General features: G+C 47.3%; 2 protein-coding genes across 2 annotated transcripts; one reads left to right on the plus strand and one right to left on the minus strand.

Annotated features, from left to right (window-relative positions):
- Nucleotides 1-12,554: 12,554 nt before the first annotated feature.
- On the minus strand, nucleotides 12,555-34,947 carry LOC309568409 (uncharacterized protein; the record flags this gene model as incomplete). The annotated part of the gene is made up of 3 exons (XM_082274069.1): nucleotides 34,917-34,947; nucleotides 33,116-34,197; nucleotides 12,555-12,647 (listed from the first exon to the last, which is right to left on the minus strand). The coding sequence occupies exons 2-3, from the start codon at nucleotides 34,103-34,105 to the stop codon at nucleotides 12,555-12,557; spliced, it is 1,083 nt and encodes a 360-aa protein (XP_082130195.1). The 5' UTR covers nucleotides 34,106-34,197; nucleotides 34,917-34,947.
- Nucleotides 34,948-50,556: 15,609 nt separating this feature from the next.
- On the plus strand, nucleotides 50,557-95,903 carry DCAF12 (DDB1 and CUL4 associated factor 12). The gene is made up of 9 exons (XM_082243323.1): nucleotides 50,557-50,753; nucleotides 58,835-59,089; nucleotides 69,384-69,590; nucleotides 71,897-71,957; nucleotides 73,119-73,312; nucleotides 76,251-76,316; nucleotides 79,108-79,270; nucleotides 83,689-83,861; nucleotides 94,841-95,903. The coding sequence occupies exons 1-9, from the start codon at nucleotides 50,697-50,699 to the stop codon at nucleotides 94,997-94,999; spliced, it is 1,335 nt and encodes a 444-aa protein (XP_082099449.1). The 5' UTR covers nucleotides 50,557-50,696; the 3' UTR covers nucleotides 95,000-95,903.
- The last annotated feature ends 48,276 nt before the right edge of the window (nucleotides 95,904-144,179 follow it).

Raw genomic sequence — 144,179 nt, forward strand, 5'->3', positions numbered from 1 at the left:
ATTGGGGGCATTGCTGTCTCACTCTGCAATAATCATTGGGGGCATTTCTGTGGCACTCTGCAATAATCATTGGGGGCATTTCTGTGGCACTCTGCAATAATCATTGGGGGCATTGCTGTCTCACTCTGCAATAATCATTGGGGGCAAGGCTGTCTCACTGCAATAATCATTGGGGGCATTGCTGTCTCACTGCAATAATCATTGGGGGCAAGGCTGTCTCACTCTGCAATAATCATTGGGGGCAAGGCTGTCTCACTGCAATAATCATTGGGGGCAAGGTTGTCTCACTCTGCAATAATCATTGGGGGCAAGGCTGTCTCACTCTGCAATAATCATTGGGGGCATTGCTGTCTCACTCTGCAATAATCATTGGGGGCATTGCTGTCTCACTCTGCAATAATCATTGGGGGCATTTCTGTGGCACTCTGCAATAATCATTGGGGGCATTGCTGTCTCACTCTGCAATAATCATTGGGGGCAAGGCTGTCTCACTGCAATAATCATTGGGGGCATTTCTGTGGCACTCTGCAATAATCATTGGGGGCATTGCTGTCTCACTGCAATAATCATTGGGGGCAAGGCTGTCTCACTGCAATAATCATTGGGGGCATTTCTGTGGCACTCTGCAATAATCATTGGGGGCATTGCTTTGGCACTCTGCAATAATCATTGGGGGCATTGCTGTCTCACTGCAATAATCATTGGGGGCATTTCTGTGGCACTCTGCAATAATCATTGGGGGCATTGCTGTCTCACTCTGCAATAATCATTGGGGGCATTTCTGTGGCACTCTGCAATAATCATTGGGGGCATTTCTGTGGCACTCTGCAATAATCATTGGGGGCATTGCTGTCTCACTCTGCAATAATCATTGGGGGCAAGGCTGTCTCACTGCAATAATCATTGGGGGCATTGCTGTCTCACTGCAATAATCATTGGGGGCAAGGCTGTCTCACTCTGCAATAATCATTGGGGGCAAGGCTGTCTCACTGCAATAATCATTGGGGGCAAGGCTGTCTCACTCTGCAATAATCATTGGGGGCAAGGCTGTCTCACTCTGCAATAATCATTGGGGGCATTGCTGTCTCACTCTGCAATAATCATTGGGGGCATTGCTGTCTCACTCTGCAATAATCATTGGGGGCATTTCTGTGGCACTCTGCAATAATCATTGGGGGCATTGCTGTCTCACTCTGCAATAATCATTGGGGGCAAGGCTGTCTCACTGCAATAATCATTGGGGGCATTTCTGTGGCACTCTGCAATAATCATTGGGGGCATTGCTGTCTCACTGCAATAATCATTGAGGGCAAGGCTGTCTCACTGCAATAATCATTGGGGGCATTTCTGTGGCACTCTGCAATAATCATTGGGGGCATTGCTGTGGCACTCTGCAATAATCATTGGGGGCATTGCTGTCTCACTGCAATAATCATTGGGGGCATTTCTGTGGCACTCTGCAATAATCATTGGGGGCATTGCTGTGGCACTCTGCAATAATCATTGGGGGCAAGGCTGTCTCACTGCAATAATCATTGGGGGCATTGCTTTCTCACTGCAATAATCATTGGGGGCATTTCTGTGGCACTCTGCAATAATCATTGGGGGCATTGCTGTCTCACTCTGCAATAATCATTGGGGGCAAGGCTGTCTCACTGCAATAATCATTGGGGGCATTGCTGTCTCACTGCAATAATCATTGGGGGCATTGCTGTCTCACTGCAATAATCATTGGGGGCATTGCTGTCTCACTCTGCAATAATCATTGGGGGCAAGGCTGTCTCACTCTGCAATAATCATTGGGGGCATTGCTGTCTCACTCTGCAATAATCATTGGGGGCATTGCTGTCTCACTCTGCAATAATCATTGGGGGCATTTCTGTGGCACTCTGCAATAATCATTGGGGGCATTGCTGTGGCACTCTGCAATAATCATTGGGGGCAAGGCTGTCTCACTGCAATAATCATTGGGGGCATTGCTGTCTCACTGCAATAATCATTGGGGGCATTTCTGTGGCACTCTGCAATAATCATTGGGGGCATTGCTTTCTCACTGCAATAATCATTGGGGGCAAGGCTGTCTCACTGCAATAATCATTGGGGGCATTTCTGTGGCACTCTGCAATAATCATTGGGGGCATTGCTGTGGCACTCTGCAATAATCATTGGGGGCATTGCTGTCTCACTGCAATAATCATTGGGGGCATTTCTGTGGCACTCTGCAATAATCATTGGGGGCATTGCTGTGGCACTCTGCAATAATCATTGGGGGCAAGACTGTCTCACTGCAATAATCATTGGGGGCATTGCTGTCTCACTGCAATAATCATTGGGGGCATTTCTGTGGCACTCTGCAATAATCATTGGGGGCATTGCTGTCTCACACTGCAATAATCATTGGGGGCAAGGCTGTCTCACTGCAATAATCATTGGGGGCATTGCTGTCTCACTGCAATAATCATTGGGGGCATTGCTGTCTCACTGCAATAATCATTGGGGGCATTTCTGTGGCACTCTGCAATAATCATTGGGGGCATTGCTGTGGCACTCTGCAATAATCATTGGGGGCAAGGCTGTCTCACTGCAATAATCATTGGGGGCATTGCTGTCTCACTGCAATAATCATTGGGGGCAAGGCTGTCTCACTGCAATAATCATTGGGGGCAAGGCTGTCTCACTCTGCAATAATCATTGGGGGCAAGGCTGTCTCACTCTGCAATAATCATTGGGGGCATTGCTGTCTCACTCTGCAATAATCATTGGGGGCAAGGCTGTCTCACTCTGCAATAATCATTGGGGGCATTGCTGTCTCACTCTGCAATAATCATTGGGGGCAAGGCTGTCTTACTCTGCAATAATCATTGGGGGCAAGGCTGTCTCACTCTGCAATAATCATTGGGGGCATTGCTGTCTCACTCTGCAATAATCATTGGGGGCATTGCTGTCTCATATAGCAAAAAAAGGAGATGACCGCACTCCGATGTAAATCAAAAATTGGAGTAAAATTTATTCCACATCAAACAAATAGGCAAACTGGAACAACACACTGTGGATGCAGGACACAAAGGCAGACGCGTTTCACGACTTAGGGATGTCGCTTACTCATTGCCAGCACTCTGCAATAATCATTAGGGGCATTGCTGTGGCACTCTGCAATAATCATTGGGGGCATTGCTGTGGCACTCTGCAATAATCATTGGGGGCATTGCTGTGGCACTCTGCAATAATCATTGGGGGCATTGCTGTCTCACTCTGCAATAATCATTGGGGGCAAGGCTGTGGCACTCTGCAATAATCATTGGGGGCATTGCTGTGGCACTCTGCAATAATCATTGGGGGCAAGGCTGTCTCACTGCAATAATCATTGGGGGCAAGGCTGTCTCACTCTGCAATAATCATTGGGGGCATTGCTGTCTCACTCTGCAATAATCATTGGGGGCATTGCTGTCTCACTCTGCAATAATCATTGGGGGCATTTCTGTGGCACTCTGCAATAATCATTGGGGGCATTGCTGTGGCACTCTGCAATAATCATTGGGGGCAAGGCTGTCTCACTGCAATAATCATTGGGGGCATTGCTGTCTCACTGCAATAATCATTGGGGGCATTTCTGTGGCACTCTGCAATAATCATTGGGGGCAAGGCTGTCTCACTGCAATAATCATTGGGGGCATTTCTTTGGCACTCTGCAATAATCATTGGGGGCATTGCTTTCTCACTGCAATAATCATTGGGGGCAAGGCTGTCTCACTGCAATAATCATTGGGGGCATTTCTGTGGCACTCTGCAATAATCATTGGGGGCATTGCTGTGGCACTCTGCAATAATCATTGGGGGCATTGCTGTCTCACTGCAATAATCATTGGGGGCATTTCTGTGGCACTCTGCAATAATCATTGGGGGCATTGCTGTGGCACTCTGCAATAATCATTGGGGGCAAGACTGTCTCACTGCAATAATCATTGGGGGCATTGCTGTCTCACTGCAATAATCATTGGGGGCATTTCTGTGGCATTCTGCAATAATCATTGGGGGCATTGCTGTCTCACTCTGCAATAATCATTGGGGGCAAGGCTGTCTCACTGCAATAATCATTGGGGGCAAGGCTGTCTCACTCTGCAATAATCATTGGGGGCATTGCTGTCTCACTCTGCAATAATCATTGGGGGCAAGGCTGTCTCACTCTGCAATAATCATTGGGGGCATTGCTGTGGCACTCTGCAATAATCATTGGGGGCATTGCTGTGGCACTCTGCAATAATCATTGGGGGCATTGCTGTCTCACTCTGCAATAATCATTGGGGGCAAGGCTGTGGCACTCTGCAATAATCATTGGGGGCATTGCTGTGGCACTCTGCAATAATCATTGGGGGCAAGGCTGTCTCACTGCAATAATCATTGGGGGCATTGCTGTCTCACTGCAATAATCATTGGGGGCAAGGCTGTCTCACTGCAATAATCATTGGGGGCAAGGCTGTCTCACTCTGCAATAATCATTGGGGGCAAGGCTGTCTCACTGCAATAATCATTGGGGGCAAGGCTGTCTCACTCTGCAATAATCATTGGGGGCATTGCTGTCTCACTCTGCAATAATCATTGGGGGCATTGCTGTCTCACTCTGCAATAATCATTGGGGGCATTTCTGTGGCACTCTGCAATAATCATTGGGGGCATTGCTGTGGCACTCTGCAATAATCATTGGGGGCAAGGCTGTCTCACTGCAATAATCATTGGGGGCATTGCTGTCTCACTGCAATAATCATTGGGGGCATTTCTGTGGCACTCTGCAATAATCATTGGGGGCAAGGCTGTCTCACTGCAATAATCATTGGGGGCATTTCTTTGGCACTCTGCAATAATCATTGGGGGCATTGCTTTCTCACTGCAATAATCATTGGGGGCAAGGCTGTCTCACTGCAATAATCATTGGGGGCATTTCTGTGGCACTCTGCAATAATCATTGGGGGCATTGCTGTGGCACTCTGCAATAATCATTGGGGGCAAGGCTGTCTCACTGCAATAATCATTGGGGGCATTGCTGTCTCACTGCAATAATCATTGGGGGCATTTCTGTGGCACTCTGCAATAATCATTGGGGGCAAGGCTGTCTCACTGCAATAATCATTGGGGGCATTTCTTTGGCACTCTGCAATAATCATTGGGGGCATTGCTTTCTCACTGCAATAATCATTGGGGGCAAGGCTGTCTCACTGCAATAATCATTGGGGGCATTTCTGTGGCACTCTGCAATAATCATTGGGGGCATTGCTGTCTCACTGCAATAATCATTGGGGGCATTTCTGTGGCACTCTGCAATAATCATTGGGGGCATTGCTGTGGCACTCTGCAATAATCATTGGGGGCAAGACTGTCTCACTGCAATAATCATTGGGGGCATTGCTGTCTCACTGCAATAATCATTGGGGGCATTTCTGTGGCATTCTGCAATAATCATTGGGGGCATTGCTGTCTCACTCTGCAATAATCATTGGGGGCAAGGCTGTCTCACTGCAATAATCATTGGGGGCAAGGCTGTCTCACTCTGCAATAATCATTGGTGGCATTGCTGTCTCACTCTGCAATAATCATTGGGGGCAAGGCTGTCTCACTCTGCAATAATCATTGGGGGCATTGCTGTCTCACTCTGCAATAATCATTGGGGGCAAGGCTGTGGCACTCTGCAATAATCATTGGGGGCATTTCTGTGGCACTCTGCAATAATCATTGGGGGCATTGCTGTGGCACTCTGCAATAATCATTGGGGGCATTGCTGTGGCACTCTGCAATAATCATTGGGGGCATTGCTGTGGCACTCTGCAATAATCATTGGGGGCATTGCTGTCTCACTCTGCAATAATCATTGGGGGCAAGGCTGTGGCACTCTGCAATAATCATTGGGGGCAAGGCTGTGGCACTCTGCAATAATCATTGGGGGCATTGCTGTGGCACTCTGCAATAATCATTGGGGGCATTGCTGTGGCACTCTGCAATAATCATTGGGGGCAAACCTGTATCCTGTCTGTATCCTCTGATCGCCACCTGTATCCTGTCTGTATCCTCTGATCACCACCACCTGTATCCTGTCTTTACTAGTAATGGCAGCGATCATTAGAGGGACTGCGACATTGCGGTGGACGAATCTGACACTAAATTACACTTTGTATATTGACCCCCCAAAATAATACCTAGCCACCCCTTTGCCACCCCTGTTTTAAAAGTCTAGCTCCGCCACTGACTTACAGTAGCCAGCCATGAGACAATTCCAAGCTTGAGGACATCACATCTGTAGCACTTCCACATTCTTCGAGAGAACTACATCTTCTGCTTTGAAGGATCAAGCTTGCCAATGTTGATGGGATCGCTTCTTGGCCTTTTGGCTGCGACCAAGTGTAGCAGTCGAAGGGTTTCTGAGAGTACCAGTCCTACTCGGCCTGGGGGTTTTTCCTTAGGGTGCACCCCCTGCTGCTATTGGGTAGGACGCTACTTGAAGTCAGCGAGAGGGCGGAGGGCCGGAACTTTGGAGTGCGTTCGGGGGCACCCCCCTGTGGGGTAGCCCTCGGTTTTCTCTTGAGAAGGCGGTTGGTACATATCGGTACAAGAGATGGCGTCTCGTGGAATGCGGGATTCCCTACGGTTCTGTGTGAAGCCAGAATATAAGGAGGAAGTCGTGTTGCGGACTGTCGTGGTGGACTTGCTGATGGACGCCCTGGACCTAAGGGTAAGAGATGTATTATGTCTTCAGGACTTCCCTAATCAGGGAATTTACGACATTACTTTTGTTTCGGTCGAGGTATGCTGGAATATCTACGAAAAAGTAAGGAATGGTGGGGATATCGAGTTGATGCAGAAGTTTGAAGTGACTCCGTTGTTCATGCAAGAGGAGAAAGCGATCGTTGTCCATATGTATAACCCCTTCTCCGATGTTAATTTTTTAAGAGCCTTTTTGAACAACTATTGTGAGGAACTGAGAGGTGGGGACAAGGTGCTAAATAAATTTGGTATATGGACTGGGAAGTATCGGTTCTTTGGACGCTTTCGAGTAGATCCAATGTGTGTTGGGGGAGTGAGGAGACCTCCCGCGGTGTTCAATATTGGAGGGGAAAGAGGCTTCCTGTTCTACCCCGGGCAACCAAGCTATTGCAGGAAATGCTTCGTTTATGGCCATACAAGCGCAGAATGTGAGCAGAGGCCTAAATGTAGATTCTGTAACAGAGATGGGCACCCGTCTAAAGAGTGCAGAGACAGAAAAATCTGTGACATCTGTAAGAAGGTCGGGCACTTGGCAAAACAGTGCGAAGAATATTTTTCAGCAAAGAGTGCGGCAAATGTGGAGGCCAGAGTGAAAAAAAACCTGGAGAAGGAACGGGCGGGAGGAGAACAGCTGAGGCGAACGAAGGTGGTACGAGGGGAGAGCAGTGCGGGACCCGCGATGGCGGACTTGCCTGTCACTCCTCAAGTCCACCAAGCCAGTGAGGTTGTGCCCGCAGTGGGCCTTGAGGCAGGGATCAGGGCCGAAGGCACAGACGCTGCCACTAGGTGTGATGCGGTGGAGAGCGGTAGTGCCAGCCCTGGGAGCCACGGGGTCACTGCAGGGGTGAAGTGCCATGCAGAGGTTGGTGTGGATCCCAGTCGCCTGGAGATGGAGGAGTCGCAAGAATCCTCGACGGGTCAAGAGATCGGGAAGATAGAGGCGGAGTCCTTTGGTTCTGCAGTGATCCGCCCTGCTGGATTGGCGGACTTGATGAGTGGGCTGTCTTCTAGTGAGGAAGAGGAGGAGAAGGAGGGAGAAGTAGAGATGGACAGTGATGTCAGCTTTGAATGTGGACAACAGTTGATAATTGCTTTGGATGAGCCTGGGCTTCCCTCTGTGTCATCCAGTAAGAGGGCACGGATGGAGGGTGCTGGTGGGGGAGGTGGGGGTGAGGTACCCACACATGTTGATGGGGGCTCGGATGCCGAGTCCGCCAGTTCGCCTTTCTCAAGAAGGAGGCAGCAGAGCTATGCAAGAGTGATGAGTGAAGGAAAGGAGGTACCTATGCAATAATCTTAAGATGGCTGTGATGGCTTGTATGGCATTCAAAATCCTTTTTTTGATGGCTTTGATAGTAAGTTCGATTAATGTTAGAAGCATATGTTCTGGGTGGAGGAGGGCTGCTGTGTTTGATGCTCTAAGTAGTGTGAAATTGGATGTGATTTGTGTGCAGGAGTGCGGGGTGGAAAGGGCTCTGTGTGAAGAATGGAAACATGGGGACTCCTTGTGGGCACCTTTGTGCAATACAAAAAGTGAAGGTGTGGGGATTTTAATAAAGAGTCCAAATATCACTTGTGTACAACATGAGGTAGTGGTGCCGGGAAGAATGCAAGTGGCAACTTTGGAGGTGGCTGGATCAAGATTTAGGTTGATAAACTGCTATGCACCGGCAGAAAAAAAGGAACGGGTGGTATTTCTAAATACTTTGAGGCTATGGCTGCCTGGAAGGGTTCCAACAGTGCTTGTTGGAGATTTTAACTGTGTGCGAAAAAATGAGGAAAGGCAGGGTACCAGTGCAGAAAGTGGTACTGATGTGACATCTAAAATGTTAAATGAGCTAGTATGTGACTTTCACCTGCAGGATGTGGCAGTTGAGGTGGAGAAGAGAGATCTGCCCTTCACCTTTCATTCAGATAAAGGGTCCGTGAGGTCGAGGATCGACTTTATTTTCGCATCACAGTTTATTAAAGTAGTAGGATATCAGGTGGAGTCAATGGCCTTTTCAGATCATCTGATGGTGTCTGGCTCTGTTGTTTTGGAGGAGGGGGTGGCTTTCGGTAAAGGAGTATGGAAGCTAAACACTGCCTGTTTGGAGGAGGAGGGGCTGTATGTGAGGTTTGAATCCTTCTTTGAGGGGCTCACCTTTAAGAAATGGGACTTTGAGGATGTCTTGGTAAGGTGGGATTGGGTTAAGGAGAGAATCGGAGATTTCTTCAGGAGGTGGGGGATAGAGAAAGCCCGTAAGAAAAGGGAGGAGGAAAGGAGGTTGATGGAACGCCTACACTTTTTGTTTCGGTGTAAAAGGATGGGTTTGGAGGTGGAGGAGGAAATAAAAGAAGTACGAGAAGCCAGAGACGCCTTTCTGAAAGAACGTGGAAAGGGAATTGTCTATAGGGCTAGAGTGGAACAGATGGAGGAGGACAAACAGTGTTCCAGATTCTTCTTTAAAAAGTCTTTTGGCCCAAAAAAGGCCTTACAGTCTGTTCTAGAAGGAGAGGAGGAGGTGTTTGGTGAGAGGATGGAAGAGTCTATAAGATCCTTCTACGAGAAATTATATGATGGTGGAGGAGGGGCAACAGAAGGGGAAATGAGTGACTACTGTGAGGTGGTGAAGGGGAATTTAAGTGAAGATGCAGAGTCGCTACTAGACCCTGTGACGGAAATGGAGGTGGAGGCAGTCATAAGGAGGATGAAGAAAAACAAAACACCAGGGGGAGATGGCTTACCTGTGGAGTTCTATGTTCATTTCTGGCCGGTGGTGAAGGAACATCTGTGTGAGATAATGAAGACCTGTGTGGAAAGAAAAGAGATAACAACATCAATGAGGAAAGGGATTATTACTTTGTTATACAAGAAAAAAGGGGATCATCGTGATATCAAGAACTGGAGACCGATAACTTTATTAAATTGTGATTATAAGATCCTGGCAAAACTCTTGGCTGACAGAATGCAGGGCATAATTGGTAAAGTTGTCGGGGAGTGGCAAGCCTGCGCTGTCCCTGGGCGAAGGATTTTTGATAATCTGATTCTTCTGAGAGACACTGTGTACTATGCGCAAAGTAATAACACACCCATGGCGGTTGCCAGCATTGACCTAGAGAAGGCCTATGATCGAGTGGTGCATAGGTACTTGTTCATCGTGTTGCGGCAGATGGGGATGCCGGAAGATTTCGTCCAATTGGTGGAGTGCCTGTACCGGAATATTAACAGCCAAGTGTTGATTAACGGAAAATTGTCTGGAGTTGTGGAGGTGAAATCAGGGGTGAGGCAGGGATGCCCGTTGTACCCGGTGGCCTTCATATGCGTGATGGAGCCTTTGTTAAGACACGTGATTAAGGATAAAGGCTTCAAGGGGATTTTCCTGCCGGGCGGTGGGAATGAATGCTTGAAGGGATTATGCTACATGGATGACGTTGTTCTTTCATGTGGCTCCCCGAGAGATCTAGCGAGAGCAGAGCTACAATTGAACATCTTTGGAGCAATATCCAGATTAAGAGTCAATTGGGACAAAAGCAGCGTTTGTGTTTTGAGTGGCTCATGTGATGTGTCCAAAAGTCAGCTTAAGAATGTGCAGGAGGTGGAGGTGCTCGGTGTGCACTTTGAACATAGCCTGGCGAATCAAGTTAACACAGTGAAGGGGATTGGAAAAATAGAAAAAAAGCTTGAGCTGTGGAAAACCAGGAGGCTGTCCTTTGCGGGGAAAACGCTTGTTGTTAAAGCAGTCATTCTTCCGTTGTTATTGTTCTTTTCTGTCATTTTTCCGCCAAACAAACGGTGGACCAACAAGATTACAAGAATGTTGTTCATTTTCTTTTGGGGATCGAAGATGGAGAAGGTGGCAAGGGAGGTGGTGATGAAGTCGGTGCAGCTGGGCAGTTACGATTTCCAAAATATTGAGCGATTTCTTGAAGTTCAGTGGTGGCTGGTACATTTCAAAACATTCTCGGCTGGTGGAAAGGCTGCGGCCTTAATGCGGTATCTTATTGGTTGGCCGTTAATAACATGGGGCTGGTGCACAAGAGATCTCAGGAAGCCGATGTCCTTGGTTTCGCCAGTTTATTATTGGAGGATGAGGAAATTTTTTGATGTGAACTTGTTGGGGGAGGTGGGGGAAGAAGCTGTTAAGAAGGAGACCTTATGGAAGTGGTTGAGGAGGAAAGAAGTGGTGACCAACATTTCTGGCCTAGGGTCAAAGGAGACGGAGGTGTGTTGGAAGAAATTGACAATGAAAGGCCCGACCAATAGGCAGAAGGAGGTGATTTGGCTGTCTTTGCATGGCTGTCTACCAACACTTTCGTTCCTGAAGTCAAGGGATCTAGTGAGGAAGGAAGAATGCCCTAGAACTAGGTGCGGAGGGATTGAAAATGTAAGGCATGTCTTCTGGGAGTGCGCCTTCGTAAAAAATGTTACATAGTTACATAGTTACATAGTAGGTGAGGTTGAATAAAGACAATAGTCCATCCAGTTCAACCTGTGTAGGTGTGTGTGGCTGTAATCATCTCACATACCCCTGAATGTTCTGATCCTTGAGATGTAAGTCTAAGAGTCTTTTGAAAGCCACCATACTACCCGCAGAAACCACCTCTTGTGGTAGAGAATTCCACAATCTTGTAGCCCTAACAGTAAAGAACCCCCCACGTTGCCTGAGGTTAAAACGCTTCTCCTCTGATCGCATTGTATGCCCTCGAGTCCTCATGCAATCCCTTCGAATGAACAGCTTTTTTTCTAAGCTGGGATCCCCATTAAGATATTTATAAATTGCTATCATGTCCCCCCTCAGACGTCTCTTCTCCAGGGAGAATAAATCGAGCGATTGTAGACGCTCTTCATAGTCAAGGTCCTCCAATCCCCTAATTAGTTTAGTTGCCCTTCTCTGGACTCTCTCCAGCTCCAACACATCCCTCCTGAGGACTGGCGACCAGAACTGGACAGAATACTCCAGATGCGGTCGGACCAGAGTTTTATAAAGTGGAAGGATTATAGTCTTATCTCTGGAATACATCCCTTTCTTTATGCATGCCAATATTCTGCTGGCTTTGGCAGCTGCCGCTTGACATTGCATGCTGTTGCCTAAACTATCATCAACCAAGACTCCCAGATCCTTCTCCATTTTTGATTCCCCCAAGGGTTCCCCTCCTAACGTGTATTGTGCTTTTATGTTTTTAGTCCCCAAGTGCAAAACCTTACACTTCTCCACGTTAAACCTCATTTGCCATGTCGTTGCCCACTCTGTAATTTTGTCCAGGTCATTCTGTAGGATATCTGCTTCATGCTGTGCAGTTATTGCTCTGGCCAATTTTGTGTCATCTGCAAAAACTGATATCGAACTACTGATCCCGACCTCAATGTTGTTTATGAATAAATTGAACAAGGTTGGTCCCAGGACTGAGCCCTGGGGCACCCCGCTTACTACCTCAGACCAGTCTGAGTATGCGCTGTTTATTACCACTCTTTGGACACGCCCTTTAAGCCAATTCCGTATCCAAGAGCAAACCCTGCTGTCGATACCTGCAGATCTTATTTTATAAATTAAGCGCTTGTGGGGAACTGTATCAAACGCCTTAGCGAAATCCAAGTACACCACATCCACTGGTCTCCCCCTATCTAGCTCTCAGACAGCACCATCTTTCTTTTATATAACGCACATCTTGTTTCCCACAGTACTTCTCTGAAAACTGCCGAGAAGATAAACATTTTCCGTTGCGTCACCTTGTCTCCTCCCGCCAATCCAAGGACCCCGGACTTGGAAAATGTGTGGAAACTGTTAAGCAGTTTTGTGGAGAAGGTGGTAGGGGTTAAGGATCTAACCTTTAAGTCCGGGGTCCTTGGATTGGCGGGAGGAGACAAAGTGACGCAATGGAAAATGTTTATCTTCTCGGCAGTTTTCAGAGAAGTACTGTGGGAAACAAGATGTGCGTTATATAAAAGAAAGATGGTGCTGTCTGAGAAAGATTGTGCGGACTGGGTGAGGGCGAAACTGTTTTATGTGGTGTTGTGTGAAAGAAAGAGAGTGGGGGTGGAGGAGGCAAATGAAGTGTGGAGATTTGGGAGGTGGTGGGAGAAGGGTGAAAAATGTAATGTTATGTGTTAATAAATGTTATGTTTTAACTTTTGATACGTATTTGCCATAGTGATGTAAGGAACACGGCTCAGTTTGTCTGAGAGTTAAGTTAGACTGAGTATTGTGATTCAATCTGAGTGGCAAAAAAAAAAAAATCTGTTCTTATCAGTTGGTATGGAACCTGATGGTTAGTATCGGTGGGGGCCGAAATGAACCAGGGCGCTCCGGAACTACCTGGGGACTGGGAAGTAAGCCACATCAGAGAAAGCCGGATGGGTCCATTGCCTCTGATTTGAATGGGTCCGCCCCTACCAGTTTGGAGGGAGCGAGAAAACTGGATCTGTGGCCAGTTAGTACTGCTCCTGGATGTGATTGGTAAGGAACGGCGGTGGCGGGGGGGGGAGCCTTTCCTCCTGGGTTGAATCTGGCCTTCTTGCAAAAGGCTTGTCTCCAGTTGAAGGTAGGTTCTCCCTAAGCTGTCCAAAGTTCTGATGCCTCCTGGTAGGATAGGGCTACACTCGGTCAGGCCTTTGGGCCGGGGTAGAAAAAGCCCGTAGTGTATGTGCCCCTGGGGTGGCAGCCCAGGGGTGCCTTAATTCTCACTGGTGAGGGGGCAGCTCGCCTTGAGTTTTACGGCACCTACACACTTTTTTAAGCACCTGCCTCTTGGGCAAGGCCTTTTGGCTTCGACCAGAGGAATTTTTATTCCGGCCGGAAGGCCTGCCTTTGTTTTTCCACTTAGGCACTAATTCACCTCTCCACTTCCCCTTCATCTCCTTTTTGTTTGTGTGTGCTTTTTCTTTGTTGTGTTTTGTCACTTCACTATCACCTTTTTCTTCCTCTGCACGACGAGTACGGTGTGGGTCTTTGGGCCTACCTTGAAAGTCTTGGGAGGGGATGGACATGGACTTTTGGCTTAGTTCGCCATCTCTCATGGGGTCTCCCTTCGGGGGAGCCCCACCCAGTACTTGGGGTGGGCTGTTTCGGCAGTCCCCCTGGAGAACGGGGTTTGCCAGGTCTCGGTCAGGCAAACCATAGGAAGTCCCTGTCAGGAGTCTTGCGCCCCAGGCGATCAAGGTATAGGTCCAACCTCTTCGGAGGCCAGACCATTTTGCACACCCTGTGCAGTTTTTGTGTGTTCACGTTTGCGTGTGTGCACTTTTTTATGCACCGGGTGCTAAGTCTTTTTTGAGTGTGATTCACACGCTTCGGGCAATAAAAAAAAAAAATGTTGATGGGAACCCACTTGCTTGGTTCAAACAATGCTTTGCGAAAGCAGTAATTGGCTTTAATCTCAGACCTTCCCCAAGGCGCATTGTGAAGAGTGACCCAAGCACTCAGCCAGTAGCCTTAGCACTGAACTTCTCGCCACAACTGAAAAACAGCTTTCTGCAGTTCTTTTAAACCCTGTCCTGGGATGGAAAAGTCAACATAAGGAGACTCTTACAACAGCATGTATAGCAGGAAAATTAATTTATGTTGATCGTAGACTGGTATCCCGACTGATCTTGCTATTTAGTTTTTACCATTGACATTAAAAAAGTATGCAAAACATTTTCAGAAGGAGGTCACCAATGTTGATGGGATCGCTTCTCGGCCTTTTGGCTAAGATCAAGTGTAGTATCTGTTCTTATCAGTTGGTATGGAATCTGATGGTTAGTATCGGTGGGGGCCGAAATGAACCAGGGCGCTCCGGAACAACCGGGGGACTGGGAAGTAAGCCACATCAGAGAAAGCCGGACGGTTCCATTGCCTTTTGATTTGAATGGGTCCGCCCCTGCCAGTTTGAAGGGAGCGAGAAAACTGGGTTGTACCGTGACCAGTTAGTACTGCTCCTGGATGTGATTGGTAAGGAACGGCGGCGGCGGTGGGGGAGCCTTTCCTCCTGGGTTGAATCTGGCCTTGCAAAAGGCTTGTCCCCAGTTGAAGGTAGGTTCTCCCTAAGCTGTCCAAAGTTCTGATGCCTCCTGGTAGGATAGGGCTACACTCGGTCTGGCCTTTGGGCCGGGGTAGAGAAAGCCCGTAGTGTATGTGCCCCTGGGGTGGCAGCCCAGGGGTGCCTTAATTCTCACTGGTGAGGGGCAGCTTGCCTTGAGTTTTTCGGCACCATGGTCACTGCACTTATGCACACTTTTTTAAGCACCTGCCTCTTGGGCAAGGCCTTTTGGCTTCGACCAGAGGAATTTTTATTCCGGCCGGAAGGCCTGCCCTTGTATTTTCACAAGGGCACTAATTCACCTCTCCACTTCCCCTTCCCCACTTTTTTGTTTGTGTGTGCTTTTTCTTTGTAGTTTGTCACTTTCTGTAACCTTTTTTTCACTTGCACGACTTGTAGGGTGTGGGTCCTCGGGCCCTGCCTTGAGTCTTGGGAGGGGGTGGATATGGCCTTTTGGCTTGGTCTGCCCTCTCTCATGGGGTCTCCCTTCGGGGGAGCCCCACTTAGTACTCGGTGGGGGCTGTTTCGGCCACACAGACCATGAGTACCTTAAATGCCTGTCAGGAGTCTTGCGCCCCGGGGGATCGAGGTTCGGGTCCTACCTCTTCGGAGGGAAGACCATTTGTTCGCACACCCTGTGCACTTTTTGTGTTCCTCACGTTTGTGTGTGTGCACTTTTTTATGCACCGGGTGAAGTCTTTTAAGTGTGTTTCACACGCTACGGGCTTTAAAAAAAAAATGTTGATGGGAACCCACTTGCTTGGTTCAAACAATGCTTTGCGAAAGCAGTAATTGGCTTTAATCTCAGACCTTCCCCAAGGCGCATTGTGAAGAGTGACCCAAGCACTCAGCCAGTAGCCTTAGCACTGAACTTCTCGCCACAACTGAAAAACAGCTTTCTGCAGTTCTTTTAAACCCTGTCCTGGGATGGAAAAGTCAACATAAGGAGACTCTTACAACAGCATGTATAGCAGGAAAATTAATTTATGTTGATCGTAGACTGGTATCCCGACTGATCTTGCTATTTAGTTTTTACCATTGACATTAAAAAAGTATGCAAAACATTTTCAGAAGGAGGTCACCAATGTTGATGGGATCGCTTCTCGGCCTTTTGGCTAAGATCAAGTGTAGTATCTGTTCTTATCAGTTGGTATGGAATCTGATGGTTAGTATCGGTGGGGGCCGAAATGAACCAGGGCGCTCCGGAACAACCGGGGGACTGGGAAGTAAGCCACATCAGAGAAAGCCGGACGGTTCCATTGCCTTTTGATTTGAATGGGTCCGCCCCTGCCAGTTTGAAGGGAGCGAGAAAACTGGGTTGTACCGTGACCAGTTAGTACTGCTCCTGGATGTGATTGGTAAGGAACGGCGGCGGCGGTGGGGGAGCCTTTCCTCCTGGGTTGAATCTGGCCTTGCAAAAGGCTTGTCCCCAGTTGAAGGTAGGTTCTCCCTAAGCTGTCCAAAGTTCTGATGCCTCCTGGTAGGATAGGGCTACACTCGGTCTGGCCTTTGGGCCGGGGTAGAGAAAGCCCGTAGTGTATGTGCCCCTGGGGTGGCAGCCCAGGGGTGCCTTAATTCTCACTGGTGAGGGGCAGCTTGCCTTGAGTTTTTCGGCACCATGGTCACTGCACTTATGCACACTTTTTTAAGCACCTGCCTCTTGGGCAAGGCCTTTTGGCTTCGACCAGAGGAATTTTTATTCCGGCCGGAAGGCCTGCCCTTGTATTTTCACAAGGGCACTAATTCACCTCTCCACTTCCCCTTCCCCACTTTTTTGTTTGTGTGTGCTTTTTCTTTGTAGTTTGTCACTTTCTGTAACCTTTTTTTCACTTGCACGACTTGTAGGGTGTGGGTCCTCGGGCCCTGCCTTGAGTCTTGGGAGGGGGTGGATATGGCCTTTTGGCTTGGTCTGCCCTCTCTCATGGGGTCTCCCTTCGGGGGAGCCCCACTTAGTACTCGGTGGGGGCTGTTTCGGCCACACAGACCATGAGTACCTTAAATGCCTGTCAGGAGTCTTGCGCCCCGGGGGATCGAGGTTCGGGTCCTACCTCTTCGGAGGGAAGACCATTTGTTCGCACACCCTGTGCACTTTTTGTGTTCCTCACGTTTGTGTGTGTGCACTTTTTTATGCACCGGGTGAAGTCTTTTAAGTGTGTTTCACACGCTACGGGCTTTAAAAAAAAAATGTTGATGGGAACCCACTTACTTGGTTCAAACAATGCTTTGCGAAAGCAGTAATTGGCTTTAATCTCAGACCTTCCCCAAGGCGCATTGTGAAGAGTGACCCAAGCACTCAGCCAGTAGCCTTAGCACTGAACTTCTCGCCACAACTGAAAAACAGCTTTCTGCAGTTCTTTTAAACCCTGTCCTGGGATGGAAAAGTCAACATAAGGAGACTCTTACAACAGCATGTAAAGCGGGAAAATTAATTTATGTTGATCGTAGACTGGTATGCCGACTGATCTTGCTTTTTAGTTTTTACCATTGACATTAAAAAAGTATGCAAAACATTTTCAGAAGGAGGTCACCAATGGCATTTTCCATGTCTTAGTCTTCATAGGTTTCTTTTGGGTCTAATTAGAATGTTGAAACCTAGAAAAATTGAGTGTGAAAACTCAATAAAAAAATATTTCTACCTGATGTTCCATTTTTCTTTGAAAAATAGTAAGAACACTTTTTTGACATATCAGTAAACTGAAAAAATGCTAGCCAAAGAACAATTACCAATCTAGGCTACGAAATCTGGTGGCCTTCCACACCATCTTACAACATGTTACTGATGTCTGCTACCCTTTTGTGTTCTCATTTGAAAGTCAATCCACCAAAAGGGGATTCAACTTGATAAGTGTTCGGCCGCAGGCCGATATTTGTGGGAGGAGCTAGCGGGCTTTATAGCGCCGCCCCTCCGCTATACCGGCCTGCTGCTGCTCGGATCGTCACTCGGCTGGTCAGGTGTTCTTGTTGGTCACCTGACGTCGGCCGGATACCGCTGTATCGTGGACCGGACTTCCGGTCGGGACCTGAGACTGGAGACACCGCTGCTGGCGCCGAGCTCCTCTATTCCTGCGGCGCATCCCAGCACTTCCTCCGCCTGTACTGTGCTCGTCCTTCACGGCCATCCGCCCCATCTCCTCTGCCTCCGGCCGCCGTCTGCACGTCCAGCTGCCAGCTCTACTCTGCTGCTTCTCCCCGCTGTTCAGCAGGGGGTCAGGTACCTGCAGGGTATGGGGGGGAGGGAGGGGGGGGGAAGACTTTCCTGCACACACTGCCTGCCTCCCTGTAAGGCCACGGCTAAATCACACAGGCTCTCTTGCACACACTGCCTGCCTCCCTGTAGGCCACGGCTTAATCACACAGGCTCTCTTGCACACACTGCCTGCCTCCCTGTAAGGCCACGGCTACTCCATTACACTGGCTCTTGCACACACTGCCTGCCTCTCTGATAGGCCACGGCTACCTTTTAATTATTCATGTTCCCCTGCACTCACTGCCTGCCTGCTAGCCTCGGTTACCTCATCTCACGTCCTCCTGCATTACTGCGCCCGGTTCTGTTACACGGGTACCCGGTATTGGGGGGGGGGTCGCTCTGCTGTACGGTGTGGGGGGGGGGGGTTGGTGCTCGGGGGTTGGGGGGGTCTCATTAGCATTGCAGGGTTGTGTTGTTCCTGGTTCCATGTTATGTTTTTCTAGTGGGGGGTTATGGGTGACCCCCCTTGACCGTTTGCCTTTTTCCTTCAGGTTCTCTTCATGTCCTTCAACGCCGGCATCAGGTACTACTTCAGGTTCAGGTTCCTTGTGTACCACACGGCTCCGCTTATCTAGTCTTCACAGACGCCACTGGCGTCACCCATAGACACTGCTAGGCCAGTTCTTCTCTTTGGCCTCCACACACTTAGTCACTTGTCTGGCTTGCGCCCGGTGGTTAGGCCCCTTCCGGTTACACTTCAGGCTCGTTCCACACTTTCTGTGATTCACCTGCGGACGCCATTTGGTTCCTGTGCATCGTCACGGCTTCATCACCTCTGTGCACATACCACACTTCATGTCGTTTGTCCTCTTCATAGGCACTGTTTTGCTGTTGCACTCCAACTGTGTTGTTCTTGTCATGTTTGTTCTCCCCCTCCCCCGTAGGGCGAGTTTAAACTGGCTGTTAGGGTTCAGGTGCTGGCCCTATAGCCCCCCCCTTCATAGCCGGTCCCGCGAGGCCAACCTCCCAATCACGTCGGAGATTTTCCCGCCCCTCGGGCCATACCAAAGCTAGCGCCTCGCTCCACCCTTCTCATGGGTTTATAGTTAGGGCCTCACCTGTCACGGCCACTCGTTTTGATTCTGTACTGTCACCGAGAGGCCAACTTTCCCGCCACCACGTCAGTGGCTCACGCCCCTCAGCCAAAATCATAGGTAGAGCGTCTCACCAGCCGCTTGGCATCTAGCAGGGCCTCACCTATCACGGGGTAGTTAAGTTTTTCGCCTTTGGGCACTAGCTAGCCAGCCAGTGATTCTCCTAACACGTTACGGTCGTTAATCGGACTTGGGCGTTTTATTTGTTGTTTCCTTCAACAGCGGGCCTCAAGGAGCCATCCTGGAAGAAGGATCTTCATCCCCCTCCACGCCAGCCAGGCCCAGCACCACAGTCAGATCTGGTACCCCCAGGGGTCGTCGGGTTCCATCTCCGCTGGGTTCATATGGGTCTTGGACCATTCCGAAAATCTCGGCGGTGCTACGCCAAAAGGGTATCCCGTTCCCAGCCACGGCAAGGAAAGCGGAACTTTTCAGGTTGATGACGGAACATCCAGAAGATCCTGGACTGGGCACCAGCTCTCAGGGCTGTACGTCAGCTATGCAAGGGACCCTGGACTCTATCCTGTCTTCCCTGCAGTCCATCGGAGATAGGCTGACTAAGCTGGAGGACGCCAGTCCAGCTCAAGGGGGTCCTCCCCCTTCCTTGCCGGTGCTGACCCCAGTTCCCGCTAGTGATCAGGGTAGGCCCCCAGTTCCCCTCTTGCCCTCTTCTACAGTTTCTCCTATAATCACCCCGGCCCACATGGTCTCCCCAGCTCTCCGCAAGGATATCTTGGAAGGGAAGGATGTAAACTTGGTGGCTCTCCTCATCGCCTCTCAGGACATGGTCGAGAATAAAATCTACAATTACGGGGATTTGTCCATAGGTTATGAAGGCCAGGGACCCTAGGCTCAATAAGAAACTCACTATCCCAGAGTTTGTCCTGGCCTTCGGTATCTACAGGGACGTATTGTGTTCTGTATACCCGCATCGTCGGGAGGAGTTAGATCTTTACCTGCATAAGGTCGTGGATCTAGGGCACAAATACGGGGTTTCACCTTCTTTGACTTTCACAAGTCAGTCTCGGCCGAGGCGGCGGCGGCCTTGGCTCAATTCAACGTACGGGTTGATTGGAGTCTGTTCTGCAGGCACTTTGCAGGCTTGGCACCTCCCTCCTGTGCCACATGCTCCTCCACTTCACACTCTGCCAGCCTTTGTCCCGTGGAGGCGGAATCCTCCCCGGCCGGGGTCCTGGGGGGGGGAGCTGGCAGGTCAGAGCAGCGTGGCCTTAGGGATAAGCTGGGTCGTCCCATCGTTTTCTTAGGTAAGGCCCAGGTTTGCAACAATTTTAACGGGGGGGCATGCAGCTTCAGTGCCTGCAGGCTGCTCCATATTTGTTTCATCTGTTTCAGGGCCCATACTAAATCCATGTGTCCGTCCAGGATCAACCCTAAACAATGACTAACCGGGGTCAAGGTTGAGGTGTTGGAATTTTACCTGCAGGCTCTTCCGTCTCCTCACCTGGTGGAGTATCTGGTTCAGGGGTTCTCGGGAGGGTTCCACACGGGGCTGGTGTCTCTTCCTTCTGGGACATTGGAGTGTCCCAACTTGCTGTCAGCCAGAGAGGACCCACAGTCGGTGGACCTACTGCTCGAGAAGGAAGTGTAGGAGGGGTTCATGTTAGGTCCCTTCCCGGCCCCCCCCCCCTTCTCCTCCTGGCGTACCAACCCCATCGGTATCTCTACGAGTAAATACACCAATAAAAAACGTTTGATAATCGATATGTCGGCTCCTCATTCTTCCACCAACCCTAGCCTTAATTCCCTTATTCCTTCAGCCGAGTTCTCTCTCCACTATACCACCGTGGACAATGCCATCCAGGCCATCTTAGGGGCTGGTAGGGCTGCTTGGCTTAGCAAGATGGATATCGCCAACGCCTTCAAGCTTCTGCCCATTCACCCCTCCTTATGGCACGTCCACGGTGTTAAGTGGAGGGAGAAATATTATTTTGCTATCAGCCTGACATTTGGGTCCAAAAGCAGCCCAAGGATATTCGATACCTTTGCAGAGGCGCTCTGCTGGCTCCTTCTGAATATATCCAGGTGCCCCACGGTTTTGCATTACTTAGACGATTTCCTGTTGGTCGAGCGAAGCAACTGAACGCCGGTCAGTTTGAGGAGTACCATGGCCTTATTTTCCACCTTGGGGGTCCCTCTGTCGCCAGGTAAGACGGTCAGTCCTGTCACCAGGTTGGATTTCTTGGGGATTACCCTGGATTCCGTCGCCATGCAGTCCAGCCTCCCTGAGGACAAACTTTGACGCTTACGTGAGGTGGTTGGCAGGTTTTTGGAACTAGGGTCTTTTTCGAGAAAAGAGTTGCAGTCCTTGATCGGGTCATTGAACTTTGCCATGCGCATCATCCCCCAGGGCAGGTCCTTCATCTCCCTGTTGCTGCGGTTGTTGCCAGGTCTTCCGGAGGGCGTCATCTCCCACTTGGATCCCCCTGCCAGGGCGGACCTGGGTATGTGGGTTGAGTTTCTGGAAAGCTGGAACGGCATCTCCATGTTCATCCCGCCCATCTCTTCCCAGTCCCCCGTGTTTTGGACGGATGCGGCCGCCAATACCGGGTTCGCGGCCATCTTTGGGGACTCATGGTTCAGGGATAGTTGGCCGGCTGAGTCACTTGCCTTACCGGCTTTCCAGGAGACCTCAGCTTTGTTTGAGTTATATCCTATTGTGGCGGCAGCTGTCACCTGGGGTAGGTGCTGGTCAGGGATGGCAGTCAAATGTTTTAGTGACAACATGGCTGCCTCTGACATTATCAACAAGGGCCGGTCATCATCCCTGACTATCATGAGGCTGGTTCGCAGGCTGACCTTGGTAGCTGCCACTTACCAGTTTTTTCTGTACTGTGAGCATATTCCGGGTCACTCCAACTCAGACGCTGACGCTCCTTCCCGGTCCAAATTGCAGGTATTCTTCGCCCTCCACCCGACGGCCGACAGATGCCCCACGCGGACCCCGGAGTTCGAGGAACTGGTCCTGGACTAGCCCGGATTGTGGCGCATGGACGGGAGTTGGCCCGTATGGCTCTGTCATCCAACACCAGGAAGGCCTATGACCGAGCCATGTCCATCTTCCAAAGGTTTTTAGTGGAATTCGGGTTGGACGACCACTCGGTGCAGACTATGGTCGCCTTTGCTGCCATTTGCCACCTCCAGCTTAAATTATCCATCAGTACTATCAAACTGTATCTGGCGGGTGTCCAACACCATGTCCTGACGCACCAGCCAAACTCCTTGGCTTTCCTCAGGGCATATCCTCTAAAGAACCTCCTGAAGGGTATTGGCAAGGTGGATCACCATACCTCGGTCAGGCGGTTGCCAATTGATGGGGAGAAATTCCGGGCTCTCTCCAACTTGCTGGACACGGCACCTTTTGAGCCATTTATTAATACAGTTGTGAAAGCCGCCATGTATCTGGCCTTCTACGGCTTTCTCAGGCCCGGGGAGTTTACGGTAGCTTCCACAGCGGAGGGGCGCTTATGTCTCCTCAAACGAGATCTGGTCAAGTGGGGGGATCATTACGTTTTGACACTCCAGTGCACCAAGACCAGGCAGGTGGGCCGCCCCGTTACCATCCCGTTTTACCCATCAGGGAATCATTGGTGTCCAGTCAAAGTGTTGGATGAATTTGTGGCTCAGACCCGGAGCTCTCCCAGCCATGCTCCGCTTTTTATGCTGCTGGACGTTCCCCTCACCACGTCTAAGTTTATATTCTACATCCGAACTCTTTGCATCAGACTGGGTTGGGACCCTGCAGCGCACTCTGGTCACTCCTTCCGGATAGGTGCGGCTTCGGCTGCCTCCGGGAATAACACGCCAGGCCATATCATTAAAAGGCTTGGTCGGTGGGAGTCTGACGCCTTCCAGGTTGATATTTCTCACCCAGAGAAGGAGTTGAGACTAGCGTTTCGTAGGCTTGTGACTTGAAGTTGTATTGAATAAAGTGTGTTGTTTGCTTCCTCTTTTGCCCTCTTTATTTACAGGCTACCCCCCTTACGTCGGTTCAGGCACACCACACCGACTTTCCATACCAGGGTTATGACATTAAGTATTGACCACAAGTGTTCGGCCGCAGGCCGGTATTTGTGGGAGGAGCTAGCGGGCTTTATAGCGCCGCCCCTCCGCTATACCGGCCTGCTGCTGCTCGGATCGTCACCCCACCCACCTTCACCCTTTTTTCTCAACCTCTTACCTTTGGGGTGCCCTCTTTATTTACAGGCTACCCCCCTTACATCGGTTCAGGCACACCACACCGACTTTCCATACCAGGGTTATGACATTAAGTATTGACCACAAGTGTTCGGCCGCAGGCCGGTATTTGTGGGAGGAGCTAGCGGGCTTTATAGCGCCGCCCCTCCGCTATACCGGCCTGCTGCTGCTCGGATCGTCACCCCACCCACCTTCACCCTTTTTTCTCAACCTCTTACCTTTGGGGTGCCCTCTTTATTTACAGGCTACCCCCCTTACGTCGGTTCAGGCACACCACACCGACTTTCCATACCAGGGTTATGACATTAAGTATTGACCACAAGTGTTCGGCCGCAGGCCGGTATTTGTGGGAGGAGCTAGCGGGCTTTATAGCGCCGCCCCTCCGCTATACCGGCCTGCTGCTGCTCGGATCGTCACCCCACCCACCTTCACCCTTTTTTCTCAACCTCTTACCTTTGGGGTGCCCTCTTTATATACAGGCTACCCCCCTTACGTCGGTTCAGGCACACCACACCGACTTTCCATACCAGGGTTATGACATTAAGAATTGACCACAAATATATTATAATAAAGAGAATAGTGATTGTTTTGGGAACACTTTTTGCTTATTAGTTTCTTTGCCTCTTCAATCTTCACACAACAAGTTTCGGCAGTGGTTTTGTGATTTTTCCTTTTGAAAAATCAAGAGATTTTTTTTACCATGCAAATGCTGTAGACAGATGGTTGTGCAAAAGTGGAGAGAGAGTAGTCTGAATTGAGTTAGGAAACACCTGGGAGCTTCCTCTCAGTTATTGGACTTACAGGAGCCAGCCATGTGTCAATTCCAAGCTTGAGGACATCACATCTGTAGCACTTCCACATTCTGAGAGAGAACTACATCTTTTGCTTTGAAGGATCAAGCTTGCCAATGTTGATGGGAACCCACTTGCTTGATTCAAACAATGCTTTGTGAAAGCAGTAATTGGCTTTAATCTCAGACCTTCCCCAAGGTGCATTGTGAAGAGTGACCCAAGCACTCAGCCAGTAGCCTTAGCACTGAACTTCTCACCACAGCTAAAGAACAGCTTTCTGCAGTTCTTTTAAACCCTGTCCTGAGATGGGAAAGTCAACATAAGGAGACTCTTACAACAACATGTATAGCGGGAAAATTAATTTATGTTGATCGTAGACTGGTATCCCGACTGATCTTGCTATTTTGTTTTTACCATTGACATTAAAAAAGTATGTAAAACATTTTCAGAAGGAGGTCACCAATAGCATTTTACATGTCTTAGTCTTCATAGGTTTCTTTTGGGTCTAATTAGAATGTTGAAACCTAGAAAAATTGAGTGTGAAAACTCAATAAAAAAATATTTCTACCAGATGTTCCATTTTTCTTTGAAAAATAGAAAGAACACTTTTTTGACATATCAGTACACTGAAAAACTGCTAGCCAAAGAACAAGTACCAATCTAGGCTACAAAATCTGGTGGCCTTCCACACCATCTTACAACATGTTACTGATGTCTGCTACCCTTTCTTGTTCTCATTTGAAAGTCAAAATCCACCAAAAGGGGATACAACTTGATAAATATATTATAATAATTTTTGTTTAGTTTGTTTGCCTCTTCAACCTTCACACAACAAGTTTCGGCAGTGGTTTTGTGATTTTTCAAACAAACTAAGCAAAAAGTGTTCCCAAAACAATCACTATTCTCTTTATTATCATATATTTATCAAGTTGAATCCCCTTTTGGTGGATTGACTTTCAAATGAGAACAAGAAAGGGTAGCAGACATCAGTAACGTGTTGTAAGATGGTGTGGAAGGCCACCAGATTTCCTAGCCTAGATTGGTACTTGTTCTTTGGCTAGCATTTTTTCAGTGTACTGATATGTCAAAAAAAGTGTTCTTACTATTTTTCAAAGAAAAATGGAACATCGGGTAGAAAACGGAAAATTTATATCAATACTTACCGTAATTTTCCTTTCCTGATGGACTCCATGGCAGCACACGTATGGGTAGGCTCCGCCTCCTCTCCTACCCTATAGGACCCCACTCCCATAAATCTTTGCTCCATACCAGGAGCCGTGTTCTATAACTAGAACTACTCCAGCAGATGGGAGGGGACTCCTGCTGCCATGGAGTCCATCAGGAAAGGAAAATTACGGTAAGTATTGATATAAATTTTCCGTTTTCCTGACAGACTCCATGGCAGCACACGTATGGGAAATAACTAGCCATACACACCCGGGCGGGTAACTGCTGGTTTAACAGAAAATGGTTTAATTTGCACCGTCAACAGACAAGACTTTTAAACCAAAGTTGACCGAAGATAAAGAAGCCGGTTCAACACAGTAATGCGACATAAAGGTATGAATTGATGACCAAGAAGCCGCTCTGCAAATCACGTCAGGAGCTACATGAAGAGAAGCTGCCCACGACGTAGAGATCCCTCTAGTGGAATGAGCTGTCACCACCTCTGGAGGAGCCAGTCCCTTGGCTTTATATGCCCACTGGATGGTCTGAACTATCCAACTTGCTATAGATCTTGAGGAAGCTTGTTTGCCCTTGTTTTTTCCACAGATGAGGACAAAAAGATGGTCTGACTGGCGGAAAGGAGCTGTAGTCTCCAGATATAGCCGAAGAGTTTCCCCCACGTCCAAAGGATGGACAGAATTTTCATCTTGAGATTTGAACGTGGGTAGGACAATTTCCTGGTTGACATGGAATACCGACATTACTTTCGGATTGGAGCCAAGCATCGGAACCAATACTACCCGATCAGGGAAAAACGTAAGGAATGGTTCCTTGTAACCCAAGGCACCGAGTTCAGAAACCCGTTTGGCCGAAGTAATAGCCACCAGAAAGGCTGTTTTCATGGAGATGTTTTTAAGGAAGAATGGATCCTTCTGATTCAAGGTGAGTGAGGAAAGAAACTCCAAGACCGTAGGAAGATCCCACTTAGGGAACCTGGGCTTTCTAGGAGGTCTTAACCTAGTAGCGCCTCTGAAGAACTGGCGAACCAGGGAGTGTTTCGCCCATGCAGTCCCAGTGCAGGCCGAAATGGCTGAAATTTGGACCCGAAGGGAGCTTACTGCCAATGACAGGTCCAGACCGGACTGGAGGAAGCCCAAAATATCCTGGATTCCTGGGTCAGATACAGAGCTAGATCTGCTATCCACATAATCCTTAAACTTGGACCAGATTTTTTCATAGACCTTGTTCGTGCCGGGTCTTCTGGCACTCATCATTGTAGCGATTGCCTCGTTTGGACAACCGAGCGCTTTCAATCTTTCCCTCTCAACAGCCATGCCATGAGATGAAGCTGTGCTGGGCAGGGGTGAAGAATAGGCCCTTGGGACAGAAGGTCCGGCCTGACTGGCAGAGGTATCGGGTCCCGACAGCTCAGCTGGAGCAACAGAGGAAACCACAGTCTCTTTGGCCAGAAGGGAAGAATCGCTATGATCTGCACTCTCTCTGTCCTGAGTCTGTGAAGAAACTTGAAGATGACTGGCACTGGAGGAAACGCATAGGCCATTTGAAAATTCCAATGATCCGTCAGGGCGTCTACCCCGTAGGCCTGGGGATAACGCCACCTCGTGTAGAATCTCTCCAGTTTGGCATTGCTTGGAGATGCGAACAGATCTACCTCTGGATGGTAACCTAGAGACATGACCCATATGAAGGTCTCTGGATGGAGTGACCACTCGTTGTTGTCCAGAGCAGACCTTGAGAGGAAGTCTGCCTGGACGTTCTGGGCACCCGGAAGATAGGCGGCTGACAAGTTGGACAGATGTCTTTGAGCCCAATCCATAATAGGTTTCACTTCTTTCAGAAGAGAAGGACTGCGGGTGCCCCCTTGTCTCTTGATGTAGGCGACGGCTGTCGTATTGTCCAGTCTTAGGAGGACCGAGGCATCGGTCGCCAGATGCTGAAAGGCCTGGAGAGCACAGAACTCTGCCCGAAGCTCCAGCACATTCGAGACCACCCCGTATGTAGGGAAGTCCCATCTGCCCTGGGCCACCTCCGACAGGCAATGCGCTCCCCATCCCGTCCTGCTGGCGTCCGAGGTCATGACCAACCAGGACGCTGGAACGATTGAATGGCAGTTTAAAAGATTCTTTCGCTGAAGCCACCAGGTTAAGCTGTCCTTCATGGACGTAGTTATCCGAATGAGGACTTCTGGATTCTCGAAATTCCATTGTTGGAGGAATCCCATCTGAAAGGGCCTCATCTTCCACTGTGCCCACTTCACCATGGGAGCCGTGGAAACCATGGTCCCAATTATCTTCATGCACTGGGATGCCCGGAGATGAGAGGCTGATAATGCCGGACGAATCCTATTGCGAATTGTCGGAATCTTCTCTTAATGGAAGGGAGATAGTGCCTCTGGAAGTGTTGAAGAGGGCCCCTAGGAAGACCAACGACTTCCTGGGTTCCAGATGACGTTTTTCCAAATTCAGGAGCCACCCGAACTCTTGAAGGGTGGAAATTACTTGAGATCTGTGAAGCAGAATTTGATCCTGATGTTCTGACAGAAGGAGCAAGTCGTCCAAGTAATGGTAAAGACGAATCCCTTTTGCTCTGATCAGGGCTACTACAGCCAGTAAGATTTTGGAAAAGATTCGAGGTGATGTGGTAAGCCCGAAAGGGAGACAGGTAAATTGAAGATGCACCTGACCCACTGCGAATCGGAGAAATTTTTGCATTTCTGCTGCGACTGGGACGTGAAAGTAGGCATCTTTCAAGTCTATGGATATCATCCAATCCTCTGGCTGTACCACTTGCCGAATTGTAAAAAGTGTTTCCATCCTGAACCTCGCTTTCTTGATGAAGGTGTTTAGGTGTGTTAGGTCTATAACCGGCCTCCAAGAGCCGCTTTTCTTCAAGACCATGAAGAGCGGAGAGTAGATGCCTTGGAACCGTTCCTCGGTTGGGACAGGCACTGCCGCACCCTGGGCAACCAGGGATTCTACATATGTAAGAAGAGTTGACTTCTTCTCTTCTGAACGGGGTAAGGCCGTAGGAATGAAGCGAAGAATGGGGCTTCTGTCGAAAATCCACACATGTCCGTGTGATACGGTTCTGACGGCCCATTGATCTTCGATCGAGGCTGCCCAGACGTGCGCAAACTGAAGCAAGCGTGCGCCTACCCGCACCGTCTGGACAGGTTCGATGTCAAAAAGACTTCGTCGCCTCTCGGCTTGCTGAAGATTTTCCTTTGGAGAACTTCTGCCCTGTAGACTGAGGGCGCTTCCAGTTCTTCCTGAACTCACGACCGGGCCTGTAAAAACGGGCCTCTCTGGCACGATCAGGATTTTGTCTGTTTTGAGGTCTTCTCTGATCTATCAACCGGCGATCCTGGGGAAGGAAACCAGATTTACCACCAGTGGCACGGGTAATAGCACTGTCCAGTTTATTACCAAAGAGGGAGGAACCCTCAAAGGGAATTTTGCACCAGGCCTGCTTAGAGGCAGGGTCGGCCAACCAGGGGCGCAACCACAAGGCGCGTTTGGCCGTGACAGAGGACAGCATGACCCGCGCCGCCAAGCGGATTATATCAATGGATGCCTCACCCAAGAAAGCCGTTGCCAGTCTCAACTCCTGAATGGCTGAACTCCTGGCCACCTCTTCGGAGACACTCTGAAGTGTAGCCTCCACGCTGTCTACCCAGGCTTCCATTGCCTTGGATGTGGCTGCCAAAGCCAGAGCCGGCTTACACGCCATACCTGCGGAGAGATAAATCTTCTTAAGATCTGTGTCAATCCGCCTGTCAAGAGCGTCTTTGAATGAGACTGAGTCTTCCAATGGTAAGGTTACGTGTTTCACCAACCTCATCAAGGCCGCATCCACCGTGGGAGCGGAGTCTAGATGTTTCACCTTATCATCCTTAAAGGGATACATTCTGGAGACCTTAGATGACAAAGAGTTTCTCTTTTCAACTCCCTGCCACTCGTCTGTAATAATTTCTCCCAATTCCCCTAGGAGGGGAAAATGGGAACGCTCTTTTTTGAGATGTTTGAAGTATTTCTTCTGTTTAGCTGGGGATCTTCTCATTTTAATGCCTCCTTAACCGCCTTAACTAGCGGTGGGACCATAGCAAGTTCAAAACCTACATTCTGGTCTGCCAAATCATCTTCACTGTCTGTAGAATCTTCTGACAGACGACTTGGTTGTGAGGTACCTGGCTCCACTTCATCCCTTGGGAGGAAACCAGGAGCCTCTGAAGAGTGACCCGAAAGCCTGCTCGAATCCCAATCTCTAAGGGATTCTTTTACAATCCGCCTGACCATAGCCTCCACTGGTTGTGCAGTGTCTTGCTTTTCCCTCAAAACCCTGGAATAACAGGTATCACATAGGGATCTATCCTCAGGGATATGGGCTCGACAGCCCCAGCATGATTTCCCTGAACTGCGGTCAGAATGGCGGGATTGCCGCGGAGCGACTGAACTGGAAGTGTGCTCATGTCGTTTAGACCTGGAGCTAGACCTATGACCAGACTTTGATGAAGAATGCCGATGGGCTGAAGGAGAACGATCCTTTGATCCAGAAATAGGGCGTTGGTCAGACCTAAAAGGGCTAAATAGGGAAAGAAAAACACACTTAGGCTCCATTCCACCAGCCAACGCAAGCAGGTAAGGGTTAAGAAAAACTAGCTCACCTGTTGCGCAGGGACTGGCCACCGGGGGGTGGTGAAGCATCCATTTGCAGATAGAAGCAAAAGCCTGCACAGGAAGAAAGTAAGCATACATGTACTGACTTTAGTCTCCACACCAACCCTTTTACCCCAAATGGCACCTGGATCAAAGCATGACTCACCGCTGAAGAGCAGAGAAACAGCACGGGGAAGCCACCGCAACGCCCGCAGACATCCCATTGTAAACAGGAATGACAGCTGCTTAAATCTCCCGGGCGCCGCAAAGCCACGCCCCAAACAACGCAATATCGTCATAGGAGATCGGGAGCGATGCGCGCGCATGCGCAGACGATACCAGGGCCAAGCCTCATCCTGGACAACCAATTGAAGGTCCAGCGAGGCAGGGGGAGGAGCCTAAGCGACGATCTGGAACGCAGGAGCGCTCCACCGCACAAACAGGAAATGCAATGAAACCAAAAGAAAGTTTTATACTTTACCACCATGACGATAACCGAACAGTCTCAGGCCTGGATGAATTCATGCGTGTGTGACAGGGCACCAGGGCCTATCCGCTCAATAGCAAGGACGTATTGGCCATCAATGCAGCCCACCTCTCATTCAGGATTTACGGCATCTTCAGCATTTTAAAATAATATTGCCCGGGTCCACCCGATAAATATCGAGATTGCTGGACATAAAACAGGAGGCATCCGACATCAACAAGGTCCACACGCCACCAGCTCGCCTGAAACCGATAGACGTCCTATAAGGTAAGACTTCCTTCTCGCAGGAGGAGGACGAAAAAGGAACACGGCTCCTGGTATGGAGCAAAGATTTATGGGAGTGGGGTCCTATAGGGTAGGAGAGGAGGCGGAGCCTACCCATACGTGTGCTGCCATGGAGTCTGTCAGGAAATATATTTTTATTGAGTTTTCACACTCAATTTTTCTAGGTTTTAACATTCTAATTAGACCCAAAAGAAACCTATGAAGACTAAGACATGTAAAATGCCATTGGTGACCTCCTTCTGAAAATGTTTTGCATACTTTTAATGTCAATGGTAAAAACAAAATAGCAAGATCAGTCGGGATAACAGTCTACGATCAACATAAATTAATTTTCCCGCCATATATGTTGTTGTAAGAGTCTCCTTATGTTGACTTTCCCATCTCAGGACAGGGTTTAAAAGAACTGCAGAAAGCTGTCCTTTAGCTGTGGAGAGAAGTTCAGTGCTAAGGCTACTGGCTGAGTGCTTGGGTCACTCTTCACAATGCACCCTGGGGAAGGTCTGAGATTAAAGCCAATTACTGCTTTTGCAAAGCATTGTTTGAACTAAGCAAGTGGGTTCCCATCAACATTGGCAAGTTTGATCCTTCAAAGCAGAAGATGTAGTTTTCTCTCAGAATGTGGAAGTGCTACAGATGTGATGTCCTCAAGCTTAGAATTGACACATGGCTGGCTCCTGTAAGTCCAATAACTGAGAGGAAGCTCCCAGGTGTTTCCTAACTCAATTCAGACTACTCTCTCTCCACTTTTGCACAACCATCTGTCTACAGCTCCCTTTTGATAGGAAAATGCAATGTTGGCATTTCAAAATCTTTAAATTTATTTACATTAAAAGCATTTGCATGGTAAAAAAAAATCTCTTGATTTTTCAAAAGGAAAAATCACAAAACCACTGCCGAAACTTGTTGTGTGAAGGTTGAAGAGGCAAACAAACTAAGCAAAAAGTGTTCCCAAAACAATCACTATTCTCTTTATTATAATATATTTATCAAGTTGAATCCCCTTTTGGTGGATTGACTTTCAAATGAGAACAAGAAAGGGTAGCAGACATCAGTAACATGTTGTAAGATGGTGTGGAAGGCCACCAGATTTCATAGCCTAGATTGGTACTTGTTCTTTGGCTAGCATTTTTACAGTTTACTGATATGTCAAAAAAGTGTTCTTACTATTTTTCAAAGAAAAATGGAACAACTGGTAGAAATATTTTTTTATTGAGTTTTCACACTCAATTTTTCTAGGTTTCAACATTCTAATTAGACCCAAAAGAAACCTATGAAGACTAAGACATGTAAAATGCTATTGGTGACCTCCTTCTGAAAATGTTTTGAATACTTTTTAATGTCAATGGTAAAAACAAAATAGCAAGATCAGTCGGGATACCAGTCTACGATACCAGTCTACGATCAACATAAATTAATTTTCCCGCTATACATGTTGTTGTAAGAGTCTCCTTATGTTGACTTTTCCATCTCAGGACAGGGTTTAAAAGAACTGCAGAAAGCTGTCCTTTAGCTGTGGAGAGAAGTTCAGTGCTAAGGCTACTGGCTGAGTGCTTGGGTCACTCTTCACAATGCACCTTGGGGAAGGTTTGAGATTAAAGCCAATTAAGGCTTTCGCAAAGCATTGTTTGAACCAAGCAAGTGGGTTCCCATCAACATTTTTTTTGGTTGAAAATGTAATCTTTATTTGCATAAAAGATATACAAAAAACAATACTTTTGTCGGGGTACATTCTCCCCTGTACTGCGACGCAGCGCATAAATACACTACATTACAATACATTTCCGGTCATACTAATAAATACATTCAATCACTTACATTCATTCTGCGGTATGATGCCTGATGTGTTGTGCGGAGTAAGGATACCCCGTGCCCTCACATCATGCATGACGCCGCAATACCCCTAAAGCATGAAACTAAAAACATTGTCTATACGTGCATTTACTCAAACTGTATCAATATAATATAGCATTTCAAAAAAGCATCAGGTGTGATGGGGGGTGGGAGAGTGGGGTAGGGGGAGGGGAATGAAATCACAGGCCCGAAGCTTTATTGACTTGACAAAGACACACAAGGGAGAGTGGGGGAAGGGGAAATCTTCAGACCTCCTCTTCCTCCATGAGATCCATCAGGTTATAGTCTCTGAGCAGACTGTGAACCAGTCTGCGACAGTCCTCAATGGACATCCTCTCCCGCTGGTGGATAAGGCGCTTTCTGGCGCACCATAAAGCGTCCTTAAGGCAACACAACATCTGCCAGGCGTTGTCAATGTCCTCTTGGGAAAAAGTACCATGAAAAAGTCCATTCAGCACAGCAAAATGTGTGATGGCAGTCTGTGGAACAAAGTCTCTAAGTTCAGGTTCCAAGGCCCTCAACAGGCTCTGTGCAAATGAGCACTCCCAGAAAACGTGGAAAGACGTTTCCTCATGGATGATACAAAAGGGGCAGTGCCTGTATCTGCACAAGTTTCTGGCATGCATAAATGTCCTGAGTGGCAATCCCCCCTGGACAGCCATCCACGCCAGATCTTTATGCCTGTTGGTGAGTCCCTTTGAAGAAACATTCCTCCAGACCACTTTGCATGTGGCTGAAGGGAGGCCTGGAACAGTCTCAGCAATGTCTGATGCTCTGATCAACTTGTAGATAGTTTTTGGCTTCCACAAGTCGGGCTTAACTCCATGCAGCCCCAGCTCCTTGATGAACTTGAAAGTGTCCAAGTAGTACCAAGGAGTGTCCCAGTTGTAGGGGATGGAGCTGTCCCATTTGTCCCATCCAAGGGACCTCCAGAGAGGCAGGAGGAAAAAACGGGACATGGAGTTGCCTCCAGAGTCCGAAGTTCTGTCAACCAAAGTTCTGCGGATGCAGTTGCAGGCAAAGAACACCCCCAGTAGCGTTGCGATGTCGGGCACTCCCTTACCGCCCTTGAGGGGTTCCTTGAACATGACTGCTCGCTTCACTCTGTCCATCTTGGAGCCCCAGATGAAGTGGAACACCGCTCTGGTGATGGCCTTACAGGTGTTGACCCGCGGGGGCCAGGCCTGGGCGAGGTGCTGCAACACAGGGAGAATCTCGCTGCGGAGTACCAGTGTTTTCCCTTCGATGGTGAGTTCTCTGAGGCTCCATAGTCCAAACTTTTGTCTCATCTTGGACAGTCTCTCCTCCCAAGACTTCAGGGCTGCGCCCTCCGCTCCAAACCAAACTCCAAGAATTTTGATGAAGTCCGCCTTGATGCTGAAAGGGATAGATGCAGAAGAAGGCAGGAACCACTTTCCGAAGAGCATGATCTCTGACTTCCCGCAGTTGACTTTTGCCCCTGAAGCTTTGCCGAAGTCCTCACAGGTCTGGACGAGCGAGTCGATGGAGCGCTGGTCAGCACAGAACACCGTTACGTCGTCCATGTAGAGTGAGCACTTGACAACCCTTCTGTCCGGTCCCGGTGCGGTGATCCCTCTGATCTCTGGGTTCTGTCGGATGCATTCGGCAAAGAGCTCTATACAGCAAACAAAAAGTTAAGAGAGGGCAGCCTTGTGAGAGGTGAGAGAGCACAGGGAAAGGGTAATTTTTCCAGCCATTCACCAACACCGTTCTACAAATAGCATTGTACATTACATTGACATACGAACAAAACATTTCTCCAAGACCAAATCTGCACAGAGCTCTGCACATAAACTCATGGGAGACACGGTCAAGGGCCTTTTCATGGTCAAGACTGACCAGGGCCGCATGCGCACGACGGCCTTGAATGTACTGGACCGTGTCCCAGACAAGCATAAGGCTGTCCGCAATCCTGCGACCAGGAATGCCACAAGTCTGATCCGGGTGGATGATCTGTCCAATGACAGATTTCAGCTTGTTGGCTAGGACCTTGCCTAGGATATTGTAGTCCACGTTCAAGAGAGAGATGGGACGCCAATTTTTCAAATCCCATCTCTCTCCCTTCCACTTATACAAAATTGTGATCATACAAAATTGTGATCATCTCCTCCCTCAGCGAAGGAGGCATTGTGCCCTCCACCACCATCTCCTTGTACAGCTTGAGCAGGTCCGGGCCCACAAGATCACACAGTGCTACATAGAGCTCTGCTGGGAGACCATCACAGCCCGGGGTCCTGCCTTGAATAAAAGATCTGATGGCAGAGTGCAGCTCCTCCAACGCCAAGGGGGCGTTGATGACCAACGAACCTGCAGGACCAATTTGGTTAATGATACCTGACAAGAACCTGTCGGCCGCAGCCGTGTCCATATCTTTAGGGGAGTAGAGTTTTTTTTTTATCTGCAGTGGTGCAAAACTACAACGAAAAAACCCGATAAGTGAACCAAAAAAGTGCATGTGAAACACACACAAAAAAGTGCACTTAGGGGTGTGCTGTTGTCCACCCCCCAAAGGGGTAGGACCTCTACCCTGATCCCCGGGAGCAAGGCTCCTGACAGGGACAAAGGGTTCCAATGGCCTGCCTAGCCAGAAGGCCTGGCAGACCCCGTTCTTCTAGGCAGCCGAAGCCACCCCAAATACTAGGTCGAGAGGCTCTCCCAAAGAGAGACCCCCCAGGGACAGGGGAGGAAGGAACCAGAATGCCACACATCCTCCCCCTAGACTTCAGGGCAAGCCCAAGGACTCACACCCTCCATCCATGAGAAAAAAACACACACATAAGCGAAAGTGACAAACATGGGAGATAAATAAATAAATAAATGTGGCCGTGCATGGTGCACTGGCCGGGCCCTGAGGCCTGGTAACAAAAATTGCCCTGGACTATAGCCAAAAGGCCCAGCCCTAAAAAGCACAGTGCAGAAAAAGTGTTTGGAGCTGTGTCCATGTGCTGGTTCACACATTGGGTCCCACACCCAAGTGTTACTAAGAGCACCTCTGGGGCAACCACTCCCAGAGGGCACAGACACGGCAGACTGTCTGCCTTCCCAGCATGCTCAAAACAGGAGGTAATGGACCCTTCCAGCTTTCTCTGACAGGACTTACTCCCGACGCCCAGGTTTCAGTCCCTGCCGATACTAACCTTCTAGGTCCCCATCACTCCAGCAGGTTTGTATAGCCACCACCCAACCATCATCAGGTCAGATGACAGCACTGCGCCCCCCTGGATCACTGATAAGAACAGATTTTTTTTTTTTTTTTTAAGCCTGTGGTATGTGAAACACACTCGAACTAACACCCGATGCATAAAAAAGTGCACACACGCAAACGTGAGACACACAAAAAGTGCACTAGGCGTAGACATGGCGCTCCTCCGAGAAGGAAGGGCCCTGACCCCCGGGTGCAAGACTCCTGACAGGGATTGAGGTACTCACTATGGCCTGCCCAGCCAAGACCAGGCAGACCCCGTTCTCCAGGAGGACTGCCAAAATAGCCCACCCCAAGTACTAGGTGGGGCTCCCCCCGAAGGGAGACCCCCAAGAGAGAGGGCAAACTAAGCCAGAAGACCATATCCACCCCCTCCCAAGACTTTCAGGGCAGGCCCGAGGACCTACACCGTACTTGTCATGCAGTGACAACCAAAAACAGACAAACGTGAACACACAACAAATAAAAAGAGTGGGGAAAGGGAAGTGCTGGTAGTGTCAAGGTGCAATACCATGACAGGCCCCTTGGCCAGGAATAAAATAATTCCTCTGGTCCTGGCCAAAAGGCCCGTCCCAAGAGACAGGTGCAGAAAAAGTGCATATGGTGCAGTGACCAAGGTGCCAAAAACTCAAGGTGAGCTGCCCCTCACCAGTGAGAATTATAGCACCCCTGGGCTACCACCCCAGGGGCACATACACCACAAGCTTTTTTCAGTCCCGGCCTTCAGCCAGATCAGCGTAGCCCATCCCTACCAGGAGGCTTGGGATGTAGACAGCTTAGGGAGAGCCTGCCTTCAACTGGGGACAAGCCTTTTGCAAGGCCAGATTCAACCCAGGAGGAAAAGCCCTCCCACCGCCATCCCAATTCCTTACCAATTACATCCAGGAGCAATAGTAACCGGTGTGTAACTGGAACAGGCTTTCTCGCAACCTTCAAACTGATAGGGGCGGATCCTATTCAAATCAGGAGGCAGTGGACCCATCCGGCTTTCTCTGACAGTGCCTACTTCCCAATCCCCTAGATTCTCCTGGAGCGCCCTGATAAGAACAGATACTACACTTGATCTTAGCCAAAAGACAGAGAAGCAGCCAATCTCTAGAAGAGTAGCAATTTTTTTTTTTTTAAGCCTGTGGTGTGTGATACACACTCAAAAGCTACACCGGGTGCATAAAAAAGTGCACACACGCAAACGTGGGAAACACAAAAAGTGCACAAGGCGTACACATAGCCCTCCTCCGAAGGGGGAAGGCCCTAACCCTGATCCCCGGGGCGCAAGGCTCCTGACAGGGACTGAGGTACTCACTTGGTCCTGCCTGGCCGAAACTAGGCAGACACCGTTCTCTGGGAGGACTGCCGAAACAGCCCACCCCAAATACTAGGTGGGGCTCCCCCGAAGAGAGACCCCATGCGAGAGAGCGAACTAAGCCAGAAGGCCATATCCGCCACCTCCCAAGACTTTCAGGGCAGGCCCGAGGACCTACGCCATACTCATCGTGCTGTCAAAATAATCAACCGCCACATAAAAAAGGACAAACTGTGAACACACAACACAAAAGAAAAGAGTGGGGAAGGGGAAGTGCAGGTAGTGTCAAAGTGCAAGACCTTGACAGGCCCCCCAGCCAGGAATAAAATATTCCTTTAGTGCCAGCCAAAAGGCCCATCCCAAAAGGTAGGTGCAAAAAAAAGTGTGTATGTGGTGCAGTGACCAAGGTACCAAAAAACTCAAAAGTGAACTGCGCCTCACCAATGAAAATTACGGCACCCCTGGGCTGCCACCCCAGGGTCACGTACACCACAGGCGTGTGTTGTGTTTTTTTTTTTTTTTGTTTTTGTTTTTTTTTCTCGTTCCCGGCCTTCAGCACCGACCAGTGCAGCCTATCCCTACCAGCAGACATCGGAACATGAACAGCTTAGGGAGAGCCTACCTTCAAGTGGGGACAAGCCTTTTGCAAGGCCAGAATCAACCCAGGAGGAAAAGCCCTCCCATCGCCATCCCATTCCTCAGCCAATTACATCCAGGAGCAATACTAACCGGCCTTTAGGACAGACTGGCTTTTTTTGCCCCCTTCAAACTGGTAAGAACAGCTTAACCCAGGGCTCGCAAAAAACCCCGGGCGCCAGGTTGCATTGGCGACTAGAATTAGCGACCTGGCGCCTGGGGTGCACTGCAAGAGGTGTCCTGTACCTTTTGCGCCCCCCAACCACTCACCGAGTGCACGGACTACCGCGCCGTCCGAAAATTGAGGCCGCAGCTTTTCGGCCTTCTTCAGGGGGAGAACGGGGAACTGGCGCCCTCTTGTGGTGGCCGGGAGTTTGACAAGCAGTAACTAATGGCTGTTTCCCCTGCCTGTCCTCAATGCCTGTCCATCTCCTTCCCCAAGAGGAGATGAGAGGGAAGTTTTTGCAGGCTTTATCTCCCTATCCACTTACATTTGCTTAAAGGGTAAGTGGACAGGGAGTGTGGTTATTAATTATTATTAATTTATTTTTTTAAATTATTAAAAAAAATAATTATTATTTTTCTTTTTTTTTTAATTATTATTAAAAAAATTTTTCTTTTTTTAATTATAAAAAAATAAAAAATAATTTATTTTTCTATTTTTTTTCACTTATTATAAAAAAATTATATATTATATAAATAATATATATATATTTTTTTCTTTCCTCATCGCTATGCCACAGCCGAAGGCCCCTTTCACACGGGCTGTCTGATCAGGTCCACCTGTCAGCTTTTCAGGCAGACCTGATCGGACCCTTCAGTCTCCTCTATGGAGCAGTAATCTGCCGCCATCTGATCCTGTCCGCCAAAAACAGACGGATGGTGGTTCTATTTTCTATCCATCCCGTGGATCGGATCAGATGGCATCGGATGGAAACAGACAGACAGTCTGTTTCCATCCGATTGCGCTATAGAGGAGAGTGGGGTTCTAGTCCTCTTTATGTGTAAATTTAGTATGTTATTTTTTTGGAAATAAAGCTTGGTTGTTTGTTTAAAAAAAAAATGGCTCCTAACTTTTTTAGCTGGCTCCTAGATTTCAGGAAAATTTGTCAAGCCCTGGCTTAACCCATTCAAATCAGAAGGCGGCGGACCTACATGCTTTCCTGGATGACCTACTCCCCATACCCCGGTACCTCCAGGCGCTCCAGGTTTTGGTCATACTGGTACTAGCTAAGAAGGTCCATACCAACTGATAAGAACAGATACTACACTTGGTCTTAGCCGAAAGGCCGAGAGGCGGCCCGCCCCCACTAGGCAGCAGGGATGCCGATCCACGGGCTGGTGGCCGCGATTACTGCTGGGCACCCGCGATCGTTCCCCGCTGAGAGAACGATGGTCTGCTGTTGTAAACACAGCAGACCGTTGTTCTCTCTAAAATGATCACAGAGCGCCTGTATAGGATCACAGGTCTCTGTGGTCATTTCACAAGTCCCTTCACCATACAGTTAGAAGACACCCCCCCTCACACTTAACCCTTTTATCACCCCTGGGTTAACCCCTTCCCTGCCAGTGTCATTATTACAGTGACAGTGCATATTTATAGCACTGATTACTGTAGTAATGTCACTGGTCCTCCCAAAAGTGTCAAGATGTCAGTTAGGGGTCCGATCTGTCTGCCGCAATGTCGCAGTCCCGCTAAAAATCGCAGATCGCCGTCATTACTAGTAAAAAAAATGACATAAATCTTTCCCCTAGTTTGTAGACATGATAACTTTTGCGCAAACCAATCAAAATACGCTTATTGGGATTTTTTTTTACCAAAAATATGTAGCAAAATACAAATTGGTCTATAAGGATGAAAACAAATAGATTTTTTAATTATTTTTTTTGGGAATGTTATATAGCAGAAAGTGAAAAATATTGTTTTTTTTTTTTTTTTTTGAATGGTCGCTCTTTTTTTGTTTGTAGCGCAAACAATAAAAATCGCAGAGGTGATCAAATACCACCAAATGAAAGCTCTATTTGTGGGGGAAAAAAAGGACATCAATTTTATTTGGGTACAGCGTCAAACAATCGCGCAATTGTCCGTTAAAATAACGCAGTGCCGAATCACAAAAAATGGCCTGGTCATTAAGGGGGGCAAACTTCTGGTCCAGAAGTGGTTAAAGGAAAATTGTACAAAAAAAAAAATGATTGGTTAAACCCACAAGTACTTTTTTCTACCACTACTATTCCTTTATATTCGCTTTTGGAATTTACAGATTCAGCAATTTAGAAATGGGATGAAAGGTTTAGCATTGTAAAACACTTTTTGATAGATAAGTAGTGCATTTTATTTACAACTATATAGATCAGACCAAAATGAGGGACAAATGAGGAAAGAAGGAAAGAGGGACTTTGTTCCGAATGAGGGACAGTCCCTTAAAAAAAAAAAAAAAGGGACAGTTGGGAACTATGCTATAAGCAGAGAAGTATTCAACTCACCACTTGATGCTTGATGGCTCCTTATCCATGTTTTTTTGGTAATTACGTATCAAACATAAAATAATTTTCACTCACAGGGTACCAGCATCACATACAAAACAAGTGTTTAACTCAGTGTCACTATAAAGATTTTAAAAAAGTCCTTAACTACTTGCCGCCCGCCCACCGTCAAATGACGTTCTCGTTCTGGAAGGGCGTCATATGACGGCGCCCCCGAAAGGCCGCTCTCATGCACCCGCGGGGGCAAGCAGCGCGGCGATTGCGGCCGCGCCATGTTCCTAGGACAATGGCGTGACCCCGATCTTGGTAAAGAGCCAATGACGTGGCTCTTTACCCATGTGATCGGCTGTGTCCAATCACAGCCAGTCACTTGTAAATGCGGAATTGCCGTTTATTGGCGATCCTCGCCTCACACTGTCAGAGTGTGTGACGAGGAGAGCCGATCAGCGGCTCCTCCTCAAAGGGGAGTCCAGGACAAATAATCATGGCACTAATTATCAGTGCCCTGATTACATTAAAGGAAAACCAGTGCACACCAATCAATGCCCATCAGTGACACCAATCAATGCCCATCAGTGACAGCAATCAGTGCCCATCAGTGACCCCAATGAGTGCCCACCAGTGACCTCAATCAGTGCCCATTAGTGTTACAAGTCAGTGTCCTTCAGTGCCTGCTCATCTGTGCTGCCCATCAGTGCTGCTCATCATTGCCCATCATTGTCACCCCTCAGTGCCCATCAGTGCTGTCCCTCACTGCTCATCAGTGTCGCCCACCAGTGCTGTCTATCAGTGCCCATCAGTGCCACCTATCAGTGCCCATCAGTGCCGCATATAAGTGCCACCTATCAGTGCCCATCAGTGCAGCATATTAGTGCCTCCTCATCAATGCCACCTAATCAGTGCCCTTCAGTGCCACCTCATTGATGCCAATAAGTGCCACCTCATCAGTGCCAATCAGTGCAGCCTTTCAGTGTCCATCAGTGCCGCCTAATCAGCGCATATCAGTGAAGGAGAAAAATTACTTATTTACAAAATTTACTGGCAGAAACTAAGAAAAACTTTTCAAAATTTTCCGTCTTTTTTCTTTTGTTTTTTTTAAAAAATAAAAAACACAGCGATGATTAAATACCACCGAAAGAAATCTCTATTTGTGTGAAGAAAAAAAATGGTATACATTTCATTTGAGTACAGCATTGCATGACTGCGCAATTGTCATTCAAAGTGTGACAGCGCTGAAAGCTGAAAATTGGCCTGGGCAGGAAGGGGGCGAAAGTGCCCGGTATTGAAGAAGTTAAAATGTATGTACACCCTAAATCTATTTTTCTGTCATTATGTCTATGTATACAGTTTTCTGTTTGTGTTACATCAGTTGCCCATAGGCTATAGGGTCTATCAGATAGGCCCCATACTGTTCAAAGAAGCAGGGACAACATAGCAGGTTACAAGGCAGTGGTTTAGCATTGTCAGTCTGCAACAGGCAGTGCTGTTAGTGGCAGGATCTACAGGTAAGAACTTTGTAACAGATTCTCCATCAATTATTTGCAAGGCATCCTAAAAAAAAAAAAGGATTTTCGGTTTACATTTTTCTAAGCTATGCTTTGCTTCTCTCCAGTGAGCCAACATCTTATAACTGACATGATCTGACATTGGGCTTCTGGTAGGTGGGTACAGGAAACACTCCCGTACCAGGCCTGGTACCGGTACTATGGGGTCAGCAGCGAGGCCAGATAATTTCTTTGTGCTAAAATGCATGCGGCTCCATGGGAAGCAGTGGTAAGGCAGCATTTAAAAGGGGGCATTCTATTCCCTAAATTTTTAATGGTTAGTTCACCTTTATTTACTTTTATTTGTAAAGAAATGTTTACTTTTGCAGATGCTCATATAATTGTTCTCCACTCTCTGTTCTGCAGATAGCAGGGCATACCCAATGTTGGATGCATAGCCCCAGAAACTCACAAATGAGCACTTGCTGCTTTGTTCCCAACTCTTTCACTCTTGCAGAATGCTGAGCTGCCAGAGAGAATGGACTGCACATGTGTGGGTATGGAATGAAACTGGGTGCTCCCATAGTTGCCAACATTTAAAAAAAATTTCCAGGGACACTTTGCAGCACAGCTATCAATTACCTGAAGCCCCGCCCACTCTGCATAATTAATTTCGTCTACTTATCAGATTATAGAGTCTACTCAATATAGAGAGAATTACAGGAAATTAAAAAGGGAATTTCAAACTTAAGGCCACAGTAGCAGAGTTGGAATAAGTCTCCCATTCAGCTGCACTACTTCTGCGTAACATTTATGGGCAGCCTAATTTACAGGCTCTTCCAGGGACAATATAAATTACCTGGGACAGGCTCCTATTTGCAGGGACTGTCCCAGGAAAAAAGGGACAGTTGGCAAGTATGGTGCTCCTTCATGATTTTCAGGACTGCACACACAACGCTTGGTATGTCCTGACATCTGCAGGATGGAGAACAATTATATGAGCAAATGAAAAAGTAAGCATTTACTTACAAAATGCATTTTAATGTATTAAGGACATAGCATAGGGAGGTTTTTGGAAAAAGTAAGTAAAGGTGAACTAACCCTAAACTTCCCTCCATCCTTGCTGGTGTTCTTTCACTGGGCATGCACCAGCACCATCTAGTGTTGTTATTGCAGTAAATGCATATAGCATGTCACCTCTTAAGGTTAGCTCTAGGTATGATTTTTTTGTTGCATACCTATGCAATAATAAAATCATACCGAAATGTTCCCTTTTCCCCCACTGAGAACCAATGCCCCCCTTTTCCCTCTACTGAGTATCAATGTCTCCTCTCTCCCCCACTGAGCACCATTTTACCCTCTTTCCCCCTACTGAGCACTAATTCCCCCCTTCTACGCCCAGTGAGGACCAATACCCTCCTCTCCCCGCACTGAACACCAATGTCATGCTTCTCCCCCCACTGCCCCCCTTCTGTCACCACTGAGAATCAATGCATCCCTTCTCCCACTACTAAGCAACAATGTCCCTCCCCTTTCCCGTAACTGAGCACCATCAACCTCTTTTTTTCCCCCACTGAACACCAATTCCCCTATCTCCTCTCATGAAGCATAAATTTCCCCTCTACACCCAACCCCCCCCCCCACCCCCCCAGCGCTATTGTCCCCACTATCGCCTCCACTGAGCACCAATGTCCCCTCTTTCCCACCAGTGAGCATCAATACTCCCTCCCACTGAGCACCAATGCCCACCTTCTCTCCCTTTGAGCACCATTGTCACTTCTTTCCCCAGCTAAGAACCAATGCCCCCCTTCTACCTCTACTAAGCACCATAGCCCCCTTTTGCCCCCCCCGCTGAGAACCAATGCCCCCCTTCTCCCCCTAATGAGCAACAATGGCCCCCTCTATCCCCCCCACTGATTATCCTTGTTCCCTCTTTCCCCCCACTGAGCACGAATTCCCCCCTTCTTTCCCCACTGAGGACCAATGCCCTCCTCTTCACACACTGAACACCAATGTCCCCTCTTTCCGCCCACTAAGCACCAATGTCCCCCTTACCCTGAACTAAGCACCATTGTCCCCCCCCCCCCCCACACTGAACACCAATGCCCCCCTTCTGCCATCACTGAAACTCAATGCCCCTCTTCTCCCACTACTAAGCAACAACGTCCCCCTTTTCTCCACCTCTGAGCACCATTGTCCCCTTTTTCCCCTACTGAAAACCAATGACCTTATCTCCCCTCATGGAGCACCAGTGTCCCCTTTTTCCCCCCACTAAACACCAATGCCCCTATCTCCCCCTCATGGAGCACCAATGTCCCCTTTTTCCCCCCACTGAACACCGATGCCCCTATCTCCCCTCATGGAGCACCAATGTCCCCTTTTTCCCCCACTGAACACCAATGCCCCTATCTCCCCTCATGGAGCACCTGTGTCCCCTTTTTCAACCACTAAACACCAATGCCCCTATCTCCCCTCATGGAGCACCAATGTCCCCTTTTTCCCCCCACTGAACACCGATGCCCCTATCTCCCCTCATGGAGCACCAATGTCCCCTCTTTGCAGGTCTCTTCTGCAATAAAGAGCCTTCCTGCTTGCAGTTTGTGACTGTGAAACTTTGGTTCCTCTTTAACTATTTTCCTAAAGAGTCATTTGCAAATAAAACATTAATATAGCATATACAATTGCTACACAAGTCATATTGTAATTAAATGTTATTAACCACTTCCAGACCACCCACAGTATATATACCTCATTACTTTGACTGTAAATACCGGCGTTTTGGCAGCAGCTAGCTGCCGTACCCCTGGTATAATTTTAAACTGTTGGTGATTCAGTGTCTAACAAAAGTGGTCCTGGCAGTGGATTTGCCATGGGATCACTTTTACAAGTGGCGGGAGAGGTGATCCCCTCCTCCATCCGCTTACAGTTCGTCTCTGGACTTACCGGACCCATCGTTTAGCCCAGAGCCAATCCGCTCCTCTTAGTGACTACATAATGCACAGAGCGCTGGGCTCAGGACTACATAATACACAGAGTGCTGGGTACAGGACTACATAATACACAGAACACTGGGCACATGACTACATAATACACAGAACACTGGGCACAGAACTACACAATACACAGAACACTGGGCACAGGACTACATAATACACAGAGTGCTGGGTACAGGACTACATAATACACAGGAGGGTGTTAGGCATAGAGTGCAGGGTTCAGAGATTTGCTATGCACAGGACACTACTCCTCCCACATCCATAGCTCACCTCTGCAACCTTCTGTCACAGATTATCTCTGCAGCCACCTCTAAGCTCTTCCCCTACAACAGCTAAACTCTCCATCTCTCCATGCAGCTGTATCAACCCTGACCCCTGCTCCTCCACTGCTCCCCCCCCCCCCCTCTGCTCACCTCTCGGTCTCTGCCCTCTACACAGTCAATTTCTGGCTCTGCCTCTCCTCCACTGAACAGCAGCAGGAGCAGCAGTGAGATCGTCCAGCAGGGGGCGTCGGAATCCGTGTCACCAGGCCGTTTCTCAGCCAGGCCAGCATGGGATGCCCTCTCTACGTTAATCTGGCTCTAAATCCTGGGACAGACTTGGTTCGGGGACAGTGTCCTCAGTCCGCGGACTGTTCCCGGAAACCGGGGATGTCTGGTCACCCTAGCTTAGACTTAACCATGAACGATTCCCCCTTTATTATTGATTGCATGTAACTTATATTTTTCAATGTTTTAATTTATTAGTGGACATGACATGTCCCCTTCAAGGAGATAATATGGTGTCCCCTATTGGCACATTTGCTCCCCAGTCAAGCTACAATCTGTCCTTCCTTGGCCAGTGCAGCTCTGAATCCAGATGTGGCCAAATCCTTGTCACATTCCAGTTCATTCACCAAAAGGAAAGATCAGAGAATAAATCTCCCTCTGCTCTACCCGCTGACACCCGCCATGTCTGTCCCTGGCCATCAGGAGGGGCAGCGGAGCAGGACGGGTGGTTGTCAGGTAAGGGGGTGCCACATTCTGGGGTATGTAGAAGTGACCAGATGGTTTTACAATCACTTCTAGCAGAAATGAGAGCAGACTAATGCCTCGTACACACGCACCGATTGTTGGCCGACCGATCGGCCGTCTTTTGTCCAGTGTTATTGTTGGTTGGAATGTGCTCTAGACTGCACACGAATTTTCTCGCCCAACAAAAATCTACTTCAGAAGTGATGTCATGTGATGGTTTACTTTCCATGTGTTTTTTCTTCTCTGAGCATGCCCAGTCTTGCTCATCAGATTTTTGTCTGCCGAAATCTGTACTGACTGACGGAAAATCAGCCGTTGTGTTGACGGCCAACAAAAATTTTATAGCCTGCACACCATATTTTATTCGGCCGAAAAGTCAGAGTCGGTTGTCGAAAGCATCATACTAACAAGCCGAAAATCAGCCGATCGGACGTTGGCCGAAAATTCCCAGCCAATAATCGATGCGTGTGTACGAGGCATTAGGCTCCGTTCACTCCATGGGGGTGTGATAGAGCACGTGTGCTTTTCCACACATTCTACTGTGCATTCCCATTTGTCATGTGTAGGGCAATACATTCATTTCAATAAGCTGCCCCACAGGCAAGAAATGCGCAAAAATTGTCCATTTTGTAAAATCTTGCTGCATGGCATTGCGGCACCATGCGTTTTAGCATGGATAAAAACACATGCATTAACATATGCGTGGGGGTGCCACTGAGAATGAATGCCACCATCGCACATCTGTTGAAGGGCAAAGCATTTCTGTGCATGGCAGGGAAGTATGTGAATTAAAATGCCTTCCGGACATGCGCAACGTGTGAATATAGCCCAAGGCCGGGGTCACACCGTTGTGGTGCAATATTGTGCTTTATGTCATGCAGTGCAGTTACATCAGCTCATTCATTATATGGGCTGTCTAATGCACAGAAAAAGGTTCATGCACTACAAGTATTTTAGCGCACCACAACACACCTTAGTGCTTTATCGGGTCTTGTGGTGCACTGGAACACACGTGCATAGGCAGGGCCGTGCCAGGGGCAGATGCTGCTAGAGGCTGCCATTTTTGCTGTAAACATCCCCCCGTCAGTTACTGCTAGTATATAGTCAGCTGAGGCACACAGAGACTTTGGTTGCTTGGTGTAAAGGAAATGTACATCCTCTATATTATTGTATTTTATTTTGTATGTATTGCACACTGCACTCACTGTGCACACGGCACTAATAATGTTTTCATTACATGTTTGCATTCTTTCGAGTCCTGATTAGCAGGGGCGTAACTACAAGGGTTGCAGGGGTTGCAATTGCAACCGGGCCCCATTCTCCAGGGGGCCTGTGTGGCTCCCCTGTACACTTGGATAAGGAGGGGCGGCGGGGGCAGCATGTAGAGAAATCACTGTCCTCCTTTTTCCTCTTGCAGCCACAGGAGGAAAATGGAGGAGATTGGTTCCTCTGTATGCTGCCCCCGCCACTCCTCCTATCCAGTTCACTTGTGTTCTGCTGTCTCTGGGCCCCTGTGTGCTCTCCTGGTGCCCCTCCCCCCTACTTTGCTCCCTCCCCTCTCCTGCCAGCTGCTGCAGGGGAGGTGTCACATTAGAGAAGCAGGAAGGGGTCAGTAAATATGTAATTTATCAGCTCCTTCCTTTTCTGAATGGACAGAGTCATAGTCAGTGACATTGTAAAAAAATAAAATAATAAAAAAATGTTTTATTAAATTAAAATATCAAAAAATATAAACTTCTGACACCAGTGGGTGAACTTCCGGGATCACAAAGGTCACACTTGCAACCAGGCCCTGGCATTCCACCACCGTGATGGCCCCAAAATGGCAGGAAGGGGGCCCACTGCAGAACTTATGAAAGGGTCCCGCTGCGGGACCGTAATAAAGGGTATAAAGAGTAAAGGGCCCCAGGATCAGCTGGAAGAGCCCCAGGCTTGAAGGGAAGGGCCCCGGCCAGGGGTCCGGGGGGCCCTTCACGGTTTCTTGCACCGGGGCCCTGAAGGTTCTAGTTAAGCATCTGCTGATTAGAATTAGGCCTGCCTATGTTATGCCGCTTGTTACCATGAAAGTACAATTGTAATAATAATGTGATACCTACGTAATCATGTGTATAAAAGCCTTCAATTGCGTAAAATAAAACAGAACAGTTATATTGGAGAGATGCGGAGTATCTTCTTGTGTCAGTTCCCTACTGCAGTAGTTATTATTTGGAAGCACTAATCAATATGAGGATAGGAGTTGCCTATCTTTAAAATATCCAGAACATTAGGATTCGCTCAGCTGGACCACACAGCGACTTTGGTTCCTAGGACGCAATCAGCTGGGCCACACAACACCTTTGAATGCTGAATGCAGATGCTGAGCCACATCGTGACTTCAGTTGCTAAGATGCAGTCAGCTGGACCACACAGCGACTTTGGTTCCTGGGACACAGTCAGCTGGGCAACATAACACCTTTGGTGGCTAGGATGCAGATGCTGAGCCACATAGCAACTTCTGTTGCTAGGATGCAGTCAGCTGGGCCACACACCAACTTTGGTTGCTAGGACACAGTCAGCTTAGCCACACAGCACCTTTGGTTGCTAGGCTGCAGATACTAAGCCACACAGTGACTTCAGTTGCTAAGATGTAGTCAGCCAGAACACACAATGACTTTGGTTGCTAGGATGTAGTCAGCTGGGCCACACAGCGACTTTGGTTGCTAGGACACAGTCAGCTGCGCCACACAGCTTCTTCGGTTGCTAGGATGCATATGTATAATGTAGTCAGCTGTATTACACAATGAAAACTGGTGTACTCAAAGAAATGAATACATGATAAAACCTCCCAAGGATACACTAGCAGCGCTAAAGGTATTATAAAATATACCTAATATAACACTAAAATAACATATGGGTCAGAGAATCAAGTTGGGGGGAAAACAACAACAGGCCTATTTATAAGCCGCCTCTGGTAAGTAGATTACCATCAGGCATGCACAGTGGTGAGGTGGTGGCACTTTGTTTGGTCTATGCAAGTGGCTGGATGATTTTCACTACTTGAATGACACTGGGACTTTACACCGGTGTACATGAAGATTTTTAAAAGTTTTATATGTGGATATCAAATGTTGAGTTTGCATTAAGGACTGCAAACTTTTTTGAATTAAGGACTGCATGTTCTTTTCCCTCCAACTTGATTCTCGGACTCGTATGTTATTTTAGTGTTATATTAGGTATATTTTATAACACCTTTAGCGCCGCTAGTGTATCCTTGGGAGGTTTTATCATTTATTAATTTATTTGAGTACACCAGTTTTTATGGGTTGATCATTATAGTGGCAGCTTAGCACTTTCTTTTGCTGGGAACTATTTTCCAGTAATAAAGTGTATTATTTTACATACTTTTCAGTGCGCTGGGTGAGTAGATTTTATCTTATATTTTTATTCTACTTCCATTTTATATTGTATTACACAATGACTTTGGTTACTAGGATGCAGAAGCTGAGCCACACAACGTCTTTGGTTGCTAGGATATAGTCAGCTGGGCCACACAACATCTTTGGTTGCTAGGATGCAGTCAGCTTGGCCAGACAGCAACTCTGGTTGCTAGTGCACTCAACTGGGCCACACAGCAACTTTGGTTGCTAGGATGCAGTTAGCTCGGCCATGCAGCAACTTTGGTTGCTAGGATGCAGTCAGCTTGGCCACACAACAACTTTGGTTGCCCGGATGCAGTCAGTTGGGCCACACAACAACTATGTTTGCTAGGATGCAAGCAGCTGGCCACACAACAACATTGGTTGCTGAAATGTTGTCAGCTGGGCTACACAACAATTTTGGTTGCTAGGATGCTGTCAGCTTGGCCACACAACAACTTTGGTTGCCCGGATGCAGTCAGTTGGGCCACACAACAACTATGTTTGTTAGGATGCAAGCAGCTGGCCGCACAACAACATTGGTTGCTGAAATGTAGTCAGCTGGGCTAAACAACAACTTTGGTTGCTAGGATGCTGTCAGCTTGGCCACACAGCAAATTTGGTTGCTGAGATACAGTCAGCTTGCCCATAAAGCAAATTTGGTTGCTAGGATGCAGTCAGCTTGCTTACGCAGCAACTTTGGTTGCTAGGATGCAGTCAGCTGGGCAACTAGGACGCAGATGGCTGGGCCACACAGTGTCATTGGTTGCTACAGTGGCGGCATCATAACAACCAAAGATGCCACACAGCCCGGGGACTCAGCATACACAGGGCTAAACATAAACTGAGGATGGAGTGCACAGTATGGAGACTCTGGCCTCAGTGCCATCCTCCTCCATGCCTCCATGAGCACAGGCAAAGAAATAAAAGCCTTGCAGGGGTTCTAACACTTTGCGGCTCCACCTTAAACATAATAGAACAAGTGCTGAGTGGAGTGAAGCTTTATTCAGGAAAATTCACTGACAATGTGTCGGGTCTGGATTGTTCCTGGAGATGGAGAACATGTGGCAAGGTCACTGTTATGTTTATTATTCTCATAAATGTATAATATTCAATACTGAGTGCTACAAAGGCCAAGTGACCAATCACACTAATGTGCATCATCCTCTCTTGCACACTACACCACTACTGTCTATCAGAGGTTACTAGGTGACAGCAGGCCACTCCCCCGGTCGTCTATTACTGGTTATTAAGTGACAGGGAGGCACGCCCACCGGCTGCCATCAGCAACTGTATTATGACAGGAGGCCACGCCCTTTAGCCTGCCTAGTAGTGATTGTATTATGACAGAAGACCACGCCCCTGCTCGTCCATCACTGGCTGCCAGCGATAGCCCGCCCCTCTCTGCTACTACCGTCGCATGGCTGTCAGGGGATGTAGGCGGGGTCGATGTTGCGCTCGGCGTGTTGACGCACAGACGTAGCGCTCGAGGTGAGAGGTCACGGCGGTGGACGCGGTGTGCGTCTTCTTGTCCCGTTATATGAGAGTTCGTTATCCGTCCGCCCGGGTTCTCTCCATGCGGGGGCAGAACGGGCGAGAGCATGACCCGGAGAGCAGTTAGCAGGAAGAGGAAAGCGGCGCCGGGAACCGGAGATCAGGTGACATACGGCGGGGGAGGCCTGTAAAGGCGGCTGGGGCCTTGTGTATCTGTTGTCAGGGGTGACGGATGTGGGGTCGTGCTGTGTCCTCAGTGTGTGAGGGAGTACTGTGGTGTCTGATTATTGTGGAGGGGGATGGGAAGATGGAGAGAGTCCAATACTTGGTGATTGGGGGGGGATCTCTGATTGGCCAGGAATGGGGAGATGACATCTGCTAATGTTGGATGTTTGCGGTTGTTGGGGATGGGACAGGGGCGCCTGCGGTTGTTGGGGATGGGATAGCGGTGCCTGCGGTTGTTGGGGATGGGATAGGGGCGCCTGCGGTTGTTGGGGATGGGATAGCGGTGCCTGCGGTTGTTGGGGATGGGATAGGGGCGCCTGCGACTGTTGTGGATGGCATAGGGGTGCCTGCGGTTGTTGGGGGTGGGATAGGGGCGCCTGCGGTTGTTGGGGGTGGGATAGGGGTGCCTGCGGTTGTTGGGGGTGGGATAGGGGTGCCTGCGGTTGTTGGGGATGGGATAGCGGCGCCTGCGGTTGTTGGGGATGGGATAGCGGCGCCTGCGGTTGTTGGGGATGGGATCGCGGCGCCTGCGGTTGTTGGGGATGGGATAGCGGCGCCTGCGGTTGTTGGGGATGGGATAGCGGCGCCTGCGGTTGTTGGGGATGGGATAGCGGCGCCTGCGGTTGTTGGGGATGGGATAGCGGCGCCTGCGGTTGTTGGGGGTGGGATAGGGGCGCCTGCGACTGTTGTGGATGGCATAGGGGTGCCTGCGGTTGTTGAGGGTGGGATAGGGGTGCCTGCGGTTGTTGGGGATGGGATAGCGGCGCCTGCGGTTGTTGGGGGCGGGATAGGGGCGCCTGCGACTGTTGTGGATGGCATAGGGGTGCCTGCGGTTGTTGGGGGTGGGATAGGGGTGCCTGCGGTTGTTGGGGATGGGATAGGGGTGCCTGCGGTTGTTGGGGATGGGATAGGGGTGCCTGCGGTTGTTGGGGATGGGATAGGGGTGCCTGCGGTTGTTGGGGATGGGATAGGGGCGCCTGCGACTGTTGTGGATGGCATAGGGGTGCCTGCGGTTGTTGGGGGTGGGATAGGGGCGCCTGCGGTTGTTGGGGGTGGGATAGGGGTGCCTGCGGTTGTTGGGGATGGGATAGCGGCGCCTGCGGTTGTTGGGGATGGGATAGCGGCGCCTGCGGTTGTTGGGGATGGGATAGCGGCGCCTGCGGTTGTTGGGGATGGGATAGCGGCGCCTGCGGTTGTTGGGGATGGGATAGCGGCGCCTGCGGTTGTTGGGGATGGGATAGCGGCGCCTGCGGTTGTTGGGGATGGGATAGCGGCGCCTGCGGTTGTTGGGGGTGGGATAGGGGCGCCTGCGACTGTTGTGGATGGCATAGGGGTGCCTGCGGTTGTTGAGGGTGGGATAGGGGTGCCTGCGGTTGTTGGGGATGGGATAGCGGCGCCTGCGGTTGTTGGGGGCGGGATAGGGGCGCCTGCGACTGTTGTGGATGGCATAGGGGTGCCTGCGGTTGTTGGGGGTGGGATAGGGGTGCCTGCGGTTGTTGGGGATGGGATAGGGGTGCCTGCGGTTGTTGGGGATGGGATAGGGGCGCCTGCGGTTGTTGGGGATGGGATAGGGGTGCCTGCGGTTGTTGGGGATGGGATAGGGGCGCCTGCGGTTGTTGGGGATGGGATAGGGGCGCCTGCGGTTGTTGGGGATGGGATAGGGGCGCCTGCGGTTGTTGGGGAAGGGATAGGGGCGCCTGCGGTTGTTGGGGATGGGATAGGGGCGCCTGCGGTTGTTGGGGATGGCATAGGGGCGCCTGCGGTTGTTGGGGATGGCATAGGGGCGCCTGCGGTTGTTGGGGGCGGGATAGGGGCGCCTGCGACTGTTGTGGATGGCATAGGGGTGCCTGCGGTTGTTGGGGGTGGGATAGGGGTGCCTGCGGTTGTTGGGGATGGGATAGGGGTGCCTGCGGTTGTTGGGGATGGGATAGGGGCGCCTGCGGTTGTTGGGGATGGGATAGGGGTGCCTGCGGTTGTTGGGGATGGGATAGGGGCGCCTGCGGTTGTTGGGGATGGGATAGGGGCGCCTGCGGTTGTTGGGGATGGGATAGGGGTGCCTGCGGTTGTTGGGGAAGGGATAGGGGCGCCTGCGGTTGTTGGGGAAGGGATAGGGGCACCTGCGGTTGTTGGGGGCGGGATAGGGGCGCCTGCGGTTGTTGGGGGCGGGATAGGGGCGCCTGCGGTTGTTGGGGGCGGGACAGGGGCACCTGCGGTTGTTGGGGATGGGATAGGGGCGCCTGCGGTTGTTGGGGATGGCATAGGGGCGCCTGCGGTTGTTGGGGAAGGGATAGGGGCGCCTGCGGTTGTTGGGGATGGGATAGGGGTGCCTGCGGTTGTTGGGGAAGGGATAGGGGCGCCTGCGGTTGTTGGGGAAGGGATAGGGGCGCCTGCGGTTGTTGGGGGCGGGATAGGGGCGCCTGCGGTTGTTGGGGGCGGGACAGGGGCGCCTGCGGTTGTTGGGGGCGGGACAGGGGCGCCTGCGGTTGTTGGGGATGGGATAGGGGCGCCTGCGGTTGTTGGGGATGGCATAGGGGCGCCTGCGGTTGTTGGGGATGGCATAGGGGCGCCTGCGGTTGTTGGGGGTGGGATAGGGGCGCCTGCGGTTGTTGGGGATGGCATAGGGGCGCCTGCGGTTGTTGGGGGTGGGATAGGGGCGCCTGCGGTTGTTGGGGATGGGATAGGGGCGGTTGTTGGGGATGGGATAGGGGTGCCTGCGGTTTTTGGGGATGGGACGTGGGCGCCTGCGGTTGTTGGGGATGGGACGTGGGCGCCTGCGGTTGTTGGGGATGGGACGTGGGCGCCTGCGGTTGTTGGGGATGGGACGTGGGCGCCTGCGGTTGTTGGGGGTGGGACGTGGGCGCCTGCGGTTGTTGGGGTAGGGGACAGGGGCGCCTGCGGTTGTTGGGGTAGGGGACAGGGGCGCCTGCGGTTGTTGGGGGTGGGACATGGGCGCCTGCGGTTGTTTGGGTAGGGGACATGGGCGCCTGCGGGTGTTGGGGTAGGGGAGGACATGGGCCATGGCATTTCTAATTGTTTGGAATAGGGGGACTGCTGTTCGGGATGGAGCTGTGGTGTCTGATTTGTTTGGGACAACGCCTGCAGTTGTTTGCTGATCTGATGTCTGTGATTGTTGGTATTACAGTGCATACAGTTGTTAGGGAATGGATGGATGAGGTCTGCGGTTGTTGGGGACAGGAAGGCTGCCCCTGTGGGTGTCTGTGATTTTGTCATTAACCTCCCTGGCGGTATGATTCTTTTGGATTTTAGGTGCTGAAAGCGGTACCATTATTTTAGGTGCTGAAAGCATGTAATTCTTGTGAATGAGCAGCCCAAACCAACTGTATACATTTATTATACATATTCTATATATATATATATATATATATATATATATATATATATATATATATTAGGGATGCACCGAAATGAAATTCTTGGCCGAAGCCGAATAATAATGAAATGTTTGGCCGAAGGCCGAAGGCCGAATACCGAACGCGGTGTTTCGCATTTTTTTCATTTATTTTGCCAATTTTTTGTCCTCTCTCTTGTCCTCTCATGTCTCTCTCTCTCTTGTCCTCTCATGTCTCTCTCTCTCTTGTCCTCTCATGTCTCTCTCTCTCTCTCTCTTGTCCTCTCATGTCTCTCTCCCTAAATGTTACTGTAGGGAATGGGATTCAGTGCACACTGCAGCCTTGTACCATAGGGTTAATGTTAGTGACACTGTAGGGATTGGGAAGGATGCTGGGAATGGAAATCAGGAAGCATGCAGGCAGCCTTGTAAATTTTAATTGCAGATACAGGGCACTGGGCAGGTCAGGGTTAATGTGGTAACATCAATTACTCAGTGACAGTCAGTCAGTGTCAGTGTGGACTCGATCAGATTATACAGTGACAGACAGTCTCTCATAGTGGTGGTAGTAGGAGGCTGGAGGTGGACTAGTAGGAGCCTGGAAAGGAGCACAGCCGCATACATACATTACTCACTCGTGCACTGCAGCCCGCCCCACACATTCAGTGAGTCTTACTCTCCTCCCTAGTTTTTTCAATGGCACATTCAGGAAGCCAATCACGCCGTGAGTATCGGCACAGCGGAACCAATCAGGTGTGCAGGCACGCGTGATTGGTTCGCTGTGCAGCTAATCACGGCTTGATTGGCTTCCTGAATGTGCCATTGAAAAAACTAGGGAGGAGAGTAAGACTCATTGAATGTGTGGGGTGGGCTGCAGTGCACGAGTGAGTAATGTATGTATGCTCACCGCTGAAGTGTCCCGGCTTCCCCTGCCTAACACGGAAGTCTGTGAGTCCTCCTGTCCTCCTCCGAGTCCCTTCCCCCTGTAAATATCGTGACCTCGGCGATATGAATATCGCCTATGGCAACAGAACGATAGTCGATATCATATCGACTATCGTTCAGCCCTATTGTTCGGCACAAAATTATTCGGCCTTTTGACTTATTCGGCCGAACACCGAAAGTGCTATTTTTTCTGTTTTCGGCCGAATAATGTTCGGCCGCCGAATATTCGGTGCATCCCTAATATATATGTATGTATGTATACATATATTAGATAGATAGATATAGATATATATACAGTTGGTTTGGGCTGCTCATTCACAAGAATTACGTGTGTATATATATATATATATATATATTTACATAAAAAGTACAGTAAAACTGCAGGAAAGGGCACTGGGGGGTAATGTAATGTGATTTTATTTTGAACGATATCAGTGTGTTTGGTGCATTTTACATTCGAATTTGCCGCCGGTTCCACCCCCCGGCGGACGTCACGTCGCCGGAGACGGAAGCCGGGGCTCGCAGACGATCGGGAGAGAGCTCCGCCGCCGCACACCGCCCGCAGTCTTCGCTGGATCCCAGAGAAAAGGTAAGTAAAACCTCCTCCAGCATCCAGCGATCTTATTAGCGCTACCCCGAGTGTGACTCGGGGTTACCGCTTTTGGCACTAAAATCTTACCCCGAGTCACACTCGGGAATACCGCTAGGAAGGTTAAGCAGAATGTATTTCTCATGTTAGCTCAGCAGTTGTGTAAAAGATGAGACCTCACAGCTGTGACCATTGTCATAGTCTGGATCAGTATGTGGGGGAGGGGGGAGTCCAGCACCACCTTGTGATGTCAGAGGTTTGGCTTCTCATTGGGTGGCCTTTCCTCTGATCTGTAAACAGTGCAGGGATTTGCAGATCAATGTTCATCCACTGAGAGTGTCCATATGGAGGCCAATATACATGTATTTGTGATTTTGGCTTATAATCCACACTCCCTGGCCACTTTATTAGGTACACCTTGATAGTACCGGGTTGGACCCCCTTTCTTGGTGGCATAGATTCTACAAGGTGTTGGAAACATTCCTCAGAGATTTTGGTCCATAGTGACTTGATAGCATCATGCAGTTTCTGCAGATTTGTCAGCTGCACCTCTATGATGGGAATCTCCCGTTCCACCAAATCCCAAAGGTGCTCTATTGGATGAGATCTGGTGAGTGTGGAGGTCATTGGAGTACAGTGACCGGTTCTGGTGAGTGTGGAGGCCATTGGAGTACAGTGACCGGATCTGGTGAGTGTGGAGGCCATTAGAGTACAGTGACCGGATCTGGTGAGTGTGGAGGTCATTGGAGTACAGTGACCGGATCTGGTGAGTGTGGAGGCCATTGGAGCACAGTGACCTCAATGTTATGGTGAAGAAACCAGTGGTGAGATGATTGGAGCTTTGTGACATGGTGCATTATCCTGCTGGAAGGAGCCATCAGAAGATGGGGACACTGTAGTCATAAAGGGATGGACATGGTCAGCAACAATACTGGTGTTTAAACGATGCTCAGTTGGTACTAAGGGGGCCAAAAGTGTGCCAAGAAAATATTCCCCACATCATTACACCATCATTCTGAACCGGTGATACAAGGCAGGATGGATCCATGCTTTTATGTTGTTTAAGCAAAATTCTGACCCTACCATCTGAATGTCGCAGCGGAAATCGAGACTCATCAGACCAGGCAAAGTTTTTCCTATTTTCTGTAGCCCAAGTTTGGTGAGTCTGTGCCAATTGTAGCCTCAGTTTGCTGTTCTTAGCTGACAGGAGTGGCACCCAGTGGGGTGTTCTGCTGCTGTAGCCCATGTTCTTCACAGTTCAATGTGTTGTGCGTTCAGGGATGGTATTCTGCATACCTTGGGTGTAATGAGTGGTATTTAAGTATCTGTTGCCTTTCTATCATCTCAAACCAGTCTGCCCTTTCTCTTCTGACATCAACAAGGCATTTTCCGCCACACAACTGCCTCTCACTGGATATTTTCTCTTTTGGACCATTCTCTGTAAAGCCTGGAGATGGTTGTGCATGAAAATCCCAGTAGATCAGCGGTTTTTTAAATACGCAGACCCACCCGTCTGGCACCAACAACCATGCCAAAGGAGGCATGCCGGCAACCAACAAACATGCCGGCATGTTCAAAGTCACTTAAAGGAGTTGTAAAGTCATAAGTTTTTTTTTTTTTTTTTTTTTTTTATCCTAATGCATTTTTTGCATTAAGCTAAAAATCCTTCTGTGTGCATCAGCCACTTACCTGAAGTCCTCTGTCTAGCGATGTCCACGAGTGTCCCAGCCGTCCGAGATTTAACCACCTGATTGGCTGAGACACAACAGCGGCACCATTGGCTGCTGTCATTCAAAGTCAGATAGCCAATCAGGGGACAGAGGGGGCGGAGCTGGGTCTGGGCTCTATCTGAATGAACGGAGCTGTGACTCGGCTTTGATGCCCCCATAGCAAGCTGCGTGCTGTGGGGGCACTCAACAGGAAGGAGGGGCCAGGATCACAGAAGTGGGACTCGAGAAGAGGAGAATCCGGGCTTCTCTGTGCAAAACCAACTGCACAGAGGAGGGAAGTATAACATGTTTGTTATTTTTATAGGAAAAAAAATGATACTTTACAATTCCTTTAAATCCCCTTTCTTTTCAGTTCAGCAAATCATCTTCACCACTTCTAGATGCTTAAATGCATGGAGTTGCTGCCATGAGATTGGCTGATTAGCAATCTTTGTTACCAAGCAGTTAAGGTGTAACTAATTAAGTGGCCGGTACGTGAATGTCAATGATTAGAATAAATCTGAACAAGGGCTGAGAACCTCGTACAGAACGCTCAAGCTAGCATTTTGTTGGAACCATATCTGTCTTTACCATAACATGGTCTGTTGAATTCAGATCTGATTTGTCCAAAGTAGATCTGTGGCCCAGTATAGACAACCAACTATTTATATATTCCTAACAAGCAATAAAAATGCTATCTAAAAAGAGACAATGAGCATTCTACAAGAGATAATCCAAGAGTCCAGGCAACGCTGCGGTGGGTTGTCCCGGAGAGTCCGGGCAACGCTGCGGTGGGTTGTCCCGGAGAGTCCGGGCAACGCTGCGGTGGGTTGTCCCGGAGAGCCCGGGCAACGCTGCGGTGGGTTGTCCCGGAGAGCCCGGGCAACGCTGCGGTGGGTTGTCCCGGAGAGCCCGGGCAACGCTGCGGTGGGTTGTCCCGGAGAGCCCGGGCAACGCTGCGGTGGGTTGTCCCGGAGAGCCCGGGCAACGCTGCGGTGGGTTGTCCCGGAGAGCCCGGGCAACGCTGCGGTGGGTTGTCCCGGAGAGCCCGTGTAAAGCTGCGGGGGGGGTTGGCCCGGAGAGCCCGGGTAAAGCTGCGGGGGGGTTGGCCCGGAGAGTCCGGGCAGCCCTGCAGGGGGGTTGGCCCGGAGAGTACGGGCACGCAGCATTAAGATAAGATAAAAAGCCTTGTGTGCCCCCGTCAGCTCCCCTAACACCTGAAGTTCCTCTCTGTCCAGACGCTGCGGGCGGTGGCCAGTCTCTGGGCACGCTGCGGGCGGTGGCCTTATCTTATCAGTGCTACACTGTCTATAATGGAAATCTTCTCCACATGGGCCTGCAAATTAACACTGTCTTATTTTTCCATTCAATTAAAAATTTAGTGTTCAAATGGTTTGTTTTAACTTAAAATTTGTGTTCCTCTTGCAGGCTGACTGGGACCATGCCCCTCAGAAGCGGAGGAGGCTTCCTCTACAGAAGAAGTCTGTGGTTTATTACCTGAAAACGAGGGAACTGAAAGCTCCGGGTGACAGCAGCTACCACTGCCTGCTGCGTAGCTGTGCCGCTCAGACGCTCCCCGGGATTCTCAAGGAGAGAGAGTTTAATCTTGGCACACTCAACAAGGTGTTTGCTTCCCAATGGCTAAACCATCGGCAGGTTGTTTGTGGAACCAAATGCAATACGGTAAGTTTATTACGGTTTGGATGCTGTATTTGTGCAGCCAGTAGAACTCTCTGATAATCAAAGTGAGATCCCTCAAAACTTGAGATGGCAATTTGTTTTTGTTTTTTACCGATTTTCAGTTTACATGCATAAATAATTTTAGGCCTAGATGTATTTCCTTTTTAATAGTGCCTTAATGCCAAAACTTTTTAAGCTGAACATCAGCTTTCAGTTCAGTGTTGCACAGCTGTACAGGCTCCTCTCCTGGACTGAAATCGCTTTTTCTGATTTTCTTACACACTTTGATCTTTCCATAGTGTGCTTTAGAAGCTGCAGGAATTCATTTCCTGGCTTGAGGATGTTCGGTGTCATATGAAAGGATAAGCAAATCCAAAATTTTGAGTTGGGGAAATCGTCCAGTTGGGACACTTGTTGCAGTATTTAACCACTTGCTGCCCGCCCGCCGCAGATGTACTGTGGCAGGCTGGCTCGGCTGTGCGAACCAATGTATAGGTACGTCCTTTCGCGGGAGCGCTCCTGGGGGGGGGAGGGCGTGTGCACCCCCATTAGACAGCGGGGAAGCCGATCCTAGGGGACCGGCGGCCGCGATTGCCATCAGGCACCCGCGATCGCTCCTAGTGGAGAGAGAACAACGGTCTGCCGTTGTAAACGCAGCAAACCGTTGTTCTCTCTGGAATAAACAGAGTGCCTGTGATCCTCCTATTTCGGATCACAGATCTCGTGTTGATGTTACAAACCCCTCCCCCAACAGTTAGAAAACACCGCCTAGGCTCACACTTAACCCTTTGATCTCCCCTGTGTTAACCCCCTTCTCTGCCAGTGTCATTATTACAGTAACAGTGCATATTTTTAGCACTGATTACTGTAGTAATGTCACTGGTCCCCCCACAAGTGTCAAATGTCAGTTAGGGGTCCGATCTGTCCGCCGCAATGTCGCAGTCCTGCTAAAAATCCCAGATCACCTCCATTACTAGTAAAAAATAAATAAGAATGACATAATATAAAATACGCCTATTATAAAAAAAAATTTACAAAGAATAAGTAGCAGGATACAAATTGGCCTAAAATGATGAGAAAATTTAGATTTTTATTTATTTTTTTTTTATTGGGAATGTTATAGTAGAATTTAAAAAATATTGTTTTTTTGTTTTTTCCAGAATTGTCGCTCTTTTTGTTTATAGCGCAAAAAATAACTGCAGAGGTGATCAAATACCACCAAAAGAAAGCTCTATTTGTGGGGGAAAAAAGGGACATCAATTTTCAGTACAGCGTCGCACAACTGCACAATTAAAGAAACGCAGTGCCGAATCGCAAAAAATGGCCTGGTCATTAACCACTTGCCGACCGCCCCACGCAGATTTACTGCGGCAGGGCGGCTCGGCTGCACATAATCGCGTAGATCTACGTGTTTATGCGCACACAGGAGGCGCGCCATCTAATCACAGCGGGAGCCATAAGGAGCGTGCACGATCTCCGCCAGCCTCCCGCGATCTTCTCAGAAACTGACAGGAGAGCCGCCTGCCTATGTAAACAAAGCAGACGGCTCTTCTGTCAATACAGGCACACCGGGACTGTGTGTTTCAGCTCAGCTAAAACCCCATATCTCTGTGCCTTTCACAGAGCCCCCCCCCCCCCCAGTTAGTAAGCACATTTAGGCATACATTTAGCCCTTTGATCATCCCCAGTATTAACCCTTTCCCAGCCAGTGTCATTTATACAGTAATGGTGCATATTATTTAGCACTGATTACTGTATTAATGTCACTGGTCCCCAAAAGGTATCACTTAGTGTCAGATTTCTTCCGCCGCAATGTCACAAACCCGCTAAAAATCGCTGATCACTGCCATTACTAATAAAAATAAAAAGTCCAAAAATCTGTCCCGTAGTTTGTAAATGCTATAACTTTTGTGCAAACCATTTAAAATAATGTGAAGATGGTACAGCGCCACTAGATAAATTAACTAACTAAAAGAAAAGAGGTGAACCAATGTCCATAAGTCCATATAGAGGAAAAGGAATCAAATGCTGAAAATGTAGCCACAGATCCAACAAAATTCTTGCAAAGGAAGTTTCTTGGCTGAGATCACACAAAAAAGAGGATGTACCCTTACCAGATAGTTGGACCCCCTATTACGGAAGGTCAAACAGGCGTGCGAAATCAGTCACCAGAATTCCTCTCCGAACAACCACAGAACCTCCGGATAAGGACCATGGAACCGGTAGACCTCAGTGGACTCCAGGTGTACAAAGGGAATGACCTCCAATAATACAAATGGGGGCGCACATGGTGAAGTATGTACGGATTTTATTAAATAAAAAAAGGTTAAAAAACTCACATGTGACTGCTTGATACAGGCATGTTATTCAATTGATTGGCCGCGGCTGGAACAGCGTGACTGCATGGGGGCTAGCGTACCTGACGCGTTTCGTCCTGCAAAAGGCGTTTTCAAAGGCAAAAGCCCCCCATATGCAGCACGCTTTTATAGGGTGCCCCTGATCGTTTGGAATGCGGCCATGTTGTCACTTCCGGTGCGCGATGACGCACTTCCGCTTCCGGTGCGCGATGACGCACTTCCGCTTCCGGTGCGCGATGACGCACTTCCGGTCGCGGCGTGCGTGATGACGCACTTCCGGTTTATCAATCGGCATCGCTGTGAGGCGGTGCTGAACTACCAGAAGCCTGACGTAGGAAGCTCAAAAAGGAGGCAGAGAAGACAGTCAGCAATGGAGGATGGAAGTCACCCGACCGCCCAAGGCCAGCCGGAAAAGACCCATCAAATCGCAAACCGTCCCCCCAAAACCATAAGCTATCAGCAAATTGAAAAATATGGTCCAGCCACATTACAAACGATCTAATATGCAATGTATGTTACATAGTGGAAACAAAAAAATTTTTTTTTTTTTTTTTTGCAACCAGGTTGAATACAAAAACACACATATAAACAAGTGCATTATATATAAAACCTAATTAAATGAGTTACAAACTAATACCGATAATAAAATCAATGATAAATTTTAAACCCATCTGCATGCAATGACTTAAAATTGAATACATTGAAGGTCACATAGTATATATGAGATACTATAGTACTCAATCTTGCCCGGTGGTATCTACATATCCACTGGGACAGCAAAACCTCCATAACTGTTCAAAGTAAGAGAAGGAAAAATGGGATAAGCAAATTTGCAGTGGAAGAATGGTGCTTCCTTAGCAATCTTAGTCTTAGGGGTACAGAAAAAAGTTCCCAAGCAGTGCACTCAAGTTGTTGTACTTAGATGCGGGTGCAGTGCCGGGGGTACTGGGACACTAAAGAAAAAAAGACAATAGACAGCAAGTGAAAGAGGGTCTAGGGAGTCAATCTGCCAATCAACTATTGTTGATAAAGCAGTTGACGTCCCAATCCACGTTGAGACCAAAGGGGGTGTAACACTTCAGGTCAAAAATCCACCTGGTCTCAAGTCTTGAGATTTCCCTCCTCACATTGCTCCCCCTCCAGTGTGGGGTAAATTTGTCAATGCCTATAATCCTGGTCCCAGCAGCTTTTTTATGGTGACATTCCAGGTAATGTCTCGAAACAGAATGTTTCGGAAAACCTCGACGGATATTACCAAGATGTTCATTCACTCTGGTTTTCATGGCTCGGGTGGTCCTACCCACGTACTGGTATCCGCACGGGCATTCCAGCATATAGACTACGTTCTCTGTTGTACATGTGATGAACGTGTCAATAGGGTAGCTTTTCTGTGTTGCTTTGGAACGAAATGATAGAACCTTTCGTTCCTTTATGGCATTAGTTTTGCAAACCACACATCGCCTGCAGGGGAAGAACCCTTTTATTTCAGGAAAGAGGTGAGTGGTCCTAGCAGGAGGGTCCACGATGTTTGGTGCCACTCTAAGTCTCAAAGGCGGGGCGCCCTTAAACACCACTGTGGGCCTTTCCCCAACAACAGGAGCCAACACTCTATCATTTTTCAATACATTCCAATGACGATTAAAGATTTTCCTGATGTCCCGAAATTGGTGAGTGTATGGAGTCACAAAAGCGGTGGTAAATGCTGCATTAGGCTCCCTGTTAGCCCTAGAACCTGCTAGCATGCTTGTTCTATCCAGGCCAGCCACTTCCTGAATCGCTAAATCCAGTTCAGAGTTGGAGTACCCTTTATCTAGGAACCTCCCTTTAAGGACTCGTGCTTGCTGGAAGTAGTCCTCAATTAGGGTACAATTCCTACGGATCCTTGTAAACTGGCTTTTGGGCACCGACTTAAGCCACGAGGGGTGATGGTAACTGTCGGTCCCAATATAGCCATTACGATCCGTGGCTTTAAAAAAAGTAGTAGTCACCAATTCGCTACCTTTAACTGTAATGTTGAGGTCGAGGAAGTGAATATTGGATGAACTCGCCTCATGCTGTAGGCGTATCCCAAAGACATTAGTGTTCAAATCCTCAAAGAACTGGGAAAGGGACTCGACGGTGCCATCCCAAATGAGAAGCACATCATCGATGTACCTTTTCCACATCACTAGCTCGTTACGTTGGTCCTTAAAGATGAAATCCTCCTCCCACTTTGCCATGAACAAGTTCGCCATGCTAGGGGCGAACTTGGCACCCATGGCAACTCCCCTGGTCTGGAGGTAATAAGTACCCCCAAACCAGAAGTAGTGGTGGGTCATGGCAAAGGAGAGGAGATTTAGGACCAATTCCCTTTGTGCTGGGATGAGCAGTGAGTCCCTCTGTAGGAAGGAAGAAACTGCCTGGTGCCCGTGCTCGTGGGAAATAATAGTGTAGAGGGAGGCAACATCTGCGGTAGCCAGCAGATAGCCCTCCCTCCACTGTATCCCATCCAAGAGCCGGATCACCTGTGTCGAATCCCTCAGAAAGGTGGGGGTGGAAACCACCAATGGCTGTAGGTACCCGTCAATGTACTTACCAACCCTTGAAGTCACAGAATCTATCCCGCTGATGATGGGGCGGCCCGGCGGGTTAACCGGATTCTTGTGGACCTTAGGGAGGTAGTACATGACGGGTACCCTTGGAGCCATAGGGATCAAAAACAGTTTCTCCTTTTTACTGAGGATATTGTCCTCAAACGCCTTCTCTACTAGTGTGGTCAGCTCTTTCTTGTATTTACGGGTGGGATTGGATCTTAGAAGTGAATAAGTGTCCCGATCCGACAGGATATTGGACATCTCTGTCAGATAAGCTGTCTTATCCAAGACCACATTCCCCCCTCCCTTATCTGCTGGTCTAACCACCAGATCATCTCTGGACTGCAGAGATTTTAACCCAGCATCAAACCTCCTATCAGCATACATGCGTTTGACCTCCAGTTTCTCCAAATCCTTAATCACCAGGTCCTTGAACACGCCCAGTGAAGGAGCCAAGGGACCAGGGGGATTAAACAAAGAGACATTGGAAAGATTGGAGTGCCTGATGCCTTCTCTAGTCTGAACAGGATTTCTGACAGGGTTGGAGAGAATATAGCGTTTAACATTAAGTTTACGCGTATATTTTTGGACATCCATAAATACAGTGAATTTGTCTAAGGGTTTGAAAGGGACATGTTTCAAACCCCGGTCAAGAACAAATAGTTCGTCCTCTGTGAGTGAGGCAGAACTTAAATTAAAGATGCCAGCACCTAGTTTAGTCTTTTTCTTTTCTTTCCTGCTCCTTCTGCCTCCCCTGGTTCCTCGGCTCGTCCTGTTGGGCGGTCGTAATCGTACCTGTCCCTCAGGAAAAAATCCGGGTATCTTTGAGGATACTGAGGTCCCCTAGGTGAATCATACCCACGTTGACTAGGGTAATTATTCCTCTGAGGGACCGGTAAGGGATGTCTCGTAATGAATCTATCATCATACTGGTCATAGTATTCCTGGTGATTCTCCAGAGGCGCATAGGAGTTAGAAGTAGGGGCATAATATTGGTTGTTTTGGAGCTTTTTCTGTTTTTTCTTTTTATTTTTGTTCTTATTCTTACTCTTTAAAGGCCTTGTTGGAGTATTGGCCCTAAGCGGCCTCAAAGCATTGGGTCCAGAGGGTGTGTGATTGCCTCTAGGGCCCGCTGGAGGGCCAGAGGGTCTGCCTAACGTGGGCGTGCCAGGTGCAAATCGGTAAGGAGTGCCACCCGAGATCATACGTAATGGTCTACTATCGGCACTCCCACCAGCTGAAGTACTAGCACCTTGGTTGGTCTCCATTCCGGAATCCACCAGATCCAAAGATGGCACATCCCCGTTGGCTGCCTCTGCCCTCCTTTTTTGCCATTTAAATACAAGGTCGCTTCCGTAGTCACTAGCATCCCTGAAGTATTTTTTCCTTTTCTTATACTTCTGTTCAGACTCCTCCTTCTCCAACAGCCTCTGAAGTTCTTCAGACCTATTTTTGAATTCAGGAGTGTCCTTATGTGGGATTAGTGACGTCTTTAGAACGGTAAGCTCCTCATCCAATCTGGTAAGTTTCAACTTTTTACGAGTAATGAGGAACCTCAACATATTGAGGCCCGCATCGTTGAAAAACTTAAACCAGAGGGTTAGGTCTTTTTCATCATCTTGGGGATTGACCTCCCACCTAAGACTCCGTGGTACAAAGCCCTCCTCCAGATATTTCTCGAGGAGAGCTATGTCCCAATTTGTATGGGTCTCAGTAATCATGACATTACGCACCCTCATGAATAAACCACCAATATCTGACCTATTAGGGTCCGGAGAGCCTTCAAAAGCATCCTTAAAATTGGAGGCTGAATTTTTCCTAAACGGGAAAATATCCATGTTAAAGTGTAAATTAAACACTAGTTGGCTGCAGCTCACAGATGATAAGTCAAGTGATACAGTAATAGGGGGTCCAACTATCTGGTAAGGGTACATCCTCTTTTTTGTGTGATCTCAGCCAAGAAACTTCCTTTGCAAGAATTTTGTTGGATCTGTGGCTACATTTTCAGCATTTGATTCCTTTTCCTCTATATGGACTTATGGACATTGGTTCACCTCTTTTCTTTTAGTTAATTTATCTAGTGGCGCTGTACCATCTTCACATTGTCTTTTTGGTTTGATATACTTTGTACTAGCAGCCTTTTTAGCTCATTGTTCTCTGTGCGCAGCTTTCCTCCATTACTGAACCATTTAAAATAGGCTTTTTGGGATTTTTACCAAAAATATTTTGCAGAATACAAATTGGCCTAAATTGATAAAAAACAAAAAAAAAACAATTCTTTCAAGTCTTTATTGGGAATGTTTTATAGCAGAAAATAAAAAATATTTGTGTGTTTTTTTTTTTTGTTTTTTTTTTGTCACTTTTTTTGTTTATAGCGTTTTTATAAATCTAAAAAACGTAGAGGTGATCAAATATCACCAAAAGAAAGCTCTATTTTTAGGAACAAATATATTTTAGGGGGTAAATACATTAAAGTGGAGTTCCACCCAAAAGTGGCACTCTGCTTTAAATAGTTCTAACCCCCTAACATGCCACATTTGGCAGGTCATTTTTTTTTGGGGGGGGGGGGAGGGGGTACCTAGTTTTGACAGGTACACGCTCCCACTTCCGCTCGGAGCGCCGCGCCGCGGCTCCCTGAACGGAAGTTCTCCTCTCCCCCTCCCTCCCTGCAATCTTCTGGGACATGTCAGAGGTCCCAGAAGATTGCCGGCCAATCAAGACACGCAGCGCAACTCGCGTATGCGCAGTGCGTACCCAGCTGTGAAGCCGCAAACTGTCACAGCCGGGTGCCCACACCAGTGATGCCGGCCCCGCCGAGACCAGAGGAAGAGGATAGAGGCTTCGGGCGGCCGCATTGCTGGACCGTGAGACAGGAGAGTGTCTGTTTATTAAAAGTCAGCAGCTACACTTTTTGTAGCTGCTGACTTTTAATAAACACAGAAAAGGCTGGAACTCTGCTTTAAGGAGGTAAATCCTTCCGGAGCTGAAGTGGTTAAGAGACTGAGCAGGCAGGCTATTATCACAGAAGTGACATGCAATGTCTCCTTCGCAATAAAATGCACCTACTACCCTGCATTCTTCAGTGGTTGTCAACTGAACTGTGCATGCACAGCTTGGCTTACATTTCTGGTACGGTTCCTGTGTGCTGGGATGATTGGCTCCTGTGCGATAGCAGGAGTTGCATCATCCTGTGCTGGGCAGTGGATATGCCAGAAGACCGACACCCAGGGAGAAGGCTTTATTTGAACTTTTAGAGGGAAAGTAATTAAAATGCCTTCAGTTCTGTTTTAAAAGAGGATTTCCCTTACCTTGGGGAGATTTATTTTGACTTCCTGTTGTCTGATTCCAAAATTAGAAGGTAATCTGACCAATGAGATACTGTCTGGACTAATCCCCCTTCCATCAGGACTCAAAAATAGGGGTGTAGGTAAAAAGTACTCTACCTGGTTAGGAAACTTGAAGTACCGAAGTGCATAAAATACCCAGTTTCAGCATCTGATTGCAGCCTGTTATGAAGCTACTGCAGATGTTTGCAGAAATCTAGGTGCCTTAAAGCGTAACTCCACTTTTGTCAGAAATAAACACTCCCCTCTGGGTGATATCTGTACATTACAAGGTTTATAACAACCTTTCTTGCAGATTCCTACCTTTTTTGTTATTCTGAAAAAATCATTGTTTGTTCCTCTGCAAGTGGGTCTAATGGGAGGGATTTCATAATTATAAGCCAGTTGTGCAGCTGCAGGTCTCTGAGGAAAGCTGCTGGGCTTGCGTTCCTTTAGACGTTTTCCTATTGGGAGTTTCTGAACAAAAATGAAATTTTTGTTGCAGGGGATGCCAGAAATCTGACTTGTATCTTAGTGCAGACTTCTGGGAAAATTGGTGAGCCAATCACACAAGCAGGAAATGATGTTTCTGGGGGTGTGGTCAGTATACATTCTGTGTACAGAACAGCTCCAGGCAGCCATATTGTATTGCATTTTCAGAAAATTACAACAGCTGTAGATTGAAAAGGAAAGGTCATTTTTAATATTCTGTTGCAATTGTTAAGCTATATTATTTTTTTCTTTTATTTGCAATTTTTTTTTCCCACACGCAAGCAAAATTACCCTTTATACCTGCAGCAGTGTTGCTCCCACCAATTTGACAATCGGGGGGGGGGGGGGGGAGGTACCATGCACAGCTGCACCAGACAATCTGCTTCCAAATTCAGCTTGTTGAATTAAGCTATAACAATAGAAACTGGAGAAACTGGAAGCTGATTGGGTTACTGTGCAGAGCTGATACTGGAAGCTAATTGGGTTACTGTGCAGAGCTGAAACTGGAAGCTGATTGGGTTACTATGCAGAGCTGATACTGGAAGCTGATTGGGTTACTATGCAGAGCTGAAACTGGAAGCTGATTGGGTTACTGTGCAGAGCTGATACTGGAAGCTGATTGGGTTACTATGCAGAGCTGATACTGGAAGCTGATTGGGTTACTGTGCAGAGCTGAAACTGGAAGCTGATTGGGTTACTATGCAGAGCTGATACTGGAAGCTGATTGGGTTACTATGCAGAGCTGAAACTGGAAGCTGATTGGGTTACTATGCAGAGCTGCACCAGATTCCCCAGTGTCTCATTCAACATCTAAGACTCGGTTCACACTGGGGCGACACGACTCTGTACTACTTCGGGGGCGACTTGTGCATTACCGTGCACCACGACTTCGGAGCGACTTGCAGGGACTTCACATAATGGAAGTCTATGCAAGTCGCTCCAAGGTTGCCCCGAAGTAGTACAGGACCCTTTTTCTAAGTCGGAGGGACTTGTGTCGCTCCTATTAGAATGGGTCCTGTAGCGGTCAATGGACCGCGAGGGAGCGTGACTTGTCAGCTGACAAGTCGCCTGACAAGTCGCGTTAGTGTGGACCGGCTCTAAAAATAGTTTTTCCTGCCCTCAGCAACTAACTATTTTTTTTCCTTTATTTTTTTTTTGGTGTGGTAAAGTTGAATTGAAAGGAGAATATATGCTCTGTAGTGGAAAAGGAGCGAACCTTCTCTAGATCAGCCATTCTCAAGCAGGGTTACTCCAGAGGTAACTGGATGCTCCTTGATTATTGGTTAACTGACCTCCCATCCAATGGTGTCTGCATTGTTCCAGGTCAGATGCCACTGAGCAGAGTCAATGGCATTCTACCTACCACTGTGTGGAGGAGCATTCTTCCCACTGACCACAATTTAATGGTAGGGGTTTTTCCCAATGACACCTCCACCCCTCCAGTGGATCGTAATCTTAACTGGGGTAAAAAGGTTGAGAGTCTACGCTAGATTCTTTTGCAGTAGGCCTGTTCTCTTGTTGGGTCCAGTAACAATACTCTTTTCTTTGGCAGTTGTTTGTGGTGGACGTCTATACTGGACAGATTACGAAGATTCCGATATTAAAGGATCGTGAACCGGCCAATACAGCACTGCAGAGCTGCGGCATCCATGCCATCGAGCTCAATCCTTCCCGAACCCTTCTGGCTACCGGAGGTGATAACCCCAACAGCCTGGCCGTCTACCGGCTTCCTACCCTGGATCCGGTCTGTGTGGGAGATGTGAGCTGCATTAATTTGTTTATTTGTACATGCGGGTCTTTGTCTTGTTTAGTTTAAGGGTTTCAAGTTTAGGTGAAGATCTTCTCTGGTGTAGTAATCAAGGGCACAGTATCTTCTGCAAACCCCTTGCTCAGGCCTTGACAAATTTGCTTTCAATCTAGGAGCCAGCTAAAAACGTTAAGGAGACAGGTTTTTTTTATTTTATTTTTTTTAAATAAAGCTTACGGGTGGAACATGTAACATGTTCCCGAAGGTGTGCTTATCCTTCAACCCTTTTGCTGCCTGAACCATTTTGCTTTTTTTTTTTTTTTTTTTTTTTTTTTTTTTTTTTTGCACACATTTAAAAAAATAAAAATTAGGCCATAAAACCCTCAAAATATATTTTTTCTGAAAGCAGACACCCTAGAGAATAAAATAGTGCTAGTTCCAATTTTTTATTTTGCACAATATTACCACAAAATTTCATTAATCAACACCTTCCGACTCGACTGATCACGATCAGGGTAAAAGGACAGTCACAGCGGCCCTTTACCACGTGTTTAGCTGTCAGCCAATGATAGCTGATCATACGATGTAAACAAAAGCCAGTTATTTGCTTTTTTTTCCCTTACGCTGATGGCATGAGGAGAAAAGAAAAAAGCCAATAACCAGCTTCTGTAAAAGGGACATCGGCCCCAACATTTGCCCATCAGTACAGCCTCATCAGCACACATCGGTGAAGGAGAAAAATGACCTGTTTTGCAAAATTTAATAACCAACTATGAAAATTTTCTATTTATTTTTTCACAATTTTTTTAAGTTTTTTTTTTTTTTTTTTTTTGAGCAAAAAAATGAAAATCCCAGTCGTGGTAAATACCAAAAGAAAGCTCTGTGTGTAAAAAAAAAAAAAAAAACAAAAAATTTCATATAGGTACATCGCTGCATGACTGCACAATTGTCATTCAAACGGTGACAGCGCTGAAAGCTGAAAATTGGCCTGGGCAGGAAGGGGGTAAAAGTGCCTGGTAGGCAAGTGGTTAAGGGTAAATTTTACACTTTACGCAGTGACAGATGTTTTTTTACTGCATGGTAAAACGTCTGTCGTCACAGGGATACACAGGAAACATTTACGTCCTGTATGTCCCATTCACACTGCCATGCAGCCATTAACTACAGACCTGCTGCATTTTATCGCAGCGCTCCATGCCTAATCGCACTGCAATTTAAGACTGCACATCACCCTGCCCTACATTGCAGTGACTGAAGTGTACGTTGTGTACCCTTAGCTTAAAGGTTATTGAGAAAAAAAAAAGGGGGGGGAGGGATTGACACACCACACTGGCTTCTTTCCGCGACCAGAATAATGAATTACTCCAGCTGCCCTTCTTTGTGGTGGGAATTCACCCTTAATGGCCATATACCCATATGGGTTATGATAAGAAGGGACTAAAAAAAGGCCTACAACCAAAATCGGATGTCATTCATCACATATTCCAAACAGAGGATTATTCCTCATTTTAGGACAGGGCCGAACCATGCAAATCATTCCATTACACCCCATCACCCGGATATATATCCACAACTTCTGGTGTATAGTGCTCATACAGTCATTTATTTCAAACTGCACACAGCTGTTTCAGACCATTTCACCATCAGTGGAGTGCATAGAAACTGTGGCTTCTATGGAGTAAGGCTTGTCATTCAAGACAGTAGGGCCATAGAGATTATGGTGAGCAAGGATAAAATGAACCAAAAAGCACAGTAAAGCCCCTTTAGCCTCATTACATCTCGTATCCCCAAAACAAGAAGATTATTCCTTTTTTTTTTGTTTTTTAATCTTTTTATTTTTTTTTTTTTTTTTATAACGAACAAGTCATACAAAACATATATAAAAATAATCACAATATCAAAATCTATGATCTGGAATAAATAAAGAAAAAAAAAAAAGAAAAAAGGGGGAAGAAGAAAAAATAAAAAAAGAGGGAAAGTATAATTTCTCAACATCTTATATTAATATAGGCTGGTCCGATTGATTAGTTTTTGTTTTTTGCTATTACTATAAGGGGTAGGTATTTCCATGTATATCCTAAAATTATTAGTCCGTCACCACTAGATTATTCCTAATTTCTGTAGATACTTTCTGAAGCTGGATAATGAGATGGTACCCATGAGATAATTTCATGTCTGAGATTCCCTGGTTATGAAGAGGCTGCAGCCATACTACTACTGTGATACAGCTTAGTTATCCAAGTGACCATATAGCTGTCTGACCAAAGTCCCCATAGATTTGGGTTGCTTGTAATGATTTTCATTGTATTTCTCTTCAGGAGGGTCACAATGACTGGATTTTCTCTATTGCATGGATTAGTGACACCTTAGCAGTTTCAGGTGAGTTCCATACTCTCCCTTATAACTACCTCCGTCCAAACTACCATTTCCTACCTTAGTGACACCCTGCAGTCAGGAAACTAAGGGACAACAGACCATGATACAAACCTGTAAGGGTTTCTACTTCTTTTACCCTTACTCTATTTTAAATCGGGGGCCGGCAAGCCGTCAATCTCGATCTACAGTCGACCGCAGTCAGCCAACCGGTAAATTGGGAACACTGCCCTGCATAGCTGGTCCTTCTTTCACCCCACACCCCCTCCCCCACCACAATTTACTACAGAGCAGAGAGCGGAACATACCACAGTATTGGGTGGAGAGCGGGAGCTGCCAGAGTTAACTGTTCACATTACCCAGCAGGTGGTTGGCTGCTAGGAAGCTGCTGGGCGGCTCTAGCAACCAATCCCCAGATTGTTCATGGGAAAAATGAACTCCTGCTCCCACCCTATATCCACTACTGTGACACATCTAGCTCTTTGCTCTGCTGCACAGGGTACACCAGTGTAAGATTGGGGGGGGGGGGGGGGGCACAGAGGAAACTATAGTGGGGGTGGATATGAAAGGGACAGATGACACTGGTTTGGTGGGGGCACGTGACTCTACAGGGAGGGGTGATGTGAAGGGGGGGTGCAGTGGGCACAGGACACTACAGTGGGGGGGGGGGGATGTGATGTGAAAAGGACACTACAGTTTGGGGAGGGGTGACCTGATGGGGTGATGTAAAGGGGGGGGTGGTGCAGGGGGCACAGGACACTACAGTTGGGGGGGGGGGGGGATGTGACGTGAAGAGGACACTGCAGTTGTACAGGACACTGGGGTGGAGGGTGATGCGAAGGGGGCACAGGAAACTGTTAATGGGGGGGGGCAGAAGACACTAAGTGGTAGTGATGTGAAGGGAGCAGAGGACACTACTGTGGGAGGTATATTGGGGGGGGGGCGCACAGGACACTATGCTGTGCTTTTATGATTTTTTTCAAGGGCGTTTCGCTGGAAATGGCTTCATATTCTAGAACCTATTGATACAGCTGATACTGGTTCTAACACTAAAGAGGGCCTATTAGTACTGTCTAAATTGCAGCAGAATTCCCCTGAGCTTTTCGGTGGTAATGCTCTATATGTACTAGCACAAGCCTGTCGCTGTAAAATCTTTTCCTCTTCCAGGGTCCCGGGATGGTTCGATGGCTTTGTGGGAGATAAATGACGAGGTGATGAATAAATGTAACTTCCAACACAGCCATTCTCGGGTGCCGGTCTATGCACATATTGACCACAAGGCTTTGAAAGATATCCCCAAAGAAACTAACAATTCCTCCAACTGTAAGGTGCGCGCCTTGGCCTTCAACAGCAAGAATAAGGTAATGTTTGGCAGCCCCTATTGCTATGTTACTGTCAATTTAATTCCAGACATTAGCAGAATGACTTCTTTGGTTGTTGTACGTAATTGTCTTTGACAGCCGTTCCTCCCAAAAAGAGGATAATTTACCAGCATAATGCAGCAGCCCGGGGATAAGAAAACTCTGTGGTTAAGACATCCTGTTGTAAGATCATGTCAGCAAAAACCTTTCCTTAATATTATTATATGTGCATTTAACTGTAAAAGCCTCCCTTTTTGTCGACCTCCAAAACCCCAAGTTTGGATGTGATGTCCGCAGCCCCAGCAGATTTGGGGTTGTTACACAGTGACACGCTGTAACGGCCTTTATTTTTGTACCATAGAGAAAAAAAAAAAATTGTCCGGTCTCGGGAACTCGTACAGCTCATGGTACTTGAACCACACCACATTGATGGTCAACTAGAGACTGGGCCCCTTACATTGCTCTTCCTTGAGAGGGATGTGCTTTACATTAACCACTTCAATACTGCACCATAGCTAAAAGATGGCTACAGAGCAGCTCTGTTGTTCTGGGAGGGCATCCATGGACATCCTCTCAGAACACGCCTCCTGCAGACCCTGTGATCGCTGTGTTCTTTGAAGGTAAAGGGCCAGTCACAGCGGCCCTTTACCATGTGATCAGTGGCGTCCAATCAGTGCACATCAGTGAAGAATAAGCAAAATTGACTTATTTGCTAAATTTTATAAATTTATTTATTTTTTTTTTCAAAATTTTCGGTCTTTTTTGAATGTTTAGCAAAAAAATAAAAAACCCAGTGGTGATACAATGCCACCAAAAGAGAGTGCTATTTGTGTGAAAAAAAAAAATGTCATGTGTACAGTGTTGCGTGACAGTTGTCATTCAAAGTTTGACGGCGCTGAAAATTTGGCCTGGGCAGGAAAGGAATGAAAGTGCCCATAATTGAAGTAGTTAAAGGTCATTTGGAAGAATGTGCACCTTAGACAGCTAACATGATCATTTGTGCCATTGGTAACTTACCTGAGAAGTTACATTGGTCACAATGCTTCTGCTGAAAGGTGTTGGTGCCAGACTGGAGATCATCTGCCACTGCTAAATACTAAAGGAACTCCTAGCAACTTCTGGTTAAGAAAGGCTGCTCTACAATGTTCTTTCGCTTTTCCAAAGTTGCTATATAAAATCTATTCAGAAAAATAGTCAACGGAGACTATCTACAGCGCTTGCTGATTTCCTAATGTGATAAATAAGTATGTATGTATGTATATATATGTGTGTGTGTGTGTGTGTGTGTGTATATGTATATGTATGTGTGTGTATATATATATATATATATATATATATATATATATATATATATATATATATATATATATATATATATATATATATATATATATATATATATATATATATATATATATATATATATATATATAATAAAAATATAGGTTCTAGTGCAGTCAGAAATAAACAGTTATATTGGTGACCATGGTATTAATAAATAAATAGCCAATAGTGCAAAATGAATGTGCAAACATGCAGTCCATCAAGGTGACAAGAAAAAGTATTTTTCAAGATCTAAATCAAAGTGCAGGTGCTTTGTGCTCAATCATCTGATAGTTTGTGACTTTTCGTGGCATGGGTTCCTTTTCCAGTGAAGTGTGGTATAGGTGGATCACTTACCAGAGGTAATGGGTCTTATGTGCTGTATAGCACTAACACCAAACTCGCTTGTGGGCCTGCCAGGCCGGAGGTACTGAGTTCCCTGTGTACTCCTAGTGGGGGTAAAGGCTGGATTCCTCCTCGCCTAATTTCCACTCTTCGGGGTTTAGGGGCCAGGATTATGTAAAAAAGCAAATGCTCCAAATAGTGTAGAAAGTTTTTTAAAATGTATTTCCCGCATGGGGTAGAATCATGTCCAAAAATAACCGATGACATGCAGAGTGGCGAGCGGAGTGTTCCGGCTTGCGTTCCAATGCGCGGTTGCGTCACGACGTGCTTTCCAAGAACTGACACGTTTCGCCACTTCCTGTGACGTTATCAAAGGTAGGAAGGTACTTTGGACTCGTATATGCGGTAGACACTGCCCCTCACTCCGCCCTTATTACAATCTTGGACCTCATAGAATACCATTACTCATGTCATACCATTTTCGATTGATGCACAACAGAGATGCCAGCCTGATGTCCTTCTGTGGAATTGATAAGATCAAACCAAATTGGAGAGGAAAGCATATGCGAATCGCAGTCTCAAAGAATGAATTCTGATGGATTTACGAACTCTCAACCCTCCAACCTAAGGGAATGAATATAGACATGGACATAAATTGCTTTATATCCAATCCATGAAACCAATGTAGGATTCATCTGGGCTTATATTGGAGCTAAGGATTACACTGATATAATATATTTACCCAAACATTATGCCATTTTTCTACACACATTTTTATGCAGGAGTCTATTTGCAGGAAAAAATTAAACAAAATTTTAAACCTAAAACAATATTTAATCCCCTCTGAAGTGTAACACTATGAAAAGCGACCCACTTCCTACAGTAAAGCATGGAGGTGGTAATATCCGGTTATGGGGGTGTTCATCTGCAGCAGGGACTGGAGCACTTGTCAGGATAGAAGGAAAAATGGATGGGGCAAAATACCATCAAACTTTTATGGAAACTCTGCTGCCCTCTGCCAGAAAGTTGTCATTGGGAAGGTTTACCTTCCAACATGACAATGACCCAAAGCACACAGCAAAAAGATGACCACACAGTGGTTGAAGGGGGGAAAACAACAAAATGTGAATATTTTAAAAGGGGGCGATTCTTTTCTATACCAACTGTATATCCAACCAAATGGAAATGCTGTACTTCTCCTTTTTATAAATCTAATAAATAGTGTATGTTTCTACATTTTGTGTTTCTCAATAAAGTATATTATTCGCAGGAACTGGGTGCTGTGTCTCTGGATGGTTACTTTCACCTGTGGAAAGCGGAACAAACACTAGCTAAGGTAACCTTCTTCTTTCTTTTTTTTTTTTTTTTTTTTTTTTTTTCTCATTTTCAGCAAAACCTGCTCAGTTATGATATCAGCCACTCAGGGAGTGCATTGTTTCAACAAGTCATCCAGCTCAGTGCCTTGGAAGATAAAGCATTAAAGCACAACCACTGTGCAATGTGGCAGAGCAGAAATTAGAACCAGGCAGTCAGAGGAAAAGGGATGATGCCATTGTTTTTAGGCAGACTGAACACACTGAAAATCAGACCTCTGAAGGAAAAATGTATTTTTTTTTTTACATCGTTTTCACAGTTGCTGTGTGGGAATATCTGTAAGAGTTTGTGCAACAGTTGCTCATCCCTGCACCGAATTGTGCCGAGACTGTACACTAAACAGCGCATGTGTGGCTCAGTGTACAACCTTGGGGGGGGGGGGGGGGGGCTGACAGGCAATAGGAAGCATTTGTGAGAGAAAGGAAATGGGCAAAGATGTACTAAAACTGGAGCGTGCAACATTTGGTGCAGCTTTGCATAGAAGCCAATCAGCTTCCAGGTTTTATTGTCATAGCTTAAATGAGCAAGCTGAAGTTAGGTGATTGGCTACCGTGCACAGCTGCACCAGATTCTGAGTGCACCAGTTTTAGTAAATCGCCCCCATAGTCTCCCTATTTCATAAAAAGCCTCTCGGTGTATTTAAAAAAAAAAAAAAAACTTCTGCTTTAACTTGCTCTTAACAAAAAGCATTTTAAACCATTTGGCAGCCAGTGACGTAAGACTTCACTTTGTATATGTTACCAAAAATTTGATAATATTTTTGTCTTTATTTGCACACAAATCAATGCTTGGCTCTATGAATGCAGGCGGCGGACCTTTCGTTCATCTGCCTGTCCTCCTATCATAGAGCTCTTTAGTGCGGGAAGCTATAGTACAGCTTTAATAATTGGAGGAGGGTAGCGGGAAGTACCAGCAGAGTTGGCACTTTTGACAAGTGCCTGTGACAGGTCCCTGCGGCACTGGAAGGTCAAAGCTGCTGGGAATGGGGGAAGCGGAAGAATGACCAGAGCAGCCACCTTCACAAGAGACACCTCTTATTCAATGTAAGTACCGATCCTTGTACTGATTTATAAATAAAATGAAAAAAAAAAAAATATATATATATATATATATATATATTATATATATTCAGAACTAAACCAATTGATTTTTAACTGTTTCTAAAAACGGTTACAGGGGCATGGCGTGCATAAGTCACATTTGCTTGTGCTCTTGACCAAACTGTCAGGCCATAAAAAAGCTTGTCATAACTGATCACATGTGCAGCAATGTTGCAGATCAGGAGGTAAGATGTCAGCTTCCTTGTCTATAAAGGATAGAAATATTTAGATCCACTTTAAATAAACTTAATCTTTTAAAAAGCTCTGGAAGCAATAGGGTTAGAACTGTTGTAAAGTCATTTTTTTTTTTTTCTTAATGCATTCTATGCATTAAGATAAAAAGCTTTGTGTGCAGCATCCTCCCTACGGCTCCTTATGAGACCGAAGTCGTGCGATTTTTGTTTTTTCTTGCTGCGCTTTTATAGCGATTTTGTCTGGACTTGAAGCAATGGCTATGTCTATGGACCTCAAAATTAAAATCGGTTCAAAGTAGTTGCGACTTGGAAGTCTTACAGATATGAAAGGTACTCATTGGAAATCATGGAGTACAACTTGTCATGCAACTTTGCAGTCGCAAGTTGCACAAGTGTGATAGGGGCCTAATACCTGAGCCCACTCGATCCAGCGATGTCCACGAATACCTCAACCGTTCGGGATGCTCTCTCCTGTTTGGCTGAGACACAGCAGCCGCGCCATTGGCTCCCACTGCTTTCAGTCACACTTAGCATTTACCATTTAGCAGCGAGAGGGCCAACCGACAGCTCCCTGTCTGAATGGATACACGGAGCTGCAGCTCAGCTTGGGTGCCCCCTAGCAAGCTGCTTGCTGTGGAGACAACAGGAGGGAGAGGCCAGGAGCTCTAGCCAGGGACCCTGGAAGGGGGGGGGGGGCATCTGGGCTGCAGAGAGGAGGTAAGTATAATATGTTTGTTTTAATAGGAAAAAAAAATGTTACTTTACAGTTTAAAACAAGTCCCTATCCTCTGTACCTGCAGGCACTGTGGAGAAATTTATCTTCGAAGTTCACAGCAGAGGCACTGAAATCAATCTTTTTTCCCTTTTATTTTCTATGGAGAGCAGAATCTTGTCTGCCTGTCTTTCCTTTGTGTATTAGTCAGAGCCATGACAAAGCAGAATCCTCAGTGTGGCACACTAGTGGTACGGAGCAGGCAGGTACTACAACAGAGCGCTTTATACTTGCCTCTTTAGCAGGCACTGTGTTGAAAATTTGCTTTTTGGAGAGACCTTAGCACCACTTCTCTCCAAAACAGAGTGTCCCTGTCTGGGTGGCACAGTTCCTCCTGCCAAGATCTCTTCAAGAGATCAAATCTTCAATGCAGTGCCCACTCGAGAGGCAAGTATAATGCTTCCCCCTCTTACAGAGGACTTCTGCTGTACCCAGAGACAGAATCTGTCATGTCAGAAGAATTGCTCAGTACTTGGTGAAGTTGTAAGTTCCATAGAATGTAAGGTTAGACAGTGCTATGTGGATGTAGTGCTTTGCAAAAATTAGATATTATGATCCAGTTTAGTCTGTCTTTTAATGATTTTTAACTGTAAGAAGAGAACAAGATTCCACAAGTGTATCAACTGACATGTCAGCCTGTATGGATTTGAGCGTGTACTGATTGCCGTGATTTATGATTTTGTGCAGCTTCTCTCCATCAAGTTACCGTACTGCAGAGAGAACGTGTGCCTGTCCTATGGCCTGGAGTGGTCTGTCTATGCAGTGGGATCGCAGGGTCATGTTTCTTTCTTAGACCCCCGGCAGCCTCCACAGAATGTCCGGTCCGTGTACTGCAGGGAGCAGGGCAGCGGTGAGTGAGGACAGTCTGTATCAAACTGGAATTGTGGGCTGGAAGTTGGACACGTCTTTTTCTTGTCATTTTTATGTGCAGATTATCACATTCTTAAAGGAGAAGTACAGCCAAAGGTCGTTTGGCTGTACTTCATCCTGTTAATCACAGCAGTGCGGATCATTCTGTACTCCTGTGACCCATTTTCAGCAGACAGCGGGCTGAAGCACACTGACATTACAGAGCCAGTCCAGGCTCTGGCAAGATTGCGACAATGAAGTTGGGATCTGCCCATGTGCCTGGACCAGCACCTGGCTTCGCCTATCAGCGAGCTTGGTTCTCAGTCCTAGAGTCGGCGGGGGACAGATGCAGCATTGGGCTGATGCTGAATTCCCCTAGGGCAGGGGCCCTCCAGCTGTTGTGGAACTACACATCCCATTAGGCATTGTAAAACTGACATTCACAGACATGACCAAGCATGATGGGAATTGTAGTTCCTGAACAACTGGAGGGCCATAGTTTGAAGACCCCTGCCCTAGGGTTAGTATGAGTCTTAAAATAAAAAAATAGAGAGAGAAACCCATACTTCTCTTTTAAAGGGTAACTCCACTTTTGTGGGGGGGGGGGGGGGGATGGCAAATAAAACAAAATATAGCATATACAATTGTGATACAAGTCATATTGTAATTTACTGTTATTAAAAATTGCCTTTCCTTTGCCTTTTCACATCAATGGATGTGGAAGAAATAGGATTTTTGTACCATGAAATTCTTTTTTTCCTCTTGCGTCCTCTGACAGACGCAGCTCTGGAAGTTTCTTCACTAATGGGTTATGTGCGCCCTCTTCTGGAGTAGCTAGGCAGTGAAAGCTTTCACTAGGCACGCCTTTAGGGGCCGTCCTATCCACATGACCCCAGACACACCTGCTCATAGAATCGGTTTCTTGCTGCCTAGCTTAGGAGTAGGACCTAGGTTCCCTGCTGGGACTTCGGTCTCCATTTTTATTTTCTTTAAAGACATGTTTGTTTTTTTCTTTACTCACTATCGCTAGCTAGTGTCAAGGGGATCCTCCTGGTGAACTACAAGCGACAGCCGGGCTGAGGTTTCTCACTGGATAATCTAGATCCATGATGGTGAACCTTGGCACCCCAGATGTTTTGGAACTACATTTCCCATGATGCTCATGCACTCTGCAGTGTAGTTGGGCATCATGAGAAATGTATTTTCAAAACATCTGGGGTGCCAAGGTTTGCCATCACTGATCTAGATCCTTATGGTCTCCCAGCCTGGCCAACGAGCGTGAGCAGGTTGTGGTCCGCCCAGGCCTCGCCACGACAGAGCCCCGACATATGGGAACGAGCCTGCAAACAGATGCTTTCGCTGGAACGCCTCAACCTGGAACGCCCTGAGTTGCAGCATACACCTCTTGGCTGGCAGCACCTCCACTCAGGGTAGGAGGCGAGATGTATCGGAGCGGAGCCCCATGGTCCATGGTATGGTGAGTGCACCAAGCCCCCCGTGTCCCAGGGACAGATTCCGGTGGGGGAGCTGTGGGCCCGCTCCTGGGGATAAAAGGGCTGGGTTTCCTAAAATATCTCCTTGGTCTGTCAGGACAGGTCCGGCCCTCCCTGCTCCCGTTGGGGGCACTATAGCGGCGACCACCGCTTAGGGGAAGGGGTGTGACACTGATATTTTGTCCGGTGGGGGGGGGCTGGGTCTTCTCCTGTAGTGGGTCCCCTTGAAGGCCTCATAGCCTGGGCTCCTGAGCGCTGGCGCAGTTTTCAGCCGACATTTTAAGTGTGGGCATCAAGCTGCATCTATGTAAAGGCAGCAGCCATTTTCCTTGTTTCCCTGAGTGTTTGGCGCCGTGTTTGGGCGCCATCTTAAGTGTGGGCACCCACGCTATATGAGCGGCAGCCACTTTGGCTGTGTTTCCTATTCTTTTGTATTGGAGTTTCGCTTGCTGCTGACAGACTGAGAGAGCGGTTTACTTATCCAGGTTGGCTAGTAGTAAGGGTTTTTTTAGTCCTTTTAACATTCCTCGGACACACTTGGCTCCTGTCAGGATTCCTGCCAGCCGTAAAGAGGGACTCCGGCTATAGTGCGGTGCAGACTGCGAGCGCAACATTTAAAGGGCCAGTGTATTTCATTTTGGCATTGCTTAAAATGGAGTCCCAAAGTGGAAATTTCCCTTCTGAACTTATTTGTGCAGCTGGCCCATCCGGTTCACCTTCCCTGGGGTCTCTGTCTGCAGCCTTAGAAACTCTGGCGTCCAAAGTGGACCTTGTAATGAAACAAGTTGCTACAACTGTCGTCTCTGTTCCTCCGCAGGTTGGCAGTGGAGACGGTACAGGTGGTCCTAGTAGCGCCAGACTGGCCTCGCCGGTCCTGCTACGCAGATGTGGTGAGGATGGCCGTCGAGCCTCCATGGCGGTTGCCTCTGAAAGAAGATCCGCTGTCTCAAGGACCGATCTTCCATCCTGCTTTACAGTCGTTGGCTTCAACGGCTTGGCAGTTGAAGGCCAGGTGTTGAGAGACCGAGGTCTCTCTGATGCTGTGATTCCTACCTTTTTTTGAGAGCTAGGAAGGCTGCTTCCAGGAAAATTTATCATCTTACTTGGAAGATGTATATTGCCTGGTGTGAGTCGCAAGGGTTGCATCCTTGTTCCTTTTCAGTGTCAAGGGTTTTGGCTTTCTTGCAGAAAGGAGTGGAGCAACGTTTGGCTTTAGGCATGATTAAAGGTCAGGTGTCGGCCTTAGCCATGTATTTCCAACGTCCCTTGGCGACTAACTCCTTGATTCGCACCTTTATTCAGGGGGCGCATCATCTAGCTCTGCCAAGGAGGTCCCCTTTACCTCTGTGGGATCTGAATTTGGTTTTGTCCGTTCTACAACGTCCTCTCTTTGAAAATATTAGAGACTTTGTTGTCTCAGAAAGTTGCCTTTCTGGTAGCTATCGCCTATGCCCGCAGGGTGTCTGAATTGGCGGCCAGCTCTGTACTGCCGTTCGCCTTATCTAGTCGTTCATAGGGATAAGGATGTTCTAAGACCTAACCAATCTTTTCTCCCCAAGGTGGTGTCGGCTTTCCGCCTCAATGAGGATATTGTGTTGCCTTCGCTTTGTGCGAGGCCCAAGCAGCCTAAAGAATTTTGACCTGCATTCGCTGGATGTGATTCAGGCGATCAGGGTTTACCTGTCGGCCACGGAATCCTTTCGGGCGTCTGATTTCCTGTTTGTCCTTCCTGAGGTATCTCGTAAGGGTTCGGCTGCGTCTGCTACAACCATATCAAAATGGATCAGACAGACTATTGTTCAGGCCTATTCATTGAAGGGTCAGGTTCCTCCTTTCTGTGTGAGGGTGCATTATACTAGAGCGCTGAGTGCAATCTCTGGTTTCTCCCTCGAGTTCCATTAAAATGGTTGTAAACCTTCCTCCTTCCTTATTTTTATGTTAAAAAAAAAAAAAAAAAACGTGCCGATACCTGAACAATGGTTTTGCACAGAGCAGCCCCGGTCACCCTCTTCTGGAGTCCCCCGCTGGCACTCCAGGTCCCTCCTCTTCATTGGGTGCCACCACACAAAGCCGCTTTCCCTGTGGCCACCTGTGTGGGCTGCTGCATCCATTGACATGGACAGGACTTGGCCCCGCCCCCTTCACCCCAGGATTTGTTTTACAGCAGCAGGAGCCAATGCTATCAATCTGTCCATTGAGGAGAGAGACAGCGGATCAGATCAGCTTAAAAAAAGGTGAGTATTCTGATTTCTTCTTTACAAGGCTAGATAGGTTAGTGTTAGATCGTGGATGCCTGTAGATTCAGCAGGGATTTTAGTGTTAAGGTGGACTTATACTTTAATGCATAGAATGCATTAAGGTGAAAAACCTTAAGGCTTTAGTACCACTTTAATTCCTTAGCGCGAGGGCCAGATCTGCAGACATCACTGCAGACTGCTGAGTTTCGTTGGTCATGATGGCATCTCCCATCAATACGCATGTTGTCCCATTTTCAGCTAAAAATCACTGCATTATCCTTTTTTTTTTTTTTTTTTTTTTTTTTTTTCTTGACCTTCTTGAGGGTTGTGACTGCTTTTGCTAAAGTTAGGGTGGCGAGGGCTGTGACGATACATTCCTTCTTTCAATGCTACAATGGGTCCAAACCCATTGAAAGCATTGACTGAATAACGCAAGAAGAGGACCGAAGTAAAGATATTGGTAGGACCATCCGATACCCAATGAAAGGGGAAAAAAAAGTCAGTCTGAAAAAAAAACGATTTGAATGTTTCGATTTGAATGAGAATTTAATTTGATCACACATCAATTTGTCTTAAACTTGGTGTATTGTACAATCTTGTGACCACAGTCACCCTTCAGGAAAGGTTCAGCTCTCAGTATGGCCAACGCTTGCTCTCTCGAACTAAAGTCTTGATATGTTTGTTTGAAGGTATCCGGTCGGTGAGCTTCTATGAACATATAATCACTGTGGGGACTGGACAAGGCTCCCTCTTGTTCTATGACATTCGAGCTCAGAGCTTTCTGGATGATTCTATTGGCAGTATCCAGCCTTCAAAGTCAAGGGGAGAGATGCTGAAACTGACTACAGGAAAAGGCTGGTTGGTAAGTACTCACCTGGGTGTGCTTTGAATACACAGGATTATCGCAGACTAACCACTCCTAGCTGTCATTTTTGTGGGAAGCATTTGTGTAATGCTGGCCACACAACAAGATTCACTTAAAGGGTAACCACTTTGTTGGGGGGGGGGGGGATAGTGTATACAATTGCGACACAAGTTGTATTGTAATTGAATGTTTTTAAAAACTACCTTTCCTTTTTAATCTGCAGCCGCTGTAATTTTCTGAAATTGTAATGCAATATGGCAGCCTGGTGTTCTGTACACAGAATGTATACTGACCACACCCCCAGGAACATCATTTCCTGCTTGTGTGATTGGCTCCCCGATTTTCCCAGAAGTCTGCACTAAGATACAAGTCAGATTTCTGACATCCCCTGCAACAAAAATTTAATTTTTCATATTTTTCACACTGATCACTGTATTAGTGTCGCTGGTTCCTAGAAAACATCCGATTATCTGCCGCAATATCGCAGTCCCGCTAGAAGTCGCTGATCACCACCATTAGTAGTTAAAAAAAAAAAATAAGAAGAATTCCATAAATATATCCCATTGTTTGTAGACACTATAACTTTTATGTGCAAACCAATAAATATACGCTTATTGTTGTGTTTTTGTTACCAAACGTATGTTGCAGAATACATATTGGCCTAAATTGATGAAGAAATCTAAAAAAATTTTGGATTGCGTTTTTTTGAGAAAAAAAAAAGACTATCAAATGCCATCAAAAGAAAAAGCTTTTATTTGTGGGGGGAAAAAAGGACGTAGGTTTTATTTTGGTAAAGTGTCACAGGACTGCGTAATTGTCAGTTAACCATTTCAGCTCCGGAGGGTTTTACCCCCTTAATGACCAGGCCATTTTTTGTGATTCGGCACTGCGTTACTTTAACAATTGCGCGGTTGTGCTACAATGTACCCAAAAGCAATTGATGTCCTGTTTTTTCTACAAATAGAGCTTTCGTTTGGTGGTATTTGATCACCTCTGCGGTTTTCAGATTTTGCGCTATAAAAAAAAGGGACAATTTTGAAAAAAAAAAAAATAATAATAATTTTTTACTTTCTGCTATAAAACATTCCCAATAAAAAAAAAAAAAAAGTAATCAAAATTCAGTTTAGGCCAATTTTTGTATTCTGCTACATATTTTTGGTTTGTGCAAAAGTTATAGCGTTCACAAAATACGGGATAGATTTTTGGACTTATTTTTTTTTTTTTTTTTTTTAGTAATGGCGGCAATCAGCGATTTTTAGGGGACTGCGACATTGCGGTGAACAAATCGGACACTAAGTGACACTTTGTGGGGACCAGTGACATTAATACAGTAATCAGTGCTAAATATGCAGTTACTGTAAAAAAAATTACACTGGCAGGAAAGGGGTTCATACTGGGAGTGATCAAGGGGTTAAATGTGCTTGCTAACTGTGGGAGGGCTCTGTGGAAGTCACACAGATTGGGGTTTCAGCTTAGCTGAGACACACAATCTCACTGTGCTTGTCTGACAGGAGAGCCGTCTGCTTTGTTAGGCAGGTGGATCTTCTGTCAGTTTCCCCCGACGATCACGGGAGGCCTATGATGATTGAGCCTTCTCCTCCTGCAGTCTGGCTGCATCTAATCACCGAGACCGCATGCACATAATCACGTAGATCTACGTGATTATGTGCAGCCCAGCCGCCCTGCAGCAGTAAATCTGCATGGGGCAGTCTGCAAGTGATTAAAGTAACGCAGTGCCGTATTGCAAAAAAATGCCTTGGTCATGAGGGGGGAGGGGGGGATATTCCAGAGCTGAAGTGGTTAAGCCCAGTGTGCATGGACCCTGAACCTCACCCTCCTCCCTGGGAAAACCCTGCACATATGCATACATACAAAGCGGTTTGATTTATTTGTCATTTTTCTGGACTATTAATTACTATTTAAAAAAATGAAAATTAAATTGGAATTGTGCTTTTAAAGTTGGGCAAACAAAATGATGTCCCTTAAAGTTGGACTGCCCTTGCACTGCACAAGTTTACTGCTCGTTTAGTTAAGTTTGTCATAAGACCACTTAGACTTGCCTGATCCTCTGCTCCCTGGCAAGCGGCACTTCCCTCTGCTTCAGCAGTGGGCTGTCTCAGAGTTTTCACATCCAATCCAGGGGTATATTCCCTGCATTGGTCTTGATTACTTCAGGGGACCGCCAGAGTGCAGGGGAGAAGAGGCTGCAGAGAATCGGTTGTAAAACTGCTGTGCTTTGTCCCCCAGCAGTTTAAATCTTGCAGTGTGGGTGCAGCAGCCCACAAGCTTTAAGGGAAATTATAGACCTATGACTGGCACGACTTGTGTCTGATTAATACGAAAGAGGATTTTTCAAACGCTAGCAGCTTTCTCCGTGGGGAAAAAAAAATACTGCTTAAATGAATAAATGGTTTCTAAAGACATTTGGCCTACAGTGGTGTGAAAGTGTTTGCATATTTGTCACATTTTAAATGTTTCAGATCCTCAAACAAATTTTTTATTTTTTCCTTCTAATGCTTTATTTTAAGGTTACACGGTTAATACAGACATGTCAGTATAGGCATGTCTGAAATGAAACCTGTACATTAATGGTTAACACCACAATAAGCCATTGCAAGTATAGGATGCATATGTGCCTATGAAAAGGTGAACCGGGATACACAGTATTAGGAAGCCTCTGTATTCCACATGACATTTTACACGGTAGACACCGATTAGTATATAACAAACCGCAAATTAACAAATTTTAATATTACACGAAGATAACCCGATTAAATACAAAATGCATGCATTTTATTTATAAAGTGGGGGGGGGGGGAAGCTGTCCAAACCTGCCTGGTCCAAACCTGCCTGGCCCTATGTGAAAAATGATTTGCCCCCCCCCCCCCCTCCCCCCTTGCTAAATCATGTATGAACTGTGATTAACCACATTTTCAGGAAAGTTGAGTTAAAGGCCACACCCAGGCCTGATTTTACTTCCAGACCTGTTGAGTCGAGAAATCCCTTAGAGGCTGTCTTAAAGTGAAGAACACTAAATTAACTCAAAAAGCAACACCTCATGCTGCAATCTTAAGAAATTCAAGAACAGATCAGAAACAAAGTAATGGACAAGTAGTCTGGAAAGGGTTACAAAGCCATTTCTTTGGAACTCCAGCGAACCATGGTGAGAGTCATCATTCACAAATAGAGAAAACTTGGAACAGTGGTAACCCTTCCCAGGAGTGGCCGGCATACCGAAATGACTCCCAACAGCACAACGACAACTCATCCAAGAGGTCCTAAAAGAACCCAGAACAACATCTAAAGAACTGCAGGCCTCAGGTAAGGTCAGTGTTCAAGATTCAACAATAAGAGAGACTGAGGAAAAATTTGAATCCATGGGAGAGTTCCGAGGTGAAAGCCACTGCTAACCAAAAAGAACACCGACTCGTCTTGCATTTTGCAAAAAAAATCTTTATTATCCCAAAGACTTTTGACTCATCAGTCCCCAGACTATTTGCCTAAAAGTTGAACTTTTTGGAAGATGTGCATCCCCTTACATCTGGCATAAAACTAACACCGCATTTCATAAAAAGAACATCATACCAACAGTCACACATGGTGGTGGAAGTGTGATGGTCTGGGGCTGCTTTGCAGCTTCAGGACCTGGACGACTTGCTGTCATTGATAGAACCATGAATTCTGCACTCTACCAAAAAATCCTATAGGAGAATGTCCAGCCATCAATTCTCGACCTCAAGCTCAAGCGCACTTGGGTTATGCAGTAGGACAATGATCCTAAACACACCAGCAAGTCCATCTCTGAATGGTTCAATAAAACAAAATTTAAGATTCTGGAGTGGCCAAGTCAAAGTCCGAACTTATACCTGATTCAGATTCTGTAGCATGACCTAAAGCTGACTTAATGCTAGAAAACCCTACAATGCAGCTGAATTAAAACCATTCTGCAAAGAAATTCCTCCACAGCGATTTGAACGACTCATTGCCAGTTATCGCAAACATTTGATTTCAGTTGTTGCCGCCAAGGGAGGCACAACCAGTTGTTCAATTTTAGGGGCAATTACATTTTCACACCGGGCCAGGCAGGTTTGGACGGCTTCTTTTTTTTTTTTTTTTTCCCCTTAATAAATTAAATCATTTTAATTGCATTATTGGGTTATCTTTGTGTAATAATTTGTTTGACCTGAATCATTTAAGTGTGACAAATATGCTAAACAACTAAAAAGGAAATGGGCAAATACTTATTTACAGCACTGTACGTCTTGGGGTAAAAACGGAGGAGGTCTTTGGATCCTTCAGGGGGCTCGGTAATGAGAAGAATGAGGGTGTGGGTAGACGTGGTCAGTGAGCTGTAGTGAAAAGTTCTTGAACATCATAGATCATCTCAGGAGAAGCAAGTGTAGTGGAGAAGCAGAATCCTATGGTAGTACGTAGAATTTCGGGTGAGGAGTGTTGCGTAGAGGAAGGTGCAGAACCCCCTTAACAGTACAAAGTATTTCAAGATGAAGGAAAGTATAATCGAATGAGCAGCTGAACGTCCACTTTACTTTCTAAAATAGATGATGTAATAAAAAAGGGTGAGCTCACCTAGTGTGTGATTGTGGCACCACCTAGAACTCCTACAGCTTAGGAGTGAATATGAAAATTTGGAAAGAAATTTGTGCGCTCAACAAAACTAGTGCGCTCAACAAAAATGAACATGCATCACATGTGAATGTTAAATAAAAAATAAAATCTGAAAATGCTTATTGAAAGGATAAAGATCCATGAGTGACAAAGTGTTATGCAGTGAAAAACCACTGTAAAAATCCAAAAGGTGAAAGAAACGTAACGATGCAAAGTTGAAAAACTTAATTCCAAGTGTTTTTAAACGGTAAAGACAGTCCTTATAGTGAAAATGATGCAGATTCTTTCCTCAAGATGACCGCCAAAACCTTCTTGCATGCACCCCCCACGTGACCACGAAAGGAAATGGGTGACTCCATACCAGATCCCCACTAAAGCCCCGTACACACACACAGATCGTCGTCATACAAATGTTCGTCTTTTCTCCCCGGGATGTCGGTGTCTGTTGAAAAGTGCAAAGACAGCACAAGAATTTTGTCCGCAGACTTCAGCTGACTGCAGAAGTGATGTCATGTAATGGTTAACTTTCCCTGTGTTTTTTATTTTCTGAGCATGCCCAGTCTTGCAAATCTGCGGTCTGTCGGCTGATTTCTGTACTGACAGGCGAACAATCGTCCGTTCTGGTGTCTGCAGACAAAAATTTTCATGTTTGCAAGAAAGACTCTTGTCCGCGGATTGTGTGCAGACAGCTGTCGGAGGCACCATACTAATGCCCCATACACACGTGCAGATTATCTGCAGACTTACCTTTTCTATGTAGTGCAAGGGCCTGCCGGATTGCATACAAATTGAAAGTGTTTAGGTTTGACCTCATATTATATGGTTTTGGTAAGTCTGCAGACAAAAGTCTGCAGATAATCTGCACGTGTGTATGGGGTATAACACGCGTACAATCGGCAGATCTTTCGTCCGCCGACGTTTGTATGGCGACGATCTGTGCGTGTGTACGGGGCTTTACAAATAGCCTGTTCAGTTCTACTCTCGCAAGGTTAATTGCCTGGGGTTGACATAGAGGTAAATCCTAAGCTGCATGCTTCGCCACATGACTGGATATAAATAACGGATGGCTTCTTACCAGACGTACAATATCAGAAGACTTTATCAATCTTATCCATACAGGGTGTTGGGGCTGGTATCGGATGTCCCTTCAGTCAAAAGCTCCCACGGGATAAGGACTCCTCACACACACAGTTCACAGCACCCCCCGGACTATGCTAATAAAGACCCTTCATGAAGGCAAACATCTGAAAATACCTGATCCTCTGTAGCCACAGCCTCTTCTCCCCCATGCTTTGAGGCTACTTGGCCCTCCGGGTCCCATCCATCCATCGATGCACTGACTGCAGTCCTGGAGTCTTGTGTCCTGGGTGGAGGTGGCTTTTTGGGCAAACGGCTGGCAAAGTGCCCCCCACCTTCCCCTGCCTCATCTGTCTCATCAGATCCTGAATCTGATTCGGCTGCCGCGAGCGTAGGTCACCCTGCTTGGTCTGCGACCATGCGCCCTGAATCCTCGGATAGTAAGGAGGATTCCTCCACTTCTACAACCGTGCACGAAAAGGCGCTGGTGGATGCACTGATTGTTGCTGTGCATGAGACCTTTAAAGAAGGATGACGCAGCTGAGGCGCAGGTTCCCTTTGGCATTCACAAGCCATCCAGAGCACAGAAGGTGTTACCTTTCCCCTCCTATTTTGACAGAATTGTCAGTAAATAGTGGGGATGACCAAAGCGTCCCCTTGTGGTCCCTAGGCGATTTTGCTTGGTGATACCCCTTTGAGGAGTCCCTTCTTAAGTGGACTGTTAAGGGCCCGGCTGACAGGAAGGGGGAGGCTGTGGCCCACAATATGTACACCCTGGCTGGTTGGGCACTGAGGCCGATATTCCCCATTGCCCTAGTGTTGCAGACTCTGGTCGAATGCGCTAGGCATTTACACTGTGACCTGGAGGGGCAGTAGCTCCCCCCTGCCTTTGCTGAGCTGGCGGACCACTGGTCCAGGGGCTGCAGTTTATCTGTGATGTCTCTTTTGGATGCGGTTCCCCTAGTGGCTCGGCTCTCTTTTGGCAGTGGTCCTTGAACGTGTCATTTTTGGCTCAAATGCTGGTCTGCAGACCAGACTTCTAAAATGACCTTGACTGATCTTCCCTTTCAAGGAGATCACCTGTTTGGTGCTACCCTGGATGACACGATTAAAGGTCTCCCAGTGGGGAAGAGTACTTTTCTTCAGCAGACTACTAAAGGCAAGTACCCTCATCGTAGACCTGGGCCCTCCTTCTTGGCTCATAAGGAGTTTTTTTCGTCCCTCAGGGTCGACTGACAATGGATCTGAGCCCTTCGGGGGCCTGCTGGAGGTTCCAAGCAAACTTGTTCTGGCAAGTCAAGAGCAATCTTCTCCAGACCCCCCAGACAAGGCCCCTTCAGCATAAAGGTGTGGCCTCACCTGTATCTGAGGTGGGGGGACGTCTTCGCTGGTTCCCGAACCCAAGTATTCCCCTGAAACAAGTCAGGTGGGTCCACGAGGTCATTCGGTCTGGCTACAAGATCAAGTTTCGTTCTTACCCTCCGGTAAGGTTCTTCCTTCCAATGTGCTACTTTCCCCGGTCCACTTACAGGCTCTTTTTGGGGTGGTGCAAGACCTTTTTGCTTTAAAGAGTGATGGTCCCGGTTCTGACTTTGGAACGTTTTCAGGTGTTTTGCTCAAACCTGTTTACAGCACCTCAGGAAGGAAGGCAAGGTGCGTCCAATTCTGGACCTCACGGCGCTAAACTGCTTTGTGTGGGTGCAGAGGTTCAGAATAGAGTCTGTTTGCACGGTGGTGGCTTCTCTGCATCTGGGGGATTTTTCTTGCCTCCATCGACATCAACGCTTACCTTCACATTCCAATGGGTCGGTCTCCAGCATTTCCTCCGCTTTCCCGTGGGAGAGGAACTCTTACAGTTTGTGGCATTACCCTTTGGTCTCGCTTCTGCTCCTTGTGTCTTCACAAAAGTGTTGGCCCCTGTGCTAGCATTGTTACGCCATGGGGATCACAGTGCTGGGCTACTTGGACGACCTCTTTCTGCAAGCGGAGACTCCTGCTCTGGATAACCTGGAAATCACCATAGAAGCTTGAGGGTGTTTGGCTGAATTCTGAATTTTCAGATGTCTGCTCTGGTTCAGTCCACAAAGCTAGACTATCTGGATCTGACTCCGGACTTGGCCTTAGCCAGAGTGCTCCTTCCTCTGGACAAACTCCAGGAACTGCAGGCTGTAATTTAGTCTCCTGATGTCCAGCAGAGGCTAATCCCTCCGGACTTGCATGCGGTTGCTGAGCCTGATGGTGTCTTTCTTCGAGGCGGTTCCGTTTGCACAGTTCCATACAAGGGTCCCTGCCAGGGAGATTCTGGCCAAATGGGACAAGAATCTGCAGTCTCTGGACAATCGGATCTGGCTGAGCCGGGGAACAAGAGTCCCTGATATGGTGGCTTCGTGCTTCGGTTGGGCAAATCCTTCCTTCCTTCCTTCCTTCCTTCCTCCCCTTTGTATTGGACAGATGTCACCATGTATGCCAGCCTGTCCGGCTGGGGAGGCATCCTCTGCAAAATTTCTGCTCAGGGGGTCTGGACACTGGAAGAGTCCAGACTACCGATCAATGTCTTGATACTCCCAAGCGATCAGACTGTGTGCCTGGAACATTGGATGGATCGTCTTCAGGGATGTCCAGTGTGCATTCAATCGGACAATGCCAGGGCCGTGGCTTATGTCAATCACCAGGGGGGCACAAGAAGTGTCCTGGCGGCTTTGGAGGTAGCCAGCATTCTAAGGTTTTGGTTGTGCTCCTGTTTACCTGGTTGGCTATAGTTAACCTTGGGAATTTTGTTTTCCTGTTCCCACACCTCATGTTGAACACTGCTTTGGGACGTCCGAATGGTTAAGAAGATCAGGAGCTGTGTCCGTCAGTGAACTTAAGAGAAAATGGGTTTTTTGACTTGAAGTAAAATCCATTTCTCATGATGTTCATTGACGGACACGGCACCCACCCCTCTGTGGTATTGTATTTCTTCTGACACTGCTTGTAACAAAACTGAGTAGCTATAGCAGAGAGAGGAAGTATACCACCTGGGACTCCCCATAGGCATAGCCAGACTTTTTTTTTTTTTTCTGCCTAGTGTCCTACTTCTGTAGGGGGCAGTATAACCCAATGGTTAAGAAGATCAGGAGCTGGGTCTGTAAATGAAAATCTGAGAAATGGATTTGACTGTAAGTCAAAAATCCATTTTTTTTTTTTTTTTTTCTTAGTGTGCCAGAAAAAAATTGTGTAAATAATTTTTCCCCTTCACTGATGTTCGCTAATGAGGCTGCACTGATGAGTAGCCACTAATATATGCAGACATGATGGGCACTGATAGTGACCCTGATGAGCAGCACTGATAGGCGGCAATGAGGGGGGGCACTTATGGGCAGCACTGATAGGCCGCACTAATGGGAACTGATCCGAACTGATGGGTGGCACTGAAAAGCAGCACTCATTGGCATAACTGATGGGCACAGACTGGTGTCACTGAGTACAGAGTGGCATCACTGATCAGTGCCCTGATTACCTTTACACACATTCCCTGTAAGGAGATGCCGTTTTTCAGCTCTCCTCACCTCACACTCTGTCAGTGTGAGACAGGAAAAGCTGAAAAAAAGGCACTTCCTTGTTTACCCATGTGAGCGGCTGTGTCCAATCACAGCACATCACAAGTAAAGAACCGCGGCCCCATCTCTTTGCCGAGATCAGGGTCGTGTCGTGTCCCAGGAACTGCTGCTTCATATGACCTCATCCCAGAACAAGAGGGGTGTGTGTTCTTGCCCTCTGCTCAGGTCTCAGATTACACTCAGCTGTGTTGGGGCTTGACATCAGATCCTTGCCCCTTTCCTTCTGACAATCAGAAATGCTGTGTAAACTATGAACTTTGATCAGCTGTGGATAAGCGAAGACTGCAGATAAACATGTATAGCTTATGTAGTGGGATTTGTTTAATTTATGTATTTCACCTGAGGCCAGTCACTTCACTTAGTATATGTCGTTTGCAATGTAGTTTGCAATCACTTTAAAGTGGAACTTGAGGGTGAAAAATTGGCATAGTGGGGGAGATTTAATAAAACTGGTGCAGCTCTGTATAGAAACCAATCTGCTTTTAAGTTTTATTGTCAAAGCCTAAAGTGATGATATTAAAGGCTCATGTATGTGTTTGTGTGTTTTTTTTTTTTTTTATACAATTTTGCAAATAGGTCATGTTTCTTCTTCACTGGGGTGCGCTGATGAAGCCGCGCTGGTGATCAGTATAAAATGTCCCCTGTAACTGGAAAGTCGGTTATCGGATTTCCTTTTCTCAGACACTGACTGGGCTGAGTAAAGGAAACTTCGATAACCAGCATTTGTTTACATGTGATCAGCTGTGATTGGACACAGCTAATCACATGGTAAAGATCCTGGGTCATTGGCTCTTTACCCTGATCAATGATTTCTGTGTCTGAGGGACACATTTGCTCACCGCATTGTGTGCATGCACATTGACAGGGGGAGGATGTCATATGACGTCCACCTCGTAGCAGTGATGGTGAACATTGGCAGATGTTTTGGAACTGCATTTCCCATGATGCTTAACTACTGTCCAGAGTGCATGGACATGGGACATGTAGTTCCAAAACGTGGGTGCCAAGGTTCGCCATCACTGACCTAGAGGGAAGAAAGGTCTGCCCAGCTGTCATTCTGCTATAGGCTGGGCGGGAACTGGTTGAGCAAATGTCATAAAGTGCATCTGGAAAGTGTTCACAGCTCTTCCCTTTTCCACATTTTATGCTACAGCCTTATTCCAAAATTGATTAAATTCATTATTTTCCTCCAAATTCTGAAAGAAGTTTGTTTGAAATTTAATTAAAAATAAAAAAAGGAAAAAAAAAAATTACATGTACATAAGTATTCACAGCCTTTGCTTCATTCTTTGTTGAAGCACCTTTGGCACCAATTACAGCCTCAAATCTTTTTGAGTATGATGCTACAAGCCACTTTGAAAGAGCTCTAGCATTGCTATGTGTGCACTCGTGTGTGCTCACTCCTGAGCCTCCTCTGTGTGTCTTATGGACCTAAACACCCCCCCCCCCCCCCCCGGGACCTCTTTACTGTCTGTGATTGACAGGTAATGAGCTCCTGCTACTGTGTCTCAGCCAATGAGGACAGGGAGATCGGGGAGAGATTTTCTTTACTTGAAGAATTTCTTAAATGAGCAAAAACATGGGGAAATGTGAAATGTATATACAGTATTTTTGTTTGCCCTGACATACACCTGTAGTAGGTGAACTGACTTTGCCCCTATTCTCTTCTCACAGAACCATAACGACATGTGGAGGAACTACTTCTCTGACATTGACTGCTGCCCAAATGCTGTTTACACCCACTGCTATGACTCGTCTGGAACGAAGCTCTTCGTAGCAGGTGGTCCTCTGCCAACGGGTCTTCACGGAAACTACGCTGGCCTCTGGAGCTAGTGAATGCAGCCCAAAAGAAACTGAGGCTGCCAATTGCCCCCTCCCTTGCTGGAGGGCAGAGACCAGAATAAAGGGGGCCCCACTTAAGTGACTCCTGCCCAGAGTTTTTATTTTTATTTTTTTTCTTTGTTTTGTCAAGACGATGCTTTATTCGAAGATGTTGGTCATCCAATTTTGTCTTAAAATGAATCAAAGCTTTTACAAAAAAAAAAAATGCTTCTTTTTAAGAAGTTTTCTTTTACCTAAATTTGAGATACTTTAACACAGTCTTAAGATCCTTCCCTTTTTTTTTTTTTTTTTTTTTTTTAATAAAGCTGCAGTCCCTCCTTTCTCTGAGAAACGGGCCTTTGCAGGAGGGAATGTCTGAAGTGTCGGACACTCTCAGAACCGTCACCGTTGTTGTGGCTGCTGCCTTGCCAGGTACTCCTCCAGTAATATCAAACGCTCTCCCAATTTTTGTCACCAGCACTCTGTATTTGTACAGCACCTGAGATCAGGAATACTCCAGAACATTCCAGCCAGAAGGACCCAGGCCATGACCACTTTGACATACACGGTCAGGTCCAGAAATGACTGCAGCTCCACACTAAACCAGCTTGGCCTCTGTAATTAGTTGTGGACAGATTCATTAGGTGGACACTACTGGGTTTTCTGTGAAAATCCAGAGAGATATTATGTATGTGTGTGTGTAAGTACATGCGTGTGTGAGAGTACTTTTTGTGCTGAGTACATTACATAACTTGGAGTGAAAAAAAATTAGGTCATAAACATTATTGGTAAAAAAAAAAAATCTTTATCCATTAGGTCCTGCTTGGAGGACTTTTGTTTTATCTTTTTTTTTTTTAAATGTAAAGAATTCTAACAAAACTGTATAATGAGAGCATTGAACCAATAAATCTTAAACCATATGTGAATGATGGGCTTAAATTTTGTGATGAGAAAATCCCAAATCCATATTCCATTGTGTTAATATCAAATGAAAACATTCTATCTTATTGGGAACATGTTGAAATGTTAATTGTGCCTAAATAATACCTTTAAAAATGTAACCTTTTGTCTTTATGTTCCTCTTGAAAATGACAGTACATATCCACTCCTGTTCAGTAGCCTATATTTCTGCAGTGTGAGGTCTACTTCGGCACTGTTGGTTCTGACTATTGGTCCCAGCACATTTTGCATTGGGAGTTTGTGATGTCACTATTGTGCTGCTCGTTTGTTCTCCTTGCTGTAGAAGAAGCTGCACCTGAGGACCTGCAGTGCAAGGATTCCCCTGCTTCTGCTTCATCCGTTCTGTGGATCTGCACTTCCTCTTTCCTGCAGCTTCTTTTATTTTATTTTTTTTCCCCCAACCAGTCATCCACTCACCAGCCTTTGGATGGGACGCTGTGACATAAGGAAGCAAAGCCCTGCCCTCTACCAAGATGGCCACCTCCACACACCATGCAGAAGGAGGCAATAATGGGGAAAAGATTAGCTGCAGGGAGACCAGGCTATCCTGGTGTCTAGTCCTTTTGTATTCTGAAAAGAAAAACTTCCACAGTAAGTGCCGGTTCACACTAGGTCGCTCCGACTTCAGGGGCGACCTGTGAAGTCGCGTGCACCGCGACTTCGGCGCAACTTGCACCGACTTCATATAATGAATGTCTATGCAAGTCACTCCGAGGTCGCCCCGAAGTAGTACAGGACCCTTTTTCTAAGTCGGAGCGACTTGTGTCGCTCTTATTAGAACGGGTCCTGTAGCACTGCATGGACCGCGACTTGTCAGGCTGTCAAGTCGCGGTAGTGTGAATGGACACTTAAGGTCTTCTTTAAACGCCACAGTATCATTTTTTTACCCATATTTATTGATCTTTGTTTAAAGTATTTTCCTCCTACTTGTATTTTTTTCTCTCATTTTTACAGTGTAGTTGTCCATTTTGTATTTGTGCTGTCCACTTTTGCCTTACAGTGGACCAAAAAAAAATGAAGTTGAACTATTTTTTCCAATGCCACACCTCACAAAAGTGTATCATGGTGTACTGCGGCTTAGGCGCATTGGGGGTGTGTTCCTTTCCTGCAGTGGGGTGCCATTCTAAAGGCACACGTGCCAATGCATGGCTGTGAGGCCAATCTTAAAGCGGTTGTATCGTCACAAAAAAAAGAAAAACAAACCCTGCAGGACAAAGGCATAATGAGCTAGTATGCACCGCATTCTAGCTCATTATGAAATACTTACCTTAGAACGAAGCCTCGACGCGGTCACCCAGACACCGCTGAGAGAGCTGTCATGTTCCTGCGCCGTCTCTTCAGGGTTCGGCAGCTCCGGCGCTGTGAGTGGCCAGAGCCGCGATTACGTGACTCCCGCGCATGTGTCAGCGGCTGCTTGCAGGGTGAATAGCTCCTGAACCGTTCAGGTTAGGAGATATTCATTTTGCCTACAGGTAAGCCTTATTATAGGCTTACTTGTAGGTAACAGTTAAGTATACTCCGATACTACCATTTTAAATATCTAAATGTTTCAAAGATAGTACAGATTTACAGTGGATATAAAAAGTCTACATACCCATGTTAAAATTTCAGGTTTCTGTGATGTAAAAAAAATGAGACCAAGAAAAATCGTTTCAGAACTTTTTATAAACTGTACACCTCAGAGGGGTGGTTGGGCTTAATGTAAGCATGCCCTTGACTCCCCTATGCTCCCTCATCCTGTTGGACTGATCAACTGTGCTGATTGGCATGTGCTGTGGATGCAGAGATGGGGAGAGAGGAGGAAATAGAGTTTATCCTGTGTGAGCTGGTAGAGCTTGGGATGCTGTGTTGGTGGCGACTATTGAAGTGGAGCCTGGAAGTATTGTGCTGCCCGGAGGAGTGCTGAGAGGGGGAGACAGACTGTCTGGTCGACTGAACGCTGTGTGGAAGAGGGTGAGTGCAGTTTCTGGAATTGCTCTCTCCAGCCCTTATTGACCTTTGTCCCCTGCTGAAGATTCAGCTGGCTAGCTGTGGCTGTGCTCAGCTTTGCCTGATACTTCTTGGCTTGCCTTACTCCTCCCCTGCTCTCTGATTATTTCTGGCTATTTGCTGGCTACCTTAAAGGACTCTTTGCTGACTCTGCGGTTCTCTGGAGGTGACACTTGTGTAATGTATCTGAATCATTATTAACCCTTTACTGATCTAATCTGGTTAGCGGAAAATTTTGGACCATCTGGATTTTAGGACTGGTCCATCAAATAGATAAGTGAAAACAATGGACTTTTCTCCCTTTTGCTGGCTCCTTTTTTTGTAAACTCCTTTACACTGGGGTTTAAAGTGGCTTGGAGGGAGAGCCATAGCTCTAGCAAAAAAAGTGTTTTGTTAATGTAGTATTTGGAGTAAACTGGTTAAAAGGAAATCACAAGAAAAAAAGGGGGATACATCAGGACTGCGGGAGCCCTCTGGCTCACAGTCCTAACAGCCAGCAAAGGAAAAAAAAAACGGAAGCCCCAACCAAAACTGTTTGCACACAATCCATCTCAAATAATGTGAAGGGTCTGCAACCTACGATATCCTTGTCGCCTTCACCTTGTACAACTCTCAAAGGGTAAAGTTCTTAGTGATGAGTCCTTTTTAAAATGAGTTTAGCATCCTCCACCCTGACCACAAGGAGATTGTCCGACCTCATTGTCTTGGAGGCTTTAGTGGCAGAGGAGCCATCTTTGAGAGAGGTATTGATGGCAGAAAAGGGATGCAAGTCTGCCCTATCAGAAACTATGGACCAACTAAAAGGTATAAAGGAAGAAATGTAATTTTTCAGACATGATTTACAAAGTGCAGGAATGCACTATAGAAGTTGGAAAATAGTAGTGAAGTGCAGATGTGATAAAACTTATGAGACAAGAAATTGACTTATTAAAGGGAACAGTTGAGAAACAAAATGATAAACTAGACGACTTGGAAAATAGACTAAGAAAGCATAACGTACGTTTAATTGGACTACCAGAAAAGACCGAAGGAAATATGAGGAACTTTCTGGGAAAAACAGTTGTTGTAGGTGTTTGGGAAGAAAGAACTGTACCTCACTTTTTTTATTTTTGGGCTATAGATCGAGCTCACAGAATCCCAATGAGAGCCTCTACCATGGAAGGGTCACCAAGGCCAGTAAATATGAAATTTACTCTTTTTCAAGGACAGAGAAACAATGCCAAGAAAAGCAAGAGAATTGAAGGAAATTAGGTTTTAATGGGGTAAAATTCTCTGCAGAAGTGCAGAGAAGGGCGAGGTTCATGAATATCAAGACGGGCTTGTTGCAGTTAAATATGCAATATGCTATGCTATATCCAGCACGATTGAGAGTCGCTGTGCAAGGAATGGTCCAGTTTTTTGATACACCTGCAGCCACAGCTTGGTTAGAAAAGAATTAGCGGTCTGTAAAAATTCTGAGATAAGAGGAGCATAAGATTAGAGTTATGATTTAGGAGTAAGGTTGTTTTCAGAGTCACATGTGTGTTTTGTCTGTTGTTGTTTTTTTTTTTTTTTTAAAAAAAACCCTGACGAGATATTTTTGTAGAGCAGGGATGGGGAACCTGCGGCCTGCACAATCATTGCGTCCAGCCCCCCGTGCCGCTGAGCCTGTGTATGCCAGCGGAGCTGTCAGAAGGAGCCGATGGCTCTGTCCTGACAGTGTGAATCTCAGAAAAGGATGGACCCGGGGCGCAGAGCAGTGCGCCCCGAGCCCACCCATTTGTGTGACAATAGCAAATGAAAATTCGCTATTGTCACACAGATCTTCCTGGCCAATCAGGAAGCGGGGTCCGAGACCCGCTTCCTGATTGGCCGAAAGGCGTAACCATGGACTCGAGGAGAAGCTGCCGCTGCAGGTAAGTGCACTGGCTTTCTGCATTGAAAGGGGGTACGCTGTGGTCTCTCTGCATTGAAAGGGGGCATGCTGTGGTCTCTCTGCATTGAAAGGGGGCACGCTGCGGTCAGCCTGCATTGAAAGGGGGCACGCTGTGGTCAGTCTGCATTGAAAGGGGGCACACTATACCTTGATTACTGAAGGCCCCTTTCACACTTTTGTGACCTCCAAAGTCACGCAATTTTCTCTGTCGCTCATTGACAGACGCAGGACTGATATCTTGATATCCGTAGGGTTATACTGCCACCTACAGGAGTAGGACACTAGGCAGGAAAAAAGTTCTGGCCACACCCATGGGCAGTCCCAGGGGGTATGTCCTCTCTCTCCCTGCATAGGATGTCAGTTTTTTTCTGCCTAGCCAGGAGTAAGGACCTAAGTTCCTTGCTGGGATCTCTGGTCCTGGCAAGCTTTTTTAGATAAATCTTTTTTTAGTTAGCTTTTTTCTCCAGTTGTTCCTGTGAGATATTCAAGCAATTATGCCGGATCTGGGCGATGGGCTGGATGTTGAGATCCAGTGGTCACCCCAGCTGGCCTACAAGCGTGTGCAGGCCCTAGCTCCGCGCTGGACGGGGACTGGCCCGCGAGTTAAACGTCCCGCCGAGTCGCATACAACCGGTCGACGGCCGAGTCGCAGCGTCTCCTTTGGCCGACACCAAACTGGGCGGCGAGGGGTTTTGTCTGGAGTGGCGCCCGCTCTGTTCCAGTATGGTGAGTAAATGTTTCCCCCCTGCTCCTCATGGCTGACTCTGGGGTGGACCCGGGCCCCTCCCTGGGACGGCCGGACCCACACTAATCTGGGTTCCCCTGTGCACCCTCCCCCTGTGGTGTCCCTCTCCCCTCCCTTCCCCCCCTACGGGGGGGGTGTTTGTGTGTGTGTGTGTGGGGTGGCTAGCCGTTCATGCAAGCCGCTAAGGGGGTGGGGGGGTCCCGAGTGCGGACGGCTGTTGTGCGGGGGGCTTCCTCCATGGCTTCCCAGGGCCTACCTGCCGATCAATCGCCTGTTAGTAGATGTGGGGACCCCCCTTCCCACCGCAGCGCGCGGGGCTGCCATTTGTTTGGAGTCCCTCATGGGGGCGGCCATCTTGGTACACCCAGCTCGTTTTGTTTGCAGAGCTGGGCAGCTGTGGGAGTTACTGAGGGCGTGTGAGGGGGCGGAGCCCCTCCCTAGACCCGGGAAGATCGCTCCACAGGACTTCCTTGTCATGTAGACAACGCCGAGAGCAGTCCTGTTGGTGCATCGTGTGATGAGCCTTTTGGGGGTCTCGAGGCATGCTGTCTCATTGAGGGGCACTGTAGCGCTGGGTGACATTTCTAAAAAGAAAAAAAAGTTTTCTCTTACGTCCTCCGACAGTCGCCGCCTCCTCCAAGTCATCCCTGTTGGGTATTGACTTCCGTTCTGCAGGAACAGCTAGGCATAAAGACTTATGCCCCATACACACGTGCAGATTATCTGCAGACTTTTGTCTGCAGACTTACCAAAACGATATAATATGAGGTCAAACCTAAACACTTTCAATTTGTATGCAATCCGGCAGGCCCTTGCGCTACATAGAAAAGGTAAGTCTGCAGATAATCTGCACGTGTGTATGGGGCATAAGTCAAAAGAACAAAGGCATTTGAATATACACACCCATGGGGGCTGTCCCATCTGGTCAATACCCCCTCTGCATCACCACTCCCAACTCAGTTTTTGCGTCAGGAACAGTTAGGCTTCCCTGTGCTGGGGCTACAGTCTCAGCCTATCTAATCTTTTTCTTTGATTTTCTTTGAAAATGTCAGTTTTTTCTTACTTTACTAGCTGTTTATTTTGTCAGCTTTAGTTTTAGTCGACTCTTCGGATGAAGATGGATTCATGCGGCGCTGGGATTTGGACTGACCGCCCTCGTTCTCCAGGGCAGAGGGTCAGATGGACCCCCAGCCTGCCATCGAGCGTTCAGCTATGGTTTGCCCTGGCATTATGAACGACCCATCCCTGCTCGCAGCAGGGATGCAGCCGTGAGGTGGCTACCTCACATGGACGCATCTGCCCTGCATGCAGTGCAATGTCCCTGGCTAACGGCATTCCCTGTCAGATGAGGACAGCGGCTTTCCGTTCTGAGAGGCTTCCCCACGCCATCTGGTACAGGTAAGTACTTCTGTGTGGGGCCTCTGTCTGGGGTGGCAGTCTGTGTTGCTGTGTGTTCCCCATGTCTGTGCCTGTGTGACTCCCTGGTGCGATCCCTGCAGGGATCGCTTGTACATGCACTGCGGTGCTGTGTGTGTTTGGGGGTCCCTGTCCCTGTGTCACTTCGGTGTTTGGGGGGTACAGACTGCGTGTGCGGCAACCGCAGCGGGATGAGAAGACAGCGCGGTCCGCCATTTTAAGAACGGGCAGGCATGTTGGGCTTCTTTGTGGGCTATCTACATGCTGTGTTTTTGGCGCCATCCGCCGCCATTTTGCGGTAGCCGAACGATCGTTCCGACCGCATGTTCGGCGGCCATCTTGGTGGAGCCTTCCATGCAATCCAATGGGGCAGCCATTTTCCCTGAGTCATGCAGCCTATACGTTCAGCCTAGGTCATCGGTGGCAACACTCTGCGGGGCTCTGCAGGTTATTGCTCTCCATAATTTTTTCTGTATTGTCGTTGTAGCTTAGTTTTGTCTTCTCCTGTTTGGGGGTCTTTTGTCACTGTAGCTGTAGCGGTGGGCTGCACACTCCGCAGCGCTCTTAAAGGGGCAGTACAAATTTTTTCTTTTGCACTTTGTTTGTCGTTTGAGCAATGGCTTATCGGGACAGAATATTCCCCCCAACTCTGGTGGGGGTCCCCAATTCTCCTGTGGCCCCTCTAGGACCTGCTTTGGACGCGGTAGTGTCGTCTTTGGTGTCAATCATGGAACTACTGATGGCTGAACTTGCTGCTAAAAAAGAGGCTCGGATTGGCTCTCTCCTTTGATTCAGATGGTGATATTGCTGCTGCTGCTGCGAGTGTGCCCTTTTCAGGGTCTCGCTCATCCTTACACCCGCTTGGGTCTGAGGGGGAGGCAGAGGTGGAAGGGGTTAATACCTCTTCCCCGGGGTCGCCTGCAAAGCGGGCGACCATGGGTGATTTAATTGTTTCTGTTACGGAAACACTGCATTTGGGGGATGAGCCCAGTCCTCCGGGCGTTGTGTCCTCATTTGGGACGCACAGGACCCGCAAGTCGGCGCAGGTTTTTCCCTGGCCCGCTGAGTTTTCATTACACTGTTAATGAAATATGGCGCACGTTAAAACGTCCATTCCTGGTGCCTAGTCGGTTCACTTTGCTTTATCCCTTTGCTCCGGCTATGGAATCACGATGTTGTGTGTCTCCACAGGTTGATCACGCTGTGGCCGTGTTAAACAAGGCTACACTGGTTCCTGCTGTGGATACCCCGGTTTTCCGGGATCCCACGGGCCAGCGGTTGGAGTCTCTTGCCCGCCATTCCTATTCGGTGGCTGGCTCTTTGCTCAGACCCATTTTCGCGTCCGTTTTTGGTGGTTCAGGCTGTGGCTGAATGGACTAAGGTGCCTAGGAGCAACCTCGTGTCTGATGATGTTCCGCCTGCCCGGCTGGAAATGGTGGATACATTTCACCAAGGAATCATGTATTTGTGTGATGCGGCCTTAAATGAGGCCCCTTTAGTGGCTCGCCTCTCTAGTGTCCCGGTGCTTCACCGACGACTGATGTGGCGGAAAAGCTGGTCGGCTGACCAGTCCTCGCAAAAAACAGTGTCTGATCTTCCCCATGCTGGTTCTCGCCTTTATGGCGAGGCGTTGGATACCCTGGTGATGGGCGTCACGGGGGCAAGAGCACTTGCTGCCCCAGAACCCGACGAACAAGTCCTTTCGAGGCAAGCGGGGTTCTGCGCCTAGATCCACTCAGGGGTCCTTTCGTGCCTTTTGGAACCAATCCTAGGGCAAGCCTTTCCAGGCCCAGGGCAGTCAGAAGAAGCTCTGGGCGGGTAAGCAGAAGTCAGGCTGCCTGAAGGGGCGTCCTCACCCATTTCTGGAGTGGGGGGCCGTTTGCTCGGTTTCCGCCAACTCTGGCTGCTCCGAATTTCGGACAGGTGGGTTCAGTAAATCATTCGATCAAGATGCAAGATCGAATCCCCTTCCCGGCCGGCGGACAGATTTTTTCCTTCAAATCTTCATTTGCCTCCGGGGCGTCTGCAGGACCTGCACCACGCAGTTCAGGACTGTCTTGCTCAGAGGGTGCTTTTCCCGGTGTCTCATCGGGACAGGTTTCGGGGGTTTTGTTCAAATCTGTTCACTGTGCCAGAAAGGAGGGCAAAGTGCGTCCTGTTCTGGACCTGACAGCGCTGAACCGCTTTGTGCGCGTTCGGAAATTCCGTATGGAATCTCTCCGCTCGGTGGTGGCTTCTCTGATCCCAGGGGAATTCCTGGCCTCAATAGATCTCAAGGATACGTACCTGCACATCCCCATTTTCGGGGGTCATCAGCGGTACCTTCGGTTTGATATCGCAGAGGACCACTACCGGTTTGTGGCATTACCTTTCGGTCTCGCTTCGGCACCAAGGGTTTTTACCAAAGTGTTGGCGCTGGTTCTGGGCCTGCTGAGGGCTCAGGGCATTGCGGTCTTGGGTTACCTGGACGATCTACTTTTGAGATCGCGTGTCAGCCAGGACCTAGTGCGCGATCTGTCCACCACGGTAGAGACGCTCCAGGAGTTCGGATGGACCATCAACGTTCAGAAATCGACGTTGTCTCCTTCGGTTCGTCTTCCCTTTCTGGGAATGATTCTGGACTCTGCTTCAGGCAAAGGTGTTCTTGCCGGAGGAAAAGCTCCGGACCTTGCAGGACGAGCTCAAGTCCCTCAGGGACAATCCGTCCTCTTCACTCAGGACCTGTATGCGGGGCCTGGGGTTAATGGTGTCGGCCTTCGAGGCGATACCCTCTGCTCAGTTTCACATGCGGGCTCTCCAGGCGGAGATCCTGGCCAGGTGGGACAGACTGCCTCAGTCTCTGGATCTGAGTGTCTCATTGCACGGTCAGACCAGATTGGCTCTTCTGGGGTGGCTCCAGCCCCCGTCGGTGGCGGAGGGCAAGTCATTCCGTCCATTGGTGTGGACGGTGATTACCACGGATGCCAGCCTGTCGGGCTGGAGTGGGGTCCTGGGCAACCTGTCTGCCCAGGGCACTTGGTCGGAGGAGGAATCCTCCCTCCCGATAAATGTGCTGGAATTGCGAGCGATAAAACTGTCTCTTCCAGTGGTCGGACCGTCTTCGGGGTCGTCCAGTCTGGGTACGGGCGGACAATACGACCGCAGTGGAATACATCAACCACCAAGGGGGCACCAGGAGTGCTCGGGCGGCCCGGGTGGTGACCGACATTCTGTCTTGGGCCGAGACTCATGTCCCGGCGATCTCAGCAGTTCACTTTCGGGTGTGGAGAATTGGCAGGCCGTCTGTCTGGGCCGCCAGACCCTGGACCAGGGGGGATGGTCCCTACACCCGGGGGTCTTCCAAATGCTGTGTGCGAAGTGGGGATCCCCGGACGTGGATCTGTTCGCATCTCGGCTAAACCGAAAGATGGAAAGGTTTGTGGCAAGAACGTGCGATCCGCTGGCGGACGCCTCGGATGCGTTAGTGGCCCCTTGGCATCAGTATCGTCTGATGTATGCCTTTCCTCCGATTCAGTTGCTGTCCAGGTTCCTCCGCAGGTTAACCTCGGAACCGCACCTAGTGATTCTGGTGGCACCGGACTGGCCTCGTCGGTCCTGGTACGCCGACGTTGTTCATCTGGCAGTGGCGCCTCCGTGGCGACTGCCAATGCGGGAAGATCTACTGTCTCAGGGACTGATTTTCCATCCTGCCTTACAGTCGATGGCTTTAATGGCCTGGCTGTTGAGACCCAGGTCTTCAGGGACAAGGGTCTCTCCCCTGAGGTTATCCCTACTCTAATCTCGGCTAGGAAAACCTCCTATGGTAAAATCTATTACCGTGCCTGGAAAGCTTATTTCGCCTGGTGTGGGTCCAGGGGGTTCTCCCCTCACTCTTTACTCGGTGTCGAGAGTGTTGGCTTTCCTCCAGTCTGTAGTGGACCAGCGCCTGGCACTGGCCACGATAAAGGGCCAGGTGTCTGCACTGGCTATCCTTTTCCAATGCCCTGTGGCGTCTCATTCCTTCATTCCTTGATTCGCACCTTCACTCGAGGTGTGCGACATTTGGCTCCTCCCAGGAAGGAGCCTTTACCTCCACTTGAACTTGGTTCTGTCCGTGTTACAGCGTGCTCCCTTTTGCATACATAAGGGAGATATCGTTGCCGCTACTGTCAAAGGTTGCCTTTTTAGTGGCGATCACTTTGGCTCGCAGTGTGTCGGAGCTGGTGGCGTTGTCTTGCCGCTCCCCTTACTTGATAATTCACAAGGATAAGGTGGTTTGAGACCACCCCCGTCCTTTCTTCCCAAGGTGATCACTGGGTTTCACCTTAATGAGGACATTGTCCTGCCTTCGCTTTGTACGAAGCCTAAGCATCCAAAGGAAATTGCTTTGCGTTCCTTGGATGTTGTCAGGGCGATCAGGGTTTACCTGTTGTCTACGGAATCCTTTCGGAAACGGGTTCCCTATTTGTCCTTCCTGAGGGATCTCGGAAGGGCATGGCTGCGTCCGCAGCAACTATTGCCAAATGGATCAGACAGACCATTGAGCAGGCTTATGCTTTGAAGGAACGGGTTCCACCCTTCCCTGTTAAGGCGCACTCTACCAGATCTTTGAGTGCGTCCTGGGCCTATTGGCTTCGGGCCTCGGTGGCCCAGGTGTGCAAGGCTGCGACTTGGTCGTCGGTGCACACCTTTTACAAATTCTACGAAGTAGATGTTCTGGCATCAGCTGATGCTTCTTTTGGCCATAAATTTCTCAGTGCGGCAGTGCCATGAAGGACCCTTGAATTTTTTCTGGGTCTCTGGCTGTTGGTATTTGCATTCCTGGGCTGTTGCTCCTGTTGAGCATTGTTTTCTGTTGCCCAGTGGGTTCTCTTACGGTGCATGTAAGATTCCTTTCTTTGATGTGGGTACTGCGTTGCCTTTTCTACTGTTGCGTCTCCCACCCCTCATGTCTATACTGCTTTGGGACATCCCAACAGTGATGACTTAGAGGAGGCGGCGACTGTCGGAGGACGTAAGAGAAAACGGAATTTTTGTAAAATCTTACCTGTAAAATTCCTTTCTCTGAGTCCTCCGACAGTCGCCGCCCCCGCCCCTCTTTTGGGGTTCTTATTACCTACTGCTATGCTACCAAACTGAGTTGGGAGTGGTGATGCAGAGGGGGTATTGACCAGATGGGACAGCCCCCATGGGTGTGTATATGCAAATGCCTTTGTTCTTTTGACTAAGTCTTTATGCCTAGCTGTTCCTGCGGAACGGAAGTCAATACCCAACAGTGATGACTTAGAGGAGGCGGCGACTGTCGGAGGACTCAGAGAAAGGAATTACATTTTACGTAGCGTGGGGGGTGCAGGGGGGGCCGGCCGCACCGGGCGCAACATTTGGGGGGGCGCATCCGCAGTGTCACTCTGTCTGTCTCTGACATACACAGTTCACACACTGTCTGGAGCTGCCTCCATCTTTCGTCTGAGAGATGTCCAGCGCGGATGCCCTATGGCTGAAAATGGCGGGTCGGAGCGGGGCTGGACTGTGCCTCACCTGTCCATTGGTCAGTGGCGGCTGGTGCGTTGGGGTCGCAGGGGTGCCGCCTCCCCTATCCAATCGCTCGACCCCCTAATCTACATGCGGGGCGCCGGACGCATGGAGTTCAATGGGGTTTTTTTTTAATCACCTGATTAGAGCCAGAGGCTCTAATAGGCTTCAGAAAAGGGTGGACCCTGGGCGCAGAGCAGTTGCGCCCCGAGCCCACCCATTGTGTGATATTAGCGAATGAAAATTTGCTATTGTCACACGGATCCTCCTCCTGGCCAATCAAGAAAGCGGGTCCGAGACCCGCTTCCTGATTTGCCGAAAGGCGAACGCATGCCATTGGCCGAGGAAGAGGCGGGATAGGGAGGACTCGAGGAGAAGCGGGGAACTGAGGAGAAGCCGCCGCTGCAGGTAAGTCATTCTGCATTGAAAGGGGGCACGCTGGTAATTCTGCATTGAAATGGGGCACGCTGGTCACTCTGCATTGAAAGGGGGCACGCTGGTCACTCTGCATTGAAAGGGGGCACGCTGTTCTCTTTGCATTGAAAGAGGGCACGCTGGTCTCTTTGCATTGAAAGAGGGCACGCTGGTCTCTTTGCATTGAAAGAGGGCACGCTGGTCTCTTTGCATTGAAAGAGGGCATGCTGGTCTCTTTGCATTGAAAGAGGGCACGCTGGTCTCTCCGCATTGAAAGAGGGCAAGCTGGTCTCTCTGCCTTGAAAGGGGGCACGCTGGTCTCTCTCAATGCAGAGAGACCACAGCGTGCCCCCTTTAATGCAGAGAGACCAGCGTGCCCCCTTTCAATGCAGAGAGACCACAGCGTGCCCCCTTTAATGCAAAGGGGGCACGCTGGTCTCTCTGCATTTAAAGATGGTACGCTGGTCATTCTGCATTGAATGGGGGCACGCTGGTCTCTCTGCATTGAAAGGGGGCATGCTGGTCATTCTGCATTGAAAGGGGGCAATGTTTGTTTTCATAACAAACAATACATGTGCTTAGTGGGGTAAGGGTTTCTTTAACTAATCTAGTAGAAGAGACTCGAGTGCTAAAATCCCGCGGGTTAGGGGGCGCAAATTACTTGCCTTGCCCCGGGTGCTGACAACCCACGCTACGCCACTGGGCGAAGGTGTTTCCCTTTCCCAAATGCTTTGACGATATCATTAAGAAGGAGTGGGTCCGTCCAAAACGACCCCCAGGGATGCCCAAACGGATTGCTAGGCGCTACCCGTTTGAAGAGTCCCTCCTTAAAAAATGGAAGGTGCCACCTTCGGTGGATCTGCTGACGCCGCACTGGACGCTGCTCCATTGCTGGGGCGTGTGTCGATCTCGACGGTGGTCCTCCGGTGCATGCTATGGTTGAAGTGCTGGTCGGAGGATCAGGCTTCCAAAAAAGCCTTGACTGATCTCCCTTTTCACGGGGATCGCCTGTTTGGTGTTACCTTGGATGAGATTAACAAGGATCTCACTGGGGGCAAGAGCACCTTTCTACCACAGGCTAATAAGGGTAAGGAACCTCGTCGCAGACAGGGACCTTCCTTTTCAGCTCACAAGAAGTTTTTTCGCTCTTCCGGGGCGGGCGACAAGGCAAAGCCCTCCAAAGCCCCCCCCCCGGGGGGTTTCAAGAGACCCTGGCCTGGTAAGCAAAAATACGGTCCTTCCAGACCAGAGGATAAGACCGCTTCAGCCTGAAGGTGCGCCCCCACCCATATCAGGGTTGGGGGGGGGGGGGTCTTAGCCGGTTCCCGGACCCGTGGCTCTCCAGGATTCAAGACAAATGGGTTCACAAGGTCATACGGTCGGGATACAAGATCGAGTTTCGATCACTTCCACCGGTGCGGTTCTTCCCTTCCAATATGCGACTGTCCCCGAACCGCCTAACGGCTCTGTTGGGGGCAGTGCAGGATTTGATGCAACAAGGAGTGGAGTCCATTCGCACAGTGGTGGCCTCCCTGCATCAGGGGGATTTTCTGGCGTCCATAGACATCAAGGATGCCTATCATCATGTTACCATTTACGCAGGACACCAGCGGTTTCTGCGCTTTGCTGTGGGAGAGGACCATTATCAGTTTGTGGCGTTACCCTTTGGTCTCGCTTCTGCTCCCCGGGTTTTCTCAAAGGTTTTGGCCCCAGTTCTAGTGCTGTTGCGGCTGCGGGGCATATCGGTCCTGAGCTACCTGGACGACCTCCTCCTTGGTACGGAGTCTCCGCAGGCTCAGTTTCATACGCGGACTCTCCAAAAGGAGATTGTTCTCAAATGGAACCGGAATCCCGATTCCCTGGACAATCTGATCCGGCTGAGCGAGCGGACCAGGGAGTCTCTGGCTGCTCAGGGGCTCTGGTCCCTGGAAGAATCCAGGTGGCCAATAAATGTGTTGGAACTGAGAGCGATCAGGTTTTGCCTGGTTCACTGGATCGAGCATCTTCGGGGCTACCCGGTTCGGATTCAGTCGGACAATGCCACGGCCGAGGCTTATGTCCATCACCAGGGGGACACCAAGAGTGTTCTGGCGGCCGTAGAAGTGGCCGGCATTCTTCATTGGGCGGAACGGTTTGTTCCGGCTCTTTCCGCAGTTCACATTCCGGGCATGGAAAATTGGCAGGCGGACTTTCTCAGCCGTCAGACCTTGGATCAAGGGGAATGGTCTCTTCATCCAGAGGTGTTTCACCAGTTGTGCCGTCATTGGGGCACCCCGGACGTGGCTCTGTTGGCATCTCGGCTCAACAGGAAGGTGCAGAGGTTTGCAGCCTGCTCCCGCGATCCTCAAAGCCAGCGATCGTAAAGCAGGATGGAAGATCGGTCCCTGAGACAGCAGATCCTCCCTGAGAGGAAGTCGCCAAGGAGCGTCCGCGACCAGCCTGACCAAGTCTGCGTACCAGGCCCGACGAGGCCAGTGTGGAGCTACAAGGATGACTGGAATTCCCTCCGCCTCTATACTGCGAAGAAGTTTCGGCAGCAACTTGAGAGGAGGAAAGGCATACAGCAGCTGATACTGCCCCCACGGAGCAACCAGCGCGTCTCTCATCAGTACCAGAGTACCTGTCACCTGCCTGTCACCTGCCCAACAAAGTACCCGAGTACCTGTCACCCTTCATACAGCCACCATGTCCAAGTCCAAAAAGGTTTATATACGTCCTCCGTTTAAACCTAAATACCGGTGTTATGGCAGCAGATAGCTGCCATAACCCTGGTATATTTTTTTAAACTGTGGACGGTTGGCTTTCCGATAAGGGTGGTCCCAGCGGCGGATTCGCCGGCAGCGGGGAAAACGATCCGCTCCCAGATCCTCATAGACAGGATGTCGAGTAAGGGCAAGCTTGCCCTCACTTGACTCTATGGTCTTGGAGGACCGGAGCTACGGAAAATGTTGTTGCCTAGCAACCGATTTAAAGGTCCTTTTTTTTTTTTTTTTTTTTTTTTTTTTTTTCATTTTATATAATAATTTTTTTTTTTTTATATCTTTTAGTGTACTTGTGAGATCTGAGGACTTTTTGACCCCAGATCTCACAAAAAAGAGGTCCTGTCGTGCCTTTTTCTATTACAAGTAATGTTTACATTTCTTGTAATAGAAATAAAAATGATCCATTTTTTTTTTTTTTTTTTTTTTTGTTAAACGGTGTAAAAATAAAAAATAATAAATAAAATAAATGGTAAAAAAAAAAAAATGAAAGCGCCCTGTCCCCGTTAGCTCGCGCGCAGAAGCGACTCATACGGAAACCCCCGCCCACATATGTAAACGGTATTCAAACCACACATGTGAGGTATCGCCGCGATCGTTAGAGCAAGGGGAATAATTTGAGCCCTAGACCTCCTCTGTAACTCAAAGATGGCAACCTGTAGAAATTTTTAAATTGTCGCCTATGGGGATTTTTAAGTACCAAAGTTTGTCGCCATTCCGTGAGCCTGCGCAATTATGAAACATGACATGTTGGGTATCTATTTACTCGGCGTAACATTATCTTTCACATTATGGAAAAAAATTGGGCTAACTTTACTGGTTTCTTATTTTTTAATTAAAAAAAGTGAATTTTTTCCAAAACAATTGCGTTTGGAAGACCGCTGTGCAAATACGGTGTGATAAAAAATATTGCAATAATCTCCATTTTAATCTCTAGGGTCTCTGCTAAAAAAAAAAATATATAATGTTTGGGGGTTCTAAGCAGTTTTCTAGCAAAACTGGTTTTAGCTTGTAAACACCAAATGTCAAAAATAGGCCTAGGCAAGTGGCTAGGATGCATGATGATGCTCCTTGGATGTTGGGCCCCTCTATATGGCTAGGCTGTGAAAAAGTCTCACACATGTGGTATTGCCATACTCGGGAGGAGTGGCAGAATGTATTTTGGGGTGTCATTTTTGCTGTGTACATGCTATGTGTTAGGAATATCCTATAAATTGACAAATTTGTGTAAAAAAAAAAAAAAAGTTTTTTTATTTTTTTCCCACATTTTCCAAAAACTTGTGGAAAAAAATGACATGTTCAAAGGACCCATAATGCCTCATAGAATATACGTTGGAGTGTTTGCTTTCCAAAATGGGGTCATTTTGTGGACTTTTCCATTGTATTGGTGCTCTAGGGCCTTGAAAAGTGTGATAGGTAGTAAGAAAGTTTTATGTGTATTTATTCTCCTAAAATGCCTTATGGTGCTACTTGGACATGGAGTCTCTTTTTGTGGCCAGGCTGTGTAAAAGTCTCACACATGTGGTATCACCATACTCAGAAGGAGTAGCAGAATGAATTTTGGGGTGTCATTTTTGCTGTGTACATGCTATGTGTTAGAAATAGCTTATAAATTGACAACGTTTTGGGAAAAAAAAGAAAAAAACTTTTTTCTTCATTTTCCCAAGAATTGTGGGAAAAAATTATAACTTCAAAAAACTCACCATGCCTCTTACTAAATACCTTGGACTGTCTACTTTACAAAAAGGGGTCATTTGGGGGGTATTTGTACTGTCCTGACATTTCAGGGCCTCAAGAAAGGAGATAGGCCATCAGTACATCTGGTGTGATCAATTTTCAGTAATTGGTACCATAGCTTCTAGACTCAATAACTTTCACACAGACTAAATAATATACACTAATTTGGGTTAATTTTACCAGAGATATGTAGCAGTATAAATTTTGGCCCAAATGTATGAAGAAAAATACATTTTTTGCAAAATTGTATAATAGAAACTAAAAAAGTTTTTTTTTTTTTCCAAATTTTTGCTCTTTTTTTGCTTATATCACGAAGAAAAAAAAAAACCCAGTTGTGATCAAATACCACCAAAAGAAAGCTCTATTTGTGTGAAAAAAATGATAAAAATTTTGTTTGGTTACAGTGTAGCATGCAATTGTCATTCAAAGTGTGAGAGTGCTGAAAGCTGAAAATTGGTCTGGGAAGGAAGGGGGTCTAACTGCTCTGTATGGAAGTGGTTAAAGAATCTTATGATTTTATTACAGCACTCGGTCTTTTGGGTATCAGTATCAGCATGGCACATCTTTACTTGGCAATATTTGCCCACTCTTCTTTGCAAACACACTCCAGATCTGTCAGATTGCGAGGGCATCTCCTGTGCGCGGCCCTCTTCAGATCACCCCACAGATTTTCAATAGGATTCAGGTCTGGGCTCTGGCTGGGCCATTCCAAAACTTGAATCTTCTTCTGGTGAAGCCATTCCTTTGTTGATTTGGATGTATGCTTTGGGTCGTTGACATGCTTAAAGAGGAAGTAAAGTCCTTACCTTTAAAATGAAGCCCCCGCCGCGCCGCCACCTCAGCGACAGGACGGCGACATGTCCTGCTTCCGGGTTCGCGTCCTCCGGCCATCTGATGGGCCGGAGGCGCGATTACATCACTCCCGCGCCTGCGCGCGGGAGCCGCCGTTCACGGCACTGAGCTCTGAAGGAACGGCACGGGTGGCCGTTCCCTCAGAGCGCCTGCGCCGATGACGTCATCGGCAGTTTGCACTGTAAATATCTCCTAAACGGTGCAAGTTTGGGAGATATTTATAGCACCTATAGGTAAGCCTTAATATAGGCTTACCTATAGGTAAAAGTTATACAAGTGGGTTTACAACCTCTTTAAAGATGAAGTTCCTCTTCATGTTCAGCTTTCTAGCAGAAGCCTGAAGGTTTTGTGCAGATTTTGACTGGTATGTAATATTGATGGGCGGCACAGTGCTGTAGTGGTTAGCGCTTTCGCCTAACAGCAAAAGGGTTGCTGGTTCAAAACCCAACCACAACACTACCTGCCTGGAGTTTGCTTGTTCTTCCTGTGCCTGCGTGGGTTTCCTCCCACACTCCAAAGACATGCTGGTAGGCTAATTGGCTCCTGTCTAAATTGGCCCTAGTATGTGTGTGTGTATGAATGTGAGTTAGGGACCTTAGATTGTAAGCTCCTGGAGGGTAGGGCCTGATGTGAATTTACAATGTATACACATTTTCCCACATGCTTTTGAGAGACTTTAGATGTGTTTTTGCAAAATTTAGCCGGGCTTGGGTGTTTTTCTTGGTAAGAAAAGGCTTCCGTCTCTCCACTCTACCCCATAGCCCAGACATATGAAGAATACGGGTGATTGTTGTCACATGTACCACACAGCCAGTACTTGCCAGATATTCCTGCAGCTCCTTTAATGTTGTAGTCGGCCTCTTGGCAGCCTCCCTGACCTGTTTTCATCAATGTTGGAGGGACTTCCAGTTCTTGGTAATGTCACTATTGAATGAGTGGTGATGTCACCCATAGAGTTACTATGGGGCTTCCGTTGTCCGCTGCTTCTTCTGCACACGTCTACACAGAGAAGCCGAGACTTTACAATTACTTTACAGTGGTTCCAAAGCCAAAACATTTTTTTTACCTTTAAAGCGGAACGTTACCCTTAACTTAACAAAATAATGTTCTTTAGCAAGGAACATGCATTCAACAGTAATAATTGCGCTACCAAAATTAGTGTGCGCTGTAAATTGCTTCCAGCATTGCTCCTGTTTCTTCTTGCCAGAAGACTGCCATTTTGCTGAAGCCCAGAACCCCTGAAGAGCAGTAAATCATAAAGCGGAACCAAGCCCATCGATTTAACAGGTTTAAAAACCGTTACATTCCTGGATTGCTGGGGTTATTAACTCGCATTTGCTTGTGTCCTCAACTAAACTATCAAACTATCAAATGGCTGGTGTCATCACTGATCACGTGTACAGTAGCATGGTAGTTGCAGATCAAGCAGAAATAGCTTCCTTGGCTGTCAAGGATAGGAGGGTTCAGGTCTGCTTTTAGGCTCAAGTCACGCCTATGCAGTTTGCTTTTGATCGTTTCTGCAGTGCTTTTTGCTGTGAGTTTTGCATTTTTGCACACCTAATTTTGCCGCAATTAGCGTTTTGCATTTTTTATGCTTTTTTTTGGGGGGGGGGGGGAGGTCAGTTAGTTGTTGGGCAAATTAAAAAAAAAACAAATTGTGAAAAAAATCACTGCAAAAATGCACTAGATGCTTTTCTGTAGCTTGTCCACTGAAGTTTATAGAACCAAAAAAGCAAAAAAAAAAAGCAGTTTTCCACTTAAAGTCCCGCAGTGGTTAAAAAAAGCATAGATGTAAACGTGTCCCAAGGGAAACCATGTTAAATGAACTGTAGTGCGTTTTGGCAAAAAGCACCATAAAATGCATTGGTGTACGCAGATTGGCCTCTACAAATCCGGCAGTGCCTAAAAATGGAGAGCAACTGAGCATGTGCAGAGCAGAGTGAGACAGAAGGGGACATTTACGAATACTGGTGCACACTGAATCTGGTGCAGCTGTGCATAGTAACCAATCAGCTTCTGAATTTTATTGTCAAAGCTTTATTGAACAAGCTGAAGTTAGAAGCGGATTGGTTACTATACACAGCTGTACCAGATTCTGTTCTCCAGTTTTAGTAACTCTTCCCCAGTGTATTACTGAATTTTAAACAGTATAGACACATATTTTTAATGTTAACATAGCTATACCTGCAAAAGGGGCCAACCGGAAGTCATCAAGCAGGACTTCATTTTCTGACTAAACTGCCATTTTAATTCATTTCCTGCTTTTAAGGTAAAAAATGTTTTTAGCTGCGATTTTCAAACTCCTATTTGCTCCACTCCTGCGCTGTGTGCATTACGCACGCCTGAGCTCTGCGCTGTGTGCATTACGCACGCCTGAGCTCTGCGCTGTGTGCATTACGCACGCCTGAGCTCTGCTCTCTGTGCACTATGTGGTGGGTAGGAAAGTGCGCTGATTCAATATAGGGTGTGCTGCTACCTTAGAGTGTATGTTGTAGAATAGGTAAAGAAATCAGGTGCGCTGCCCTAGTGCATATGTGCAACATACAAAATGATGTAAACAAATAAACCAAAAATGCAATAATAATGCAAAAAAATGAAAACGTATGCAAATCGTGTAAAACAAAAAATGTCCAGAAGGTGACTAGTGATACACTAATGTGCAATAAACGTCCATATTATAAGTCCATAAATAAAGTGCAAAAAATGGTGACAAAAACTTCCAGCTTGGGGAAAGGTGAACTGTGATTGGAAGGTGCAAAGTCCCACCACCAGCTTGGCCTCTTACCAGAAGTTAAACGTTAAGGGCATATATGAATATGACCGCTCCAAAGGTCATGCAGCCAGGTAGAAAAGTTCCCAGAAATACAGAAGGCACTCTGACACACTCGTGCTCCCTAGACTCTTACCGGACAAAAGCCAAACAAGAAGCCTGGTTCTATGGTGATGAGTGGTCCTGCCGGGGGTTACTGGACTCTAGGATGGCTGATGTAGTTGCTTGTGTCCAAGAGGAACAGACCCAGTCAGAAAGCCTGACGAAAGAAGATCCTGCCAAAGGTGGCTAGACTCTGATTGGCTGCTGTAACTCCTTAGTCTGGTCGACCTCAATAATAGGGGACACAACAGAGGGGACCGCAATGGTGCATTACCAACAGTAGATTTTTATTAAAACAAATGGTTGCACTTACAGTTGTGAAGACAATAATAGCGAGTTCCCTCACGGAGGAGCTGTATGGCGGGGTCCGCCTGCAGTGCGGACCGCTGCCTGGTCTAGATGTGATGACGCGGCGCCTCCTCTCTGACGCGTTTCTCCCGATAGGGCATCCACTTAGATAGCTACCTCTTATCTAAGTGGATGCCCTATCGGGAGAAACGCGTCAGAGAGGAGGCGCCGCGTCATCACATCTAGACCAGGCAGCGGTCCGCACTGCAGGCGGACCCCGCCATACAGCTCCTCCGTGAGGGAACTCGCTATTATTGTCTTCACAACTGTAAGTGCAACCATTTGTTTTAATAAAAATCTACTGTTGGTAATGCACCATTGCGGTCCCCTCTGTTGTGTCCCCTATTATTGAGGTCGACCAGACTAAGGAGTTACAGCAGCCAATCAGAGTCTAGCCACCTTTGGCAGGATCTTCTTTCGTCAGGCTTTCTGACTGGGTCTGTTCCTCTTGGACACAAGCAACTACATCAGCCATCCTAGAGTCCAGTAACCCCCGGCAGGACCACTCATCACCATAGAACCAGGCTTCTTGTTTGGCTTTTGTCCGGTAAGAGTCTAGGGAGCACGAGTGTGTCAGAGTGCCTTCTGTATTTCTGGGAACTTTTCTACCTGGCTGCATGACCTTTGGAGCGGTCATATTCATATATGCCCTTAACGTTTAACTTCTGGTAAGAGGCCAAGCTGGTGGTGGGACTTTGCACCTTCCAATCACAGTTCACCTTTCCCCAAGCAGGAAGTTTTTGTCACCATTTTTTGCACTTTATTTATGGACTTATAATATGGACGTTTATTGCACATTGGTGTATCACTAGTCACCTTCTGGACATTTTTTGTTTTACACGATTTGCATAAGTTTTCATTTTTTTGCATTATTATTGCATTTTTGGTTTATTTGTTTACATCATTTTCTCTGTGCAGTATGCACTTCAGAGCCCTGTGGCCTGTGTACTTTGCACTCAAAAGCCCTGTGATCTGTGTACTTTGCAATCCTGAGCCCTGCGCTCTGTGCAGTATGTGCTCCTGCGCTTTGTGCAGTACACAGTCCTGGGCCCTGCGCTCTGTGCAGCATGTGCTCCTGGGCCCTGTGCTCTGTGCCTTACATGCTTCTGGGCCCTGCGCTCTGTGCATTACGTGCTCCTTGGCCCTGCGCTCTGTGCATTAGGCGCTCCTTGGCCCTGCACGCTGTGCATTAGGCGCTCCTTGGCCCTGCGCGCTGTGCATTAGGCGCTCCTTGGCCCTGCGCGCTGTGCATTAGGCGCTCCTTGGCCCTGCGCTCTGTGCATTAGGCGCTCCTTGGCCCTGCGCTCTGTGCATTACGCGCTCCTGGGCCCTGCGCTCTGTGCATTAGACGCTCCTGGGCCCTGCCCTCTGTGCATTAGGCGCTCCTGGGCCCTGCGATCTGTGCCTTATGCGCTCCTGGGCCCTGCGCTCTGTGCCTTAGGCACTCCTGGGCCCTGCACTCTGTGCCTTAGGCGCTCCTGGGCCCCGCGCTCTGTGCATCATGCGCTCCTGAGTCCTACGCTATATACACTATGTTGTTCATTTCATAATCCTGGCTACTGCACTCTGTATGCTAGACTTTTTTTTTTTTTAAATACACCGCTGGATTGGATCGCCCATTGTATGGGACCCCTTTCCTTTTCCTTTTCATTTATGAGGTGTAGAGCAGTTGCATACACATAGAAGTTTGACTGGCCTTTCCTTAACAATCCTCAGCCTTGCTATACATGTTAGAACAAATCCTTGAGATGAGTTGTTAGGGTGCTAAGGAAAATCTGGTCTAGCAAGGGATTTTCTAAAACACGTTAGAACTTCACTGTATGGATAATTAAAGCTCAATTCTGGGAAACTTAAAATAATTCCTTGCTGTGGGGCTGCATCCGCACCGCAAGGGTTAATTGCAGTTCTCAGAGCAACACGTGTAAACCAGCCGTGGTTTAAACCAATACTGAGGAGTAAGCAGCAGCAATTAAAAAAGAAAAAAAGAACTTCCCAGGGCCCCATTTGTTCAGCAGGTGCCAAGGGCAGATTTTATTATTTTATGATTTTTGGGCACAGGTGGAGTACTCCCTGTGCCACGGTTACTAGCAATAAAATCATAGCTCTGGCCTGCTGCAGCAAGTTAACATAGATGAGGAGGTAGGACCTTTAATTTCCTGACGTCAATATGGCAGCATACACATGATATAGCTCTGCCCCTATATCTACCCACACAACCTGTTTAAATCTATAAAAGTCTAACTGAGAGCAACCTCCCCCATTCTCCTTTTTGTCCTCAAAGATCAACACCTACAGACCGTTACACTCAGGATAAGCTCTTACCTGCTGACTACGTCAGTCTGTCTGGGTTCAGCTTCTCCCAGGCGTAGTCCCACATCTTAGGCTGCTAAACGCACTGTCAAGGTGGGGAGCCCCTTCTGGTGGTATTTTGGGGTTGAGGTGTTCTCTATTCAGAGACAGTATCCCTCTCGTGGCATGCCTGCTGTGGAGTCTGGATCCAGCAGCTGGGACTGCATGGTGTTTGTTTTTATAGATTCTGCCTCAGGTTTTCACCTTTTTGCCATGTTATAATTGTCTCTGTTTGTCCCTTTTTTATTTTTCTTTATAAACTTTTCCAGGGCTAGCAGTAGGTCCTCCAGCTTCCCTTTTTTTTCTGCCCGACAGTTCACAGGGGCACGCAGTGGCCTCAGATGATCCCGCTCTTCTGCGCATGCGTGGTGGTCTCTGGTGGCCATGTTTTTGGAGCCTAGAGATGCGGGCGCATGAGCGATGTGCTGTGGGGACGCGGTGGCCATCTTGGACGGGGGAAAAAGGCTTCCCTCAAATGACGCTGCCCTCCTGGATAGGAAGAAGAGAGAAATAAGGGGGAGGGGGCAGAGCCTTCCATAAAGATCTCTATTTTACCCCCTTAATAACCAGGCCATTTTTTGCGATTCGGCACTGCGTTGCTTTATTAGAGATGGTGAATGAGGCGCTACTACTGAATAATGCTGCTGTTGATAGGAACACTAACACATTAATTATCAATTTAGTGCCTAGTATTAACCTAGCAGCATTAGTAGTAGCGCCTCATTCACCATCTCTAAAAATCATTTAAGTTCCTACTTGAATCGAAGGCAGCTCTACGCAGGGTACCGAATTATAAAAGAAAGGGGAGGCGCTACTTTCTCAATAACATTTTACTGCGTTGACAATTGCGCGGTCGTGCGACGCTGTACCCAAATACATGATGTCCTCTTTTTTCCCACACATAGAGCTTTCTTTTGGTGGTATTTGATCACCTGTGCGTTTTTTTTTTTTTTGTTTTTGCGCTATAAACGAAAAAAGCGACAATTTTGAAAAACACCAAAATTTTCTACTTTCTTCTATAAAACATTCCCAATAAAGAAAAATCTATTTTTTTTATCAGGTTAGGCCAATTTGTATTCTGCTACATATTTTTGGTAAAAAAAAATCCCAAACCGCATATAATTGGTTTGCGCAAAAGTTATAGTGTTTGCAAACTACGGGATAGATTTATGAACTTTTTATTTTTTTTATTAGTAATGGCGGCGATCAGCGATTTTTATCGGGACTGCGGCGGTCAAATCTGAAACTAAGTGACACTTTTTGGCGACCAGTGGCATCAATACAGTGATGAGTGCTAAATAATATCCAGGGAAGGGGTTAACACTGGGCGTGATCAAGGGGTTAAATGTGTTCCCTAGATGTGCTTACTAACTGTGTGGGGGGATGGATTGAACAGAGGTAGAGAGAGATCAGTGATTCAGCTTAGCTGAATCACACGATCTTTCCCTGCCTCTGTGACATGAGACCCATCTTACATTGTTTACATAGGCAGGCGGTTCTCCTGTCAGTTTTGCCGAAGATCGTGGGAGGCCGGCTGCGATCGAGCCCCATCCTCCCGCAGTCTGCCCCCCCCCCCCCCTGCTGTGTCTAAGCACAGCGGGAGCGTGACTCCGGCGGTGCACGCACGCTACCAAAACCGCGTAGATCTACGTGACTATGCGCAGCCTAGCTGCCCTGCCACAGTAAATCTGCGTGGGGCGGTCGGCAAGTGGTTAAAGGGCACACAGATTCAGCAATGGAGCAAGCAGAGTCCAGGTAAGGCTTTCTGGGATGGGGATGAGGAATAGGGATGGGGGGTGAGTAGAATATAGTGAAGAAATTATTTTCCAGACTACTTGATTACATTTTTTCTAAAAAAAAAAAAAAAAAAAAAAGTATGTATGTGAAGGAGCGTATGTACGTATGTGTATTTATAGGTATATATAGATGTGTGTGTTTTTTGTTTTTTCTCTCGCTCTCTTCCCATTCTCTGTTTTTCTCTTACTTTTAATTTCTGTTGCCATGCAGTCCCCTTTGCACCTTTCGGTGGTTATGCCAGCATGAGTTTACTGCCACATAGCAAAGACCACTGCAATAGCAGGTAAGGGGGCCGCCTTTGGGTAAGTAAGAAGATGCGGGAGAAAAAGATTGCGTTATGCCCTGCCAAGCGTGCCTTCTTTAGTCTATTTCAGCCCCGGCCGCTCGCACTCCTGCTCTAGGAAGTCCAGAGGCTCTCTGGATCATCGGGATTTTCCCAGGGCAGAGAGTGACTCTTCCAGTCCTGGCAGATCCCAGTATAAAGGGTGCAAAGGTACGCTCAAGAGAAAGCACATGGCTTCACTTCAAAGTGCTCAACACCCAAAAGGCAAATGTTGGTAATGTGGAGATGACCCAATGCCGGGAAAGCTAGTTTGTAGCCCCGACCTCTGCTAAACAAATGGGGCTTAGACTGGCCATACATTATACTATTGTAGCACCCTCCTAGGTAGGTGCTAGATAGTGAATATATTTTTTTTGGCTCTGTCTGCCTATCAGAGGAGCAGCAGGTAAATCTATATTGCTTTCTGCCTACCAGAGAGCAGGATCTGTGACTTAGGTCTGCTCAGTATGTGATCCAGATAGTATGCAATCCTAGATAGTGTTTCACACTGGTCCAATAGGGAGACATGTTGGACAGTGGGAGGAAACCTGACCAATGGGAACATAGGCTTTGATACAGTCTCGGTGGTTGGCAGAGACCGGCTGTCTCGGTGCATTATGGGATGCTGTATAAAAGCCAGGAGCACATGTACTGCAGGGTCTTTGGCTGGAGAGCGGAGTCCCGGAGGGTGGGTGGTGGCTGCCTCCTCCTCTGTAGCAGTGGCTCGTGGTCACAGGCGGTCGGCCTGGGGGCCAGAGGAATGGAGCTGAACACAGAGGTCCAGGAAAGCTGACTGAGTAGGGAGACACTGTAGACTCTACAAAAACAGTATCGTGAGTACAGGGGATCATGTCAAGGGGCCTAACCTGAGGGGGGCCACCCCAAAAGTAGGATAGTCAGTGGACGGGTGTCAGCAGTCCAGAAAGGGGATACTGAGGAGATTGTCCTGAAGAGAAATGTAGTTCACCAAGTCTTCTAGCAAGAGACTTAAACCCAAATCTACCTAAGTGACAAGGTGGATCAGCAGCCTGGCTGCATCATCTGATAGGAGTCCTCACAACTTGTGAATAGTTAATTTGGAGTATCCCACTATTCCCTTCTCCTATCCCTTTTTAAAATAAAACACCAAAAACAACTACATACCCCTGTACTGATCATTGACTGAGCCAAGAAGTAAATTGTGAATATCAGTGTTGCTAACGGTAACCCAAGGGGACCCGAAAGTGTAATATCTGGCAGTGCTACACTATTTTCTGTACAATTTTACTCAGATTTAGCTTCAAATATGTAATGCAAGGGCCTGCCTAATTGGATACAGTTGAAAGTGTTGTTTTAGTTTTGATCTCCTATTACATGGTTTTTGGTAAATCTAATGGAAAATTGTACAAGATGATTGAACATGTACGGTTAGCCTTTTTTTTTTTTTGTAGCAAGGTTTCCAGGCCTGTGCCCTGATGTGGGTCTGCCATTAGTACCGGAATCCTCTCCAGCCCATGTGAGCTGAGTCCCTGGGTGTGACAACTGAAGCAACGACAACTCCGGCATCTTTGTTTGTGGTTTTTATTATAAGTTAAAGGGGATGGGAGAAGGGAATGAGTGGGATACTCCTTTAGGCTCGAACTAATTACAATTGGGTCTTTGATCCTGAAAATGCTCGTTGACGCTTCCTTGACGCCATCCGGCGCCAGCCAACGCTCACTAACACTGAGCACACATTGCAACTTGATAGAAGTGCTGAATCCTTGACTGAAAGTCCAGAAGATCCAGAACTGTGGAACTCCTGACACTGTTATGCTGTACAATCCACTGACAAACTGTCCCCCGCTTTGGCCAGCTTGAGGTAGCATGGAGTAGAACTCTGCAAATCTGTACTTGCAACTGACATACTCTATACGATTCAGGGCCCAGATGCAGGTGCCCCCTTGACTGTAACTCTTCAGGGTCCACTGACTATGTACCCCCTTGGTAACTTTAGGGTCCTCAACCTAGGTACCCCCTTTACAGCTAGCTGACACTGGATCCCAGAACCTCTTCCGGAGTGGTCCCCTCTGACTCTAGGCAGACCCCCAGGGGCAATCCTCAGTACTCACAACCTGTGTAGGCTTTCCTGGGCCAAATAGATATGAGAGCACTGGTGTTGAAATGTCCTCACAATCAGAAGGGTGCTGGTTAGGTCCGTAGTCCCGACAGCTGTACAATTAAGAAGAAGGCAACCGCACACCAACTTGAGAGTGATAGTGGATGATAAAAACCTCTTATTGAAAATCCAAAATGACAAACCAGGGACAGTGTGTGTGCGGTTGCCTTCTTCTTAATTGTAGGCTTTCCTGGGACTGCACCCCTCTCTCGCTCTTGGCAAACCGGATCCCCTCAGTTCAACTCAGCACTCTCTGGATTCTCAGGCGACACCCCGAGATATCCACCTTCCTCAGACAGGAGGAGAGACAGCCGTTCTCTCCTTCCTGGGACTCTGCTCCCGCCAAAGATACCGTGCCACGCACTTCCCCCAAACTTATACCCACTCCCAGAATCCTTTGCAGCTTAATCTGCCTTCTGGGGTAGTTACAAGCTGGGATGTGTCCCCTGATTGGGCTTCCCACACTGCCCTATGAGAAGCCTCTCACAGGAGCCAGTGGGGATACTTCTCCCCTCAGGAGGCACATCTGGAAGCCCTGACACCCTAACTAAATAAATCACAGCCTTGCTGTTAGGCAGACAAGGCCCACTATACATTTAAGCCCCGTACACACACGCAGATCGTCGTCATACAAACGTCGGCGGACGAAAGATCTGCCGATTGTATGCGTGTTAGTATGGTGCCTCCGACAGATGTCTGCACACAATCCGCGGACAAGAGTCTTTCTTGCAAACATGAAAATTTTTGTCTGCAGACACCAGAACGGACGATTGTTCGCCTGTCAGTACAGAAATCAGCCGACAGACCGCAGATTTGCAAGACTGGGCATGCTCAGAAAATAAAAAACACAGGGAAAGTTAACCATTACATGACATCACTTCTGCAGTCAGCTGAAGTCTGCGGACAAAATTCTTGTGCTGTCCTTGTGCTGTCTTTGCACTTTTCAACAGACACCGACATCCCGGGGAGAAAAGACGAACATTTGTATGACGACGATCTGCGTGTGTGTACGGGGCTTTACCTACACCTTTATTGCTGCAGGGAGTGTGCCAAAATAAAGAGCCCTTCTCTTCCCTCGGGCCCCCTATGGAATTGGCAGGGGCCAGGCCCAGTACAGAAGGGCTTACTCCACCCCCTTATCAGTGGATGTGATGCTGGCTGGCTAGTGACAGCCGCAAACCCAGAAGTGCTTAGAGCGCTTCAGGGTTCACTGTACAGAAGTCAGATCAGATATGCTATCTCACTGTGTAGCCCGAAGTATACCGAGTTGCCCAAGTTTCATGAGATGGCACTCGCAAAACAAAAGTGTGTTCTCGCAAGATTTGGACTACTCAACATTCCAAAAGATCTTGCTGGAAGAAGCATGGCATTACTCCCTATTTAAATCCTGCAGGCAGAAGCTGGGGGTGAAAGAAATTATATTTAACCACTTCTGGACTAAAAGGTTTTACCCCCTTAATGACCAAGCAACTTTTTGCTATGCGGCACTGCGTTACTTTAACAGACAATTGTGTGGTCGTGTGACGCTGTACCCAAATGAAATTATTTTTTTCCCACAAATAAAGCTTTTTTGGGCGGTATTTGATCACCTCTGTGGTTCTTATTTTTTACGATCTAAACAAAAAAAGAGCAACAATTGTGAAAAAAAAAAAACAATATTTTAATATACTTTCTGCTATTAAACACAGCCAATAAAAAAAAACTTTAAAATTATTTTTTTTTCATCAATGTAGGCCAATATGTATTCTGCTACATATTTTTTGGTAAATAAAATCCCAATAAGCGTATATTGGTTTGAGCAAAAATGATCACGTCTATAAATGATGCAATATTTTTATGGCATTTTTTTATTTTTTTTACTAGTAATGTCGGCAATCAGCTATTTTTAGCCGGACTGCGACAATCCGGCGGGCAAATTGGCCATCTAACTGACAATTTTGACACTTTTTGGGGACCAGTGTACCTTATTACAGTGATAAAAAAATGCACTGTCACTGCACTAATGACACTGGCAAGAAAGGGGATAACAGGGACGATTAAAGGGTTAAGTGTGTCCCTGGGGGGTGCTTTCTAACTGGGGGGGTTGCACTGAAACCAGATTTCCATCTTGTCACCTTGCAGAATGGCGATCTGCCTTGTTTACATAGGCAGATCGCCACCCTGCCTCTCCTGGGGATGATCGCGGGTGGCCCACTGATTGACATCATCGCTACCCAGTCACGGTGTGCTGGCGCCATCTAGTGGCTATTAAACTAAACGACAAACAGGTACGTCATTTTGCGCAATAGCGCAACATTGCCGCAGTAAATACACGGTGGCCAGTCTAATTTTAAGATGGAAATCTCAAGATAAAAATACTTTTTCTGCCACTAGATGTCGTCCAGTCTGATGCTGAGCATCATTCAACCCACTTCCTCTGAGCCCTGGTTGTCTTGGACCCACCGCCTGTGACTGGACAGTGAGAGGAGTAGCAGCACAATAATTAGCTTATCTCTCTGTCACTATGCTCTCACCTTCTATCAGCAGGCTGCAGTCACACCAACGCCGCGTTTCTGCCCGCAATTTTTAAAATGCTCAGGTAAAATAACAAATCCTACAACACGCATTTCAAAAGCCATTAATTTTCTTTTTCAATGGTTTTTATTGAAGAGATTTAGGGAAACAGTGAAGTACTAATGTGTACAAGTAATTGTCAAACAACGGTGTTACAATGGGAGTTATCAAAAGCCATCTATTCTCATCATACCAACTAAACAATATTGTATTGACTGTCCTCGAACTTCTCCACCCGGAAGGGCAAGATGGAGACATGCGAAGAGGACGAAGTGCAGCAAGATGCCATTCATTTTAATGGCACCTAAAAAACACAGTGCGGTTTTGCCGCGATTCCTGTGCGATAAATCGCGCCTCAATCGCGGCAAACCACATCGCGTAAAGCTTGACGCCCACAAAAAAAGTTCAGGAGCTTCTTTTGGTACTTGTTTATCTTGCCACGATCGCGGCAGAACCGTTCTGCGTTTTTAGGTGCCATTAAAATAAATGACATCTGAAATATGCGTTGTGCAGTTTATTTTTACCAGAGCGTTTTAAAATCGTGGGCAGAATCACGGTAATTCTGCCCGCAATTCAAAATGCCCAGGTATGAATGCAGCCTTACATTCCATCCCTGCTGTACAGAGGCTGATACCAGGTAACCTTTAGGTACTTTATACTGCTTGAATAAAAAATGTATGCAGTCTCAATTCAGCCCCTGGGCTTTCCGGAATCGATAGCAGAATTTGGCGATTCTGCCCGTGATTCCAGCATCGTGGTAAAAAAACGCGGAACGCCACCCCAATCCCACTGTGATTTTTGCCACAATCGTCCATCTACCAGATTATAACACTGGCTTTAACCTGTTGGCTACAACGAGTCACTGGGATACAGCTGCTCCTTATCCCTTTACCTATCCCTGGCAGGGACCAGTGATCCACTCTATGGTATTTTCCCTATCCCTCTTTGGGGCTTGCCAGGATGCACATGCCAGCAAACTAGATAACTCCTCTGGATGAACCTTTGGGCATAAGCTAAAACATTCCCTTTCGTGCACATAAGAATTCAGCACTGGCTAATAAATAAGCGCATGCGCGTGCACACACGTGCCATCGCGCATTTTAGTGCGCGCTTGCGCACACCTGTGACAGATGCTGGCGCCAAACAGGCTATTTGAACTCCGACAGTACTCAAGATCAGTGCTGCTTTGTCTTCAGCCTTCTGTGTATCTGGGAACCTGCATCCTGCTTCCAGTTGCTGACCCGGCTTGTCTTGACCTTCCTCTGAACTCCACCTGCATCCAGATCCGGCCTATCTCCTGACCGCGTTCCTGTCTATACCCTGTACCCCATCCTTCCCATCTGTGTATGACCCGGCCAGTCTGACTTTGCTACTCTGCCTGCTGTCGCCAGCACCTGCTGTCTGCCTACTTACCTACTTCCTGAAGCCATCTGGTGACTTATCCTGCCCAGCATGGACACCTGCTCTGCTGCTAGCAAGACTTACAGGCACTCGTGCCCAGTGTTGGTCATGTAAACTAAAAAAAGTAATTAGTTATAGTTACTAGTTACTTTTCCCAAAAAGTAACTGAATTAGTGACTAGAGTTACATCAGTAAAAAAGTAACTAATTACCAGGGAAAGTAGCTATTGCGTTACTTTAAAAAAATAATCAAATATGTCAAATAACTTATATGCCCCTTGTATGCGTGGTAATTGGTCAGTGGTACCTGCATTGTATTGCAGGTATTTATAGGGGTCAGTGGGTGGATAGGGTGGGTAGGTGGTGGTGGTGTGGGGGTCTGAGTCCTGAGTCCTAAATCCTCCTGTCTTGACTGTCTGTGACTGAGTTTTGTTTTTTGGTACCTGTTGTGCTGCTGCAGTGCTGCCTGGCTGGTGGTAGTGGTGGTTGTGGCTGGCTGGTGGTGGTGGTGGTGGCAGCTGGCTGCTGCTGCTGCTGGTGGTGGTGGTGGTGGTGGCTGACTGCTGCTGGTGGTGGTGGTGGTGGCAGCTGGCTGCTGCTGCTGCTGGTGGTGGTGGTGGTGGTGGCTGACTGCTGCTGGTGGTGGTGGTGGTGGTGGTGGCTGACTGCTGCTGCTGGTGGTGGCTGGCTGCTGGCGGTGGTGGTGGTGGTAGTGGTTGGCTGCTGGTGGTGGTGGTTGTGGTGGCCTGCCCAGCACACTGGGGTCCGTCTGACCCATCCTCCTCCTCCAGGTCTGTGCTGCTGCCTCTCTCTCTCTCTCATCGACTGAGGCCAGTGCTGCGGACAGCACCGACCTCGGTCATAGAGGAGAGAAGGAATTACACTACTGCCATCTAGTGGCGGTAGATGTAATTGCGGTAACGCGGCCGAAGTAATTTCAACGGCATTACCTTGAGGGGACGAGTAATCAGTTAGATTACTCATTACCTTTTAAAGTAACTGCGTTAAGTAACGCCGTTTACTTAAACGCAGTTACTTCCATCACTGCTCGTGCCACTCTGTACTCCTGCGCCTCCTGTCTACACTATCAGGTGCCCCGAGTCAGAGTTGTAAGAGAGGCCTTCCTCAACAAATCAGGCTCTGCTACCAGGCTTGCGATAGGGTTAGAAAGATAAATGGCTTACTCTATGGGAACTACATACCCACGGTCCTATATGCAAGGAATTATTTAACCAACAGGATTCCGCCATTATAAAGTGACACTCTCACAGCACAACAGACCACTTAGGTGATCTAAAGCTACGCCCATTGGTTACTTCCATAAGATTCTTCGATGCACACTCGTCCATATTCTAACATCCTTGGTCCGTATTGCCCCTGTGTTAGCCCCAGATGAGGTTTCCCTCGGGTGGTTGAGGGAGGGCACTCATGAAATAATTGTCTGTGTGTTCATGGTCCTGAGGAAGCTTGATGCAAAACACGTCGACCTTTGAACAGATATATCTTCACACCTATATGACCTGCATGATATGTATTATATCTTTTGGATGTTTTCTATATATTTTTGTATATAGAGGAGACTTGTTTTTCCTGTGTGAGCTGATGTGGTAGCCGCCGGTCACGGCACAGGGCTTTGAAGAAACGACACAGGCGGCCGTTTCTTCAGAGCGCATGCGCCGATGACGTAATCGGCTCCATGAAATCTAAATATCTCCTAAACGGTGCAAGTTTAGGAGATATTTTACAGTACCTATAGGTAAGCCTTAATAAAGCTTACCTATGGGTAAAAGCTATCAGAGTGGGTTTACAACCACAGAGCTGCAATTATTTGTTTGGTTTTTCTTTAACACATTTTTTTTTCTCTAAAGTTGCTTTTTAAATTTTTTTTTTTGCAATCCACTGTTCAGGTTACATAGCATGGGCACTGCGCCGCCATCTTGGTCCTCCTCACTGATGGACGTTGGCTGCTCCATTCGGCTGCCCTGTGCCCCTGGTCCTGCAGCCTGCTGGGAGGTGTGAAATGTTATTCTATGAGGCTGCAGAGCCAAGGAAATGTCAGTCTGGCCTAGGTGAAAATGACACCGGAGGGGAACGACCAGGGCCGGAGGAAAAATAAATAAAAAGAAAGGAAACCACAAAAAAAAAAAAAAAAAACTGTTTCTGATCGCATTAAAATGCATAAACATTGTTTGCCCAGTAAATTTAGCCATTTAGTGATCACTTTGCATGCCAACAAAATGGCATTGACTTGGAAGTCTTCCCTGCCTCCTCTCCCAGATACCTCCTCCTCCTAGGGGCATCTGAAGCGTTTATCATATCTCTTATCGCCATGAATTGAAGCGTGGTAATGAGATTTGATGAACAGGTTTTAGCGCATCCCCCCCTCCCCCCCGAGGGCGACGCCAGCTTTGTGACCGCAACAATACCACGCTACTCTGCGTGGAGGGAAAATCATACGTCTTCATTTTCAAATCCTGTTGCCTGGCAACCATCTGAGCCCTTTTTTCGATGGTGCCAAATGATTTAGTGAGAAATCAAAATTTTACTTGATACCGCAAATATTGCAAAACCAGCATGTGGAGATTTGTGTTATGGTGGAGGAATTGGGATCGCAGAATGTACGCTTCTTGCAAACTTTTGTGACCTGTGGGAGCCCTCACAAAAAATATGGGTAACCCCACACAGATCATCTATTGGATGCATAGTACACAGTGCTGGGACAAGGTCAGCTAGAGGCCATGGCAAACTGAACCCCCCCCCCCCAAAGATGTATGAGCATTATGTGTCAACAAACATCTCCCCACAAAACACTGATCCCTAAACATAATTTCCCCTCTCAGAACAAATCTTTGCCCCCCCCCCAAAAAAAAAAAAGAAAATGTATTCCTAGCACAAATCCTCTACCCCTAAAATCCCCCACACACTCACAAATCCACCCCCTGCTGAAATCCCCCCTCTCAGCAAAAATCTATCCCCCCAAATGCCCCCCCAAAAAAATTCACTCCCCCTAGCACAAATCCTCTACCCCTAATCCCCCCCCCCCACCACAAATCCACCCCCCTGCTGAAATCCCCCTCTCAGCACAAATCTATCCCCCAAATGCCCCCCCCTAAAAAAATTCACTCCCCCTAGCACAAATTCTCTACCCCTAACCCCCCCCCCCCCACACACACACACACACACACACACACACACACACACACACACACACACACACACACAAATAAATCCACCCCCCTGCTGAAATTCCCGCTCTCAGCACACACCTTTGCCCCCCATCCCCCAAATGCCCCCCCAAAAAAACAACTCAGACTTACATAAACATGGGTCTTTTGGGGACATTACTTTTTTTTCTCCTATCGTCTTTCAGGACAGCCACCTTTTGAGAGACACTGGCTCCTCCCTTCTCAGAAAAAACACCACCTCATCCAAACAGATTTAAGACCCCTGTTAGCCGGCGCCCTTCAGTTCTGGTGTTTCCTCCGGTGGGGAGGCACCGCCAGGAACCAGGAGCTGAACGGCCAGGGGGCTGAGGATGTGTCTTCTGGAGGGAGAGCTAAGGCTCTCAAAGGCAGCTGATATCTGGGTAGGGTACCCGGTTACCTTCGGCCGTCTAAGGACGTCACCCTAGCTCTTCTCAGTGGAGCTCTAAGGCTGTGAGGGCCCGCTCTTCACACTTGGGGAGAGCATGGCAGAGGTGCAGCGGGTCCTCTCGCACTTGCGGCCAGCTGGAGCTGCTGGGCCGGATAACGGGCAATGTCACTTCCAGTAGAGGCGGGCGCTTCTGCCGACAGCCGCAGCTTCCGGTTCCAGCTGTGATATGGAGAGCGGGCCAGACGATCGGCTGGTGCATGTGGAGAAGCTGGGGGACAGCCACAGACACTCAGGCGGGACCACTTTAAGGATATGTCAGAGGCACAGGCCTCAGGGACTACTCCTAGTGAAGCCAGCACCAGCCATCCTAAGGTAAGAGAACCTTGGGGTGGTGTTCCCTTCCCTCACTAGCTCCAAGGTGTATTCCCCCTTAGTGGTTTGAAGGGGGGAAAGAGGGGGGATTTGTGTGGGTAACTGTGGGACCCTGGTGGTGGTCGTCCCAAGTAACACTCCCTATGGGGAATGCTGTGCTATCTGCTGGGGGGGCCAATAGGTGCTCAGTCAGTGTGTTTTGTCTTTTTATATTCCAGAATAAGGCCTCAGAGAAATCCTAATCGCCACATATCTCTAAGTGAAAATACCCATCATGCAAGGCTACTATGGGGGAATCCTAGACCAAGGCGCTTTGTAAGGATTGTGTGGAGAGCCTAGTCAGGGAACATGTGGCAGAACAAAGTACTGATCTAGCTGCATCTGTCAAGGAGCTTTCTAGCACCTTTCAGTCATTTAAGGATTTTTTTTTTTAGTATACAGTTTCCTCAGCCCCAGAGCTCCCCTCAGCTAGCACAGCAAGAGAATGCTCCAACCCCACCGGTTGTACCCTCTACAAGTGGGGAGACACCGGAGGGTACTGAAAAACAGGGTGAGGAATGTGATAGTACACCTTCAGGCTCCCAAGCAGAGTCAGAAGCAGAAGGGGTGGATGGTGAGTCTACTAGAGCTTCTAGGTACAAATTAACCCGGTGGAAGCGGTTAAAAAATAATGGCAAGATCCTGAGAGGAAGCCTTTCTTATTCAGAGCCCTGAAAAGGAGGTTTCCCTTTTCCAAAGAGGACGCGTCTGTTTGGAACAAGTCACCAAAACTAGACGCGGCCTTCTCTCAGGTGTCGAAACAAAATGACCTAGCCTTTTATCCATGAGATCAGGAAGAGAGCCTATATCCTCAAAGGATGAATTCTCTCCTCAAAAAAAGCTTGGGATTCCTCCTTAGGGAATCTTAAACCCGCTATGACGGTTGTTGCCCACAATCTGGAGTATTGGCTAACCCAGATTAAAGTGTGCATTGAGGCTGGCACCTCGAAGGAGACTATCTTGTCTTCCTTCCCCACGCTCCTTCAGGGCGTGGCTTGTAATGCGAACGCTTAGGCCGAATCGGTACGCATGTCCGCTAGATCTTCAGCCCTAGCCAATTCAGCAAGGAGGGCTCTTTGGCTCAAGACTTGGCAGGGCGATAGCGGGTCCAAGGATAAACTGTGTGGGATTCCATTTACAGGGGACCACCTGTTTGGTCCAGGCCTGGAAACTGTCTTGAATATGACATCGGATAAGAAAAAATCCTTTGCTGGCAAGTGTGGACGTATTAAATCTTTCAAAAAGAAATCTTACCCTCAGAAACTTCTCTACCCAAAGAAGTCCGAGGGGCAGAAGAAGTCTTGGGGCAAAAAAGGCAGGGGCCGAGGGGGGGGGCGATTTTCACCCTCCTGAACAGCCCAAAAAATCCCAATGACGAGCTGACCACAGTGGGAGGAAGACTGGGGGACCTTCCTCCCACAGTGGGAAATGGTTACCTCCAGTCATTCATTCTGGGGATCATAAGAAGAGGCTATCATTTGGAATTTTCAAGCCCCCATCCGAGCAGGATGTTCGTCACCAAAATGCACGGAGAGGGCTTTGACCCTACTCTCCTCCCTGAAAAAGCTGGAGGAACAGAGGGTCATGCAAAAAGTACCCCCAAAGGAATTTGGAGGAGGGTTCTATTCCCACGTCTTCGTGGTGGGGAAACGTTCAGACAGGTACAGACTTATCCTGAACCTAAAGTCCCTAAATCTCTCCATTGCTTACAAAAGATTCAGGATGGGTTCAATCTTCTCGATAAGAGCTATCCTTCTTCCCTCCAAACTGCTTCATAGCCTCGATAGACCTCAGAGGCGCCTACCTGAATATTCCCATATTGGAAGGGTGTCAGAAGTTTCTCAGGTTGGCCATAAGGGGACAAAAGAGGGCACTATACACCTACAATTTTAGGCTCTTCCTTTCTGGCTGTCCTCTTCCCCCCACATTTTCACTAAGGTCATGGCAGAAGCCTTGGCTTCCTTGCGGCTCAGAGGTATTTCAGTCATTGCTTACCTGAACGATCTGCTCCTGTTTGCTCCCTCTCAGGAGCAGCTGTCCAGGGACCTGCTGGTTGCAAAGAGATTCTTAGAGAGCATGGGGTGGCTCCTGAATCTGGAAAAATCCAGTCTGGTGCCCGCACAAAAGGCCACCTTTCTGGGCTACGAATTAGACTCCACACATCAAAAGGTCTTTCTTCCTTACAAAAAAAGCCAGAAAATAGACAGTTATGGGCCTTTTACAAAGCAATTAATCTATACCAATAAGACAGGCCATGTCGGCACTGGGGTCACTGACGGCCTAAATTCCAGCGGTACAGTGGGCGGGATTTCACTTCCGCCCTTTACAACTGCTCATCCTGGAGGTATGGGACCGCACTCAAGGCTCTCTAGAGTCCTTAGTGCATGTACCAGCATGTATAAAGAGATCCCTCTGGTGGTGGAGAAAGGTCTCAAACCTGTCTCAGGGTCTCTTTTGGGTCCCGTCAGTATGCAGAGTCGTAACTATGGACCCAAGTGGCACAGGGTGGGGCGCACACCTGGATTCCCAACTGTTGCAGGGATCCTGGAAGAGTGAGGAATCAACGCAATCTTCAAATTGGAGAGAACTGGGAGCAGTAGAGCTGGCTCTCAGAGCATCCAGACAGAACCACAGGGACACAATGTGCAAGTCCGCTCAGACAATTCCGCAGTAAATGCTTATGTCAAAGGACAAGGGGGAATGAGGAGCAAGCCTCTGTGGGCTCTGGCAGAAAGAATTCTTCATTGGGTCGAAAGCCCAAGTGCTCTTCCTGTCGGCAGTTCACCCAAAAGGAGAACCGAACCAATTGGCTGACTTCCTGAGCAGGAAAACCTTAAGGGAAGGCGACTGGATCCTCAACCAGGATGTCTTCAGGTGGATCACTCAGAGATGGGGAGTGCTGTGCGTTGATCTGTTTGCCTCTCTGCAAAATACAAAATCATGGCTCTTCTTCTCCCTGAACAGGTTGGACAGGGCTCTTGGAGTGGACGCTCTCGCTCTAAGTTGGCATTTCCCGAAATGCTATGCCTTTCCCCCACTGATGTTAATACCGGCAGTCTTGAGGAAGTTACACTACCCTGATCCTCATAGCACCACATTGGCCCAGGAGACTGTGGTTTTCGATCCTGAAGGGTCTGGCAGTGGAATCCCCCTGGATTCTACCAGTTCGGGAGGACCTTCTCTTTCAGGGCCCAGTTTCCTGTCCTCAGGTGGAGCATTGGAATCTTGCAGTCTGGCTTCTGAGGAAGAGTTGTTGAAAAGCAAGGGGTTTTCGGATCACTTGGTGGTGACTCTGCTTAGTAGCAGGAAAAAGGAAATGCGGGCCATTTATCTTAAGACCCAGAAGTGTTTTAACAACTGGTGCGCAGGAAGCTCCTTGGATGTAGGTAGCCCAGTGACAGTACTAGAATTTCTACAAAGCGGGGCAGATAAAGGTTTAGCCGTTAGCAACCTAAAGAGTTAAGTTTCGGCAATAAGTGTCTTTCTTTTTATAAGCATCCTTAGCCAAATCACCCTTGGGTGATTTGTTTCTTTAAGGCCTTAAACAGGCAGAAACCAGCGATTAATCTCCCTTTTCCTATGTGGGATCTATCGGTAGTTCTACAGGCTCTCTTGGGAGAGCCGTTTGAACCTATTACTACGTGTGCGGTGAAGTTTTTAACCCTCAAGACAGTTTTTTTTTTGGTGGCAATCACTACCGCCACAAGAGTTCGTGAACCAGAAGTTCTTTCCATTAGAGCTCTAGTTCTACAAATTCTTTCGGATCGCATTATTTTTAAAACAGATCCATCTTTCTTACCTAAAGTGGTCTCGAAGTTTCATAGAGATCAAGAAATCGTTTTACCAACTTTCTGTTCAAATCCTGTGAATGAACAGGAGAGTAATTTTCATAAGCTAGATGGTAGAAGGTGTGTCCTTCAATACATAGCTCGTACAAAGGAATTTAAGAAGTCTGATTCCCTCTTTGTTCTATTCGCTGGCACTAGTAGAGGTTCTAAAGCCTATAAAAATTCTTTAGCCAGATGGTTGAGGTTAGCCATTTACCAGGCGGAAAGGGCTGGTGCTACCCCAGAGCAGATCTGTCGAGCAGCAACCCGGTCCAGTTATACAACTTTTACCAAGCACTACAGGCTGGACATGTTGTCCGCTAAAGGTCAGGCTTTTGGGCGCAAAGTCCTTCAAGCGGTGGTCCCACCTTAGGGGTAAGTACTCTCTTATCCTCTCAAAGGTGGCTGTCCTGAAAGACGATAGGGGAAAATAGTTACTCTTACCGGTAACGTCTTTTCCAGTAGTCTTTCAGGACAGCACCATTACCCACCCAAAGAAGGTCTGGACATAAGACGGTCAGAAGATGGAGGTTGGTATGATATGTCTTTGTCTCCCCAGCTGGCTGGAGATACTCTTGAAGAACTGAAGGGTGCAGGCTAACAGGGGGCTTAAATCTGTATGGATGGGGCAGTGTTTCCTGAGAAGGGAGGAGCCAGGGTCTCTCAAAGGTGGCTGTTCTAAAAGACTACTGGAAAATACGTTGCCGTTAAGAGTAACTCTACTTTTTTTTTTTTTAACCAAGCCAAACACAAGTTGTGCAACACAGAGTTATATAAAGTACTCGAAACCCATACTTGAGTAAAAGTGCTCAATCAAAAAGTGACTTGAGTAGAAGTGGAAGTGCTCAATCAAAAAGTGTCTTGAGTAGAAGTACTTAAGTATTCAACATTTTTTGTACTTAAGTATTGCAAGTAGTTTTTTTTTTAAATTTTGCTAATCAAGTACTGAAAGTAAAAGTACCAGTAGTTTTGAAAAAAAAATTGCTACTCAAGTACTGAAAGTAAAAGTACAAGTACTGTGTTATGTAGTTATTAAAGAAAGAAGTCAAAAGTTTGAACATCATATTGTTTTTTATTATTTCAAATGCAGCTTTTATTTATACGTACAGTAGCATTTATTTTCATATGCGCTGATAATACACATGTTTTGAGCTACATGAAACCTGCCATCTACTGTTCTGGCAGTGGTAATTTTTATAATAGTAACTAGTAACTATGCAGCACAAAAAATCATCGAAAAAATGTAGGAGAAAAAAATTATACTCTAGGAAAGTACAGATACCGCCTTTCGGTACTTAACCACTTGCCGACCGCCGCACGACTATTTACATCGGCGGTCAGCCCCTCCCAGGCAGAGTAACGTAGGGCTACGTCGCTAGCCTGTGAGGGTCTAGGGAGTGAGCGCGCGCCGCCGGAGGCGCGCTCCCGCTACCGTGTGGTCACAGACCCCCCCCCCCCGTGCGTGTGACCGGCGGACCCGATGTCGGGTGGAGAGGGAGAAAGGCAGGCGGCTGATGTAAACAAGCCGCCTGTCATTCTCCCCTGTGTATGAATGGTGATCATACGGTTCTGCTATGTAGAACCGTTGATCACTGTTCCTACACCTCAAGCCACAGCCAATCACAGTTAGAATCACGCCCCTAGGAACACACATAACCCCTCCCTCTCAAAAAAAGTTAACCCCTTCACTGCCAGTGTAATTTTACAGTAACAGTGCATATGTATAGCACTGATTACTGTAGAAATGTCACTGGTCACCCCAAAAGTGTCAAAAATGTCAGTCAAGGGTCCGATCTGTCCGCCGCAATGCCGCAGTCCCGCAAAAAAAAAATTGTAGATCGCCGCCATTACGCGTTAAAAAAAAAAAAACAACAAAAGTGACAAAAATCTTTCCCTTTGTTAGTAAACGCAATAACTTTTGCGCAAACCAATCAAAATACGCTTTTTGCGATTTTATTTTACCAAACATATGGTAAAAAAAAAAAAATTGTCCCAAAATGTTAAAAAATTTTGATTTTTACTTTTTTTGGGGGGGGGGGGGGGGATTTCATATAAAAAAATGTGAAAAATATTGTTATTTTTGCAAAATTGACGCTGTTTTTTTTGTTTATAGCAAAAAGTAAAAATCGCACAGGTGATCAAATACCACCAAAAGAAAGCTCTGTTTGTGGGAAAAAAGGGACGTCCAATTCTTTTAGGTACAGCTTCGCACGACCGCGCAATTGTCTGTTAAAGTCACGCAGTGCCGAATCGCAAAATAGGCATTGGTCAAGAAGGGGGTAAAATCTTCCGGGGCTTAAGTGGTTAAGTACAGTAGTGAAGTAGTTACTATACATCTCTGGTGCAACACTAAGATAAACATAAGGGATGCATTGCTTTGCAGTAGATAAGGATAGCAAATAACCATTACTGTTGGAAACTTAGCAACCAATCAGATAATTGCATTCAGTGGTCACAGCTAGAACAAGGAAAATAACTGAAAGTTCAGATTACAAACCTGTTAAAGAGACGGCACAACCAAGATGCAATAAGTTCCCATTGTAAATAAACTGACTTTTCCTTACACTAGCTATTAGAAGTTGGTCACATTTACAGTGAGGGAAAAAAGTATTTGATCCCCTGCTGATTTTGTATGTTTGCCCATCGACAATGATCAGTCTATAATTTTAATGGTCGGTTTATTTTAACAGTGGGAGACAGAATAACAACAAAAATATCCAGAAAAACACATTTAAAAAAAGTTATAAATTGATTTGCATTTTAATGAGTGAAATAAGTATTTGACACCTTGGCAAAACATGACTTAGTACTTGGTGGCAAAACCCTTGTTGGTGGGCGGTCAGACGTTTCTTGTAGTTGGCCACCAGGTTTGCACACAGCTCAGGATGAATTTTGTCCCACTCCTCTTTGCAGGTCACCTCCAAGTCATTAAGGTTTGGAGGCTGATGTTTGGTAACTCGAACCTTCAGCTCCCTCCATATATGTTTTATAGAATTAGGGGCAGAATCTTAATGTGCTTCTTCTTGAGTCACTTCTTTGTTGCTTTGGCTGTATGTTTTGGGTCATTGTCATGCTGGAATACCCATCCATGATCTATTTTCAATGCCCTGGCTGAGGGAAGGAGGTTCTCACCCGAGATTTGCTGGAACATGGCCCCGTCCATCGTCCCTTTGATGTGGTGAAGTTGTCCTGTCCCTTTAGCACAATGGTTCTCAACTCCTGTCCTAAGGACCCACCAACAGGCCAGATTTTAAGTATTAACTTGGGGAGAGTCCGACTAGAATCCCACAATCACTAAGCAGCAAATTATATCACCTGTGCTGTATTTCAGTTATCTTGCAAATCTGGCATGTTAATGGGTCCTGACTCCTGAGAACAGGAGTTGAGAACCACTGCTTTAGCAGAAAAACACCCCCAAAGCATAATGTTTCCACCTCCATGTTTGACGGTGGGAATGGTGTTCTTGGGGTCATAGGCAGCATTCCTCCTCCTCCTCACACGGCCAGTTGAGTTGATGCCAAGGAGCTTGATTTTCGTCTCATCTGACCACAACATTTTCACCCAGTTCTCCTCTGAATCATTCAGATGTTCATTAGAAAACTTCAGACGGACCTGTACATGTGCTTTCTTGAGCAGGGGGACCCTGCAGGCGCTGCAGGATTTCAGTCCTTCACAGCGTAGTGTGTTACCAATTGTTTTCTTGGTGACTATGGTCCCAGCTGCCTTGAGATCATTGACAAGATTCTCCCGTGTAGTTCTGGGCTGATTCCTTACTGTTCTCATTATCATTGAAACTCAACGAGGTCAGATCTTGTATGGAGCCCCAGACCGATGGAGATTGACAGTTATTTTGTGTTCTATTTGCAAATCGCATAAACTGTTGTCACCGTCCTACCAAACTGCTTGGCGATGGTCTTGTAGCCTATTCCAGCCTTGTGTAGGTCTACAATCTTGTCCCTACCATCCTTGGACAGCTCTTTGGTCTTGACCAGAGTGGAGAGATTGGAATCTGATTGATTTGCTTGCTTCTGTGGACAGGTGTCTTTTATACAGGTGACAAACTGAGATTGGGAGCTCTCCCTTTAAGAAAGTGTTCCTAATCTCAGCTAGTTACCTGTATAGAAGACACGAGCGAGCCAGAAATCTTGATGATGTCTTGGTATGCTGATGCCTTAAGAGTTCCCTTCACTGGAACTAAGGGGCCCAAACCCTGAAAAACAACCCCACACCATAATCCCCCCTCCACCAAATAGTTTGGACCAGTGCACAAAGCAAGGTCCATAAAGACATGGATGAACCAGTTTGGGGTGGAGGAACTAGACTGGCCTGCACAGAGTCCTGATCTTAACCCAACAGAACACCTTTGGGATGAATTGGAGTGGAGACTGCGAGCCAGGCCTTCTCGTCCACATCAGGGCCTGACCTCACAAATGCGCTTCTGGAAGAATGGTCAAACATTCTCATAGACACACTCCTAAACCTTGTGGACAGCCTTCCTAGAAGAGTTGCAGCTGTTATAGCTGCAAAGGGTGGGCCAACTCAATATTGAACCCTACAGACTAAGACTGGGATGCCATTAAACTGCATGTGTGTGTAAAGGCAGGCGTCCCAATAGTTTTGATAATATAGTTTATACGTGATCCCAGGCTTCCACCTGCAGGGGGTGCGCGCGCATCACCAGCGGGCCGCTTCTGCTGTAAAAATTCACAGCAGAAACCAATCTGAGGGACCCGGGGACTCAGTGTCCTCTGGCACCCGCCAATCATTTGTAAACAACACAGAACAGGGATCTGCCTATGTACAGTAAACAAGGCAGATCCCACTTCTGACAGGGTGGAAGGCATGACTCCTGTGTCTCTGCATAGAAGGAAATAAAATCCATCGCTTCCCTTAGTAAAAGCAGCACACATAGTAAACACAAACACTGGCTAGGCACATATTTAACCCTTTGATCACTCCTGTAGATAACCCCTTCCCAGCCAGTGTCATTAGTACAGTGACAGTGCATATTTTTAGCACTGATCACTGTATTAGTGTCGCTGGTCTCCACAAAGTGTTGAAAGTATCAGTTAGGTGTCCGATTGTCCGCCGCAATACCGCAGTCCCGCTATAAGTCGCTGATCGCCGCCATTACTAGTATAAAAAAAAACACATAAATATATCCCATAGTTTGTAGACATGTTTGTAAACCAATCAATACACACTTATTGGGATTTTTTTTTTTTGGGGATTTTTATTTACCGAAAATATGTAGCAGAATATATATTGCCCAAATTGATAAAGAGATTTAATTTGTATGTATGTATTTATTTATTTTTTCAAAATGGTTGGTCTTTTTTTTTTGTTTATAGCGCAAAAAATAAAAACTGCAGAGGTGATCAAATACCACCAAAAGAAAGTATGTGAAAAAAAAGACAATAAATATTATTTGGGTACAGCGTCGCACGACAGCGCAATTGTCAGTTAAAGTAACATAGTGCCATGTTTGTGTGTTCCTTGGGCACCTTAACCACTTAAGCCCCGGAAGATTTTACCCCCATTCCGACCAGGGGGTTTTTTGCAATTTTTTACTGCGTGACTTTAACGGACAATTGCGCGGTCGTGCGACGCTGTACCTAAACGAATTTGACGTCCTTTTTTTCCCACAAACAGAGCTTTCTTTTGGTGGTATTTGATCACCTGTGCGATTTTTACTTTTTGCGCTATAAACAAAAAAAGAGCGTAAATTTTTCAAAAATAACAATATTTTTCACATTTTTTTATATGCAATTCCCCCCAAAAAAATGTAAAAATCAAAATTTTTTTACATTTTTGGCCAATTTGTTTTCTGCTACATATGTTTGGTAAAAAAAAAATCGCAAAAAGCGTATTTTGATTGGTTTGAGCAAAAGTTATTGCGTTTACTAACTAAGGGAAAGATTTCTGTCATTTTTGGTGTTTTTTTTTTTTAACGCGTAATGGCGGTGATCTGCGATTTTTTTTTGCGGTACTGCGACATTGCGGCGGAAAGATCGGACCCTTGACTGACATTTTTGACACTTTTGGGTTTACCAGTGACATTACTGCAGTAATCAGTGCTATACATATGCACTGTTACTGCAAAATGACACTGGCAGGAAAGGGGTTAACTTTATTGGGGAGGAAGGGGTTAAGTGTGTCCCTAGGGGCGTGCTTTCTACTGTGATTGGCTGTGGCTACTGGTGTAGGAACAGTGATCAACGGTCCTACATAGTAGAACAGTCTGATCACTGTTTCTACACAGGGGAGAATGACAGGCGGCTTGTTTACATCAGCCGCCTGACTTTCTCCCTCTGTACCGACGATTGGCGAGTGACCGCCGGTCACACGCACTAACTTCCCTGTGAACGAGCTGCGGCAGGCGCGCGCCTCCGCGGGCGCAGGCTCGCCCCCTATTGGCTCACAAGGAAGTGACAGGCAAGTGACGTACCGATACGTCACTCTGCCTGGCCGGGGCTGACCGCCGCAGTATATAGTCGTGCAGCGGTCGGCAACCAGTTAAATGTCCACCCATTTTTTTTTCTGGACTATAGATATCAAAAAGTGATTTTTTTAAAAACACATTATTCCTTATAAACAACAAGTAATAATAAGTGGCAAGCAATCTAAAATAAAAAAAACTTTTGTTATGATCCAGTATAGTGATGATCAGATAATGGTGAAGGAGCTGGGGCAGCGGTTTCCTGATACAAGACATCTTCATACATGTAAGGCTGGAGCTCGGATTGTTGCCATGGAGACACAGAAGTGTGCACCGGAGACCTTGCATAATGCGATAATTCAGGGTCTGCGTTCATGGTGTAATGCACCGGGAGAAATCCACCGCCATCGCCTACAAAACACATCCTGGGAGGACTGAACATTACAAGGACAATGTATTATTAAACATGGTATGGGTGCAGCCCAATGAAACGCACATAGACTGAATATGCAGCAGTCAGGGGGCTCAAGCCTTATCATTCAGGTGTAAGATAGAATAGTGCATAATGATGAAAAAAAAAGGTCCCATCGTTGGTGTCATTGGGAATAAATAAGTCCCATCTTTGGTGTCAGTGGGATAAAATAAACCCCAAATCATTGGTGTCAATAGGAATATAATAAGCCCATCATTGGTTCCCATTAGATATAATAAACCACATAAATGGAATCCGTGTGATACAATAAGCCTCATCATTGGTGTCAGCGTGATAAAATAAACCCCATCATTCGTGTCAGTGTTATAAAATAAACCCCATCAAATTAATCACCATTGTTGGTGTCAGTGGGAGTAAAATAAACCTTATTGTTGGTGTCAGTGCGAGTAAAATAAGCCCCACCATTTGTGTCATTGGGAGTAAAAAAGGCCCCATTGTTGGTGTCAGTGGGAGTAAAATAAGCCCCATTGTTGGTGTCAGTGGGAGTAAAATAGGCCCCACCATTTGTGTCATTGGGAGTAAAAAAGGCCCCATTGTTGGTGTCATTGGGAGTAAAATAAGCCGATTGTTGGTGTCAGTGGGAGTAAAATAAGCCCCATCCCTGGTGTCAGTGGGAGTAAAATAGGCCCCATCATTTGTGTCATTGGGAGTAAAAAAGGCCCTATTGTTGGTGTCAGTGAGAGTCAAACCTTATTGTTGGTGTCATTGGGAGTAAAATAAACCTTATTGTTGGTGTCAGCGGGAGTAAAATAGGCCCCATCATTTGTGTCATTGGAGTAAAAAAGGCCTCATTGTTGGTGTCAGTGGGAGTAAAATAGGCCCCATCATTTGTGTCATTGGGAGTAAAAAAGGCCCCATTGTTGGTGTCAGTGGCAGTAAAATAAACCTCATTGTTGGTGTCAGTGGGAGTCAAATAAACCTTATTGTTGGTGTCATTGGGAGTAAAATAAGCCCCACTGTTGGTGTCAGTGGTCGCAAAATAAGCCCCATTGTTGGTGTCAGTGGGGGTCAAATAAACCTTATTGTTGGTGTCATTGGGAGTAAAATATTCCCCACTGTTGGTGCAGTGGCATTAAATTAATCACCATCGTTCGGTGTCACTGGGAGTAAAATAAGCCCCATTGTTGGTGTCAGTCGGAGTAAAATAAACCCCAATGTTGGTGTCAGTGGGAGTAAAATAAACCTCATTGTTGGTGTCAGTGGGAGTAAAATAAGCCCCAATGTTGGTGTCAGTGGGAGTAAAATATACATCATTATTGGTGTCATTGGGAGTAAAAAAGGCCCCAATGTTGGTGTCAGTGGGAGTAAAAAAAAGGCCCAGTTGTTGGTGTCAGTGGGAGTAAAATAAACCCCATTGTTGGTGTCAGTGGGAATAAAAAAAGGCCCATTGTTGGTGTCAGTGGGAGTAAAATAAACCCCATTGTTGGTGTCAGTGGGAATAAAAAAAGGCCCATTGTTGGTGTCAGTGGGAGTAAAATATACATCATTATTGGTGTAGTTGACAGTAAAATAAGCCCCAATGTTGGTGTCAGTGGGAGTAAAAAAGGCCCCATTGTTGGTGTCAGTTGGAGTTAAATAAGCCCCGTTGTTGGTGTCAGTGGGAGTAAAATATAAATCATCATTGGTGTAGTTGACAGTAAAATAAGCACCATTGTTGGTGGCAGTGGCATAAAATTTACCCCACATTGTTGGTGCCTGGGGGAGCAAAAGTGAGCATTGGTTACTTCCCTAATCACGCATCCATTTTGCTGCCTAAAAATAATAATAATAAAAAACAGCGAGAAGTGGTATTAAACCCAAAAGCAAACATTTATTATATTGCAGATTACCAGTTCCAGCGAAAGGCATAGCGGGGTCAGTCTGGAAGCAGGCCAGTGCTTCTATATCACGATGTATGACTGTGGGAGGAAATCAACGCTTTCAGTTACCTGAATGGATCTCTTACCACCTGTTGCTCTATGCCTTAATCATTGTAAACCATCTGTCATTAGAGCCACCTGCTGTTATCTATAACCTGTCATTATTCCCCTCCCTATTATATACCATCTGCCCTTATGTGACTCCTACCAGCACACTCACCTGTAACGTTCCCTTCTCTTCCCTGCCCTGCTCTCTCCTATACTCTGACTTTTCCTTTTAAAGCTAATCTCCTGCAAACGGCTAAATACATGGATGAAATAAATATAAGAGAGGTGTTTTACCTGCCAAAGGATTTGTGTCTCTGTCCATCCAGTCCTGAGATGTACACAGCTCTGCCACACAGCACAGGAGGCCTGATTTGCTTATTACAGGTACTTCCAGGTGCATCTCATCAAATTAGAATATCATCAAATAGGTCATTTATTTCAGTAG

This window comes from Pelophylax lessonae (genome assembly GCF_965119305.1).
Source record: "Pelophylax lessonae genome assembly, chromosome: 1".
Lineage (NCBI taxonomy): Eukaryota > Metazoa > Chordata > Amphibia > Anura > Ranidae > Pelophylax > Pelophylax lessonae.

Bases quoted from the DNA above. Each gene is read 5' to 3' on its own strand.
- DCAF12 (XM_082243323.1), top strand. From the start codon at position 50,697: ATGACCCGGAGAGCAGTTAGCAGGAAGAGGAAAGCGGCGCCGGGAACC. The intron at 50,754-58,834 runs GTGACATACGGC...TTCCTCTTGCAG, and splicing joins CGCCGGGAACCGGAGATCAG to GCTGACTGGGACCATGCCCC. The intron at 79,271-83,688 runs GTGAGTGAGGAC...GTTTGTTTGAAG, and splicing joins CTGCAGGGAGCAGGGCAGCG to GTATCCGGTCGGTGAGCTTC.